This window comes from Pipistrellus hanaki (genome assembly GCF_964339955.1).
Source record: "Pipistrellus hanaki genome assembly, chromosome: X".
Classification (NCBI taxonomy): domain Eukaryota; kingdom Metazoa; phylum Chordata; class Mammalia; order Chiroptera; family Vespertilionidae; genus Pipistrellus; species Pipistrellus hanaki.
In genome coordinates this window covers 8661929-8806107 of record NC_140524.1, presented here as the reverse complement: position 1 = coordinate 8806107, position 144179 = coordinate 8661929, and the positions used below count along the sequence as shown (strand labels likewise).

The 144179-nt window shown below is 40.5% G+C and overlaps 2 protein-coding genes across 6 annotated transcripts in view; both read right to left on the bottom strand.

Moving 5' to 3' along the window:
- Positions 1-44278: 44278 nt before the first annotated feature.
- On the bottom strand, positions 44279-121054 carry KLF8 (KLF transcription factor 8; the record flags this gene model as incomplete). Of its 3 annotated transcripts, none has more annotated exons than XM_084871130.1 (6): positions 120472-121054; positions 66503-66576; positions 59550-60117; positions 54552-54654; positions 53581-53720; positions 44279-50808 (listed from the first exon to the last, which is right to left on the bottom strand). In XM_084871130.1, exons 2-6 carry the CDS (start codon positions 66572-66574, stop codon positions 50627-50629), a joined length of 1065 nt encoding a protein of 354 aa, XP_084727256.1. In that variant the 5' UTR covers positions 66575-66576; positions 120472-121054. The 3 variants fall into 3 exon arrangements, with proteins under 3 accessions (XP_084727256.1, XP_084727255.1, XP_084727257.1); XM_084871129.1 differs by lacking the exon at positions 120472-121054 and adding an exon at positions 82259-83038; XM_084871131.1 differs by lacking the exons at positions 44279-50808; positions 53581-53720; positions 66503-66576; positions 120472-121054 and adding an exon at positions 82259-83038 and having other exon boundaries at positions 54548-54654.
- Positions 121055-143633: 22579 nt separating this feature from the next.
- RRAGB (Ras related GTP binding B) overlaps positions 143634-144179 on the bottom strand; it is a 24524-nt gene continuing 23978 nt past the window's right edge. For 2 of the 3 annotated variants that reach the window (XM_084871120.1, XM_084871122.1), the window contains one exon: positions 143634-144154. In XM_084871120.1, the coding sequence (XP_084727246.1) occupies positions 144057-144154 (98 nt within the window). In that variant the 3' untranslated portion in view covers positions 143634-144056. The other variant, XM_084871121.1, reaches the window with a different exon arrangement.

Here is a 144179-nt window from a genome sequence, read left to right as displayed (position 1 = left end):
AAATGTAGGCTTTCTCCATCCAACTGTATATCCAGCTCTTCCATTTGTGAATATTCCCCTTCTTGCTACATTCTTCAATGACTCCTACTTCTATGCTAGTGTGATTATAGCTCTCCGAAAATTGGTTTCTATTCAGTCCTCTGTTTCCATGCCTGATTAATTGAACAGAATGTCAACATTTTAGGGAAGTTCAAATGGCCATCCCTTGTTATTTTTGTTTGTCTGACAAGGCCACTAGCAGGACTAGATAGATATCAACAGCCATTTGCCTCTGTGACAATAAGTTTTAAGGTTTAGGTTGCATTTTTCCTGATGCTAGAGACCCAAGCACTTCAGCAACATTATCAGTGACAATGCCTCCCCTGCTACTAACAATATCACCAACAGTAACAAAGATGTCTACCTAGGCCATCTTTCCCAGGTACCTCCAAGGCACTGGTATCTAGGAGAGAAATGTGTTCAAAACTGCAGTGAATAGAATATGACCTATTACCATTTATTGTCACCTGCCCTATATGTTATAGGACTGAACTGGGTTTGGCCTCTGCTTCCTTTTAACATATTTGAGTGAAATTGTTGAAAGATCCATATCTCATCCTAATATCTCTCACTCTTTCTGATGTACACTTTTAAAATCATGCTCACCACATTTCCCTTAGATTAAATGTCTCAAATAAGTAAACTTTAGGAATCCGCCGGTCTTGGTTGCCAACCTACAATTTCTCAGGAGCACTCTAGCTAAACTAAAACCTGTCCTACCATTTTGTTCTTTTATAGTACTTAATAATTTTTGTTAGTAATTAACAATATTTGTCTTTTTTCATTTTTTATTGAGGTGTTATATGTGTACATATCTTACCATTGCCCCCCCCACTCCCATACATGCCCTTACCTCCCAGAGTTTTGTGTCCATTGGTTATGCTTATATGCATGCACACAAGTCCTTTGGTTGATCTCTTATCTTTCCCCGTCTCCCTAACCTTCCTGCTATAATTTGACAGTCTGTTTATTGCTTTACTGTCTCTGTATCTATCTTTTTGTTCATAGGTTTATAATATTCTTTATTATCCATAAATTAGTGCGATCATGTGGTATTTTTCTTTCATTGACTGGCTTATTTTACTTAGCATGATGTTCTCCAATTCCATCCAGGTTGCTGCAAAAGGTAAGAATTCCTTCTTTTTTGTGGCAGCATAGTATTCCATTGTGTAGATGTGCCATGGTTTTCTGATCCACTCATCTGCTGATGGGCACCTAGGCTGTTTCCAAATCCTAGCTGTGGTTAATTGTGCTGCTATGAACATAGGGGTGTGTCTTTTTTGTTTGTTTGTATCCTCCCCCACCCCACACACACACTGGAATGGAAGTTCCACCTTTGTGGACCTTTTCTGTTGCATTCCCCACTAGGTGACCAGTGCCTAGAAGAGGGCCTAACACATAGTAGGTCAATAAATATCTGTTAAGTGCAGAAATAAATTAGCCTGTAGATGGACCCCACCCCCAGCTCACTGATAATTGGTACTGATAATGTATTTTTCCCCCTTTCCACCCTCATATCCCACTAACCCTGATGCTAGTTTTGGAATCACTGCAAGTGTTTTCTCTGGTCTTTAGGCTTTTATTCTTTTTAGTGTTTTTTCTAAATCTTATTTTTTTTCTCTGTTCTCTCGTTCTCTCTCTCTCTCTCTCTCTCTCTCTCTCTCTCTCTCTCTCTCTCTCTCTCTCTCTTTTTATCTCTCAGCTCACCTTGAGGAGGAAATTGCAAAAGGTAGAGAAAAGGAAAGACATAGGAAGAAGGGCTGATAGAAAGAGAAAGGTTCCCTGGGGAGGCAGGGTATTGTTCAGAAAAGAGCATGAATTTTAGAGTTAGAATCCTGAGTTCAACTCCTAGCTTTGTCAGAACATTTAGCACCTTTGTGGCTATGGGCAAGTGGTATAATCCTCTAAGCCTTGTCTACAAATTGGGGTCAATAATAGTATCTACCTTATGGGGCTGTTGTGAGGATTAAATGACCCAATCTATCTAAAAACAATGTTAATTCTTTCTCTGTTTATGTATAGCTTATCTCCTGATTTTCCTTTCTTACCTAGCTTTCCATGAGGAAAAACAGAATGTTTTCACAAGTGAGATGCACAATACTTTGCTGCCCCAACACTGGCTCCTCCCCCCCACCCATACCTCAATTCCTGGTCAACGCAAAACCAAAAACAAAGGGAAATCACACATGAAAACTAGACTGTCAGGTCTGGAAAGAATTGCGAAAGATCTTCTCTTAGAACAACGTTCTACCTACTGGTTAAACATTACATACAAAGGTCGCCTTAGCAAACACTACTGCTCTTTCACAACTTTTACAGTCTGCCTCTTGGAAGAGAGATTCACAGAACGGATTGTTAAAGAATATGAATTCTTTCAAAATTAATCATCTTTATGAAATTATCCTGAAATATTAACAATAACTACCACTCATCGAGCACACAGTATGTGCAAATCACTTGGATAAGTAGTTTATATACTTTCTTATGTAATCCTCACAACAACGCTGTGAAGGAATACCTTCATTATCCTTGTTTTATAGTTTGGGAAATAAAAGCTGAGATGAGTTAAATTACTTGCCCCGAATTCCTACAGCTAGGAATTAGGGGAGTTGGGATTTGAGCAGAGGAAATTTGGCACTAGAGCCTAACCATAACACTTCTGAGCCAACATGCCAGGCTCTCTACTAAAACCCATCAAGTGAGCCCTATTTTGATAACATTGGAATTAACCTAATCTCTCTGTACACGTGTTTTCATATTCATTATAGTGAAGTATACCTTCCCCTACTCCTAACTCTACACTCAGTATTCTCATCAAGTTATCACCTCAATATCTATCAATGGTAAGAGCTCCTTCTTTTTTATGGCAGCGTAGTATTCCATTGTGTAGATGTACCACAGTTTTCTAATCCACTCATCTGCTGATGGGCACTTAGGCTGTTTCCAAATCTTAGCTATGGTGAATTGTGCTGCTATGAACATAGGAGTGCATATATCCTTTTTGATTGATGTTTCTAATTTTTTTGGGATATATTTCTAGAATTGGGATCACTGGGTCAAATGGGAATTCCATTTTTAGTTTTTCGAGGAAACTTCATACTGTTCTCCACAGTGGTTGCACCAGTCTGCATTCCACCAGCAGAGGGTTGGACCTGCATTACCACCATTTGCCCACCATCCAGAACTGAAATATCATTGTTAGCATGTACACATAAGGAACTGTTTGACATTGAAATTGGGTCTCAAAAGAACTGGTGGCCCAGAAAGAAGCTCACTACAGACTGATTCATATGCCTTTCAGCATAACAGTTATTGCTTGTCTCATTTTTTATTCTTATAAATATATCTCCAGTAGGACATGATCTCACTCATCTAGGGGAAATGGTGAACAACATAGACTGATGAACAAGAACAGACCCAGAGATAAGGAGCCATGGGTCAGACTGTTGGACCTCAAAGGGAGGGTGGGGATAAAGGGGAAAGATCAACCAAATGACTTATGTGCACACATATGAGCCTAACCAGTGGTCAAGGACAATAGGGGGGTGGAGGCATGAGGAGAGGTGGGGGGTTGGAATGGGGGGTTGAGGACAATATGTGATACCTTAATCAATAAAGAAATTAATTTAAAAAATTAAGTATAAAAAATATCTACCAACTAGTCTATGTTTCTGCTTTTTCTGAGGTGTTTTTTTTTTTTTTTTTTTTTTTTTTTTTTTTTTTTTTTTTTTTTTTTATCCTCACCTGAGGATATTTCCCATTGATTTTTAGAGAGAGTGGAAGGGAGAGAGAGAGAAACATCAATGTGAGAGAGATACATCAATTGGTTGCCTTCACACATGTCTGGACCAGAGCCCAGGACTGAGCCTGCAACTGAGGTGCATGGCCTTAATTGGAATCGAACCTGGGACCCTTCAGTCTGCAGGCCAATGATCTTTCCACTGAGCCACACCAGCTAGGGCTCACAGGTGTTTAATCTGTCTAGAAAATCCATTTTCTAGGTTACTCCAGTGGTTCTCAAACTTCAATGTGTACCAGAATCTCCTGGGTGAGTTGGTAAAACACAGATTGTACTTTTTTGGTTCTGTCCAATTCTGGCCACTACCCTCACAGATCTTCCTTCTTACAACCCATACCCTTAAAAAAAAAAAAAAATCTGGAAACAACACAACAAACAAACAATGGAAGTCTTGAGAATTTGGAAAGAAGAAGGTAGACTGTCCAGAGACTTCAGGACTTGAGAGTAACAATTTTCCTGGGATTTCCTATTGCCTTCTACACATACTCCACAGGGCTTTGCAGAAGCCTCCAATCTGGAACCACCAACAGGCACAGATGAGAAAACAACAGAAAACTCCAAGAAGATCCTATTTCCCTTAGCCAAATCCCTGAGAAAAGGGTGGCCTAAAAAACCCAGATAATCTTTTTTACAATACCCACCCTGCTTCATTCAAACACCAGTGGCAACTGCCCACAGTCACACTTCTTCCATTCAAATCCCAATTCCCCTAATTCCTAGCTTTAGGAAATCCAGGCAAGTAATTTATTCATGGATTTGGCAGCATGGAGTGGGGAGCTCATCTCCCTCCCTTCCCCATGGAACCAGATGACATTACTCTCTCTCTCCCCCCAAGTAGTTTTGTAGGTATAGTTAAGAAGTTGATCATATATTCCCTTCCTGAACCAGTTTGATTACATAGCCAGGTGGTTTTGGCAAGTTAATCATCTACCCCTTCACCAGCAGAATCAGGTGGTGCTTCAATGACTATTCAAGGGTAGGGTGGACAAGTATGAGCAGTGATATTAGAATGTCCCCCAGTGGAATCATGAGGTGCTTTGATTTCTTGGCCAGTGTAGTGTCAACATGGTTCGGTGGTAAACTGATCCTCCACCTCCACTGTGCATCAGTGCGACTGAGCAGGGTGATCTGAGTCATTTCCAGCACTCCACTTTCCTTCCTTCCCTGGTGTGAGCAGGCCTAATGGGAAGATGAACTTCTACATCCCCTCTGCAGCTGGAAGACTGAACTAGGTAGTGTGATGCAAGATTAGTGAGAACTCTCAACCCCACCACCACTTTCAACAGGGTCAGGTAGAAAGCTGAGCCCTCACTCTCATCTAGCATCAATGCAAATGGTTGTGTGAGGTGGTATAAATAGCACTTCCCTTCTTTCTTACCCTTGTGCTAGTGAGCTGAGTGGGGAACTAAAATTCACAGCTCCCTCTTTCAAAGGCTTCAAAGAGGTAAAGCAAGGCAGAATGAGGTGGGAGATGAGATTGGTTGACATTCTACTTTTCCTCATCCTCCCCACCCCTAATTCAGGAGGACCAGAGGGGATGTTTACTCCCACTGTTGCTGTGCATCAAGAAGGTAGTGTAGCCCAAGCTGATTTGGTTCAGTGGATAGAGCGTCAGCCTGGGGACTGAAGGGTCCCAGGTTCGATTCCGGTCAAGGGCACATGCCTGGGTTGAAGGCTCAATCCCCAGTAGGGGACATACAGGAGGCAGAACAATGATTCTCATCATTGATGTTCCTATCTCTCTCTCCCTTTTCCTTCCTCTCTGAAATCAATAAAAACATTTTTTAAAAATAAGGTAGTGTACATTATATTTGTGCTTCTGTCTGAAGTCAGCAAGGTCCAATCAGGAGCTGAGCTTACACACCCACATAGAGGTAACAAAATGGTGTAAATTGGTTACCCATTTTCACTAAGAAAATATTAAAAGAGCTAAGAACACAGCCAAACTTCTGCCCCCTTTCAGCAAGGAGGCTTTCAGTTTGAGGCAATGTTCCACTTTTGCTGGAATGGAATCAGTGGTGTCCAGAGGATAAGTAAACACACACATTCATTCATTCACTCCACCTTTATTATATGCCTAAACAAAAAACAAGGAGGAAGAGGAGGAGGAAGAAGAGGAGGAGGAGGAGGAGGAGGAGGAGGAGGAGGAGGAGGAGGAGGAGAAGGAAGAGGAGAAGGAGGAGGAGGAGGAGGAGGAGGAGGAGGAGGAGGAGGAGGAGGAGGAGGAGGAGGAGGAGAGAAGTTGTTTAAAAAGGGATCTGCAGTCTCATTATGTTAAAGGTATCCAGGATACAATAGAACATGTTTTGTCTTACCAAGCACCAGAAAAATTCAAATTGAACAAGAAAATAAAACCCACAAGTGCCAACAATATATGAATCAGTGTTAAAATTAACTGAAAAGAATATTGAAGTCATCCCAAAAGTGTTTCAACAATTAATTATGAATTCTCTGTAAACAAACTAAAAATAACAAAGCTTAGCAAATATGTAAGTTATTAAAAAGTATAAAAGGAAATTATAAAGCAGAAAAATTTCAGTAGTACAATGTAGATGGTATAAATAGATGACAGAGGGTGTAACCAATTAACTGAAGAAGACATCAATAGAATTTACCCAATCTGAACAATAGGAAAATATATACTGAAAAGAAAAGAATAGAGCCCTGGATAGCTAAGTTGGTTGGAGTATCATCCCAAGCACCAAGGTTGCAGGTTCAATTGCCAGTCAGGGCAAATACAAGAATCAACCAATGAGTGCATAAATAAGTGGAACAACAAGTTGATCTCTCTCTCTCTCTCTCCATCTTAAATCAATAAAAAATTTAAATATTTTTAAAAAGAAACAAAACAGAGACTCAAAGAAATGTGAGATGAGAAAATAATGAAGAGTTCAATCATATAAAGAGAGTCCCAGGAAAGAGAGGGAGAGAGAGACAGAGAGAGGGAGGGGGGGGGAGAGAGAGAGAGGGAGAGAGAGAGAGAGTTTGAAAACGTATTATAGGAATAATGGCTGCAAACTTCCCATATTTAGCAAAATATATAAACATAAATATTTAAGAAGCTGAGAAAAAACAGAATATTGATAGACCAAAATAACTCCATGCCAAGACACATTATAGTCAAATTCTTATTTGTAAAGACAAAGAAAAAAATTAAAACAGCCAGAGAGAAAGCTATTAAAAAAATGTGAAATGTAAATTTGAGTGACAGTGGATTTCTCATCTGAAACATGGAAGCCAGATAACAGTGACACATTTTCAAGTGCTTAAAAAACACACAACACCTGTTAATTGTGAATTCTATATCTGATAAAACTATCATTCGAGAATAAAGGGGGGGATAGAATATTCTCAGGTAAAGAAAATAATAGAATTTGTCACTAGCACACTTACGGAGACAGAAAGTTAATGATGACAGAAGATTTGTGCCTTCATAAAGGAAAGGTGAACAACAAAATAGATGAAAATAGTGGGAATGAGGTTCTTTTTAAATATATTTTATTGATTTTTTACAGAGAGGAAGGGAGATGGATAGAGAGCTAGAAACACCGATGAGAAAGAAACATCGACCAGCTGCCTCTTGCACACCCCTTACTGGGGATGTGCCTGCAACCAATGTACATGTCCTTGACCAGAATCTAACCTGGGACCTTTCAGTCTGCAGACCCACGCTCTATCCACTGAGCCAAACCGGTTTCGGCGGGAATGAGTTTTTACACATTTAATGGTTGAAGCAAAAATTATAACATCACCAAATATGGTGTGAAACGTATGTAGAAGAAATATCTGTGACCATTATATTTAAAAAGTGAGGAGGAAAAAAGAAACTAAAAGGACATAAGATTTCCATACTTCACTTGAAGTGGTAAAATGTTGATAGCAGTAGATTTGATAAATTATGTCTGTATATTGTAATAACTAAAAAAAAAATAACATTCAAAAAGGTATACCAAAAAACTATAGCAGTTAAAATAAAAAGTATTAAATATAATTAAGGGAAAGGCAATAAAAATAAAACAGGAGTAAAATTAAGAGAAAACAAACAAAAAACAAACAATAAAATAGCAGACTTAAAGCCTAACATGCAAATAATTACTTTAAGTGAAAATACTCTAAATGTAACAATTAAAATACCAATATTGGCATAGTGGATTTTGAAAAATATCACCCAGCTATATGCTGTATATAAGAAGTCAGAGGATAGAAAAAGATATCCATGTAAACATTATATTTTATAAAAGCAAGAATCACCACATTAATATCAGATAAAGCAGATTTTAGAGTATATAGTATGGTAAAATTACTAGTAATAGAGAAGGATATTACATAATAATAAAATAATTAATTCATCAGAAGGACAAAATGACCATAAATGTGCACCTACGAAACAACAGAATCTCAAAATACATGAAGCAAAATATGGGTGGTGAAAGAAAAAATAGACAAACCCAAAACTATAACATAGGCTGCAGTACTCCACTCATAATGATCTATAGAGGTAGACAGAAAATTAGAATGGCTAGAGAACTGAACAATAGATTCAACTAACAGGATCTAATTTATAGATATAGAAAACTACTCACTAACAACAGAACACATTTTTCCAAAACAAAATAAACTCTATCCTAGGCCATAAAGCAAACATGAACAAATTTAAAATATTTGAAATCATACAGACTATATTCTGTGGCTATAAGGAAATCAAGATAAAATTCAATAATACAAAAACAAAAAAACTCTCCAAACATTTGGAAATTAAACAACACACTTATATGGGGTCAATATGGACATCTCAAAGGAAACAAAAAAACAAATACTCAGATTTTATTGAAAATTAGAGAAAAAATTATAGCACTAAGTGCTTACATTAGCACAATCAATAACTGAAATTCCTGCTTCAAAAACCTACAAGAACAAATTAAACCCAAAAGCAGCAGAAGGGGAGAAAAGATAAGAGAGGAAAAAATGCAATTGATTTTTTTAAAATTAGAAAAAATCAATGAAACTAAAAAAACTGGTATTCCAAACATCAATAAAACTGATAACCTCAAGCCAGACTAACAATGATAAAAGGAGAGAAGATATGGAACTACAAAATACCCCAGATAGCCAAAGATATCTTTGGGAAAATAACAAAATGAGAGATATCATCCTTCTTGATTTCAAACTATATCACAAAGCTACATAATCATCACAGGATGGTACTGGCACAATAACAGACACATAGATCAATTGGACAGGAATAGAGAACTCAGAAATAAACCCTCACTCATAAGGTCAATTAACATATGACAATGGAGGCAAGAATATACAATGGGGAAATGATAGTCTCTTTAATAAGTGGTGTTGGGAAAACTGGATATATACATACAAAAATGAAACTGGACCACTTTCTCACATTATACACTGAATGCCACTGTGTATAATTTTTAGAGGCCAGGTGCATGAATTCATGCATAGGTGGGGTCCGGCCAGCCTGGCCAGTGGGAGGGGACATGGGCTGTTTGCCGGCCTGCCTGCTGGTCAAACTCCTGGTAAAGGGGACAATTTGCATATTAGCCTTTTATTAGATAGGATATATACTGAGTGGCCAGATTATTATGTGTTCAGAGATCATAATAATCTGGCCACTCAGTGTATATAAAAAAAATTGGTTGTCGCCTGCTAGGGAGGAGCCTGAAACTGAGGTACATTCCCTTGCCCTTGACCGGAATCGAACCTGGGACCCTTCGGTCCGCAGGCTGATATTACATCCACTAAGCCAGGGCATCTAATTATCTTTTTATTGGCTACATAATCTGGAGTGATACCCCTGATTTATTCCTTACATTGTTTGAGACAGATGAAACTTCAAGACACAGGAAGTCTTTTAATCATGTGTCGTGCACTTTATTCATTTTGTTTCCAAGGATCTTATAAGTAGAAATGGTCTCTTCTTTATTTCCATCTATTGGTTAACATTCTGGTGTCTACATTTTGAGGAACACATTTTTAAGTATATGAGCCAGGTAGCACTGCCCTGAGAACTGCTCATGCTCCGTAAACCACACACTCACACACACACACACACACACACACACACACACACACACACAGAACACTATGATCTCCTGCGGCCTTGTTACTACCAGGTTCTGCTTATGCCAGCCACAACAATTAAGAAAGAAATGATACAAGGCGTGCTGTCAACACCAGATTACATTTCCCTAAAGAATATAGAAATACTACCTAAATTCTAATTGGGAAGTCAATGGACTTGTAACCTGGGGCTCCATTTTTACGCCCATCCCCTCTGGCAGCCATCAGTTTGTTCTCTGTATCTATGAGTTTCTTTCTGATTTTGTTTATTCATTTGTTGTTGTTTTCTAGACTCCATAATAAGCAAAATCAGATGGTAGTTATCTTTCTCTGTCTGCCTTATTTCACTTAGTAATATCTTCCAGGTTCTTCTATGTGGCAAATAACAATATTTAATTCTTTTTGTGGCTGAGCAATACTTCATTGTATAAACATATCACTTTTCCTTCATCCATTTATCAATCAATGAATATCTGCATTGCTCCCATATTGTGGCTATCCTATATAATAAAAGCCTAATATGTAAATTGACTGAACTCAGAATGACCAGTTGGCGGGGTTTGCTGGGCCAGCGAGCAGGCAGTGCCAGGCCAGCCAAGGTGGGTCCCAGCAGGCAGAGGGAGGGGATGGCGATCTGGTGGCCATAGGGTGATGGGGGGCAGGACTGAAGCTGCCCTCTAGTAGTTAGTGTGCTCCCATAGGGGGATCGCTGCTTAGCTACAAGCCTGGCTGAGGACTGGTGAGCACAGCTGTGGTGGTGGGGGCAGGTGCATACCCAGTATGGAGTGTGCAGGAGGCAGCTGATTGATGTTTCTCTCTCATCGATGTTTCTAACTCTCTATCCCTCTCCTTTCCTCTCTGTAAAAAAATCAATAAAATTAAAAAAAAAAAAGATTGGTCGTGGTACTGATTTTTCAAGGTAGCACCAAAAGCAAAGAGAACAAAAGCAAAAATAAACAAGTGGACTACATCAAACTCAATAGCTTCTGCACAGCAAATTAACCCATCATCAACAACAACAAAACAACAACGTACAGAAAATAGAACATATTTCAAAATATATATCTGATAAGAAATAAATATCCAAAATGTATAAAGAACTCATACAACCCAATAACAAAAAAAATAAAATTAAATTAAAATAAAATAAAAAACAAGACAAAACAAAACGCTGATTAAGAAGCTCTTCCAGCCGAAACCGGTTTGGCTCAATGGATAGAGAGTTGGCCTCCACACTCAAGGGTCCCAGGTTCGATTCTGGTCAAGGGCATGTACATTGGTTGTGGACACATTCCCACTAGGGAGTGTGCAAGAGGTAGCTGATTGATGATTCTCTCTCATTGATGTTTCTAACTCTCTATCCCTCTCCCTTACTTTCTGTAAAAGTCAATAAAATATATTAATAAAAAAAGAAGCTCTTCCAAATATACTGCAGGCCCATAGTTTCACTGGAGAAACCTACCACATGTTTAAAGAAGAATTAACACCAGTTTTACACAACTTCTTGCAGAAAGCATATACCAGTATTGCTTTACCACCAAAACCAGACAAAGATGGCACACAAAAGAAATCTACACACTCAATGCAATGCTGGCAACAATGTAGAGAAACTAAACCACTCACACTTTGCTGAGGGGGGAGTAAAATGGTACAGCTACTCTGAAAAAAAGTATGGTAATTTAATACAGACTAAACATGTGTTTACTATAGACCAAGCTATTGCATATTTGGGAATTTGTCCCAAAGAAATAAAAACGTATGCTTATACAAAAATCTGCACATGGGTATTCATAGCAGCTTTATTCATAATAGCCAATAACTACAGAAGGTGTTGAAGTTAGGTCGTTCAATTAGGGAATGATTAAACAAACTGTAGTACAACTATACAACCTAGCAATAAAAATAAATTATTATACATAAAACACTTGGATAACTCTCCAGAGAATTATGCTAAGTGAACAAAACCAATCTCAAAAGGTCACATACTGACATACTGTACGAATCCATGTATAAAACATTATTTAAATGACAATGTTCTAGAAATGGAGAACAGATAAGTGCTTGCTAGTAGCTAGAGAGAGGGGTGGAGGGAATAGTGGGCGTAATACAAGGGATCTTTGTGTTGATGGCACTGTTCTGTACCTTGGCTGTGGTGGTAATCACATAAAATTACCATGGTAAAGTTACTTAGAACTAAATATACACACCCACAGTAGTACAAGCAAAACTGGTAAGATTTGAATAAGACTGGTGATTTTGTGAATGTAAATTTCCTGTTTGTGGTACAGCACTACCGTTATACAATATGCTGCCAGTTTGGGTAACTGGTTAAAGGGTTCACATAATATTGTTTCTCACAACTACAAATGAATTTATAATCATCTAAAGATAAAACATTTCCAACCGCCACAGATCTCTGTTTTTTGTGGTTCTCGGAATTAGCATTTCTTCCCCCCCCCCCAATCTTTATTGTTGAAAGTATTACAGATGTCCCATTTATTTCCCAAATGCCCCCTCCACCTAGTTCCTACCCTAGGCCTTCACCTCACTATTGTCTGTGCCCATAGGTTATGCATACATGCATATCAATTATTTGGTTTTAATCTCTGCCTGTTCCCCCTTCCCTCTGAGCTCCATAAGTCTGTGAGTCTGTGTTATGCTTTCATGCCTCAACTTTTTTTTAAATTTTATTTTATTGTTTAAAGTATTATAAGTAGTAGTACAAATGTCTCCTTTTTTCCCCATTGACCTTCCCCCGGGGTTCCCCAACCCCCCCCCCCACCCCCGCCCCGCACATCCCCTCATCCCCAGCATCTTGCATCCTTTGGTTATGCTTATATGCATGCATACAAATCCTTCCATTGGGTTGATTGTTTACCTCCCCGCCAACCCTCCCCAGACTTCCTGCTATAGTTTGACAGTCTGTTCGATGCTTCTTTGCTTCTGTATCTATTTTTGTTCATCAGTTTATAATGTTCTTTACATTCCACAAATGAGTGGAATATTTTGCTCATTGGTTCATGTGGTACATGTCTTTCTTTGACTGGTTTATTTCATTTAGCATGATTCTCTCCAGGTCTCTCTATGCCATCTCAAAGGGTAAGAGATCCTTCTCTTTTTTACTGCTGCATAGTATTCCATAGGTCTTTGTTTTGTTTTGTTTTTTGCTTGTTTGTTTGTTTGTTTGGTTGGTTTTTTTTTATCCACTCACCTACTTATGGGCACTTGGGCTGTTTCCAGATCTTAGCACTGTTATGGACGTAGGGGTGCATGCATTCTTTCTGATTGGTTTCAGGCTTCTTAGGATATATTCCTAGAAGTGGGATCATTGGGTCAAATGGCAGTTCACATTTCTTTTTTCTTTCTTTTTTTTTTTTTATTCTCACCAGAGGACATGCTTAGAGAGAGTAAGAGAGAGAGAGAGAGAGAGAGAGAGAGAGAGAGAGAGAGAGAGATTTGGGTTTGTTGCCTTCTGTATGTGCCCCAACCAGGGATGGAACCCAAAACTCAGGATGTGCCCTGGCCAGGAATTGAACTGGTGACCTTTCAGTGCACAGCGGGAAGCCCAACCAACTGAGCCACTCCCCGTGGGAGACTCTTGATCTGTCCTCCTGAGTCACTGGCTCTGCCCTGCTAAGCATGCTCTTACAGAGAAGATGGCTGGTTGCACTCAACCTGAGCATCTTTTCATATGTCTATTGGTCATCTGTATGTCTCCTTTGGAGAAATGTCTATTCAGGTCTACTGCCCTTTGTTAAATAATATTTTTTGTTTCCTTGGTGTTAAGTTGCATGAGTTAATAAACACTTTGGATATTAACTCTTTACTTGATGTATCATTGGCAAGTATATTATCCTATTCAGTAGGTTGCCTTTGTGTTTTGTGGATGGTTTCCTTCACTGTGCAACAACTTTTTAGTATGATGTACTCCCATTTGTTTATTTTTTGTTTCTCTTGCCCGAGGGGGCATTGCCACAAAAATATTGCTAAGTGATGTCAAAGAGTTTACTACTGAAGTTTTCTTCTAGGAGTTTTAGAATCTCAGGTCTTACATTTGAGGTCTTAATTCATTTTGATTTATTTTTGTATGTGGTTAAGGAAGTGGTCTAATTTCATATTTTTCACATATCTGTTCAGTTTTCCAACACTGTTTATTGAAAAGACTATATTTACCCCATTGTATATTCTTGCATCCTTTATCATAGATTAACTGACCATAGAGGAAGAATTTATTTCTATGTTCTCTATTCTGTTCCCTTGATCTATGTGCCTGTTTTTATGTCTGTACCATGCTATTTCGAATAAACAGATGATAAAAATAGAAAAAACTAAATCAGCATAACATTGAATGTCAACTATAATTGAAACATAAAATTTAAGAAAGAGATTTGGAAATAATAATATGTAATTTTTTAAAATATATTTTATTGATTTTTTAATAATATGTAATTTTGGATATAGCTCTGTATTAAACCCACATCTGGATATAGGTAGGCAGACTTTCAATATTCCTGCTTGGCATCTTGTAACTGTTATTGATTTTTTTTTTTTTTTAAGTTCAAGGTGTTATTTAAGTCAGAAAAAATCTTCAGTTTAATAAAGATTTATTTCAGTGAATATTGAACATGATGTGACAGGAGTAATAATCACTGCCCTTATTTAGGACAGCTCTCAATCATTTAAAGAAGTGCATAGCTCATGTGGGACTTGGAAACTGCTTGTGCAAGTACCATCCATCCCCTCCCTCACTCCTTTTCACAGGATGAAAAGCAGCATCAGATTTCCCACTAGATAAAAATCCAGAGGCCTATCTTCAAAAGCAATTTAATGTTGCCTGAGTTAATATTTAGCATGGCAGTCATTGCCCAAGGGTAAATATCTCCTCTATCTGGATTTTTGTAGGGGGTGACCTTAAAATGGATTTCTATCTGCTCATCCCCTGTAACAGCAGAACAAATATTCTTAGAATAATTAACCTAATGCAACATTAACAGACACATGAATAAGATAGGAAAGAATATGTATAGAGAGAGACCAAAAGAAACAAAACAATAAGCTCAGAAGAAAAATAGAGAATTTAAAAATTTTAATTAGCATCAATACAGAAATTTAAGATGATATTAAATCCATATGACAAAAAAAAAGGATATTGTGAAGAAGAAATAACATTTAATGAGAAAAATATTATAAACATTAGAATGTTGCCCAGCTGGTGTGGCTCAGTGGTTGAGCATTGATCTATAAACTAGGAGGGCATGGTCCGATTCCTAGTAAGAGCACATGCCTGGGTTGCTGGCTCAATCCCCATCAGGGGGGCATGCAGGAGGCAGCCAATCAATGATTTGTTGGGGAGCATAAGAGACTTGGTTGGAAAGTTGTAAGTAGGACGTTCTGAGAAAAAGGAAGTATGTGGATGGCTGCCTGCCCTGTTTATTGGAGTTCTGACTTAAGGGGGGGCTTAGGGAAGTGTCATAGGTGACACCCCTGATTATTCCTTGACCTTTCCAAACAAGTCTGTGCATGTGCAGACCCCTGGGTGTTTACTGGAATCCTTATGCTTAACCCCTGGGTGCCCTTGCTTAGAAGACAAATGTATGTGTCCTCCCAAGATTACTCACCCTACTGACTGTATCTAAAGATAAAAATTCCAATAAAGGCCTAACAAGGCAGGCAATAGAGGCTGCCTGGCTCCTTCAGCCAGGCCATCCCTTAGCGTCTCTTTCACAGCAAACGTTGTGTCCGAGTAATCCATTCATCCATCGCTCAGGGTCTCCTGGTCAGCCCCAGCAATAATTCTCTCTCATCACTGTTGTTTCTATCTCTTTCCCTCTCCCTTCTCTGAAATCAATAAAAACATTTTAAAAATAAAAAGTAAACATTAGAATGTTATTTCAAAAAAAAAATTCTAGAATGCCAAGGAGATAAAGTTCAGAATCTCTCTCAGAAAATAGACCCCAAAGAAGAAATATAAAAGAAGAGAAAATAAGAGACAATTCAGAATTCCAACATTTGACTAGTAGATGTTCCAGAGAGAACAGATGAAGGAGACAATTATGAAACTAACCTTACAAGAAAATATCCAAGAATGGAAAAAAATATTTTTAGATTAAACAGACTTAATCAAAATCAGATTTTAATGCCCACACCTAAAGTAACTTTATGAAATTTCAGAACATCAAGAACAAAGAGAAAATTATGAACCTTTTTTGAAAAACAATCTCATCAGCAATGTAACAAAGATCACACTGGCATCAGAAATTTTAGCAGTGATAATAACACCTTGAAAGTTCTGTGGGACCATAATGTGAATCCACAATCATCTACCTAGCCAAATTCACAATCAAATGGACAGGTCAAATTTAGATATGCAAGAACTAAGAGTGTTTGCTTCCCAAACATCCCTTCTGAGGAAGTGACATGAGGTTTTAGTGCTGTGAAATGATGTGTGAACTAAGGAAGGGGAAGGTACGTGATAACGGAAACCATGGAATTTATCCTGGAGTGCAATGAAAAGAAGTCTCAGGATGATAGTGTGCAACAGGCCTAGAAAGCAATCACTCTAAATTAGAACAGGAAGGCAGTAGGCTACAAGAAAAAATGTTTCCAAGAAAGAGAATGTATTGAAATCCCCTTCAATGGGTAGAATAAGTAAGAAGCTGGAAAATTTTAGCGATGTGGTGAAGAAGGCACATTTCTTCTCTCAACAAAAAGTGGGTAATTAGAAACTCCAAGGAATGTCTTTTTAAAAAATCATACTAAAGTATTATGTTCTAAATATGAAGCAAACTAAAACTTGGCATAATTTTTTAGATATTAATGGAATATAAGCAAAGAGAATCCATCTGGCCCTGAAGCTGAGAAAATTTTCTTTCCATTTGTGACATTAAAACTATATAGAGAAAAATGTAATATGATTATACCTCCAGGACCCTCAGTGAACAATTATTTACATAATCATAATAACTTCATTCAAAATAGTTTAAATAAAAAGAAGGAATTCTTACCATTTGAAGCAACCTGGATGGAATTGGAGAACATTATGCTGAGTGAAATAAGCCAGTCAATGAAAGAAAAACATGACATGTAATTTTTTAGAGTGACATAATTACCGCATGAATAAATAATGCTCTAATGAACATTGGGGTGCAGGTATCTTTTTGAGATAATCTCATCTTCTTCAGATGAATACTCAAAAGTGGAATTGGTGGATCATATAGTAGTTGTATTTTTAATTTGTGAGGAACCTCATTCTCTTTTCCATACTGGCCACACAAATTTACAGTCCTACCAACAGTGTACATCCTCACCAATATTTGTAACTTCTTGTTTTCTTGATAACCATTCTAACAGGTGTGAGGTAATATCTCGCTGTGGTTTTTATTTGAATTTATTGGATAATTAGTGATTTTGAGCACCTTTTTGTGTACCGGTTGGACATCTGTATTTTTTTCCTTGAAATAAATTTCTATTTGGATCCTCTGTTCATTATTAATTAGATTAGAGTTTTTTGTTTTTATTTTTGTTTTTGTTTTGGGCGGGGAGGTTGGCTTTTTACTATTGAGTTATATGAGTTCTTTGCATATTTTGGACATTAACCCCTTATCAGATATATGATTTGCAAAACATTTTATGCTATTCTGTGTGTTGCCACTTCATTTTATTGATGATATGCTTTGTTGTGTACCTTGGTTATTTTTACTTTTTTGCCTTTGCTTTAGGTATCAAATAAAAAAAGTTATTGTCAACACCAATGTCAAGGAGCTTACCACATATGTTTCTTCTAAAAGTTTTATGGTTTCAGGTAATATGTTTGAGTCTTTTTTTTTTCATTTTGAAGTTAGCCATTTATTTATTTAATATAAGTTTCAGAGGAACAACATTATAATTGGCATCTGTATACACTGCGAAGTGATCAGCACCAAAGTCTGGTTACCATCTTTTACCATACAAATGAACCCCTTCACCTATTTTCCCCACCCCCATGCCTCTTCCCCTCTGGTAACCACCATCTGTTCTCTGTATCTATGATGTTTTTGTCTTGTTTTGTTTCTTTTATATTTTACATATGAATGAAATAATACAATATTTGTCTTTCTCCATCTGACTTATTTCACTTAGCAAAATATAAAGTATCTTTATATATGCTTTATCCATTCACGCACTATTAGAGATTGGAGTTGTATTCTTTGGATAAATACCCAAAAGTGGGATAGCTGGATCATATGGTAGTTCTATTCTTACTTTCTTAAGAAGCCTCCATACTGTTTTCCATATTAGTTGCATCAATTTACATTCCCACCAACAGTGTATGAGGGTTCCCCTTTCTCTACTTCCTCTCCAACATTATTTTTCTTATCTTTTTAATAATAGCCATTCTAACATGTGTGAGGTGGTATTTCATTGTTGGTTTGATTTGCATTTCCTTAACAATTACTGATATTGGTCATCTTTTCATATGCCTGTTGGCCATCTTGTATGTCTTCTTTGAAAAAAATGTCCAGATCCTCTGCCCATTTTTTTTTGTCAGGTTGTTCATACCATTGTGATCTGAGAAGATGCCTGATATGATTTCAATCCTCTTACACATATTATGACTTATTTTGTGGCCTAACATGATCTAGCCTAGAAAATGTTCCATGTGTGCTTGAAAAGAACATATATTATATTGCTTTGGGACTAAATGTCCTAGAAAACATCCATTTATCCATCTGTCTGTATTATTTAAGACTATTATTTTCTGTTGATTTTCTGTCTGGATGATTTATCCTCTGATATCTTCGGAGTATTAAAGTCTTCTACTATCATATTACTGTAGATTGCTCCCTTTATATCTGTCAATATATGCTTAATACATTTAGGTGCTTCAACATTGGGTGCATGGATGTTTACAAGAGTTATATCCTCCTTTTGGATTGTACTTGTTTTCATTATAAAATGTCCTTCTTTTTCTCCTGTTAGTCTTTATTTATAGTTTATTCTGTCTGATATACTACGTATTATTACCCCAGTTTTATTGTTTCCATTTGCATTAAATATCTTTTTCTATGCTTTTACTTTCAATCTGAGATGGGTCTCTTGTAAGCAGCATATGTACAGGTCTTGTTTTGTCATCTGTTCAGCCACCTTATGTGTTTTTGTTTGTTTGTTTTTAACATATATTTTTATTGATTTCAGAGAAGAAGGGAGAGAGAGAGAGAGAGAGAGAGAGAGAGAGAGAGAGAGAGAGAGAAGAGAAAGAAACATCAGCGATGAGAGAGAATCATTTATCTGCTGCCTCCTGCATGCTCCTCACTGAAAATCGAGCCCATAACCTGGGCATGTGCCCTTGACCAGAATCAAACCCAGGGCCCTTCGGTCTGTAGACTGATGCTCTATCCACTGAGCTAAACTGGCTAGGGCTACCCTATGTGTTTTTATTGTAGCATTTAGTCCATTTACATTTAAAGTAATCATTGATAAGCATGTAGTTATTGCCACTGTATTGCTTTCTGATTGTTTTTGTAGAACAGAGAATTCTCCTCAGTTCCTTTCCTATTCTCTTACTCTCTTCTCTTGTATGTTGATGACTATCTATCGATAGTCATGTTAGGATTTCTTGGTCTTTATTTCGTGGCTGTGTTTTATATAATTTTGGTCTGGGGTTATCATGTGCTTCCTATGTTTATAGCAATCTATTTTAAGTTGATGGTCACTTAAATTTGAACTCATTCTAAAATGACTATGATTTTTACTCCCCCTTCCATATTTGTGTTTTTGTCATTTGAAACTTCTTTTGTGTGCATGTGTTTGTGTGTATTCCTTAATTTATTGTTATAACCACACAATATCATCTTCCTATTTTTTTTTAACCTTTGTACTAACTTTATAGTTGGTTGATCCACAGCTTTTACTAAATGCTTGCCTGTCAGTGAGGATATTTTTTTCCTATATTTTCTTAGTCCTATTTTTTGTCTTTTCTTCTTAAAGAAGTCATTTTAACATTTCTTGTAATACTGGTTTGTGGTGACAAAACCCTTCAGCTTTTCTTATCTGGGAAGGTCTTTATCTCTCTTTCTATTCTAAATTATAGCATTTCTGGGTAGAAAAATCTTGCTTGTAGATCTTTGCCTTTCATCACTTTCAATATTTTGTGCCATTCCTTTCTGGCCTGCAAAGTTTCTGTTGAGAAATCATCTTACAATATTATTGGAGTCAAATTGAACACACTAACTGCTTTCCTTTTGATACTTTTAATATTATTTGTCTTTAAACTGTGGTGTTTTAATTTTCATATGTCTTAGGGTAGACCTCTTTTGGTTCATCTTATTTGGGACTCTATATTTTCTGGACTTAACTATTCAGTCATTATTTCTTCAAATAAGTTTTTAATCCCTTGCTCTCTCTTTTCCTTCTGCTACCCCTATGATGTGAATGTTTATTTGATGGCTTTGTGTAGTATTATGTTTAGATTTATTATTTTCTTTTGTGTATTTACTATAAATTTTTCTTTGTGTTTACTGTGAGTTTCTTATATAATATCCTACATATATAGAATTATGGTAAGTGAAATAAGCCAGCCAGAGAAAGATAGTGTTATGTGATTTCACTCATATGTGGGATCTAATGAACAAAATGAACTAACAAACAAAACAGATAGACTCATAGATAGAGAGCAGACTGACAGCTGTCAGGGTGGTGCTTGGGGGCTGGGTAGAGAGGGTAGAGGGATTGAGCAATAAAGAGAAAAAAATTCATGGACACAAACAACAATATGGTTTTCTTCAGGAGAGTGAGGGTGATGGAGGAGTGTATGGGGGGATAAATGGTGATGGAAGGAGACTTGACTTGGGATAGTGAACATACAATACAGTGTACAGATCATGTGTTGTGGAATTGTACACTGAAACCTATAAAATTTTGTTAACCATTGTCACCCTAATAGATTCATTGAGAGGGAAAAATTAAATTTAAAATTCCCATATAAATATGAATTAAAAAGTCTGTTTTGAATTGATAGCCACTTAAATTTGAACACCTTCCAAAACATTTCATGTTTAATTCTCCCTGTATTTTATATTTTTATCACATTTTACATTGTTTTCTTGTATGCATTCCTTAGCTAATTATTGTAGTTTTAGTTAAGTTTACTACTTTTATTTCTTTTTTTACTTTCATACTTGCTTGATAAGTGATTGGTCTACTAATTTTACTATATATTTAACTTTTCCTATGATATGTTTACTTTTGCATGTTTTCTTGTTATGAGTTAGTGCTATTTCTTTTCAATTTAAAGAAGTTCCTTTAACATTTTTTGCAATGCTTGTTTAATAGTGATATGAACTCCTTTAGTTTTTGCTTATCTGGAAAATTCTTAATCTCTCCTTTAATTCTTAGTGATAACCTTGGCATGTAGAGATTATTTGGTTTTAAGTTTTTTCCAGCACTTTCAACATGTCATAACATTTCTTCTGGATAGCAATTTGTACTGAAAAAAAAAATTGTTGTGTCCATGGAAGGAACTGGGTTCAGAATCTTTCTATCCCACCTGTCTTTAATTCATTTTGAGTTAATTTTTGTGTATGAAGCAAGGTAGTGGTCCATGCATATATTCTTTTTATTTAAAATAGCAATTTATGTGTTCTTTAATTGGAATTGTATCGGCTCAATGAAGTAATACTTGTCATTCCAAACAAGTTAATGTGGAATTCAAAAAATTTCCAAGATTGTGTCTCTGCTTATCAGTCCTCCCTTTGGGCCCCTTTCTTCAGGTTATCTGACCTATGAGCAGATTCCAAACTATGAGATTATCTTTTGGATGCGTACTGGGGAATTTTTGCTGATTTCTCAAGACCTACTTCTTCATCATGAAAGCCTTTTTTAAGTGTCCTAGCAGTGACTTCCTACCCTCCTCCATTCTCCACTCTCCCAGTCACAACTGACCAACCACTCCTTCCTGTCATTATTGCCTTAGTTTGAGTCTTCAATTACACACCTAATCTAAAGGGGAATACAAGATATAAAAAAATAAAACAGTAGAGAAGGACTTTTGTTTCCAGTATAATGGAGTTGACATATTTAAAAACAAAACAAACCAACAACAACAAAAAAAACACCTACAAAACCTGGACATGATATATAAAAGAAGCACAAGAAAACTCTGAAGGGTAGAGAGAAAAAGGCAGAACAGTTGGGAATCACAAGAGCTTAGGAAAGACGTGATAATTACCTTGGAGTCACATTTTCCAAATTTGGTGCTAGAGAAGCTTGCAACCTGGAACCACCAATAAGCCAGAGCAATGGTCGGCAAACTGCAGCTCATGAACCACATGCGGCTCTTTGGCCCCTTGAGTGTGGCTCTTCCACAAAATACCACGTACAGGCGCTCACGTACAGTGTGATTGAAACTTCATGGCCCATTCTCAGAGTTGGTTTTCGGCTCTCAAAAGAAATTTCAATTGTACTGTTGATATTTGGCTCTGATGACTAATGAGTTTGCCAACCATTGGCCCAGACAAAAATGCCTCAACCAATGCCTGCTCCCTCTGACAAAGGAACAGGAAGGAGGATCCGAGAAGGCAGACAGCTTTTAGGTCATGTGCTCTTTTCCAGCCAAGCACCAAGTCTACTTTCATCAACAAAGGTGGGGAAGGGAACCTAGATTTCTCCCTTCATCAGGCTATAATTAAACACTCCAGACTCCCCCTTCCCACCCTGCACTCCCCAAAAGAATGGTATCTCGAGCCTGGACTTTATTCTCACTTGTGGTAAAGATGACCCTCCCACTGAGAAGCTGAGGCTTTCATCACCTGCCAGTGGTAACAATTCTCTTTTCATGTGCTGTCATCATAGATCAGCTGGAGAACAGAAATGAGGCACTTATTTTCCTTCAACCAGGTGGTGTCAGTAAAAGCCTAGTAAGGGATTGGTACCTCCCACCCTAACCCCCAGCTGGCAATAACAAGGCCATTTTCCATCTCCCCTCATCAGCGAGATGTAAGAGAAATCCTGATAGAACTATTAAAAGGAGAACAAAATAAACCAATATTAGCAGAATGATGGAAATAAAAGAACAAGAATCAATAAAATATAAAACAAAAAGACAAAGAGAAAATTAACAACAAAAAAACCTTATTCTTGGAATAGATCTATAAAATTGAGAGGCTCCTAACAAAACTGACAAATCAAAAAGGAGAAAAGACACAAATAAAACAGAAAATATCATCAGAATAAAATAGAAATATCACTAGAGACCTGGCAGATAAGAATACTGTGAACAATTCTCTGCCCACATATTTGATAAATGAAAAGAAAGGAACCAAATTTCTTGAAAAGTACAAACTACCATATCTTATCCAATATGAAACATGATTTGAATAGCCCTCTTCCTAGTAAATAAATTAAATTCATCATTTTAAGCCCCATAAAAATTAATTGCTAGGTTCAGAAGATTTCAAAGGACAATTCTACCAAATATTTAATAATTAATTACACTAACTGTGCACTATTTTTCTAGAAAACCCAGGAGGAAGAAACACCTTCCAACTCATTTTATTAAGTTGGTATTACCCATATATGCATATCAACATACTCATAGGAGAAAATACTAATGACAATTACAGCCCTTGTTTCCGTAAGTGGTCACATGGTCGTAGCTGGTATTTTTCCATTACCCTCTCAATGATCCCTTTGCCTTTAGCAAGCTCTTCCTCACCTGATGGATGACCCAAATTGTCATTCCTGAAAGGTCTGGGCCATTAGTAGTCAGTCCTGCATGGGTTTGGTTGTTGTAATTTCCCCCTGACTTTTATCACACGGAAAAATCATACTAAGAGACACCCTAAGGGATTTCTCAAATTCCAAAAATACTCTTTCTTATCTCCATTGTGAAGTAGAAGACAATTTCACCTGGTAGTCAGGATCAGTCACCCCAGTCAACACCATAACTCTCTTCTTTGGCTGCTGATTCAGAAGCTTGAAGAGACCAAGGTGGCTTGATTGTGGTTTTAACTTCCAGTTCATGGAATCATTGTTGTGCCTTTTGGTGAAAGCAGCCCTATCTCTTGATTAAAGACCTGTAGGTCAAAGGAGCACAAGATTATGAGGACAAGAAACAAAGATTTAGCTAGTGTGCAACTAGAGATAATAGCGAGTGGCACAACTCCCATTTTTATCCCTTGATTCTTGGATCCGTCTATCCTTGCTGTGGGAGAAACAGCACTATGTATTGGCTACTGACTAAGAGCACATATACAATTCTGCTTAACCTTGCCCAGCCCTGCAAGGAATTGCCATCTAACTATCATTGTGAGTCTTCAAAGGCTATTCCACTATTCTATCAAGCCAGCTGCTTCAGAATGGCAGCGAACATGCTAAGAGCAGAAAGTTCCATAACTATCATTCCATTACCATGCTTCTTTTTGTACAAAATTAATTCCTTGAGCAGAAGCAATGTTGTATGGAATACCATGGTGGATGAAGATGTTCTGTAAGTCCCAGTGTGGATGAGTAGGGCTTCAAGGACGAATCCCCTCTAACATTTTTCAAACAAACAAACAAACAAACAAACAAACAAACAAACATAGTATGTCTCTCCAAATAAACAAAGGATAAAATACAACTTTATAACTCGACTACCATGGTGCCTAGAACAATGTTTAAGAAAATTAGTGGTAACAAAGTCATGACATTTAGTAACTAGAGTAGGGGACTCAATATATTGTAGCTATAGAAAGAATATATCACTGTCAGAGAAAGGAGGGATTTAAGCAGTACTCTCACTGCTTAGTAAGCTATGGTGAGGAATTTTGCTAATAAGTATGTAGCTTTAGCTTGTGGTTTTGTTGTTGTTGAAGAAACTATAAGCTTTGGAATTAGAACCTGACTGAATCTCATCTTTGTAAAAGCAATAGAAAATAATAACACCTACTTGCATAACTGTTGTGAAACTTAGAAATAATCTATACTTTGAGACTTCAGGCATATAGGAGTCATTCACACATGAAAATACTATTTTCCAATTATCCTCCATAACTGGCCATCTTCATTGGTGTTGCTAATACAATAAATGTTAATTATGCATTATGGTGTCTGGTACATAATAACTGGTCAAAAGTATATGTTGATTTAACAAATCCATGAAGTCTCTTCACCGGCATATTTTACAATAAAAGATTTTTTCCCCCCAGGTCTAAATTTGTTTCAACATTCATTTGACCCACAGCAGACTGTCTGTACTTAAGACCACTAATTATTAATGTATTTGTGGGTTTGGTTCTACTCCATCACATCCCATGTCTTCTTTCCTCTATTTTAAAAGTGAAATCAGCCCAGCTGTTGTGGCTCAGTGGTTGAGTGTCACTTCATAAAGAAGGAGGTCACCGGTTCAATTCCCGGGTTGTGGGCTCGATCCCCAGAGGAACACATGCAAGAGGAAGTTAATTGATGTTTCTCATCAATGTTTCTATTTCTCTATTACTATCCTTCCTCTCTCTCTCTCTCTCTCTCTCTCTCTCTCTCTCTCTCTCTCTCTCTCTCTCTCTCTCTCTTAAAAAAAAGAGTAAAAAATCAATAAAAGGGAATTCAATTCAAATTCCCAAAACATTGGAAAGTAGCTATTTCCTCATGAATTGGCCCTGCACTGGAAACTCTGTTACCTTAGCAGAAGAAAGATGAGAAGGACACAAGCAGATAAAAAGATACCTTACTAGGAGCTGCATGCAGGGTGGAACAGGTATGCACTCTAGTGTCAGAGCAATGTGGGTTTAAATACTGTTCAGCCATTTAATATATTTATAGGATTTACCTTGTCCACTGGATGCTGTGGTAAAAGGGACACAGAATTTGGAGACCCATTTCTTACCATTTTACTAGCTTTGAAATATTGGGCAAATCATTTACAGTACTTTGGTCTTCTGAGACTTTGGGTCCTCATCTGTAATGTTGGAATCATGCCCTGATGCATAAAATAAAGGATTACATAAAATAAAGGATGTTCAATACATGGTAAATTGACTATTCCAGAGCAGGAACTCAAAAAACAATAGCAATTTGTATAACCTGGGATTCTAAATTTACCACATTATGGCAAATCCTTTATTTTATTTTATTTTAAGTGATCATTGCTGATGGTAAGGTAGAGGAATGACACATGGTCCTGCTCTACTGAAAAAAAATTATTAGAGCTGAGAAGGAAATATCTGTATGTTTGGTAGAGATCATGGATGCAAATGCATGGTGCTAAGTCATACTCTGTTTTCCAATGGTTATGGCAATGATCTCTATTGGGGTCACCAAAGGAGGAATGCACAAGTCTAAAAGATGTGAGGGATTATAAATTTATTAGATCATCTGCAAACCAAATGAGCTGAGCCCCCAAATGGCGTCAGCACCCAGGAATGGGAAGTCAGAGGTTTTAAAGGACTCTAGGTGAGCTTTTTCTGGGCAGGGAACTCTCTGGGCAGATCCAGATCCCGAGAAAGCCTGGAGGGGGGAAATAATGGTCTTAGCCAGTGGAATGTGGTCTCAGTGAAAGGGAATGTCAGTTGTGAAGTGCTCTAAGGGTCAGTTCCCAGGGGAGGGGGAAGCGATTCAATTATCTGATCAGACCTAAAAGTCTCCTATGTAGGGTGGAGGAGGCATAACATGATCTGTTGGGTTATGGGAAGAAAATATTAAAACTTGTATTTGTAATATTTTATCTTGATACATTTGGCATTTCTGTGAATGTATTTTTAAAATATGTCTTCATTGAATTTTTTTTAGAGATAGAGAGAGGGAGATGTAGAGAGAGAGAAACATCAATCAGTATGAATCCCAACTAGGGATGAACCCGAAACCAGGGTATGTACCCTGAGAGGTAATCAAACCGACACCCCCTCAATACATGAGATGATGTTCAACCAACTGAGTCACATTGGCCAAGGCTTTGTGAATGTTTATAATGGACAAAATATAAATTTGTACTATAGTGCATGTACATAATCATATATAATTAAAGCATAATATGCAAATCAACCAAACAGTGGAATGACCAGTTGGTGGGGGGCGGGGCCTGCGAGCAGGCAGTGCCAGGCCAGCCAAAGTGTGTGCCAGTGGGCAGAGGGAGGAGATGGCAATGGGGGGGGGGGAGAGGGGTGGTGGTGGCGGTGACCAGAAGTGGGTGGAGGGGTGATCAGGGAGTGGGGCCAGCTGCTCCCTGGCTGGCACTGTCTCCTGATTGGCCTGCCCATGGGGAGTGGGCCTAAGCTGTCAGTCGGACCTCCCCTGAGGGCTCCCGGACTGCAAGAGGGCACAGGCCAGGCTGAGGGACCCTCCCACCCCGAGTGTACAAATTTTCATTCACTGGACTCTAGTTTATACATAAATGAACATATATTGGAGATATAGACTTTTTATCATTCTCTCATTAATTCACTCAGCTGCAGGCACACTGGCCTCCTTATTATTCCTTGACCACAATAAACACATTCCGATTGCACTTGTTTCTTCTGTTTAAAATGGGTATTTATCAGATCTCCTTATTGCTCATTCCCTTATTTTATTCTGAGCTCTGCTCAGATTGCACATCCTCAGAAAAGTCTCCTTTGGCCATCCTGTATGAAAGAAGATCTTCTGGCAATTTATCCTTTACCTTGATTTTCTTTTTCTTTTTTTTTTTTTAACTCATAGCATATTTATACATTATTTTATTTATCTATTCATTGGCTATTTTCTCCATCAGAATACCAAATATATGGGGGCAGAAACTGTGTCCATTTTCCCCATCATTGACTCCTTAGTGTTACAATGGGCTCTCAATAAATATTTGATCAAAGAATTCTCAATTTTTTTGAAAAAGTTTGAACATCATCACTTTTAAGGAAAGAATGGTTCATTTTAATAGGTAGTTGAAGATCTTTAAATATAGAAATTTTGAGAACTTCCTAAGGTCAGAGTGGAAACTGCGCATACACTTCCCACAGATGTGAAAATTGATTGTGAACACTTGCATTTTCTAGGAAAACTAGCCTGATTGTGAAAAGAAAAAATTAACTTGCTCTTTCAATGTGACTTTGGAAAATTACTTAACCTCTATAATACAGTGTCTTAATCCATAAAATGGCATTAATAAGAGTCCACACCTTCCTTTTGAGATGTGAGGTAGTAGATGTAAATTATTTGATAGATAGTTGTAGTCCTGGAAATAATAGATAATATTATAATATCTCAAAATGATAATTCCTAGAATTAATTCTTTCAATATTTTTGAGTTGTTTTTTTTCCAAATGGATAACTTTTTCCTCTGATAAATCTCAAGGGATTTCCCAATGTCCCTCCAAGAAAGCATCACAACACATACAATTTGTTCCATTACTTAAATGCTGTTTTAAAAATGTGTATCTTAGGCCCAACCAGTGTGGCTCAGTTGAGCACTGAGCTATGATCCAGGAATTCATAGCTCGATTCCCCATCAGGGCACATGCTTGGGTTGTAGGCTCGATCCCCAGTGAGGGTTGTGCAGGAGGCAGCCGATCATTGATTCTCTCTCATCATTGATGGTTCTATCTCTCCCTCTCCCTTCCTCTCTGAAATCAATAAAAGCATATTTTAAAAAAATTTGTATCTTAGTATTTTAAATGGTTTGCACCTTAGTATAGCAAGCAAATACAAAGGCTTTATGGATAATACCTCAATATTTTAGTCTTTTTGGTATCTTGTTTCTCAAATTCTTTTTTCATATACTTAAATTAACCTTCCCTCTCTTTTCCGTATATAAGGCATAAAAAGGATAATGATTTTAATTGTCATCATACCCTGCTATCCACCACCTCCCAATGAAAAGTTAAACAAGTTTAAGCAGTTCTGGATCTCCCCCCACCTTCAACACTGGGCCATAGTGTTAGGCTTTTTTAGGTTAGGGGTATCACGAAAAGAAACGACAAGAAATATGCTCCACTCCCATAATACAGCAATATGAAAGAACAGCAGTCCAGGGAAAGTGTGGAACAAAAACTTAGGAACAGTTTTGATTTGTCAGAACAAAGGGCTTCCTGAATGCCGCACATGGTGCCATTTTTGGACCAGAAGGGCCAATGCTGCTCTGTGGCTTTAAGGACTCTGATTTTTTTTCATTTCGCTTCGAAAAATCAAGGCTCTTTTCTTGGGCCTGAGGACACTTTCTCTTGAATCATCTTTATTGTTCAAATCAGGAGGAGGATTCAAGGGTTAAATTGCAGTTATTAACCAAGTTGGCAACCTGCTTCCTGCTAGGAGCTGAGACCCTGCTGAGCATGCTTTCTGACATCCCATTCTAAAGCTCTTTTCAAGGCCTGGGTGCCTGGCTACTAAGGACTAAAGCTAATTACGATGGATAGAGGTACTGGAGGTTTTGAAATAGATTTCAAAATTACTTTACCTTTGTCAATACGCCATCAGAGTGACATTCTTAGTTTGTATGAAAAGGATGGGGTCTTATTGGAATATACTCATGAGAATTGTTGTAAGGGTGCCAAGGAAAATGCTGCAGCAGCTTTAAAGCTGGTTTTTCTCACAAACAAACCTAAGCAGGGTTTTTTCGGTTATTTGAAACCGTCAAATCTTCTGAATTTTATCAGAGGAAGAAAAGGCAGTTTGAACCAGGAACCAGTCTAATATTTAAAGAGATATAAGGGTGAATTGTTCGAGGAAATACAATAACCAAACTGAATAACAAAGAGTTGGCCTAAAGAGACATTAGCACCAGACAGATAAGCATTTATACCCAGTGCATCCGTTGCATTTTTACATGGGTGCTTAGCAGACCTTTTCTGATATATACTATAGTAGTTAAATTCATCCCAGCCCATTCTGGATTATACAAATTGTTAATCAGATGGTCCAAATTCACGCGGTTTAACTGTAATATCATTTCCTCAGATGGTTTCCATATGTTTCAATTTGCTTTCAGCTTTGACAGGAACAGAGACAATGAGGTTGAAGACTCCATAGTTGGGAAGACACAAGCTAAAGCTCAGATGAGAGCCAATTCTTCTGAATCAGACTGTTAGGCAGGTGTTACATTTACTCATTTGGCAGGCAGAATGTGATGGTGCTCACAACAGCTGCAGCTATAGGAAGGAAGTGTGATTGTACAATCAGGTTTTGTCACTCTAGTCTTAGGGCTGTTTTTCCGAGAGAGAAGAGGAGGGAGATATTCTGAGTCTTGAAGAATCTCTGCTTTCTAAGCTATTTAAATTCCCTCCCTGTTTTTTTATTGTCCCCCTGCCTTGAAACATGTCAAAGACTTACAAAGTTTTAGAATTGTCCCAACAAGGCCTGTTTGCCAGATTTGGAAATTACATGGATTTGTTCCAGGCTGTACAATGTAGGAACACTTTCATCCCTATTTCCTTCCTATCCTCCCGCTGCCTCACCAAATTCCAAAAGGAATGTGTCTAGCTGCTAAGTCTGTACATCACACTGGAAGAATGCAATGGTTTGCACGTTCTCAGCCTAGGAGCATCAAAGCCTTAACCAAGGGCCAATTTTGCCCATGTGTATTTCATTAGATGATTATGAAAAGGTATCATTCTTCCCATCCTTGTTCCTTTCCAAATGACTACCCTAGAGAAATTATAATAAAACAACTTAGAAACCAGGTATAAGTATAGGAACATTTTAAGAGAGAAATTAGCTGCCTATGAATGGACCCGGATGCCATCTCCAAATTTCCTATAATGATAGTTGCTTCATGGGAAAATCTGTGTCCTTATAGTGAAAGCTTAGACACTGGTTAAAGGGTCAAGACTTGTCCTATAAGTTCATCACTTAGAACTTATAAAGGCATTAATCTGATCCTGCATTTGGGTTTCATTTTCTTTTCATGGAAATAAATGGGGAACACCTGACTTAACAGGTAATCCTATATAATAAGCTAATATGCTAATTAGACCAGATGGTGGAACAACCCTCGACCTTCGGGGAAAAACACTAGGCAGGGGACAGGGCCACGAGGCCATGAGGCAGCTGTAGCCAAGAGGGCAAAGGCAGCTGGGGCTGCAAAGGCCCACCCCTGCACGAATTTCATGCACCAGGTCTCTAGTAATATATAACTATCTAAATTTACATGTAGTTAAAGGAATAATGGCTTTTGGACTAGAATAAAGCTAGTTTAAATATTTGTACAGCTACTCATTAGCTTTGGAACCTTACATCCAAAGCTACCTAGCATGTGTCATGAAGTTGAAAGATAGTAGATGTAAAGCACTCAGCACAATACTTGACAAATACTAAGCAATCCATAAATTGCAGCTTTATCTTTATTGATACTAAAGAGCAATGAATCAAGGGGAGGTGCATTCTTGATCCCATTTATCACTGTAAGAACCAATAAAAAGACTAAGAAACTCTAACTATAAACTAGAGCATATAATGGAATATACAACATCCTTTTCCTCTTAGTTTGGAATATTGTAATCAGTAAGATCTTTCCCTTTTGCCAGGCTTTTTGTTCAACCAGTGACTCTGACCAGAATTATGATGAAAACAACCTGATATATGACTTCATCTATGATATTGACAAATGAACAAACAGAAACTTAGGGGGTGGAAGTGATGTAGTTATGTTGGCAAAGTTGGGACTAGTATCAAGCTCTGAGTTCAGGTTCTTTCTTCTTTTACCCTTACAAGGCTGCTTCAGCAGTTGCAATGACCAGAAAGATAACTATTTTGCGCAGTTAAATGTTAACCTTTTGGGGACCATGGGCCCCAATTAATCTGATGAAAGCTGTAGAACATCTTTCTATAAAATGTATATATATATAAATAAATAATTTGCAGGCAATTTCAGGGGCTTGTAAAACCCTTTGAGATTCAAGTACCCCTAATTAAGAACCACTGTTATGGTGGATTCTGAGAAGACTTGACTAAATAAAGCAAAACAAAATTCAAGATGGTCTAAGGGGCCCAGCCGGTGTTGCTCAGTGACTGAGCATCCATCCATTAACCAGGAGGTCAGTGTTTGATTCCTGGTCAGGACACATGCCCATGTTGCAGGCTTTATCCCCAGTGGGGGCATGCAGGAGGCAGCCAGTCAGTGATTCTCTCCCATCATCGGTGTTTCTATCCCTCTCTCTCTAGCCCCCCCTCTCTCTGAAATCAATACAAACATTTTTAAAGGGTTTCATGTCTAACATGGAAGGAGTTACTCTGCTAATGTTCTGCCTACTGATGCCAATAAAACTATCTGTACTCCAGACATTGCATGGCAGAAACCCTATGGTATGAATTACAACATGGTGAACTCAACTTAGTGCAGCTTCATAATCTTTAGGAAAAACAAACCTAACAAAATGATACCAAAAATAAAGTTGAGCCCTAGCTGGTTTGGCTCAGTGGATGGAGCCTCAGCCTGCGGACTGAAGGGTCCCAGGTTCGATTCTGGTCAAGGGCATGTACCTTGGTTTCGGCCACATTCCCAGTAGGGAGTGTGCAGGAGGCAGCTGATCATGCTTCTCTCTCATTGATGTTCCTAATTCTCTATCCCTCTCCCTTCCTCTCTGTAAAAAAATCAATAAAATATATTTTGAAAAATAATAAGATTGAAAAATGAACTGGGAAGAATACTTTTACACATTTGATAGATAGAAAAGGGGTAATGTACTGATACTCAAAATTTTGTAGAATATATTTTTATTGATTTCAGAGAGGAAGGGAGAGGAAGATAGAAACATCTGATGAGAGAGAATCACTGATTGGCTGCCTCCTGCATGCCCCACACTAGGGATCGAGCCCACAACCTGGGCATGTGCCCTGACTGGAAATCAAACTGTGACCTCCTTGTTCATAGGTCAATGCTCAATCACTGCGCCATGCCAGCTGAGCTCAAATATATTTTATTAAAATTAGTATAAAAATATGAGCAACAACCTTTCCATATTTAGTGATAATCACATTGCTAGGGAATGAGTGCAAATGAAATCATGCTGCATAACCACTAAGCCCTGGAAATGGTCTCTATACCCCACAGGCAGAAGGGACCCTGCCATAACAAGTTCCAGGTTCAGGAAATCCTCTTTGTCCTCCCACTAATCAAATTTTGTCCCAGGCCTGGGACACACTTCCTAGAGAAACAACTGGCCCAGCCTGGGGAAACTACTTCTACCCCTCAAATACCACCAGCAAAAACCAGGGAGAGCTTTGAGAACTTAAAAAATGCATGAAGCTTCACTGATGCTTTCTACTCTTCAATTTTAGGTTTTCTTTACATACTAATTATTTAAAATGATATATATTTATTGTTAAAGTATTAAAATAATGTATAAAATACAAGAAAGTAAAAGTAAGATACATCCCAAATTCCATAAATCAATAATAACCACTGCTATCAAAGAAAACATTCTTGCCAAAACCGGTTTGGCTCAGTGGATAGAGCGTAAGTCTGTGGACTGAAGGGTCCCAGGTTCGATTCCGGTCAAGGGCATGTACATTGGTTGCGGGCACATTCCCGGTAGGGGGTGTGCAGGAGGCAGCTGGTTGATGTTTCTTTCTCATCGACATTTCTAGCTCTCTATTCCTCTCTGTGGAAAATCAATAAAATATATTTGAAAATAAAAGAAAACATTCTTCATTTCTCTTCATGAGATTAAAGGAAGAAGACAAATAGTACTGCATAGGCTCTTAAAATTGGACTGTTATTGGGACCAAACCACACGAAATTAGACCAGGACTTACATGCCATCTCTAAAGAGGGTGACTGCCTATTAATTTTTTTTAAAAAATAAACAAACATTATTAACATCAAGATTATCCTATATAATAAAGAGGTAATATGCAATTTGACCCTCACACCCTTACAAGATGGCTGCCTATGGGCAGGCCAGCAAGGGGGATAGTGAGGGACAACTAAATGACTAATCAAGCAGGCTGTGTGGGCAACCAGGCTGGCAGAGGGGGTAGTTAGGAGCGACCAGGCCAGCAGGGGTGGCAGTAAGGGGTGACCAGGAAGGCAGTCAAGTGAGCGATTAGAAGCCAGCAGTCCAGGATTGTGAGAGGGATGTCTCACTGCCAGTTCAGACCCGATTGGGCCTAAACCAGCAGTTGGACATCCCCCAAGGGGTCCCAGATTGGAGAGGGTGCAGGCTGGGCTGAGGGGACGCCCATGCACAAATTTTGTGCACCAGGCCTCTAGTCCCAATATAATAGCTAAAGTGTCTATCATACAATAAAAAATTACCCATAATAACAAGAACAGGAAAGTCACAACTTGGTTAACTGATGCTAACAGTGAGAAACAGGAATGCCAATAAATTTTTGGTAAGACTATAAATCAGTGTCTTCTGGAGGGCCATTGGGCAATATATATCAAAATGTAAAATAAATATATTGTTGCTCAAACAATTCCACTTCTAGAGAGTCACTATAAGTAGATAATGACACAAATAAGAAGAAAATGTATGGAAAAACTTTTTAATGCAAAACCTACTTTAACAATATACAATAAGCCCAATTTAAACAATATAATCATCTATCATTAAGGGTCAATTAATGTAGCTATGGTTTAATCCATATAATGGAACAGTGCACATTTAACAATGTCAATAATAATGATAATAATGATGCTTGTTGACTTGGAAAATATCGGACTATGTTGGTATGTAAAAGTTGGCTTCAAAATATCAGGAAAAGAATAACCTTATTTTCAAAATTGCATATTCTATTTCTTGCTGAAAGAGAGAGAAATGAAGAACGTTTTCTTTGATAGCAGTGGTTATCATTGATTTATGGAATTTGGGATGCATCTTACTTTTACTTTCTTGTATTTTATACATTATTTTAATATTTTAACAATAAAAATAAATATTTTAAATAATAAATATGTAAAGAAAACCTAAAATTGAAGAGTAAAAAGTATCAGTGAAGCTTCATGCATTTTTTAAGTTCTCAAACAAGTCTGAATGGATAAAGCTGAGGAAAGTATTGAGATATCACATCATAACAAATTTAGCAAGGTGGACTCTTATTGTTGAACATAATATGATATGTTAAAGATAAGAAAGCCAGAAAATCTTTTTGGATATTCTACTCTTAACATGTATTTCAGGATATATTTAATATTTACACTGTTATTTCAGTTTCATTGTCTACTTCTATTCGGTATCTTGAATATAGTTTCTGTACAGAAATTACTTGAAACAGCTTAAGTAAATTCCAAGATCTGTTTTGCTCAGAAGATGTAGTCCTTTTAAAGTAATAATGATAATAGTGATGATGTTGATGATAATAATAAAAACGGAGAAGAAAATGAAGGACAAGAAGGATAATGAAAAGTAGTAGTCATTGTCTTTGGCTAAAAATGGTAAGCTGAATACATGCAGCTGCCTCCTTTCCTTGCTCTAAATTCCTAGAAATGCTAGAAAAAGAGTTCATAACAATTCTGGAAAACAAAAGGGCACTTCTGCTGTACCAAGAATTATAGGACTCTCTGAAAGATGAACACAAATATTATAAGATTGACAAAGGAAACTGTAATTATGAATATACTCATAAAAGATAGTGGTAGCTCAGAAGCAATATACAGTTGAAGTAGCCCAGCTGTTGTGGCTCAGTGGTTGAGCATTGACCCATAAACCAAGAGGTCAGTGTTTGAATCCCAGTCAGGGCACAAGCCCAGGTTGGGGGCTTGATCCTCAGTAGGGGTTTGCAGGAGGTAGCTGATGAATGATTCTCTTTCATCCCTGATGATGTTTCTATCTCTCCTTCTCCCTTTAGCTCTCTGAAATCAATAAAAATGTTTTTTAAAAAGGAACACATCTCTGAAATGGAAATCCCAGAGTACCAATTTCATTCCCATGAGCATTGGGATTTTTAAGTACATAAGTAAGTAAATAAGTAGACGAATGAATGAATGAATAGTTGAAGTAGACAAATGTAGAATGCAGTAGAAACTCAGGGAGCAATTGTCTATATGATTAGCTGAGGTATGTTTGAAGTAGCAATGCATGTCACCTCTCCATCCCCCGTTAAGAATCAGATAGCAGAGGATTTTGCTATTAAGCTGTAGCAATATATATGAATGATTAGACTAGAGAGGAAACTGAATGCTTTGAATGGTGGTGACAACAGATCTGTGGGATCTCCATGACCTTCAGAAAGGTGCTTATACACCTTTCCTAGTGTGATATTCCATTCTTCCCCCATAATCACTGGAGAAAGGCGGTGGTGACCAGAAAGAGAATCCACAGAGAAGCAAAGAAAAAAAAAATATGTCAAATTTAAAGGTAAGCCTAAAAGCAATTGTCAGAAAATATTTGAGGAAAATCAACAGCTTAAAACAGATGGACCAAACTCAATATGGAAGACATAAGGATGAAAGCAAGAAAACAAAAGGATAATTTTATATATAGTTAATATCCACACAGATATAAAAAAAGGATATCATACATATGGAATACGAATAGGCTGTTACAAATAATTAAAATATTGCAAGCAAAAATGCACACAGGTAAGTAGTAAAATAATTAGCTGATGATTGAATGGATGATTTAGTATGAAATGTACTGGGAAATAAAATTGGCCTAGAACACATGTGTCAAACACAAGGCCCGCGGGCCAAATCCAGCCCGCCAGGCCTTGCAATGTGGCCCGCACCGCGCTGTCATCACTGCACTCCGCTGTCAGTTTATGACATTGTCAGTTTATGACTGTTCAGTAAACCATTCGGCCCGCGATTTAGGCTGGATTTTAGATTTTGGCCCCTTCTCTGATTGAGTTCGACACCCCTAGCCTAGAATATATGAAGGAAAATCAAGAGACCCATGAAGGGACCTCGCACCAGACCCACTCAGAGATTCTGACATTAGGCCACCTGCCCATAATCCTGGCACCAGGGCTGACTTCGGACTGTGGTCCTAGTCCCACATGCCTACAAAATCAGGCAGCAGGAACACTCAGAGATCCCATGAGGTATCCTACCATGGATCCCTCCAACTGGCCTGCCTGTGGACTCCCTCACATGACTCACCCTTGGCTCCACAACTACCCACCCAGAATCTCTGTCCAGATGACTGAGAAATAGCTTTCCCAGATTAAACCAGTCTTTAAAGACTGGAAGAGATAACTGCTTTTTCAAATACATAGACACCGATGTAAGATTGCAAGTATTATGAAGAATCACGTAAAGATGACAGCAACGAAGGAACAAAATGAAGACCCAGTGAGTGACTTTAATAAAACGGAGATCAACCAACTACCTGACAAGTTAAATATGAATGCATATTAAAGTTTTACATTTTATCTCCCCACAGTAGAAAGATAGAGATCAATAATTTTTATCTTTAGTATAAAAGTTGGAAAAGTCGTATTTAAAGTAATTGCAGCTATAATAATTTTTAATTGATGAACAATATAAAAATATATAAATTGTCGTGGGAGGAGAAATGGAAGTGTAGGGTTTTTACAAACAAGTGAAAATAAATTATAATCAGTTTAAAATAGACTGTTATAACCAAAAAGTGTTTTATGTAATTTTCATGGTAGCCACAACAAATCTCTCTGCTAGACACATCAAAGATAAAAAGAAAAGAATTAAATCATACTGCAACAAGAAATAAACCACAAATGAACACAGAGAGGGAGAAAGGAACAATAGAACTATAAACAACCAGAAAACAATAACTTTGCATTAAACCCTTATATATCATTTTACTCTAAATATAAATGGATTAAATACTCCAATCACCACCACCCACCACCCAAAGTCAAATAAACTTCCATTACCATATATTTAACCCCCATTACCCTTTTCTACCCCTAATACAATATACAGACCATTCATCATAGAACTGTACACTTGAAACCTATCTAATCTTATTACCCAATGAACCCCCAAATTTTAATAAAAATACTCCAATCAGAGCACAATATCAATGTAAGACATTCCTCCCCCCTCCTAACAATGAATTAAACAACCAGACATGAACAAAAGTATCTCAGTGGGAGCTGTTTACAGCTCACCTGTGCATCTGAAAATAGACAATCAGACCTGGTAAGGAATGTGAATCCAAGCGAATCAGTGAGCCTGCGCCATCCCATCACTGTGGTAAGGAGGAAAAACTGGAGAGTACTGACTTATTCAGATATTCGGGGTGAGCAAGAAACTCTTCTAGAGCTCCGCTGCCATCAGTGCCACCAGAGGTGAGCTATACCAGAGAGGAAGTAGAAAGCAGTGGATGACTACCCAGCTACCCCAGTTTTGTGGGTCACAGCTGGAGAAACCTGTTTTTCGCCAGCAGTACCCAGAGTAGTAAGGTGGAATTCCATTATTGGGGGGAGGGAGGAGGAAGAGGAATGAGAAAGGGAAGGAAGCAGATAGGAATATCAGAGAGCATTAAAGGAATTTGTTTCCTACTAGATGCTTCAGGACTTCAGCAAGAAGGCAGCTCACAAGCCCCTGGGAGTGTCCCAGTAACAAACCTCCCCACTGGATCAGCAGGCACCCCCATCTCTCTGAATGCTTCACCTATGCCTCCTTATTTTATGTGGCCAGATCTCCTTGTACATACTCCCAAGTGCAGCAGACGGAGCAGGTGCAGTGATCATAGTGCTCTTGGAAATAGGGACAAGGGTCTGTGGGCAAGGTGGGAAACAGCTGAAGCTATAGCACCACCTTCTGGAAAATAAAATAGAAGTTGCCTGTGACCAGTCTGGCGAATTATAAAGCCCACAAGATACATATAAAAGCTTCAAAGTTTTGTCATGAGGAAACAAGAAAAAAGAATGGAGTAGCTCTGCCCACATGAAAGCTAAGAAAACACCAGATATGGCAACACTAATCATTTGTACCCCATCTGAAGGCAACCAATAAAGATTTAAGGAGGTGTCTACTACTTCAATGAGAAAACAGTAGTGGGGAAAAAAAAGAGATATTAAAAAATCAAGAAAACGTTAATATGTCACCTCCAAAATATACCAATAATTCTTCAAAAACTGAGCTTAAGGTGTAGAATACTGTTATTTAGCTCATAAAGATTTTGGAATAAATGTATAAAGAATTCAATAATCTACAAAGAAAACACAAAAGGAAAGTTCAATTATATTAGAAAAATACACGAACAAAATAAGCTTTTTGCCAAAGAGTTAGAAATCATCAAACACCCAGAAATTCAATAAGTGAGATGAATAATACATTAGAGAGCATCTTCAATAGAGTAGAGCAGATGGAAGATAGAATAAGTAACTAAAAGAATAGGAATTTTGAAATAATACAGTTAGGAATGAACAAAGGAAAAGAAAAAGAACAAAGAAATCCTTATAATCGATGTGTCTCAACCAAAAATAAAAATGTTAGAATAATGAGGACTCCAAAAAAAGAAGAAATGGATAAGGTGACCAAAATTTTATGTAAAGAAATAGTAGCTGAGCCCAGCTGGTGTGGCTCAGTGGTTGAGCATCGACCTATGAACCAGGAGGTCACAGTTAGATTCCTGGTCAGAGCACATGTCTGGGTTGCAGGCTTGACCCCCAGTGTGGGGTGTGCAGGAGATCAATTATTATCTCACATTATTTATATTTCCATCTCTTTCTTCCTCTCCCTTCCTCTCTGAAATCGATAAAAATATATTTTTATATAAAAAGGGAAATAATAGCTGAAAGTTCCCAATCCTGGGGAAAGATTTTGAAATTCAAGTTCACAAACCTAACAGGTACTCCATTATCTCAATGCCAAAAGACTTTCTCCAAAACAAATTATAATAAAACTACCAACAGGGTGAGTCTAAGATGGTGGCTTAGAAGGATACTGAACTTGTCTCCTCCCAAGAACATATCAAATATACACCTAAATTTGGAATAATTCCTCCTGAAAGATAATTGAATAGCTTCTACACAACAAATGAGAGAGACTGCATAGAGAAAGTTGGGGAGCCACTAGTGGTCTCTGGGAGCTGAGGGAACTCTCTGTGAAAGAAGGAAATGGTGAGCACCATTCTTTACCTATCCCTGGATATCAGGTGAAAGTTCCATCCAAGTTCAATGGCTGACATGAAGGGTTGTTCACCCCTCCAGAGCTAGTGCCAACAGGGACAGGAGGGTGCCATAGCCCATGCACATGAGGTTTCCACACCCAGAGAGTAATCAAATGGATATGGCATGGTGCTACTGCACACACCCATGGACTGTGTGTGCACACAGAGCTCCTCAGCCCAAAGATAAGATGAAACTAGCAAAGCACCACGGTGCCCACATGTAGCACTGCTCTGTCCAAAGAAAGCGCAAAGATAGTGGGGTGCTTCTGCGTAAGCTCATAGAGCTGTTCTACCAGGAGAAAGTGCAGACCCAGCAAAGTGCTGCAGTACAAGCACACAGGGCTGCCCTGTCCAGAGAAAGTGAGGCACTACGGTGAGCACACACAGTGCTACCTCACCAGGAGAGGTTGCATAAATGTTGGGGTGCTGCTGCGTGAACACATAGAGATGCCCCCTAAGCCAAAACCTCCTCCAAATACAAAAATACAACCCAGAACTTCCACTTCTGGGCATTTATCTGAAGAAAACAAAAATACTAACTCAAAAGATGTATGCACCCTTATGTTTATTGCAGCCTTACTTACAAGATATGGAAGCAACCTAACTGCCCATTAGTAGACCATTCAATAAAGAAGATGTGGTGTCCTAGCTGGTTTGGCTCCGTGGATAGAGTGTCGGCCTGGGGACTGAAGGGCTCTGGGTTTGATTCCAGCAGCAAGCTAAGCTACCTGTCAGAGTGTCTGTGCCCTGGTGGTCAGTGCACATCATAGCAACTGGTCGAACGGTCAGACACTTGGCATATTAGGCTTTTATTATACAGGACTAGGGGCCCAGTACATAAAATTCGTGCACTGGGGAAGGGTCCCTCAGCCCAGCCTGCCCCCTCTCACATCCTGGGAGCCCTCAGGGGATGCCCTAAGCTGCAGTCTGGCCTCCCTTTGTGGGAGGCGCCCAGATCAGGGGAAGGCGACAGCCCCATCATCCTGCTGCCGCAGCCACTGCCAGTCACCACAGCCACCAAGGTGTTTTCATCAACACAGACTCCGGTCCCTTCACCATGAAAACATGACAACTTTCTTTAAGCATTTTCAAGATGTGTCTTTCATAAGATATGACATTTCTTTCTTTTTCTTTTTATCCTCCCCTGAGGATATGTTTCCATCGTTTTTTTTCCCCTTCCCTCCAATCACAGGTTCAGCCCCTACCCAAGCCTAAAGCCTCCGCCCCAGGCTTTAGGCTTGAGAACGGGTCCCTTCCCCCCCTCCCCTTCACTTGCAGGCTTGGCCCCTTCCCCGCCCCTCTGATGGCCAGCTGGGAGTGAGCTGGGTGCTGAGGAGGTTCCCAGGACCCAGGTATGTATGCAAATTAACCACCATCTTTGTTGGGTTAATTTGCATACTCACTCCTATTGGCTGTGGGCATAGCAAAGGTATGGTCAATTTACATGTTTCTCTATTATTAGGTAAGATTATAAATCAATAAACCAGGTAGAAAAAAATGTAATTTGGAGAAAATGCTTAAGGAAAATATCCAGGCTACTAATGAAATTAACACCTTCAGATATTTAGCACAAGGAGCCAAGCAATCAGGTCAGTTTTCTTTATACCCCTCCCCTCATGAGAAGGGTGAAAAGCCTGTATTCTAGGCCATTCACACCCACCTGTTTTGGTTCTTATGATCTCTTGACCCAGATGCAATGATTCTTGCTTTGATGTCCCCAGCATATGCACCTTCCCCTTGCTAACCTTCTTTAATTCTTTTGAAAAATACACCTGGTTCCACCTTAGCCAGTTTGGCTCAATGATTATAGAGCAAAGGTTGCGTATTCGATTCCTAGTCAAGGGCACTTACCTCTGTTGTAGTTCCCTCAGCCCCTATAGGGGCGAGTGTGGGAGTCAAGCGATGTGTCTCTCTCATGTGGATGTTTCTCTCCCCCCAGCCCCCAACACTCACACTTCCTCCCTTCCACTCCTTCTGGAAATCAATGGAAAAAAATATCCTTGGGTGAAGATTAATCAGAAAAATGTACCTGGTCCCATTCTCACCTATCCCCACTCATTTTCTGCCCAGTGATTGTACCTAATCTGACAAATGAATCAGTATAATGTACTTGTGGAGATCAAATATGATTTATGTATTAACTCTCCCAAGTAATAGTGTGATTTTTTAAATAAAATAATTCAGAAGAGAAGTGTTTTTGCATTCACTATTCCCTTGACCATATTTTCTGCCAGCCCTACAAGTTGTTCTGCCAGCCCTCCTGTATCTCAGACTTATTTTAAACCCTCAAACTGAGGTCCTTCATTTCTCACAAAAAGTACAGTAATCTAGTTGGTGTGGATTCTTCCAAAATAATATGATTTCAAGATCATTCCTCGTAGGTTAATATGGATCTACTTCATTCCTATTAACTGCCACATTGTATTCCACAGAAAAGCTTATACCATAATTTATTGCCATTCCCCTATTGATAGACATTTAGGTTGTCTATAATTGGTCATTATTATAATCAATGCTGAAATGAACATCTTTACTGTACATGCACCAGCCTCTACATATATAAGCATCCTTGTACTATAGACACCAAAAAGTAGAATTTCTAAGATATAGGGTATGTGATCTTTTTGGTCATAATAAATACAGGAAATATTCCCTCCAATATGACTAACACTTTTTATCTCCAACCAGTAGTGAATTATATTTGCCCATTTTCATATATTCTGTCAACACTGGGTCTTAAAAAACTTGTAATATTTGCTATTTAAATGAGTAAAAATAGTTCTTATTCTAATTTTATTTCCATGATTAGTAGTGAGGTTGAACTTATTTTTGTTTATTGAATATATATAATCTATCTGTGAATTATTTGTTAATTTTTATTCATTTTATAGTTTTATTATTTGTGATTTTTTTATATATAGGGTGTCCCAAAAATGTATACACACTTAACAGCTGATAGCTCAATTGATGTCTCTCTATTTTCAGATTTAGCCCATTGAAATTAATAATTATTCAAAGGACTTATGTGCACACATATGAGCCTAAACGGTGGTCAAGGACAATAGGGGGGTGGGGGCATGAGTTGGGGAGTGGGAGATTGGAATGGGGGGTTGAGGACAAATATGTGATACCTTAATCAATAAAGAAATTAATTTTAAAAATAATAGATTAAAAAAAGAAAAAATTTCAAAAACAAAAAGCAAAGTGTGTATGTTGGACACGCTTGTGTTATATGTGTGGCTGTGTTTTACCTTCTTATGGTATCTTATATTATTCACATATTTTGAATTTGCAGAAATATATAACACATATCTATTATGATATTTAAGATACTGCTGTGTTGTTTTCTTTCTGGTATCCCTCATTAGGAAGTGAATTGCTTGAGAGTAGCTGTATTTTATTCGTTTCCATAGCAACCAGCAAAGAGTCTGGATTATTGGTCGCTTTTCAGTCAATATTTGTAGCATCCAGTTGATTATGCTTTTAACCCAAAGGGATGACAATAACTCTTAGAATAAAGAAATATTACCGGAAAACCTATAAGTCCTGAGAATTCTTGTTTTGTATCATTTGTAATAAAAAATCCCTTTCTGGCAGTCACTCCTCGATCTGTTTTTCTAGATCTTGTTCTCAATTTTTCTCACAGGATTTCCCCCTTTCTACTTTCTCCCCAGTGTCTCTGAAAGACAAAGCTTCCCAAAGCAGAGTCTTCGAACAAGACAGCCTCCCACATCCCCACCAAAGGTTGGTATTTATACTAAAGTAGCTTTGGAGTTTAAAGCTGTCCCTATCCCCTCCTCTTCTGCAGCCCTTCTTAGAAAATAACAACAAAAAATAAATGATGGTGAGAATAGGAATGGGCAGGGAAAGCCAGCCAACTGAATCAGTATCCACAAGAGCCTTTGTAGGGAATATTTTTTAAAAGCATTCAGGCTTAGCCAGAATGGCTCAGTGGTTGAGCATTGACCCATGAACCAGGAGGTCATGGTTCAATTCCCCGTCAGGGTACAGGCCCGGGTTGCAGGCTCGATCCCTAGTAGGGGGGTGTGCAGGAGGCAGCCGATCAATGATTCTCTCTCATCATTGATTTTCTATCTCTTTGTCTCCTTTCCTTTCTGAAATGAATAAAAAATATTTTTTTAAAGAGCATAGTCTTCATGAGACCCCATTCTGGGATGTTGCTGACTAGATTACCAATAATAGGGAGGGCCTCATGTGCTTAAACAGAGAAATTATTGTGCTTAAGACAGACCAGCTTCCTTTCTTACCCCATGCTAACATACAATAGTTTCATCACTATAGTTTACACAGCTTGGGCCACAGGACCTATCTATCTATGTCATGCTATATGGAGGAAACATAAAATAGAGACAAAGTCAAAATAATATCCATGGTATGTGAAGTTTAAAATATTTTATTAATAAAAAAGTACAATAATCAAACATAACAAGATTGCTTAGTACCCAAGCACACACTCTGCCCGGATGCCACAGAGAGAGAGAGTCTCTTTAGGTTAGAACAGAGTAACCTCTAAAGTGGCCATGCTAGCTGAGGAAATCCTTGAGTATTTCCAGGTGCACAACAGGCTCATATATAAGAGATTGTTCGTGATCCTAGCCTCAAAGCCATATCTCTGGAGCAAGAACTAGTATAACATAGAGGAAAATGGGGTGCTGCTCTAAAGCACTGAAATAACGAGGCACAAACATAAGAGTTATAGAGACTAAAGCTTATATACTGTTCTGTAATTTCCTTAAACAAACTAACAATGACAAAAAAAATTCAGTCAGTCCCTTCACTTCGGGCTCCTTTCCCCAACATACATACACAAATACGCTTCTGGGACTGCTCTGCTGCTGTGACCTCCCGCCAAAAACCAGGGATGGACAATTCTAGGGATTCTCTTCCTCTTTTCATTCAGAAATACAAGAAAAACAGCACTGCATACAACATACTTCAAAAGTAATGTCCAACACAACTACTGACCCTGGGAAACATCTATTGGAAGGGAAAGAGAGTTTAACTGTTAACAAAATAATCTCTCTCCCTCGGCCCTCAATCCACCATCGGAAAAGGAAATGGAAGGTGAAACCAGAGTGAGAATCAAAGAAGTATCCTGCCACTGGTATGAATTGCATCCTCTTCCACCCCGCTCCCACCCCAAACATCCCACCTCACTTTCCTCCTATCTATGCTGCTCAGGGTACAGGAAGTGGGGAGAGAGCAATGGAACTGGTGAAGTTGAACTGAGCAGTGTCTGGAGGGCTCTGGGAAATTGCCTTTGTGCTTCTGACAGGGTGACATGTAATGTGGTCCAGGCAGAGTGAAGAAAGGGTAATACAGTGTTTGTAGCAATGGATTTTGTCTACCTATCCCTTTAGGCCCTAATATGTTTTGAGTCTGGAAACAGATCAGGATTCTATAGTTAGTAACGAGGAGAATGCAGGAAAAGTGAAAGTAGAATAGGGAATAATATTGCTTCCAGTGACCGCTCTTCAATGATCCTTGTCACTGACTCAAATTTAGCTCTATATTACCAAAAAAAAGCCTAATCCTCTCCGTTTTCTAGGGCAAATATAGGGGATTATCCTTATCATCATAGTGATTATCACAATACTTTTTATTCATTTAGGAATCTCCCATCGTTGTTGCCAACATCCATTAATAAGAATCCTCACAACATTCCTGTGAGGTAGATATTTAGGTCCCCATTTTACAGATGGGTTAACTGAGGCACAGAGAGGTGATGTGACTTGCCTAAGGTCAACCAAGCAAGAGATGAGAAAGTACGGGAGAGGTAACTTAGGGTAGCACCCTTAATGTTAGAGAGCCATATTTGCCCATGAGAAAGGAGTGTTATATTTTATTTTCATTCAGGCACACCCACTTTCTTCTGTGTCCATCTCTCTATGTAGACAATTAGCACACTGTAGGGGAACCAATAATTCCCTAGACCTATTGAAGGTTGGTTCAATACCCAATGGTTTGGTTATTGGGGAAACTTTTGGGGGGCAGAATAGATTTTCAAATTCTTGGAACCATGATGATAGAAATCCCTAATTCCTAAATTTTGCAGATCACTTGGTTTCAAAAAGTTGTTGGAGTTTGAAAACATGTTACTATCATACAAATAAGCACTGTGTTCTAGTTGTTATCCAGTGTACATATGAACAATTCAGATACTGCTATTTATAATAATAAAAGCATAATATGCTAATTAGACCAGATGTCCTTCCGGATGAAACTGGGACTGCGAGGGGAGCCTGGGTCCCAGGGGCCCAGAGGGAAGCTGGTGCCAGCAGTCGAGGGAAGGAAGGCCTACTCTTGCACAAAATTCGTGCACCAGGCCTCTAGTATATTTATACTAGAATTGCACAATTAAGCAAATAGATGTCAGAGTGTGGGAGATAGCTTTCTTACTGTTTGAGTGGGAGGTTACAAATGATACATTTGGTGATGGACTGGTACTGGCAACATCAGTATGAACTCACGTTTAGCTTAATAAAAATATGGAAGATTACCTATAGAAATATTTGTAGATATGTGTATATATACATGAGTTAGTGTACATACATATATTTTTTTGTTCTGTCAACTGAGATGGCCTAGAAGCAACAATACCCCAGTAGCCATAAGCATACTTAATCCTAGATCTTGGTTTCTAATACAATTATCCATTAAAAAGAATCAGGGCTCCTGAAAGAAATGGTTGATTATAAGAGTGCACCAAAAATATATAAGATGAGCCTGGAGCATCTTGTAGTGCCAGCAAATAAATATATGCTAAAAAAAAAAAAAAATGACGGGGGAATGTCAAAAGGACTTGGGAGCCAACCCAAAAGAGCATCCAATGGCCAAAACTGGAACAATTTGAGCATACAAAATAAAATTGCATTGGATTATAATCCCAAGAATAAAGTAAATGTGAGTCCATACTGATACAAGTAAATTATTGCATAAATTAAATGAGGGAGAAGAATCAAATCTCCCGTGCAGAATTTTTTGTAGATATTCACACTCTAGGATGCGGTGCACAACTCTCCTTAAGTGTGGGATGCATAGTGACTTCCCTCTAAAGAGTACAGTATGGAATGTGGTGGAGAAAGTACAAAGGAGGAAGCTGACAAACACAATGTCAGCTCGGTAGTCCAAGTCAACATCAAAGATTAAGTCATGTTCATTTGATGCGATAAAAAGAGCTCTATGGTCTTCCTCCTTTTAACCTCAGTTTAATATGAGAAAAAGATCAGACAAATCTCAATTGAGGAACATACTATTCAAAAGTGTCAAGGGGAAAAAAAATCTGAAAAAGTGCCACATTCAAGAAAAGCCCAAGAAGATATGACCACTAAATGTGACATATCTTGAGTGGGATGCTGTAACAACAACAAAAAAAGGATATTAGGTAAAAGTTTAGGAAATTTGAATAAAGTTTGGACTTTAGTTAATAAAACATCATTATTACTTCATTAATTATAACAAATGTGCCATACTAATGAAAGATGTCAATAATAGGAAAAACCAGGTTATAGGGTATAGGGAAACTGTAGAATCTTCACAATTTTTCTGTAAGTCTGCAACTGTCCTAAAATAAACAATTCATTTAAAAAGAAGTTACCCTCACAAATCTTTCTGTCTTACCCAAAATTCTTTCCACCTAATGTAACCAACCAATTCACATTCTTCAGTTTTTCCTGAATTTTCCAATTATAATCATCAATAGTTATGTTCAACTGACAATTATCTACAAATGGAGGAACTCCACTGCAACAAATCCCAGGATATTGTCCAATCCCAGCAAATAAGGTTGCCTAAGAGCTACAGTTCCTGCCCAGCCAGTGTTGCCCAGCACTCTGAGCATTGTCCCACGCACCAAGAGGTCGAGATTCAAGTCCCAGTCAGTGCACATGCCTGGGTTGCAGGCTCGATCCTCAGTAGGGGGTTTGCAGGAGGCAGCTGATTGATGTTTCTATCTTTCTCTCTCTTTTCCTCCCTCTCTAAAAATAAATAAAAACATTTATTTATTTATTTATTTTAAAAAAAAGAGCTACCGTTCCTTTTCATCTCGCTGTCTACCTAACAGAATCCTATGTGCTTTTGGTGCAGTACTCTATTGTACTATATTTGAATCCCTGTATGTTATGAAATACTCAATAAATTTTGACACATCTCTTAAAGAGTATATAATGATTGGAATGACTTTATTATTATTTGGAGGGGACTATTAATAAAGCAGTAACAAAATCCCTCCTTACTTTGCAGGAAAAAAATGAATAAAGATTTAGGTGGCAAAGATAGCAATTTTAGGAGTTTTAATTTGATCATCATAGTTAGTACAATAGTATGTTTGATAGCCTTTATTTATTAACAGGTTATATACTCCAATGCAAAAGATCCTGAGGTCTGGGGAGTGTTTTGAACTCTGGGAAAGGGAGTTTCAGGATCCAAACTCTGGAGAAAATGGGTCCTTGAACTCTACTGTGAAACACTGTATCAACTACTCAGTTATAAGCTTAAGCCAATATAATATATATGATGGTAAGTCACTTTTAACCATCTTAGAGCTACATAAAAGTTCCCTTTCAGTCTATAGTGTGGAACTTAGACACCAAAAGTCAGAGGAAAGTCTGTTTCAAAATAACCATGAGAAGTGTAAAAATCCACGTGTCGTTTTGAATAATACAGGCAGGCCTTGAATTCATAAAGGTTTATAATCTGGACATTGCATGTTTAAATGAGGTAAATCAATTCTGAGATATTACAGAAAGTGTCAGAAGAGAAATATCGTGTACCTGATGTTATATGTCCATGACCACAGGCACACTTTACTTATTATATAATCAGCCGAGTGTTCTAATTTTCTGAAGCATAACATATAAAATTGGACAAATACTGCAACCAATCATGTAAATTTTTCTCTAATCTGATTTAATAATGTGACCCCTGGGAGAATGAGTGTGCAGGTCCATAAGGCCTCAAGGAACATCTGTGGAAAGGATCTGACCCGTATTTGTCTCATCTGTAAAATATGAATGATGGATAGGACTAGTTGGCTAATGGGATCCCTCGTTGGTGCTAGAATTCTATGATTTATTCAGAATGGACAAACCTTGGGAGGTAGTAACCTAAAATATGTAAGCAGGGACTGGTTGAATATCTGCCAAGGAAGAGGGGTTCCATATGAACCTTTAGGAGAGAGGCTGAGTCCAAAGTGAAGGGATACAAACTCCCCCTCCCCCCCAAAGAGAGGAAATATGACATGTGGAGGTAGATCTGAGGTCCAGAGCCTGGAACACAGGGTTTTATGTCTCAGAGACTATTATGAAATAGGTTTGGTAACCAAATGTCTATATTATGCAATATGCTGTAATGGCTGAAAGAAATGCCATAGGTGCTCATAGCAGTTGCAGAGCATCAAATTGCTTTCAGAAATTATCTCAATTTTCACTAGAAGCCTCCTATTCCAATTGAAACACAGGAATGCATGCTAATAATGCCATGGAATGAACAAATCTTTTTCTTACAACCCCTCACCTTTCTATGACATGGCCCCAGTGTATGATTTCTCATCATGCATTATACTCATAATAGTTGCTTTATGTAAACAAAAGAATAAACAGTACAGTACAGCCCCTCGAGACACTGTCTCAACAGGCTGCCATTTGAATGAGGTTTGTGATTACAGCACTTTTAGCGTCATATCCAAGTGACAGTCCCTCTCTATTTTTTTTATTCTGCTTCTTCCTGTCATGGTCCAACATGCTCTCCTGAAACACTTTTCATCCTACCAGCATGTCAACGTGTGCTTCAAATATTTGTCCTAACTCCGTGGTCGGCAAACCGCGGCTCGAGAGCCACATGCGGCTCTTTGGCCCCTTGAGTGTGGCTCTTGCACAAAATACCACGGCCTGGGCGAGTCTATGTTGAAGGAGTGGCGTTAGAAGAAGTTTACGTTTAAAAAATTTGGCTCTCCAAAGAAATATCAATCGTTGTACTGTTGATATTTGGCTCTGTTGACTAATGAGTTTGCCGACCACTGTCCTAATATTTAACCCCAAAAAGAAGGTGATTGTGCTGTAAAATCCTTAATGTTGAAGGAGGAAGAGAAGGAAGGAGAAGGAGATGGGCAAGATCACTTCATTCCCTTCAATGGACTTAAGAAGCAGAAGTGCCCGCACTGTGTGAAAACCAAACTGTCAGGACAAATAGGACTGGATTTACAAAACCTCTGAGTTTTGCATGGGACTCAGTAAGTTCACTGAGAATGTGTCCTATGCTCAGGATGCCAATCCATTCTACCAACAAGCTACACTGTTATGCCCTCTTCTGTCTAGGAACTTGAAAAAAAAAAAGTCATTTTAAAACACTACCAACCACTTTTAAGTACTGATTTTTTCAAAAATATGGATAAGAATTCTAGAACAAAAGGAGGGAAAAACAGGAAAAAAAGCAGCATATGTTTGTTCACAGCCTTGAGTTGGATTCCTGTTTTGTTATTGTAGAAAAAGTGTCCCATCTGCGACCATGGGTGCCACACTTTTTATTCAACCTAGACGGAGATGTGAGGATGGAATATGAGGAGCCACCATGGGAAATCAGCTATTTTTGCCTCCAGTCTCATCAACCTGGCTCAGTGAGCTACTCCGGTCCCATCCCAGAGGCAAGCTGAAGTCAAAGAGGAAAAGATGGTCATGACCTCAGCGCACACCCAGGAATGAGACCAGCGCAGCTCTTCTCGTGCGGACTGTGGAGCTCACATGGTGTCATGGCGCCTGCGGTGCAGGGACAGGTGGTCAGAGCGAGAAAAGCTCCGGTTGCAGTCTGTGCACCGGAAGGGCTTGATGCCCGTGTGCTTGCGGAAATGGCGAGTGAGCTCATCCGAGCGAGCAAATTTCCAGGAGCAGCCATCCCAGGTGCATTTATAAGGCTTCTCTCCTAAAAGGGAAAGATGAAGAAAACAAAACAAGGGGAGTCAGAGATGTTTGGACACAGAAAAGATAACAGAGGCTGTAAGCTTTTAGCAAGGCTTTGGTCAAAAGGTAAGGCAATCACTTTGAAGATAGGCTCTTGTTCAATCTCACAGAAGTACTCCGGAGAAGGCGGCAGGCGCTGGCTCCAACAGGCCTTTGCTTGAATCCTGGCTCTACTACATACCAGCTGTGTGACCTGAAATAAGTAACTTCTCTCTGGCTGGGTCTCTGTTTAATCATCTCTAAAGGTGAAGAAAATAACTCGCAGGGCTGTTTGACACATCTCTTCTGAACACAGCTAGTAAATGAGAAACCTGGGATCCAAACTGAGGTCTTTGACACTTGACCCTGCACCACACTGTAGCAGCCACACCCTCCCCTCTAATACCTCCCAGCAAATAGTCAAAAGGAGAGACACATACCCAGAAAGAAAATGTGATCCACTAGAAGGAGCCCTCAGCTTAGCCTACAGGCTTTCTTCTGTGTCAGGTCAGAAATTAAAGTGCATGGAATGGGAGGAGGAGATTAAGTCAAATTTTTAAAAATAGTTCATGCTCAGTATCTGCAGGGTGCTTCTGGGTTACATATGGAATATGTATGCTCTGGATAAAAAGCTAAATGAAAAAAAGTAATAGAAAATACATTAACACAAGAGGATCCCATTAGGGTGTGTAAATCACACAGTGCATGTTTAAGTACTCAGAACAAAGGTAATATCAATATACTTAAATGCAAATTATGAGATAAATTATTAACAGTAAGTGAATATCTGGAAAGTGAGGAGAAAAGCTGTGGGAAAAGGACTTTCTTTCTTTTTTTTTTACTTCTCACTTTTCTGTGTCAATTGAATATTTTAAAAATCATGATATCATATGTTATAATAAAATTTTATTTTCTTTGTTTTATATCCATTGTAATCATAGTAAACATACAGTATTTATTTCAGATGTACAACATAGTAATGTGGTCATCTCACTAATTCTAAGAATCATAAAAGAGAGAAGAGACATTACAATGGATGCCTCAGATATAAAAAGTATTATAAGGGACAATTATGTACAATTGTATGCCCACAGACTACATAACTTAGAAGAAATGAATAAATTCCTAGAAACATACAACCTACCAAAACTGGCTCAAGCCCTAACCAGTTTGGCTCAGTGGATAGAGCATCGGCCTGCAGACTGAAAGGTCCCAGGTTTGATTCCAGTCAGGGGCATGTATCTTGGTTGTGTGCACATCCCCAGTAGGAGGTGTGCAGGAGGCAGCTGATTGATGCTTCTCTCTCATCGATGTTTCTAACTCTATCCCTTTCCCTTTCTCTCTGTAAAAAATCAATAAAATATATATTTTTTAAAACTGGCTCAAAAAAAAAAAAAAATAGAAAGCCTAAACAGGCCATTAACAAATAAGAAGATTGAGTCAGTAATCAAAAATCTTTCAACAAAGCTGGCCGGTGTGGTTCAGTGGTTGAAAGTCGACCTATAAACCAGAAAGTCACAGTTCAATTCCTGGTCAGGGCATATGCTGGGATTGCTGGCTTGGTCCTCAGTAGGGGAATGCTGCTGGTCAACGCTCAACCACTGAGCCACTCTGGCTGGGCCCCCTTCCACTCTTGTAACTCAATGCTTCCACCACCAACCACTGCACTTAATATGCCCTGGCAATGCTGGGCTTCCGTCAGTTATTAGAACAAGACAAACTTACTCCTGTCTCCTAGCTTTTGTACTCTGCCTAGATAAGAGTAACACTTTCCTTAAACTTTTGGCATAGTTGGCTCCTTCTCATAATTATGTCATTTAATGTAAGAACCTTTTTTAAAATACTGATTTGAACAACCTTTTCAAAAGCATTTATTAGACAACTGGAGAAATTTGATATTAAGAAATTTTTACATTCCTTTCTTTGAGCACTTTAAATATCTCCTGCCACTCCCTTCAGCTTATTTTTAAATGTCCGTTGCCTTTTAAAGATATATTCTTAAGTATTTATGACAAAGATAATATGATGTCTGAAATCTGCTTCAAAGTAATAGTGTGGGATGGGGGCGTTGCAAGGGGTGTGGAGGAAACAAAATTGGCCACATACTGAAATAATTGCTGAAGTTGTCTCTCTCTCTCTCTCTCTCTCTCTCTCTCTCTCTCTCTCTCTCTCTCTCTCCATTCCTTCCACTCTTTCTAAAAAAATCAATGGAAAAATATCCTCAGATGAAGATTACAAAAAAAAGGAACACCTACAGGTAATCAATGGAGATGATGGCCATTCAGAAGACACCAGGCTTAGTGTAGTCATAGGCTGGTTTTATAAAAGCTTCGAGTAGCCAAAACCGGTTTGGCTCAGTGGATAGAGCATCAGCCTGCGGACTGAAAGGTCCCATGTTCGATTCCGGTCAAGGGCATGCATCTTGGTTGCAGGCACATCCCCGGTTGGGGGTGTGCAAGAGGCAGCTGATGGATGATTCTCTCTCATCTCATCGATGTTTCTAACTCTCTATCCCCTCTCTCTTCCTCTCTGTAAAAAAATCAATAAAATATATTTAAAAAAAAAAAAAAAAGCTTAGAGTAGGAACAAGGCATAAGAGTAAAAGCCATGAATGGAATCTAATCCATGATTATAAATGGATCAATCTTTGAAGACTTTCTTCCCTTCCTATCTCTCAGAGGCTATACGGTGTGTGTGTGTGTGTGTGTGTGTGTGTGTGTGTGTGTGTTTTGGGGTGGGGTGAAGGTGACCAGACCTGTATGGATTCTGCGGTGGGCTTTCAGGTGAGAGCTTTTGGTGTATACTTTGCTACATCCTGCAAAGTCACATTGGTGAATCCGTCTTCTTTTCAAGTCAAGGGACTCTTCTCCCTGCATTTGGGCCATTGCTGCTGGTCTGAGCAAAAAATAAAAAAAGAGAAACAGGGTCAATGAATGCTTTTAATGTGAAGTCTAAATAAATGGACATACATGCAGTAGGACCACTGCATACATGCAAATTAGTCACTAGACCCTTAAAAGAAGAAGTAAGATAGTACAAGCAATTCCCTCAACTAGCCCTTCCTGCTCAGTACGTGCAGGTTCCAGGAGGTGGCAATGTTTCCTTGGGTGATTTCTGTTCCCAAACAGTGTGAGCATTTCGCAAGTCTCATATTTGTGTTTAAAGAAATATATTTTTCATATTACAGGGGTGCTCAAACTTTTTAAAGTGGGGGCCAGATCACGGTCCCTCAGAGAGCTGGAGGGCCGGACTATATGAACTACTAATTCCTACTGTAACACCTCGGCTGCGCTCACTGCCCAAAAAACCTGGCGGGCCGGATCAGACTCCTCTGCGGGCCGCATGTGGCCCGCGAGCCGTAGTTTGAAGACCCCTGTCATACAACATGGTTGCTAAAATACAAGCCAACTACTTTGTTAGTCCCAACACTGGATGACAAGGCTGCTTTCAACGTACAGAAAGAAACCCTATGCAGCTGTACTTTACAGGAAATTTGCCGATTTTTCAAGGGTAAAATTGATGATCTACAATTAGAACCTAACTCTGCCACAATATGCATGCCCGTGCACATGGACGCACACAAACTCATACCTTTGCTGGGAAAGGTTTCCCTATATTTTTTTGTCCCCAAATTCTTGCTACTGTGTCTAAGAATTTGTTCCATTTCTACCACAGATACACATATATACTTAGAAAGGGTCTTGAAGTGAAGACCAAAGTACTCACTCTTGCTGCAGTCCCTGTAAGGCCAAGGATCCACTCTCATTTGCACTTTCCTCACTGTCACTTGGGACTTCCAGTGGAGACATAGACATGGGGTCAACTTTCACTAAAAGCAAAGCAAAGGAACAATATGGGCTACAAATATGTGTCTCTGTTATAATTTTCAGGATTCCCAGTTTGGCCCACAATGAGAAGGAGCAGAAAGAAAAATAAAGGAAAGGAAAAGATGGGAGAATTGTATTTGTGTAGAAGGAAGAGAAGAATATTTAATTTAGCATAGTGGGAAAGAGCAATTCCTTTGAGGGAAAGATACTCAGGAACATTCTGGTACCACAAGAATAAGCTTCTCTGGGCTAGGGAGTGGGATAGGACAGTGAGTTTCTCTAGGATAGGGTCTGGTTACGAATGAACTCTACCTCCAGCCCCCAGGATAGGGTCTGCTTAAAAGTCAGGTTCAATGTGTGCTTGTTGAATCATACTCTCTGAATAGTTCCCTGGCTGTCCTAAGACAAATGCCTAGTCTCAGCCCACAGGTGATAATGCCCCCTTTGGCTTTTGTGCTCCTAAATGAAAACAAGCCAATGAAACACATACCGGGTAGCTAGTAGGTGTTTGATACATGTTACATCCTTCCTTTTCCCTATGTTGGAAGAAGCCCTCAAATATTTCTTATTATCAACTAGTGGTCCCTCTTGCAATCCAGGACCACTGGTTCCTAATCACTCACCTGCCTGCCTGTCTGATCACCCCTAACCACTCTGCCTGCTGGCCTGCACACTCCCAACTGCTCCCCCCACTGCCGACCTGCTCGCCCCCAACTGCCCCCCCTGCTACCAGCCTGCTCACCCCTAACTGGACCCCTCTGCCAGCCTGCTTGCCCCCAACTGCCTTCCCCTCCTGGCCTAATCACCCCAACCGCCTCTGCCTTGGCCCCGCCACCATGGCTTTATCAGGAAGGATATCTGGAAGGTGTCCCGGAAGAGCTCCTGGTCTAATTAGCATATTACCTTATTATTAGGATTGATTACTTGTGTTTCTGACACCAAACGAAATTCAATCCTGTGGTCAGCAGTCTCCTAGATCTAGTAAAAGCTAGAAACTGAAGGATGCTAATAAAGTTGAATGAGGAAGGACCTGGCTAGTGCAATTGCCTTCATACCTTATTGTACATCATTCACTGAAATGTTTTAAACATGGCCCTGGCCAGGTGGCTCAGTTGGTTGGAGCACTGTCCTGTACACCAAAAGGTTGCAGTTTCGATTCCCAGTCAGGGCACATACCTAGGTTGTGGGTTCAATACTCGGTCCGGGTACGTACAGGAGGCAACCAATTGATGTCCAATTGATGTTTCTCTCTCTCTCTCTCTCTCTCTCTCTCTCTCTCCAGGAGGTAACCAATTGATGTTTCTCTCTCACATTAATGTCTCTCTCTCTCTCTCTCCCCCCCCCCCTCTTTCTCCCCTCCTTCCTCTCTCTAAAATCAATAAACATATCCTCGGGTAAAGAAAAAGTTTTAAATATGCATCTCAATATGTATGTGTTTGCATGTGTGTTATAAATGTGCTAGTATATTACAATTTTGTGTACATTATGAAAATAAACAAAAAAATAATATGTGAGGGGTGAGAAAATGCAAATAGAAATGCTGCTACTTTCTCCTTGTGCTATAATTGCTTTGGGCACCTCTCTCACTTGAGGTGGAAGCCTACCATTTTGGAGACCACTGAGCTAACGGTCTTAGCTTAGCTTGAAACTACATGAAACATTTTTAAAACATATTGTTTATTTAGACTGGCTCCAATGGACTGATGAATATTATGGTGGGAATTCAAAGCCCCTTCAAACCATCCCGAGGTGCTACCACTGTCTTCATCAGTAAATTCTAACACGGGGAATTTTATTTTTCATTTCATTTTTTCTTTGGTTCTCTCTCCCTGTACAAGAATTTATAACTATATTTTAATTAACCTCCTGAGGAGATCTCAAAAATAAGATTGTGAAGAATATTTACATTACCAAAGTTAACCTCTAGTCAATGATGATGTTTTTATTCAAAAGAACATTGCAGAGTCTCAGAAATTTGATACTTGATATGTTGTTTTTCAGCATCCTACATTTAGTGATGCAACAATCACAAGGCATTAGATTTCAATGGTTGAAAACACTTAGAAAGTTCATTATACACACACACACACACACACACACACACACACACACTGAGTGGCCAGATTATTGTGATCTCTGAACACATAATAATCTGGCCACTCAGTGTATATCCTGTATAATAAAAGGCTAATATGCAAATTGTCCCCTCAACCAGGAGTTCAACCAGCAGGCAGGCCGGCCAACTGCCCATGTCCCCTCCCCCCCCCCCCCGGCCAGGCTGGCTGGACCCCACCCATGCACAAATTCATGGACTAGGATTCTAATATATATAACACTTAGTGGCCAGATTATTATGCGTTTGGAGCTGAAATCTGGTTCCTAGTCAATTCTTCCCTTTGGTCTTTTTCATTCATGTTAAATATTTATCAGCTCCTCATTTGACATGGATTTCAGTCCTTGAACCATTCTAATCTCTCTCCTCTAAGTATACTCCAATTTCCCAACATCCTTCCTAAGACATAACATCCAAAACTGATCAGAATGCTATAGATGGGGTGAAGCTATATATATTGAAACACTTCGAGAAGATATATATTTTTCTTTGATCATTCCCAATTATAAACTACTTCCAGGAGGGAAAACTGGATGGTTGGGGGATAGTGGTGAAAGGGACACTTACTTTATACATTTTTGAATTTTGAACTTATTTTAAAAATTAAGCAGAAGGAAAGATTATAGTAGATGAACTCTCTCCCAGACAAATGTCCAAGTTTGTTCATCTAATTTTTAAAATATTTTTATTGGTTTCGGAGAGGAAGGCAGAGGGAGAGAGAGATAGAAACATCAATGATGAGATAGAAACATCAACTACTGGCTGGCTGCCTCCTGCACGCCCCACAATGGGAACAAGCCCACAACCCAGGCTTGTGCCCTTGACCAGAATCGAACCTGGGACCCTTCAGTCCAAAGGCCGACACTCTAGCCACAGCCAAACTGGCCAGGGCTCATCAAATTATTTTTTTGTGAGACAACTGTTATCTATCACTGTGTTAGGTTCTCTGAAGACACCAAAAGAGAAATAAAACACAGTTTGGTCCTTGAGAAATTTACAATTCAGTTAGGAAGAATGCCCATATATGGTGATACAGGTGAGTAAAAAAGTAAAATGGAGGGTGACAGATGCTAAAATGAGGAGGAACATAAGGAAATGGCAATATTTCAAAGGAGACTTTTACCTGCAGGGGAAAAAAGTGTTAGGAGCTTAGCAGGATCTAAGTCTAGCTAAGTATGTAGGCCTAGAAACATTATCAACTTGTCTGCCAAGGCATTCCTAATGGCATAGAAGGACAAAAACACTCTCCTGAAAAGCCCCTTAGCATAAAAACTATTTTTGAAGTTTGTGTTTTATCTTAAAATGTTATTCAAATTTTATAATTTTCTCTTTAATAAAATCATATTTTTAAAATATAAAATGTTTTAAATTACTGAACTCTCAAATAATATATAGGTTCCAGGAAGATACATAGTATTTCACTCAAGGATATGCATACTCCAGTTTGAGAAGCATGGGCTAAACAAAAGAGAGTTATTGTACATTCTTAAGCATTGAAATGACGTGATAAAAACAGTGTGTATGGCCGGGACCGGTTTGGCTCAGTGGATAGAGCGTCGGCCTGGGGACTGAAAGGTCCCGGGTTCGATTCCGGTCAAGGGCATGTACCTTGGTTGCAGGCGCATCCCCAGTAGGGGGTGTGCAAGAGGCAGCTGATCAATGATTCTCTCTCATCGATGTTTCTAACTCTCTATCCCTCTCTCTTCCTCTCTGTGAAAAAATCAATAAAATATATTTAAAAAACAAAACAAAACAAAACAAAAAAACAGTGTGTATGAAAGATTGTGCTTGAAGCTGTGTGCCAGGATAATTGGAGGGGATAAAAAGAGGCAGGAGATAGGACAATTCAAAAAGAGACTGGATGACAGTAACTAAGATATGGAAACAGCCCACGTGCCCATCAGCAGATGAGTGGATAAAAACAGCTGTGGTACAGACATCAAGCAATGAACTTGTATGCATATATACATGACCCATGGACACAGACAATGGAGTGGGGACCTAGCAGGGGGAGGAGGATGGGACTGGGCTGGAAGAGGCTAATGGGAGGAAAAGAGAACCTATGTAATCCTTTCAACAATAAAGATTTTTAAAAAGAAGCTGTAGCACATATATAAATGGAATATTATGAGGCTTAAAAAAAAAAAAAAAAAAAAGGATCTCTTACTCTTTGCAACAGCATGGAGGGACCTGGAGAATATTATGCTAAGCTCTATAAACCAGTCAGAGAAAGATGAGTATCACATGATCTTACTCATATGTGGAATCTAATGAATATAATAAACTGATGAACAAAATAGGTCCAGAGACATAGAAGCATGGAACAGACTGACAGATCTCAGGGCAGGGGGTGGGAAGAAGAGATTAACCAAAGAATACATATGCATATATGTGTAGCCCATGGACACAGACAATAGTGTGGAGGAGGCCTGGGGTGGGTTGGGGTCTGGGTGGAGGGAGGCAAAAATAGGGAAAATTGGGGACATCTGTAATAATGTCAATAAATAAATGAGAGAATAGCCAAAATCGGTTTGACTCAGTGGATAGAGCATTGACCTGCGGACTGAAGGGTCCTAGGTTCGATTCCGGTCAAGGGCATGTACCTTGGTTGCGGGCACATCCCCAGTAGGGGGTGTGCAGGAGGCAGCTGATCGATGTTTCTCTCATCGATGTTTCTAACTCTCTGTTCCTCTCCCTTCCTCTCTGTACAAAATCAATAAAATAATAAATGAGAGAATAGATTGATGGAGGTGAAGCTGAGGAAAGGGGCACAGTGACGCTCACCTGATCCAGCATTTTTGCCATCTCCTCCAATGAGTGGGACTGTAATGGCTGCAGGGTTCGCATCTGCAGGCAAAGCAGTATACACCATGGGCAGCGGTTGTACCACTACCGGGATGGTCTTCAGGGCACTCATTTTATTTGGCAGACCGACCGAGGGGATGGTGTGAATCACATGGAAGATCTGCTGGCCACCAGTGCCCTGAGAGGAGGCCAGGATAGGGCCTGGAGTCAGAACGGTAGGGATGTTTGCTAAAGTGCCTGCATCAGATGACGAAGTGGACACGACAGGAGTCTGGGGAGCAGGCTGTGGCTTGGGAGGGCGGACTGGCGCTTGCAGCATGCTGGCAGGCTGGAGAGGAGCCTTGGGCTTGTGAAGGGAGAGGTCGACTGGTTCCACCTGGGGCAGGCTGAAATCATTGGCCAGAAGTTCTTCTGGGGGCTCGATCTTGATGTCATTAAACAGAGCTGGGTTCTCCATGGGGTTGGCATCCAGAAATGGTAGAGATGTCATATTACCTCTGCCTGCTGCTGTCTTTGGGGGATCTCTGATTTGAACAGAGCCAGTGACCTGAAATAAATTAATAAACAAATGAGAGCCAGGGGTCCTCAAACTTTTTAAAGTGGGGGCCAGATCACGGTCCCTCAGAGAGCTAGAGGGCCGGACTATATGAACTACTAATTCCTACTGTAACACCTCGGCTGCGCTCACTGCCCAAAAAACCTGGCAGGCCGGATCAGACTCCTCTGCGGGCCGCATGTGGCCCGCGGGCCGTAGTTTGAAGACCCCTGGGCAAAACAGTCAGTGCTAGTGCCCTGAAGAAGAAACACATGAGCAATGAAAGGAAGACATCTCCAATCTCTTCTCAGGAACAGAATGTATAAGGAGTTGAAAGAAATGAGGCAGGAGTACATTAAAGAGGGAAAAGGAAGGGACACTTTCCTGAGGATGGGTACTAGGCACTGTATCAGGCAATTGATACACATTGTTTTACAATAATCTTTATAATAATTTTGCAAGATTAATTAAAGTCAACACTTTCTAACTATTCTATTTACTAAAGAGGGAATATGCTAATTTACCCTCACACCATCTCAAAGATGGCAGCGCCCACAGCCAGTAAGAAGGGAATATGCTACTTGACTGCTCCACCCTCAAAGATGGCGGTGCCCAGGCAATGAGGAAATATGCTAATTGACTGCCCCCACCCTCAAAAATGGCAGCACCCACAGCCAATAGGAAGAAATGTGCTAATTGCTACCATACCCTCAAAAATGGTGGTGCCCACAGCCACAAGATGGTGGTACCCAGTCCCCTCAGCCCGGCCTCTGGAGTCCCCCAGTCCCCTCAGCCCCCCAGTTGCCCAAGGGCCCATGTGAGGCACAGGCAAGCCTTGGATGGCAGCTGCCCAGCCGTCCAGGGCCACCAGAGGCTCAGGTAACCAGGGCCAGCCGAGGCTTGCGCTGCCGGCAGTGGCAACAGCAGAGGTGTGATGGGGGCATCACCTTCCCCTGATTGCTGGGTCGCCTCTCACCCCTGAGGGCTCCTGGACTGTGGGAAGGGGCAGGCTGGGCTGAGGAACCCCCTCCAGTACATGATTTTTCATGCACCAGGCCTCTAGTCCACTATAAATACTGGGCTAAGTCCAGTGAGGACACACATGAATGAGGTATAACCAAAAGTATTAATATACTATCTATAATGATAGAATGATGTGAGTAGTTTTAAGTCATACCATAGTAAGTGATGCAGCAGACATATAAATGAGGTGTTTCAAAAAAAGAAAATGGAGCCCAGCCAGCATGGCTCAGTGGTTGAGCATCGACCTATGAACCAGGAAGTCACGGCTCTATTCCCAGTCAGGGCACATCTAATCCCCAGTGTGGGGGTGTACAGGAGCAACTGATCAATGATTCTGATCATTGATATTCCTCTCTCTCCTCCCTTCCTCTCTGAAATCAATAAAAATATTTTTAAAAGGGCACAAAGAAGCATCCATGTTTCATCTATGTAATTTAGTCAGACTGCCATCTGCTTTCTCCCTCTGCTAGGCTATGGCACGCTTGATTTTTTTCATTTACAATCCCGCATCTCAACTCAGGCCTTGTTCAGAGTCCAAATACTGCTTCAATCTGCTTCTCTAAGACAGGACTCTGTGATTTGTCCCACTGTTTCACATACTTCTAAATTACTCAGTCCCTCATGGGTGGATACACTCCATTCAGGTTACGGAGCAGTAGAACCTTGTTGGTGGTGGGGAGGAGAGAGGATAGGGAGAGAATGTTGTAAAAAGAAAAAAAGGCTATTTAAAGTCCTCTGAATCCCGGAATCAACATAAACTTATTTTCCCCACATTTCCCATGTGTCTCTTCATCTGGCTAGTCTCCTTCCCAGATTAAAAAGGCAGAATACTAGGAATCTCTAAGAAAGAACAGGAAGAAGTATTTCTTCTTATAGTCTCTCTATCATGATTATTAATAATTTTGAGAAATAAAGTTACAACAGAAAGCATAAGAAGAGGTTAAGTGTAGTATAATTTGCCACAAGAATATAGACTGTGGGTGTTGAGAACAAGTAATAAACAGAACACATATGAGTGACTGATACAAGTAATTTAGCATTCCAGGAGCTCAAGTGTACTAGAGATTAGTGAGAGTTGGAGTTATCAGTGAAAGTTTTATGAAATAAATGGAATTGGAATTTGGACCCTAAGGAAAGTGTGGGATTTGGTAAATCAGACAGACTGATTGAAGCACATGCTGGGCAGAAAGAATGGCATAGGAAAAGGTATCACAAATGTTTGACCCAAATAGTTAATATTACAGAGAATTTATTAATTTTCTTGGTTGTAACAGTGTTGATGTTGTTAGATAGGAGAAAGTCAGTATTTATAGGTGATGCATACTGAATTATCCTTATTTTAATATATATTTTTTATTGATTTCAGAGAGGAAGGGAAAGGGAGAGAAGAAATAGAAACATCAATGAGGAAAGAGAATCACTGATAGGCTGCCTTCTGCACGCCCCCTACTGGGGATCAAGCAGCAACGCAGGCAGGTACCCTTGACCAGAATCGAACCTGGGACCCTGCAGTCCGCAGGCTGACACTCTATCCATTGAGCCAAACCAGGTGAAGTTTCTTGATGCAAATTGTATTCAAAGGTAAGAAATGAAGAGAGAGGAGAGAGGAGAGAGGAGAGAGGAGAGAGGAGAGAGGAGAGAGGAGAGAGGAGAGAGGAGAAAGAGAGAGAGAGGGAGAGAGAGAGAGAGAGAGAGAGAGAGAGAGAGAGAGAGAGAGAGAGAGAGAGAATGAGAGACAGAATGAAAATGCGAGAATATAAGCCAAAATGTTAACAGTAATAAATTGGAGGGGGGAGACATATATACTACAATATGAATTCTAAAGCTGCTCATACATTTGGTCCAAGAAATTGTACTTTCAGGAAATAATCAGAAACTAGAAACAAAGAGCAGGTGGCAACAATCCATTGGTGATATAAGAATGTGAAGAAGGGCCCTGGCCTGTGTGGCTCAGTGGATAGAGTGTCGGCCTGCGGACTGAAGGGTCCCGGGTTCGATTCCGGTCAAGGGCATGTACCTTGGTTGCGGGCACATCCCCAGTGGGGAGTGTGCGGGAGGCAGCTGATCGAAGTTTCTGACTCTATCCCTCTCTCTTCCTCTCTGTAAAAAAATCAATAAAAATATATTTTAAAAGCTGAAACCAGTTTGGCTCAGTGGATAGTGCATTGGTCTGAGAACTGAAAGGTCCCAGGTTCTATTCCGGTCAAGGGCATGTACATTGGTTGGTGGGGGGTGTGCAGGAGACAGCTGGTTGATGATTCTCTTTCATCGATGTTTCTAACTATCTCCCTCCCTTCCTCTCTGTAAAAAATCAATAAAATATATTTAAAAAAAAAAAAAAGAATGTGAAGAAGGGGAGCAGCATGTATATACTGAGCTAGAGAGCCACCCATCAATCCTACCTCATGACGTAAACAAATCATACAATGGACCAAACAGGAGGCTTCTGCCCACTAGGATGTGCCCAGCACAGTCTATTTATAGAATACCAGCTCTGGGTCTTTGTCCCCTGGGGCCTGACCAGGGTTCTGTGGCCATGCACCACAAGCACCTTTGCTGTACTAAAACCAAGGCATCTTGGAAATGATAAGAAAAAAAACCCAAGTGATTAGATCATCTACTATCCAGAATTTCTACACATTGATCCAATGTGCTTCAAATTCTAGAATCTTAATATACTTCACACATTGAAAAACATTTTTCAAACTGTACTTAGGTGTACAGAGATTTGAAAATAAGGTAGTTATGCATACTTGACAACGTTTTATTATTTTTTATTACAAGTCCAATAGATTTTTCTCTAATACTGAAACTCAGCTTCCTTTTTTTTTTTTTTTCAATCCTCATCCAAGGATATTTTTCCATTGATTTTTTTTTTATAAAATGATTTAAACATTTATTTTATTTTATTTTTATTTATTTTTTTACATTTTTTAAATTAAATTATTATCTGTTTTCATTGATTTTTAAAGAGGAAGGGAGGTGGGGAGAGAGAGAGGAAAGCATCCATATGAGAGAGACACATCACTTGGTTGCTGGTAAGTTGAAGGATCAAGCCTAAAATCTAGGTATGATGTATGTGCCTTTGATATGAATCGAACCGAGGCCCTTCAGTCCATCAGGGCTCAGATTCCTTTTAATATTAACTATGACTAAGAACCAGCAAACAGCAGATGTTTTGGAACAATTAGCAAGTGTTGATGTGCAAATACTCCTTAAATGGCCACAGCTACAAATATCATTAAAACAGTACAAAGGCATCATATGTACATGCAACTCAATTGTTCACCATGGGCAAAACATTTAATGATTAAAAACATTTTTAGAAAATTTGACTCCTAATATAAGCCAGACACTTTATCTGGTGACTTTTAAAAAAGGGATCTGGCCAAGCTGGGATGGCTCAGTGGTTGAACGTGGACCTATGAACCAGGAGGTCATAGTTCAATTCCCAATCAGGAAATCAACTTCCCAATCAGGGCACATGCCCAGATTGCGGGCTTGATTCCCAGAGGGATCCTGCACTGCTGATCAATGATTCTCTCTCATCATTAATGTTTCTATCTCTCTCTCCTTCTCCCTTCTTCTCTGAAATCAATAAAAATATATTTTTAAAAAGTAAAAAGAGATTCGTACTGGATAAATAAAACTATATACTTAATTTTATAAGCAACTTAGAGATTTTTAAGGGTAACTTTGACTGTATTTTGGTTTCACATATGCAATAACTTTAGAACTTAACCATGAGCAAAATGGGACTTCCACATCTAACATAGAGTTTGGCCCTGGCCAGTGTTGCTCAGTGGTTGAAGCATGGGCCCGTGGGCCCATACTTGGAAGGGTGGGGAGTTCAATTCCTGGTCAAAGGCATGTACCTGGGTTTCATGTTTAATCTCTGGCTCCAAAGGACCATGTGTGGGAGGCAGTCAATCTATATGTTTTTCTCACATTGATGTTTCTTTCTCTTTGTTTCTCTCTCCCACTCTCTCTCTGAAAAGTAATGGAAAAAATATCCTCGGGTAAGGATGAACAACAACAACAAAAAAAAAACATAATCTGCTTTGAATCTTTGCTGTGGGGACATCCAAGTTCACAATTTTCTTATCTATAAAATTGGAACATTAAGCATACCTATCTGTGATGGTTAATTTTATGTGTTAATTTGGCTAGGCCATAGTGCCAAGATATCTGGTCAAATGTTATTCTGAATGTTTCAGTGTTTTGGTTTGGGATTAATATTTAAAGCCCCAGCCAAAACCAGTTTGGCTCAGTGGATAGAGCGTCAGCCTATGGACTGAAAGGTCTTGGGTTCAATTCCGGTCAAGGGCACGTACCCTGGTTGCGGGCACATCCCCAGTAGGGGGTGTGCAAGAGGCAGCTGATCAATGATTCTCTCTCATCGATGTTTCTATTTATCCCTCTCTATTCCTCTCTGTAAAAAATCAATAAAAATTAAGGGAAAAAATATTAGGGATCATTAAGAAAAATTATATATATATATATATATATATATATATATATATATATATATTTAAAGCACCAGACTTTGAGTAAAGCAGATCACCCTTCATAATGTGGGTTGGCATCATCCAACCACTTGAAGGCCTTAATAGATAGACTGACCTCCTTCAAGCAAGAAAGAATTCTTCCAGCAGACTGCCCTTGAACTCAAACTTCAACTTTGCCTTGGCTCTCCAGCCTGCCAGCCTACCCATTAGATTTGGATTCACCAAAATTCTACAATAATGAGAGCCAAGTCCTTAAAATATTTCACTCTCTCTATTTAGATAGATGAATGGATAGATAGATAGATAGATAAATAGATAGATAGACACATAAATATATTTATATATAAGACAAAATTATATCTATATCTACATATCTATATATATCTATATCTATATATATCTATATCTATCTATCTATCTATATATATATATATATATATATAGAGAGAGAGAGAGAGAGAGAGATTGAAACATACACATTCTGTTGTTTTTTTTTCCTCTAGAGAACCCTGACTAATATACTACCCAACGGAATTATTATAAAGATTAAATAAGACAATACATTTAATCTTCAGAGTGCCTGAAATATGGAATAGCGATAGATAAATGATTGCAGTTTTATACCAATCTTGCTCCTATTGCTTTGTTCCCAGAGGCTGTTTCTTTTAGGCCAGATGTTCTCCCTATTTGAATGTGAAGACTGGGCATTCAGGTACTTCTTACAAACCTCCCTTCTTCATCCCTTCTTAGTCCTCAATATGTTGTTAGACATAGACAAGAAAAATGATCTTCAGCTCGATAATGATTATGAAGCACTCAACAGTATTATGGCACAATATTAGTATCTCTTTTTCCTGATAACTGACCTGTTTGAATACATGCATTGAGCCACTTTCTGAATTAAGCTGGGCCTTCAAGTTGTTTATGAATTGATCCATATCTGGAAAAGAGACAAGAGAAAGACAATTTTAAAATAGGATCTAACCCACTGTATTCACACACAATACGTCGCTTACTAGTATTTTTGGTTATACCTGTTTGTGTTTTTATTAACATGATTTCTCAAGATTTACTAGGTACAGAGAAGTCAGCATTTGGACAACATTTATATGTTATGTTCATCAAGATGGCCCTGGCTTGTCCTCAATAATATGAGCTGCCCACTCCCCTCAAATTCTGTATGCATGTATAACTGTTTCTTCCAATCTCTCCAACCCACCCTACATCCATAGGAATATCAGCATAGCTACATAGTTTCCAGAATGCTCCCCTTCCTGGCCTAGCTCTCATTCTAAGAAGTCCCATGTTCCTGTATGGATATGTACCCTAGTGAACTTGCTTACACATCAGCATCAATTCTCTCTAAAGCAGTGGTTCTCAACCTTTCTAATGCCGTGACCCTTTAATACAGTTTCTCACGTTGTGGTGACCCCCAACCATAACATTATTTTCATTACTACATCATAACTGTAATTTTGCCACTGTTATAAATCATAATGTAAATATCTGTGTTTTCTGATGGTCTTAGGCTCTTAGGCTCTACAGCTAGCCAGGGTCGCCAGAGACCATCAGAAAACACGATTCTTAACAGTGGCAAAATTAGTTATGAAGTAGCAACGAAAATAATTTTATGGTTGGGGGTCACCACAACATGAGGAACCGCATTAAAGGGTCGTGGCATTGGAAAGGTTGAGAACCATTGATCTAAAGGGATATTTTATCTCTCTACCTCTCTTTAACATACAAGCCAGATGGAGTTAATATGAGCAATCTTTTATTACCTTGTTAGATAAGATTTTCCTCCTATGAGAAAAAGATTCTTGGTGGCCTCACTCAGCTGCCCTGCACCATCACATTCATTCCCACCAGAAGCACATACCAGCTTCTCTTTTACCAGATTTCCTTTGATCTATTTACAGTCTAATCTCACTAAGAGAGGAAAGCATGGGGCAAGGTAGATGAATCCGCAGCTTGCTTATGACTTAATTGGTCAGATTTCAGATTTCTCTAAGTATCTCCAAGTCAATTACAATTAGTTTCCTCATTTATGATTTGGTTGCATTTCAAAAGGTTGTCTATAAATCAGTTAATTGCTTTGGACATCAAATACACTTACCTATCTATGGAAATGTTCATTTACAGGTCACTTCATATTTAAGGCCAAATTCAGTTAATATACAACAAATGCACAATTAGCAGGAATAGAAAATTATAATATGACCGCACACAAAATAAAATATAATTCTAAACACAATTCCTTTATTTATTAAAAGTCAGGAATGGAGAAAACAAATCCTAATTGAGTGGCAATAATAGACAAAGAATCCTCTATTGGAATTATGAGAAAACTTCTGAGACACTATCAAGAGCTTGGAGAATTTTAAGAATTTAAAATAGCACCAATTTTATCTCAAAGTACATAGATCTTCTTTTCTTTCTTCCAAGTATATGAGTAGAACTGCTCATATATACATCCATCATTCACCAAACCATCTCTGCATAATTACTGTGTTAGAAGTTAGAGTAGGCAAATTGTTATCAGTTTTTTATCTGAGTCAACCAGATATGGAGAATCAGCAAACGCAGCAGAGAGCACTGACCTGGGAGTTCAATGCCTACAAATCACAGCCCATCATCTTTGTCAAGGCCTTTTTCTTTCTAAGCTTGAACTTCTCCATCTAGAATTTAACATTTTCAAACTGTTCTCTGCAAAGTCCTAAGGCGTCTGAGAAGTCTTTTGGGGGTGGGGGTGGGGTTCATGGAGGAAGATATGTAGTAAAGAATAAGTATAAAAGTCAGATGCAGAAAACTGTGTTTTCCGTTAGATGGCAGGCTCTTTGCAGGCAGAGATTTTCGTCTTTGGTGTTCCTTTCAGTGGTGCATTTCAAGGGCTTCGGACAGTGCACATGGTAGATGTTCAATATATTTCCCAAGGTGTTTGATGAGTGACAGAAAAGGAGAATGAGGAAGTGTGTTTTCTCGAGTACAGGAGTTAGACAAGAATAGAAAAGAATAAAAGAAAATTAGACAGGTTACGTAGGAGAGATGTTTGACTATGAAGTATGATGCGCCAGAGACTGTAGTTTATTATGCTTTGAAGGAGGAGTGAAAAAGGAGGGACAACAGTAAAAAAGGAATGTTAGTTCAAGATAACTTGCATATGATCCAGAGGAGGGCACCGTGAAGTCAGGAACACTTGCTTGGTTGCTGCCAGAAAAATCTGGAGGAGAGTGAAAAGAATTCCATTCTTCTTCTCCATTCACATATTCTTCAATTAGGCCTCGTTATTTTTATCTGGGGCAACTTATAAGAGCCATCTCCTATCTGGTCTTCCTCAATTCCTATGGATTACGAGATAGTAGGGTTGAGGGAGCAAAGTGACTTTGATAACCTATTTAGCCCTATTGAACCTCGGTTTCTTTACCTGCAAAGAAAGAGGGTATGGTACTGATTGAATAGGTTTAATGTGAAAATTCCATGAATTAGTAAATGCAAATGTACTTTTTTGCATAGGAAAAGTTCTCCCCGAAACCGGTTTGGCTCAGTGGATAGAGCGTCAGCCTGTGGACTGAAAGGTCCCAGGTCCAATTCCGGTCAAGGGCATGTAACTTGGTTGCGGGCACATCCCCAGTAGGGGGTTTGCAAGAGGCAGCTGATTGACATTTCTAAGTCTCTATCCCCCTCTTTTCCTATCTGTAAAATATCAATAAAATATATATTTTTTTAAAAAGAAAAGTTCTGCCAGGACCGGTTTGGCTCAGTGGATAGAGCGTCGGCCTGCGGACTGAAGGGTCCCGGGTTCGATTCCGGTCAAGGGCATGTACCTTGGTTGCGGGCACATCCCCAGTGGGGTGTGTGCAAGAGGCAGCTGGTCGGTGTTTCTCTCTCATCGACGTTTCTAACTCTCTGTCCCTCTCAATTCCTCTCTGTGTAAAATCAATAAAATATATTAAAAAAAATAAAATAAATAAAAAAAGAAAAAGAAAAGTTCTCAATATAAGTAGTTATTATTAAAGTCACCACCATTATTATTGTTGATGGCCACGTTTAGCTCTGGCGCAGAAGGGTATCAAATAGTTCTTTCATAAACTCAGTGTGCTCACAAACCTTCTCTTCTGCTTATACTTATAATCTCAATTTATAGCACCACCATCAGCCCAGTCTCAATCTAAAAACCTGAAGGCCAGTTACTTTTGACTCCTCTCTCTCCATCTCCAGCCAATTGGTTATCAGCTGCAATAAATTCCACTGAAGAAATATCTCTTAAACCTAGCTGTTCATCTTTTCCCAGTCACTTCCCCTTTTAGTCCATTCTCGCACATTGCAACCCAAGTGTGGTAAAAACATGTGGGGTCTGGACTGAGTGCCTAGGGTCACATCTTGGCTCTACAACTTCTTAACGATAAGACTCTGGATAAGTGTTTCTACATCTCTGTGTCTGTTTTCCCATTTGCAAAATGAGAACAATAGTACCAGCTCATAGGGTTGTTGAATTTATCAAGTTAATATGTGTTCAAGTGTTTTCAGTATTCTGTACAAAGAGGCACCATCGAGTGAGCTCCTCAGTAAATACCTAGTCTTGTTCCTCTCTGTGTCCCAGTTTTTTTTGTGTTTTTTTTTAGCAGAGTATCTTCTCCATGTAGCGTGCTAATGTCCAATGAATGAATGATCATAGGAATAAGGAAGGTTATTTAATAAGAGCAATCTTGTATGCATGCATATTAGCATAACCAATGGATACAGACACTGGGGCAGTGGGGGCTTGCCCAGCATAGGAATGGCTGGGGAGGGGGGGGTCAATTGAAGAAAAAGGAGATGTATGTAAAGCTTCAGACAAAAAATAAGATAAAAACAATCTATATATATAAAAGCCAAAAGCGACTATCCGACTGTCCAACTGGTAACTATGATGCACAATATCCACCAGGGGCAGACACTCTGATTGGTAGCTATGCCGTGCACTGACCACCAGGGGGCAGACACTAGACACAGAAGCTACCAAGCAACAGCAAATGTGCAGAGTACCCTCTCACACACTGGGACCCCTTGGGGAATGTTGGACTGCCAGTTTTGGCCCAATCCCCACAGACCAGGTTGAGGGACCCCCAACTGCAGGAGGGTCTCCACTCATTCCACAGAAGCCCTTCAAGCCCTAGCGCCTCCCCAGGTGCAGCCAGCCAGGGGAGAGACCGAGGAAAGTTGTCTCCAGGGTGTGTCCAGCCCATCTCACCCAGTCTCACCCCACCAGCCACCTTCTAATGAATTTACTTTCAATGTGCACGAATCAATGCGCCGGCCTCTAGTATACTATAATAATCAATAATATTAATATTTAAAATAGCAATAATCAAGGAGTCTGAAAAAATACTTCTTGTCCAAACTGCATTAAAAGTATATTAGTCATTGTCCTCGCTGGTTTGACTCAGTGGATAGAGTATCGGCCTGTGGACTGAAGTGGGTTCAATTCAGTCAAGGGCATATGCCTTGGTGGCTCAATCCCCAGTAGAGGGTGTGCAGGAGGCAGCCAGTTAATGTTCTCTCTCATCACTGATGTATCTATCTCTTTTTCCCTCTGAAACAAATAAAAATAGATTTTTAAAAAAGGGATATTAGTCAGCCCAGCTGGTACGTTCAGTGGTTGGGTATTGACCTGTGAACAAGAGGTTCGATTTCCGGTCAGGGCACATGCTCAGGTTGCAGGCTCAATCCCCAGTGTGGGGTGTTCAGGATGTAGCCAATCAATGATTCTCATTGATGTTTCTCTCTCTTCCTCCCTCCCCCTTTCTCTCTGAAATCAATAAAAAAAAAATTTTAAGTATATTATCAAATGGCATAAGCTGACAATCAGAAATGTCTCAGCCATTTTTGCTAACTGCACTTTCACCCAAAAGATAGTCAATTGGAGTTGCCAATAGATAACCATGGACAACACTCTTAAGCAGGGGTCTTCAAACTACGGCCCGCGGGCCACATGCGGCCCGCAGAGGAGTCTGATCCGGCCCGCCAGGTTTTTTGGGCAGTGAGCGCAGCCGAGGTGTTACAGTAGGAATTAGTAGTTCATATAGTCCGGCCCTCCAGCTCTCTGAGGGACCGTGATCTGGCCCCCACTTTAAAAAGTTTGAGGACCCCTGCTCTTAAGTGTTGTTAGGAATGAATATAGAGATAGCTATCAGAAATGTGTATAACCTTCTCTTTAAAATTTTTTTTATTTAATATTTAGCCAGCTAAAATTTTAAAAAGTGGGGCCAACAGAATGGTTTTAAAGAAAGCTCGGAGTTTTTTTGTTTTTTTGTTTTTTTTAAGGAATTTAAAAGCCTTTTACTTTTCTCTAAAGTTGGAGCTGCTGCTCTTAAGTGTCTAGAACCAGACAGCTGCACAGAATCTGGGAGGAAAGTGGTAAGGAAATACCCAAAGGGGGTTAAGGTATTTGTGTTGAGCCATGGAGATGTGAATCTCACAGGCAGGAGAGCTTCAGAAATGTAAATAACCTACTTGAGATAATAACCATTATTCTGCCTGGAATGGCTCTTCAAGCCTTTGTGTCTGGAAGCCGGACTTTCTGGTCCTTCTCCTAATGTAGGGAGTACTGGAAGAGGAAATAAAGGAGGAGATAAAAAGGAAGATTGAACCCCTTCCATAGGGGGTCAATGTCTAATATATGCATGACTTCACACATCATATTACAAGGACCACGACCACAGAAAATTGCTAATGTTATATTCCATTTGCCATGTTCCGAAGGTTATTTTGTTACACATTTTCCATAGTGCTGTGCTTGTTATATGAAAGTGAACAGTGCCTCTAAGGGACAGGAGCAGGTGGCTGGCTAATAAGAATGCATCTCACCCTTTGGCTAGCCCTGAGAGGAAAAAAAATGTCTAGGGATGAATCAAGAAGTTAAACCTTTAAGGAAGGAAGCACAGCAGAGTCAGTGAGGCCTACAACTTCAAAAGAAAGCAGAGCATGGGGAACCCTGACACAGACCTAAGAAGGCACCTCGTATCTTAACAAGATAGAGCATGTGGACAACACAAATATGTTCAGACACAAATAATCATCCCTCATGTGCATCTACATAGCTTTACAGCAGGGAAATCGCTCTCATATACCATCCCCATTTCACAAATAATGAGCTTGGAAGCTCAGATCACATAGTTTAGAAGTGACAAAATCAGAACTGGAATCCTTATCTTTTGACTCAAATGACAGTGCTCCCTTACTACTTTCTAATATTGCAAATTTGATGAGCACCTTCTTTCTAAAACACTATCTACTCAGGAAATAAGCAAAGTGTCCTTCCATGGATGATTGGATCAAGAAGGTGAGGCATATATACGCAATGGAAAGCTGCTCAGACAGAGAAAAGGTTAAATACTGCCATTTGTGACAACACGAATGGAGCTTGAGAATATCATGATAAGGGAAATGTCAGACAGAAAAAGTTAAGAACCATGTGATTTCACTCAGATGTGGGATATAAAACTGAAAGCAACGAGTGAACAAACAAACAAAAACTCAGAGACACAGATAACAGTGTGGAGAAGAGGGGTGTATGGAGGTAATAAAGGGTACAGGGGGTCAATATATAGTGACAGAGGGAGACTTATCTTTGAGTAGGGAACACACAATGCAATACAGAAATGATGTATTATAGAATTGTACACATGAAACCTATATAATTTTATTAACCAATGTCACTCCAATAACCCTAATAAAAAAGAAAAGAAAAAACTGTCTACTAAAAGAAAAACAAGTTTAAAAACAACATACCAATCATTTAGAAAGATATTGGGTAGTATCAATCATTTTCAGCCACTGACGATAAAAAATGCTGAAACTGTTAAAAAATGAAAATCAACACTTTAGGGTTTTGAGATTATAGTAGTAGGCAGTTTTTAAAAACACATTACCTGTGTTTTTAATATCTGTAAAAGATTATTAAAGAACAACTAAAGCCCAGCCAGCGTGGCTCAGTGGTTGAGTGTCAACCTATGAACCAGGAAGTCGTGGTTCCATACCCAGTCAAGGCACATGCCTGGGTTTTGGGCTCAGTCCCCAGTAGGGGACATGCAAGAGGCAGCCCATCAATTATTCTCTTTCATCATTGATGTTCCTATCTCTCTCTACCTATCCCTTCCTCTCTGAAATCAATAAAAATATACTTTAAAAAATAATTGGGAGAGTTTTAGCAAACATTCAAAGAAGAACTAACATCTATCATCCTCAAACTATTCCAAAAAAACACCAGAGGAAGGCACACTTCCAAGTGCTTTCTACATGGCCAGCATTAGCCTAATTCCAAAATCAAAGACACTGCAAAGAAAGAGGATTACAGGCCAATATCCCTGAGGAACACAGATGCTAAAATCCTTAACAAAATATTAACAAATCGAATCCAGAAATTCATTCAAAAGATCAGACACCATGACCAAATGGGACTTATTCCAGGGATGCAAGGCTGGTACAATATTCACAAATCAATAAATGTGATATATCACATAAACAAACTGAGAGACAAAAGTCACATGATCACATTAATTGACACAGAAAAAGCATTCGACAAAATCCAACACCCCTTTTTCTTTTCTTTTCTTTTTTTCTAATATATTTTATTGATTTTTTACAGAGAGGAAGGGAAGGGACAGAGAGTTAGAAACATCGATGAGAGAAACATCGACCAGCTGCCTCCTGCATACCTCCTACTGGGGATGTGCCTGCAACCAAGGTACATGCCCTTGACTGGAATCGAATCTGAGACCTTTCAGTCAGAAGGCTGACACTTATCCACTGAGCCACATTGGGTAGGGCCAACACCCTTTTTTCATACAAACTCTCAGAAAAGTAAGAATAAAGGGATCATACCTCAACATTACATTAAAATACCAATGCCATATTTCACAGATCTAGAACACTCCAAACATTGATATGGAACCAAAAAAGACCCCAAGTAGCTACAGCAATCCTGAGAAAGAAGAAAGTTGGAGGGATCACAATACTAGATATCAAGTTATACTACAAAGCCACTATAATCAAAACAGCCTGAGACTGGCACAAGAACAGGCATATACAATAGATAAATAGGACAGAACAGAGAACCCAGATCAAGCCAAGCCCTTGGATGTAGAGAAAAGGGGATGTCCTTACACTGAGCATGCCAAAAGCTCAATTAATATTTGACAAAGGAGGCAAGAGCATACATTGGAACAGAGACAGTCTCTTCAATAAACGGTGTTGGGAAAATTAGACAAGTACATGCACAAAATGAAAGTAGACCACTTACACCATACACAAGAATAAACTCAAAATGCATAAAAGATTTAAATGTAAGCCATGAAACCACAAAAATCCTAGAAGAAACCATAGGCAGCAAAATCTCAGTCATATCTCCTGGCAATATGTTTGTTGATACATCTCCTAGCAGTGTTTCCCAAAGTGTGGTACGCGTACCCCCAGGGGTACAGGAAGAGTTTGGTGGGGATATGCATTGCACCGTGCGTAGCTGCGCCTAATTCTACGTTCTCATGAGTACAAGGGGTGCTCAGCGTTATGAAAATTATAGAAGGGGTACACATATGTCAAAAGTTTGGGAAACACTGTTAGGGCAAGGGAAACAAAGAAGAAAATAAACAAATGAGAGTACATCAAACTAAAAAACTGCACAGAGAAAGAAACCATCAACAAAATGAAAAGGGAGTCCACTGTATGGGAGAATACATTTGCCAATGTATATCCAATAAGGGCTTAATTTCCAAAATATATATAAGGAACTCATACAACATAACCAAAGGAAGACAAACAATCCAATTTAAAAATCGGCAAAGGGCCTAAATAGACACTTCTCAAAAGAGGACATATAGAAAGCCAAGAGACAGATGAATAAATGCTTAAAGTCACTGATCGTTAGAGAGATGCAAATTAAAACAACAATGGGGAATCACCTCACACCTGTCAGAATGATTGTCATCAACAAATGACAAGTGCTGGTGAGCATGTGGAAAAAAGGGAACCCTCGTGCACTGCTGGTGGGAATGCAGACTGATGTAGCCATTATGAAAACAGAATGGAGTTTCCTCAAAAAATTAAATATGGAACTGCCATTTGTCCCAGTGATCCTACTTCTAGGACTATATCCTAAGAAACCAGAAACACCCATCAGAAAGGATATATGCACCCCTATGTTCATAGCAGAACAGTTCACCATAGCTAAGACATGGAAACAGCTCAAGTGCCCATCAGTAGATGAGTGAATAAAAAAGCTGTAGTACATTTACACGACGGAATACTATGCAGCAGTAAAAAAGATCTCTTACTCTTTGAGACAGCATGGAGGGACCTGGAAAATATCATGCTAAGTGAAATAAATCAGTCAGTCAGAGGAAGACAAGAATCACATGATCCCATTCATCATGCGGAATCTAAGTAACAAAATAAAATGATGACTGGAGTGGAACCAGAGACACGGAAGTAAGGAACAAAGTTCGGAATCTTAGAGGAGAGATGGGGGAGGGTGGGTTGGATATCACCCAAAGACCTCATATGCATATTTGAATAACCTATGGACACAGACAATAGGGTGGTGAGGGTCTGGGGCAGAGGGCGTGGCAAACTGGAGGGGTACAATGGGGAAGGAAGGATAATATATGTAAAACTTTCAACAATAAAGATTTTTAAAAACCTGATGAACAAAATAGATACAGAGGCCTGGAAGCATGACCAACACAGACTGGGGAATCTCAGGGGGAAGGCGGGGTGGGGCGGGTTGGGGCGGAGTGGGGCGGGGCAGGGCAGAGTAGGACAGGGCGGTGGGAAGTGCATAATCCATGGACACAGACAATAGGATGGTGAAAGGGGAGCAGGCGTGGTGGAGGATCAATGAGGAAAAAGGGACATGTAATACTTTCAACAATAAAGATAAATCTTAAAAGTTTTTTAAAATAACAGAATGAGTACACAGATGTTTTCAGATAGTGGGTTTGTTTTTTTTTAAATCCTCATCCCAGTGAGGATATTTGTTCCACTGATTTTTAGGGAAGGGAGGGGAATGGGGGAAGGAGGAAAAGAGGGGGGGGGGGAGAGAGAGAGAGAGAGAGAGAGAGAGAGAGAGAGAGAGAGAGGGAGAGAGAGAGAACCATTCACATGAGAGACACATTGATTGGTTGCCTCTCACTAGCTTCCAGGTTGGGGGCAGCAATTGAATCTGCTCCAGCTACTGCAGTGCATGCCATTGACAGTTAACCTTTGACCGGGAATGGAATCTGAGACTCTTCAGTCAGAAGGCCAGACACTCTTTGGCCAGGGCCAAATAGTTTAACTACATATTTTTCAGAAAGTAGTTTTGAGATGATCTCTGGGAAAACCTTCAGCAGCACAGAAGCTACTCTACATGAGGTTAAGTACAGAATGGTGATGAAAGAACAATAATTGCCAACCCTCACTGAGTACTTACTGTGTGTCCTGTTAAAAGAACAAATGTAGACAGCCATCAGTTGGAGCGCAGGCCTGACTGGCCACTTATGAGCGGCGCGCTGGAAGGGTGAGAGTGGCTCAGAGGATGCTGGATACACAGGGGTGCTCTGGGACTCCAAGTGGTGCCCTTTTGCTGATGTGCGAGGAGGAGGCAGGCTGAGTGAGGGCTGTTAAATCTCCAGGCTTCCTCAGGGCAGATCCCACAGCAACCCCCTCACTACCATAGGCAGTCAGGGAGCACTGGGGAGTCTACTCATTGGCCAAGATGATAGTGGGGCGGTTCTTACATTGAGCACGCCCAAAGATAGAAAGATGAATGGATAGGGCTCTAGGGAGTGAGAGTAAAGGCTATATGATCAAGTTAAGTTGGGGATAATAAAAGTCACTCAGTAGGAGGCTGTTTAAATGAACTGTGATGCATCCAAATAGTGAAAAACTATGCAGTCATACAAAAGCATGAGGTGTTTCTTTACATACATATATGGAAAGGGCGCCTAAGTATATTTTTAAGTAGACAGAGTCAGGTGAAAAATAATATGCAGAGTGTGTTACTGCGTATAAAAGGCAATGGGGAGTACATATGTATATATAGAGACTCGTTTCTTTGATCTACATAAAATGCCCATGGAAGGATTCCTAATCAACACATAACTCAAGGAGGGAGACACTTCATTGTGTATACATTTGCATATTTTAAATTTTGAGCAGTGTGGAATTCATTACCAATATAAAATACATTTTTAAATGAAAGTTTTAACAAGAGCCCTTGACTAACTAAGTAGATAAGGACACTGAGGGAGAGGGCAAAGCTAATGCTGGCATTTAAAATATATATTTTTTTACTGATTTCAGAGAGGAAAGGAGAGGCAGAGAAAGATAGAAACAGCAATGATGAGAATCATTGATCGGCTGCCTACAGGGGATCAAACCTGCAACTCAGGCATGTGCACCCAGGACCCTTCAGTCCACAGGCCAATGCTCTATCCACTGAGCCAAACTGGGTAGGGCTAATGCTAGCATTTTGACATATTTCCCCACTGCTTACTATACTGTCATGTATTCCTTTAAGTGCTTTAAAAAATTGCTACATTTATTCCTTTCTTGGAACCCTATGAGGTAATTTCTACTATTCTTCTCAAATCATGGACGAGAAAAGGCAAGTACAGAGATTATGATGACGGTAAGTTGCAGAACCAGGGAAGTGAAAAGGAAATGAGGGGTGGGGGAAGAGTCTAGAGGTAATGGCATATTCTATTTTAGACATGATGAGATTGAGGTTACAAAAAAATGGCAAAATGATACCTGCATTGATATCAAATACAGGAATCTGGCTCCAGACTTAGGTTATAGATCCTTAATTTAAAGTGTTTAATAACCCCAGAGTTTGGTTTGTTCATATTATACCTATTTTGTATAAGTGTGCAATTAATATCTTTAAGTTTATTATACAAAGTACCTAGCATGTTACATTTAAACCCACCTTCCTGTCCCACTAACATACCTTCCTCTTCTCCAAACACACAAGCACCATTTAAATAAGTTACTTCAAGTAACAAAAATGAAGAGACCCTCCACTTATAAAATATGTAAGAGAAGTCAGGAACTGATCCAATGTGTTTTACTTACATTCTTTGTAATCACAAATTATCATATCATCTTAGAGATGAGAAAACAGAGGCTAGATGATAAAGCTGAGTTGGTGATAAGAAATACATCAGAAAACCAACTTCAGATATAAAACCCAAATTGAAAACAGTATTATATGAAAATCAAAAAGGGAATCAAACAAGGTCTCACCTTGTCTTTGATACACTAATGAGCATCATGTGACAATGTAATTAGATATGTACACAAAGTACAGGGAACAGTGTATCGGAGGTTCCAGTTAATGCAGGGCTACAAAGAGTTTGTTTCTCTTTGAATCAGGGAAGAATAATAGAAATAGCATTTAATTTAAAATTAATAAGGAAGGAAATCTATCAATATTGTTTTAAGAAAAAATCATGAAAGTAAGCACATTCTATGATAATTATCAACTGAGCAGACCACATATGACGTACAATTTCTAAGAAATAGCTGAGGAAATAAGGAAGTTTTGATGCACATGCAAAGGATTGTAATAGGACTTGAAGGACAATTGGGGTTCGAATAGGGAGGCAAAAAGAAGGCATTTAAGATGAAAGAAATACAAAATGAATTTTAAACAAATTTCTCAGTGCCTGACACATAGTATGCCAATACATATTTGCTAAATAAATTATATATTCAAAGGCAATCTTCTCATTATTCATCAACTTAAGCGAGACAATAAACTATAACCAACTCAAGGCAAGGGTAAATATAGAAATGTGTCAAATAATAATAAAGTAAAACCTCGATATAACAGACTAACGAGGGCCTGTTAAAGCCGAAATCTGTTATATAATAAAGTACGTTTTCCAAATGCATATGCTAACAAATTGACAAATTAGTTTACCAGTTTTGACTTAATTTTTGTATAATTAAAATTAAGTATGCATAAAAAGTTTAATTTCACAGAAAAGTTTTCTATATGCATTATAGTAATTTTAAATTTACACTGAATAGGTCTAATCAATGCCTGGGCCATATCAGGAAGGGTCTTGCTCTAACTGGTTTGCTCAGTGGATAGAGCGTCGGCCTGCAGACTGAAAGGTCCCAGGTTCGATTCTGGTCAAGGGCATGTATCTTGGTTGCAGGCACATCCCCAGTAGAAGGTGTGCAGGAGGCAGCTGACCGATGTTTTTAACTCTCTATCCCTCTCTCTTCCTCTCTGTAAAAAATCAATAAAATATATTTTTTAAAAATTACAGTGAGCCAAAACCGGTTTGGCTCAGAGGTAAAGCATCGGTCTGTGGACTGAAAGGTCTCAGGTTCGATTCCAGTCAAGGGCATGTACATTGGTTGCAGGCACATCCCCGGTAGGGGGTGTGCAAGAGGCAGCGGATCGATGTTTCTCTCTCATCGACGTTTCTAGCTCTCTATCCCTTTCTCCTCCTCTCTGTAAAAAATCAATAAAATATATTTTTTAAAAATTACAGTGAATTCACGACAAAAAAAATATAACCTGATAATTTAATTATAAGCAAGTCTTGGTTAAAGGTACTTTAAAATTAGCCAGGTGTTAATTTCCCCATATGACATGCAGACCAGAAAATTTGCCCATTAAATTTGAAGTCTGTTAAATCGAGGTATCAAAAACCGAGGTTTACTATACCACCCTGCCAGAATGAGAAAGAATAAATGGTGTTCTCCCTCACTGCTAGGCACATGCAACCTAGAGGGATGGAAGATGACTAAGCTTGGTGGCTTGATTATTGGAATTCAGTTAGCTATACCAATAAGGGCTTCATTTCAAAAATACATTTACTAGAATGACAGGGTGGGAGGTAGAGGGTGGTAGCAAGCTAGTTCATGGTTTCTCCCAAATTTCTTTCCCATGTATCCTGGAAGTCTAAGCCAGAGGGACCTACAGATCTCCTGAGCTCTGAAAATAGAGTCATGATCTGGCTTGGTTTTCAGATACATGTGTCCCTTTTGCTAAGTTTATATTTCCATTCTTCCTATGCCCTTCAAGCTAACCTGAAGACACTGTTCCCAGTCGGTTCTCTGTGTCACCAAAGATATAAAACCCCTCCCCCCAACAACAACAACAACAACAACAAAATCTGAAGAACGGGATGAGGTCATCTGTGAGTCACTGGTTTCTGTTGTCCAAATGTCCTGTTGGTTGTATCATCCTGTGTAAGTTGCCCAAAGAATGAGGGAAAAGGCAGACTAGTGGCCCTTTCTCTGGGAGGTGCTAAAGTCCAGCGAGAGCAATGTTAAACCCAAAGTAAATAAAGCCCGTGCTCTAACTTCAGCCTGTGGGCAAGCAGATTCCATTTTGGGAGGTCTCCTTTCACCCATCTGCAAGGTGTTTTACAGATAGGAACGCACGAATTCTCGCAGCAGGGTTCCAGAGAGAAGAGTCTCAAACGGAGTAAGAAAAGGAAGTGAAACTAAGCAGCGTCTGTTACATGCATTATGGCGTTTCGTCTATCCAAACTTCTGTGGAGATAAGATTATTAATCCACATTTTCTAAAGGAGAAAAGCAACGTCCAGGGTAATGCAGCAAGGAAGCAGCATTATATGAAAATCAAAAAGGGAGTTTGAAAGCAGTTATGTCTGCTGCCCCAAACCATCCTAGTTTCCAACCCAAACTTCAAGGTTCTTCTCTTTGCCTCGTTATGATCAGCCTGAGTGACATCAGACAGGTGCTAAATAATACCAAAGGAAATAAAGGATTGTCCCTTGGGCCATCTGTTTGGACTGATGTATCCAAAGAATATATTGTATTTCTTTTGTGATTTAATTCCCTCCAAATTCACTGAGTTTTACACACACACACACACACACACACACACACACACACACAGAGAGTTCTTCCAAGTTAATCACTGCAAGTGGATTTGCTACAGCAATTTGGTTCAATCTCACACCTACAGACGAACCAGCCACCTGGGCCAAGATTTAAAGAACTAGGTGGGGCAGGGCGTAGGTTTCCACCTCAAATACAGCTCAGCCTCCCTTTAAAGAGGAGGCACACCCAAAGCAGCTCCTCCCCTAGGCTGCCTCCGGGACTTCACGCCAGCTCCAAGTCCCCAACAGCCTAAGCTCAAACCTTTCCTCACTTCCCCCTTCTTCTTCCTTTTAGAAGCATCTCTGGGTACCTGTGACCGCTCGGGGAGGGGGGGGGGGAGGGCGGTTACGTGAGAGTGCTGTCCTTCTGAACCCTGTCCTCTGGACTCTGGCTGCAACTTTGGCTGGGTTGGGTTAAGTCAAAGACAAACCTCGCTGCTTAAGGAGAAATGAGAGTGCCGAGCCCGGCCGCTGAAGTTAGACAAAGCCATCCATTCTTGCCCCCTCCCCTTCAATTCTCCCACGAGGCTCCCCAACCTTCCTATCCCTTCTTTGCTCAGCCCTTTAGCAAAATCATTTTCTCTTGAGTTTCATTCGGTTCCACATAGTCTTTTCCCCAACCCACCTATGCCCTCCCTCTCCCCCCACCCCAAACCTAAAGAACAGAAGTGGGGGTGGGGCTGAATCTCCACAGAGGAGATGGGAGTGCGTGGGTTCTAATCCCAGAGTCACTTACCGCCCATGTCACTAGCTGGGGACTCCTGATGTTTCCGGACCTCATACCACCGTCCTCCCCGAGGCTCATACTTCTCAGCTGATCGCAAGACAGCTGTTTCCTTCACACCCGCCCCTGTCTGCCAGCGACTCGCTCTCGCCTGGTCTCGCTGGGCCCCCCAGCCTCCCCTCTTCCTCCTGGCTGGAAAGTGGGGAGGAGGGCCAGGGCAAAGGGAGTCAGTCCAGACTCAGCTGGGCCACCCTCGCAACAAGGGAAACAAAGCTCTCCAGCATCCAATCCCAAACCGGGGGGCCAGCAAAGCAGACTTCCTAAAAAGAACCTTCCCCCCGCTGCCAATGCAGCTCGCTCCCTGGGCTAAAAATAAAGTGGGTTCGCTGGGTCGAAGTGGCCAAAGCCGAGGATCCTCGGTTCCCCTTTCACCTCCACCAATTCAGTTCCGGCCAAGCCCACTCTCCACCCATCCCCTGCACTCCACAGACCCTGGAGAAGAGGGCCCCGAGGTTGGACCTAAGAAAACCAACCCAGATCCCAAAGCAATACTTGGAGACAAAGTTGAGGCAGGCGGACGAGCAGGCGGACCCGTTCGGGGACAGGAATCTTTACCGCAGCCTTAGCCGCCCCACACCCCAGCGCCTTCCTAAAGAGAAAGAAAGGAGGCGCAGATGCATACAATCGGTGGAAACATATAGAGGCATCCCCAAGCCCAGGGCAGGGGCTTCAGCGAAAAAAGGGCCCCAACTCCCAGGGAGATATTTCTTGGAAGCACCCGGCGGCCCCGCTGGAGAGATCCTGAAGTGCTAGCAGGGCAGCTTGAGTGGGTGGGGTGACTCTGTCTCTCGCTGGTTACACCCAGAAGAGAGGTGTGACCGCTGTGAGGGTGGAGTTCCTTAAAAGGGACAGACGGGCCGCCAGAGGAGAGTCAAAAGTGGGAGGAGATGGAGAAGGGTGTGGCTGAGACCAGGGAGGGAGAAAGGAGGGGGTGGGGTGGGGCGGGGCACTGGGCGGAGAGTTCCTGGTCTTGCCCCACCCAGCAGTTTCTCTCAGGCTCCAGCCCCAGCAGGTATACAACTCGAGTCAATTTCAATTCCCTTTTTCCCATCCCATAGAGAGTCTTGCAAGGGCTCTGCCTGGTTACCAGTCCATTCGGATTTAAACTCACTCACGAGGGGAGGGTGAAAGGGATTGGGGATTGGGGTTAGGGGCTCTCTACCAGGAGAGGAATGGGGAAAAGGAAAAAGCAAGGCTGGCAACTGGATTCCCATCCACCCTCCTAGCTCTCCATGGTAACAGGAAGACACTGGCAGGGACAGCGAGGTCACAGTGTCTTCTCAAGGTGGAGACTAAGAGCTGAGGAGAATGGAGCTGGGGGCATTTTGTAGGAAAGAAGGTGAGGGTGAAAGAACGGGTGGGGGAGAAGGAGGAGTTTGAAGAACCCTGGGGCCAGAAAGGCTCTTGTAGTCTTCCAGACACCAGACCTCTAAGAATAGGGTTCTCAACTGCCGGAGACTCTCTCTCAGCCAGGCATTGCTAAGATTCCTGTAGAACGTAATCCATAAAACAGCCACATTTCCAGGATTTCTTTGCCCTTGCCTGAAAGTCGCTCTCTAGGTCATTTCAATAGGAGGTCAGGAAGTCTCAAGCAACCACAGGCCCTTATCAGTGTGGCGTCCCTACCACAATTCTTTTACAGAGGAGGGAAAAGCAGCAAGACAAACAGAGCAGAGGGATGGAGGAAGCAGAGAGACAGAAGAAATAATAGCTCCTGTGCCTTCAGCACCTAATATGGACAAGTCACTGGGCCAGGTGCATTTATCATTTCTTATTCCCGACAACGACTCTGGAAAGCAGGTATTAGTATACTCTTCAAGCCCCCTTTTAAAGGATAAAAGAAGTTCAAAGCTCAGTGTGGTCAGCAATAAGACAGACATGAGCAGAGGATGGATGATGGGCCAGGTACAGAAGATCACCAGAACAGAAAGCCCTAGGGGCCCAGCAATTGTAGGGTGGGGCCTCACCCCTCACGGTGGCCTTTCCCCCACCAGCTTATCACGGGTCCTGGTCCACCGGTTTGGACCCCCTGACCTTTCCTCCCTAGAGATAACATCTAGGCCTCTGTTGTATTACGGCCCCAGGACCAGAAAAGAAGCAAAACCAGGCCAGTAACCCCAGGGCTTACCTCAGGACCAGTTGCATTGGAAAATGATCCTCTCCCCTGGCACCGACCAAAATTCATATTCAATCAGTGGAACCTGAAAAGTCACGCCTAGAAAGCTGCTGAATATTCTATTGAGATCTTCCCTCAGGACCTCCCCTAATATCTCACCCTTAAAACCCTTAGGACAAAGGACCCAGTAAGCTCTCCCTCCCAGGAGCTGCCACACCTTCCCCTTCCCTCTCCCCATCCCCCCAGGCACATTTCTATTAGCTTTCTCAATCTCAAACTCCAAAGGCCCTTCCTTTGCCTCTATAACTTATTTCTTCAGCCCAATTCTTCTACAAATTACTTCTTCTCTCTTGGTGATGTTCCAAATAAATGTTCTCCTTTAGTTTGAGTCTCGTCTCTGAATTCTTTCCTAGTCAGAACTCAAGTACCGAGTTTGCTGAACCCAAGTCCGATCTGACATCTGGCACCCTTCCCCGCCTACAACACCAGTACTTCCAAACACATATATGCCCATGTGCTTGATCTTTCTGCCTGAATGTCTTCTAATCATCTCATCTTCTTACTCTGCCCCTAAAGTTGAGGTTCTCCTCTTATAGTTCCCCAACTACCTGGTTGGAATCATGTATGCCAACATCCAAAGCAGAACCCTGGGACATTTTCAACCTTTTTCATCTCATGGCACACATAAACTAAATACTAAAATCCCGCAGCACACCAAAACATATTTTTTTTGCCAATCTGACAAATTACCTACCCTTTTTGCTCTGAAGTGACTTTTAAAAAAATCAGGTATCACCCAGCTGGCATTGCTCAGTGGTTGAGCACTGTCCTATGAGCCAAGAGGTCACAGTTCAATTCCCGATCAGGGCATATGACCAGGTTGTCTGCTCAATCCCAGTAAGGGGCGTGTAGGAGGCAGCTGATCAACGATTCTCTCTCATCATTGATGTTTGTCTCTCTCTCTCTCTCTCTCTCTCTCTCTCTCTCTCTCTCTCTCTCTCTCTCCCCCTTTCCCATACTCTCTGAAATCAATAAAAATACATTGCAAAAAAATTAAAAATCAAGTGCTTATACTTGTATAATAAGGATTTCTAGTACCAAGAGTTAACCAATCAAACACAACCATATTATGCAAGGTGACCAATAAGGTGCAACTCTATTATAAATAGCCTATAATTATGGTTCAAGACAGAGTATTCACACCTACAGTTATTGTTGTGTTGGTTGTCATTATTTTAATTTGACAGTCTAAAGGAAAAGAAGCCTACTGTCAGGTGCCCCTGTCAGGTGATGCTTTTTAAAAAATATTTTGCAGCACACCAGTTGAAAATCACTGCTCTAACCTATTGTACTCTGGACTCAGACTACCTTTGAAGCAGCAAAAATCTTGGTACTTTCTTGAGCTTAATCTGTATTACAAATCCCTGAGAATGCCTGTTTCCATGTTTATTCTTTGGCTCACCTTGCTTCTGTGTTTGAAATGGCTTAAATTCTCTGTTAATCCTTCTTGAAAGGATTAACTCAAGATCACCCCCCTCCTTATTTAATTCCTTCAGGCAAAACTGACCATTGATTCTTCTGTGCTCTTCTCTACCTCAGAGGACCTATTTGTACATATAATTGCTCCCCCCATTAGACTATACAGTCCCTGAGATTAGGCACCAGATGTTATTTTTTTTCTTTTTTTAAAAATATATTTTATTGATTTTTTTACAGAGGAAGAGAGAGGGATAGAGTTAGAAACATCAATGAGAGAGAATCATCGATCAGCTGCCTCTTGCACACCCTACCGGGGATGTGCCTACAACCAAGGTAAACGCCCTTGCCCAGAATCAAACCTGGGACCTTTCAGTCCGCAGGCCGATGCTCTATCCACTGAGCCAAACCGGTTTGGGCCAGACATTATAATTTCTATAACCTGCATGCCAGATAATATTATTAACAATAGTAATAGTTACTGAGCATTAACTATGTGGCAAGCTCTATTCCAAGCCATGTGCATGTGTGTGTGTGTGTGTGTGTGTGTGTGTGTGTGTGTATACACTGAATTCTTCTGACAACTTTATGGAAAGGGATTGTTACTAACCATATTTTACAGATAAGGAGACTAAGGGACAGAGATTAATATGCATATGTTGAAAGAATTTCCCTGTGGTAGAGGTTCTATAAAGAACTTCCTATATCACTAATTCATATTTTTCTACCATCTGCCCAGCTTATTACATAAGATGCATTGACACAGAACCACATAGCCAGGTGTACAACTCTCTACATATTCTTTGAAAATAATCACTTTATGCCAGAAAGTTTTACTCTAAAATGTGGGGAGTTCTACTAAACATAGGATTCTCATCACTCCAACCAACACTATTTTCAGCAATACTGGAAAGTTTTCTCTTAGATTCCAGTGTGTGAAAAGACATTGAACTGTTTTTGTTTTTAATTTTTATAAATATATTTTATTGATTTCAGAGAGGAAGGGAGGGAGAGAGAGATAGAAACATCAATGATAAGAATTGTTGATGGCTGCCTCCTGCACACCTCCTTCTGGGGACTGAGCCCACATCCCTCGCCATGTGCCCTTGACTGAAACCCAGGACCCTTCAATCTGAGGCTGATGCTCTATCCACTAAGCCAAACTGGCTAGGGACATTTTTTTAAATTACAGTTGACATACAATATTATATTAGTTTCAGGTGTACAGAATAGTAGTTAGACAATTATATTACTTACAGATACCCCAATATATCTTGTACCCACCTGACATCATGTATAATTATTCCAATATTAGAGGTCCGGTGCGAATTTGTGTACCAGTGGGGTCCCTCAGCCTGGCCTGCGGGAATGGGGCTGAAACCGGCTCTCCGATGTCCCCTGAGGGATCCCAAATTGTGAGAGGATGCAGGCCAGACTGAGTGACTCCCACAGGTGCACGATGGGGGCAGGAGAGAGACATGAAAGGTTGGCCAGCTGGAGAGTGACCGAGAGAGGGCTCCAGGGCATATCTGGCCCTGTTGCTCAGTCCCCATTGGCCGAACCCCAGCAGCAAGCTAATCTACCAGTTAGAGCATCTGCCCCCTGGTGGTAAGTGCACATCCTAGCCAGTGGTTGAGCAGCCTTAGCATATCATTAGCATATTACGCTTTGATTGGTTGAATGGATGAATGGACAACTGGACACTTAGCATATTAGGCTTTTATCACATAGGATATAAAAGCCTAAGCGACAAATGACCGGTGCTATGGCACCCACTGACCAGCAGGGGGCAGGTGCTCAGTGCAGGAGCTGTCCCCTGGTGGTCAGTGTGCTCCCACAGCAGAAGCACTGCTCAGCTGACTGGCAGTTGCCAGACACAGGGCTCACAGCTGGCAAGTGACTGTTGTTGCAGTGTTAGGTTCTCCCGATGGGGACTGAGTAGGCATGATCCCATAGCAAGCACAGTGGGGCCCAGGATGAGCAGGAGTAGCAGGCAGGAGTGGCAGGTAGCATTGGACTGCTGGTTTCGGCAAATCCCCACAGGCCACACCAAGGGACACCACTGGTGCATGAATTCGTGCACTGGGTCTCTAGTGTTTATAATAAAGCTCTATGGTTCTAACTTCCCCTTCCCTTAACTTCTGCTTTCCCTTATATAAATACCTCTCCATCTTGGCATGCAGGCTAGAAAATGCACATTATTTGCCATGTCTGCATGCACTGGGTTGAGTCAAGGATAAATCCTTTTTTCAGGGATAAATCCTTTTCAGTGATGAAACACCTAGTCTATATTATTTTCAGTCAACACTAGGGAGCACCACAGATGCTCCTTTGTATTAGCTGGCTTAAGAAATAAATTCAATAGCCCAAGGCGGTTTGGGTCAGTGGAAAGAGCCTGGCCTCCTCAGACTGAAGAGTCCCAGGTTCAATTCTGGTCAAGGGTGCATGCCTCGGTTGCAGGCTCCATCCCTGGCCCTGGTTGGGGTGTGTGTAGGAGGCAACCAATGGATGTGTGTCTCTCACATCCATTGATGTTTCTCTCTCTCTCTCTCTCTCTCTCTCTCTCTCTCTCTCTCTCTCTCTCTCCTCTCCCTCTCCCTCTCCCTCTCCCTCTCCCTCTCCCTCTCCCCCTCCCTCTCCCTCTCCCTCTCCCTCTCTCCCTGTCTCTCCCCCTCCCTTCCACTCTCTCTCCAAATCAATGTAAAACATATCTTTGAGTAAGGATTAACCAAAAAAAAAAAAAAAAAAAAAAAGGGAAGGGAAGGGAAATAGCAGCCTACAATATCTTCAACTGCTTCCATCTCACCCCAAGCCTTAGGGAGGCTTCTGGTTGAACTAGTAGGTCTGTCACTTCCTCTATATACCCAGAGTCAGATGAGAAGTTTGAGTTAAATTTATCATGGAACCTAGTGGACAGCTAAGAAATATGCAGACAGAGGATACATGGAACACACTGACAGCTGTCGAGGGGGCGGTGGCACTGGATGACATAAGGTGAAGGGATTAGCCAAAGAACATATATGCATAACCCATAGATTCAGACAGCAGGGCAGTGATGGCCAGAGGGAAGGGAGGGGGGCTTGGGCTGAGTGGAAGAGGTAAAGAAGGGGAAAATGGGGGACATCTGTATTAGTGTCTACAATAAAAATAAAGTTAAAAAATAAATATGCAGACACCACATGTGTCAGGGTCCACAAGATGCTAGTTCTTCCCATTCCCTCTTCCTCCTCTCCCTCCTCCTGCTTCTCCTTTTCACAAAAGCCAGCTGACAAACTACCAGGGTGGAGCCCAGTCTGAGGGCTGGAGAGAGGAAGGAAAAGCCTCATTAAGAAAACCACCCTCCCTGCTCCCAGAACAACAACAACAAAAAGGCTTGTTGGGGAGCTGAGGTGAAGAAGGTGAGGAAGAATATGGTAGAGTGAGGAAGAGTGGGGAGAAAAAGGGGAGTTAGGGTACAGCAGGGTAGAGCTGGTCTGAGAGAGGAGGGAAGCCAAGCAGTATATAAACAAAAACCCTACATTCCTAGGTCACTGTTCACAGTGCAACCAAAGTGTAGCTGAAACCAGTGCATAGCTCAGTTCTAATGGGAAAAAAATTTCCCTCCTCACCCACTTTCTTCTAGCTCTGCAGTTTCCCAGAGGGCATATTCCTCCTTCTAGGAGGAGACCTTTTGGCCCTCTGCTAATGTTGAACCAGTGTTAAGTTCCTCACACATCCCAGGGATCAGCACTAAGGTTACTGTCTGCAAAGGGTAAGTTTGTTTTGGAGAGAGAAATCTACTTAGCTGAGAGGAGAAAGCCTGGAAGGAGACTGTGGGAGAAAAACAATGACTTCGCCTACAAACTGCACAATCTTGGGCAAGTAACTTCACTTTTCCTAAATTCAGTTTAGTCACCTTTTATATATATATATAGAACAACAACAACAAACTAATATATATATATATATATATATATATATATATATATATATATATATATATATATATATAAAATTGATTTCAGAGAGGAAGGGAGAGAGATAGAAGCATCAATGATGAGAGAGAATCATTGATGGGCCCTTTCTAAGACCCCGGGAGGGATGAAACAGTGTTTTTTTCTTAAAGAGGATCCTCCAAACTGTATAAGTTTTAGGCCCTCAAAACTCTGGATCTGCCCCTTATGAAAAAACTAAAGGCCTGGTGCACAGATTCCTACACCAGTGGGGGGTTCCTCGGCCTGGCCTGTGCCCTCTTGCAATCTGGGACCCCTTCGGGGATGTCAGAGAACCAGTTTCTGCCTGATCCCCACAAGCCAGGCCGAAGGACCCCACCAGTGCATAATCAGGGCCAGGCAGGGGTCACAGGAGGGCGCTAGGACATGTCCGGCCTGTCTCGCCCAGTCTCGATTGGCCAGACACCAGCAGCAAGCTAACTTACCGATTGGAGAGTCTTCCCTAGTGGTCAGTAGTGCATCATAGCGAGTGGTCGACCGAATGGTCAGACACTTAGCATATTAGGCTTTTATTATATAGGACTAGTAGCCCTGCGCATGAATCTGTGCTCGAGTACCTCGCTGCCGCTTGCCTCAGCTGGCGACTTGCCCACCACTGCTCGTGCGTAGCTCTCCGCTGCTCTCTCCGCTGCTGGTAGCTCACTGCTGTGCTTTCCTGTAGCTCCCTGCCCACTGGCCTGCCCTCTTGTAGCTCTCCTGCTGCTGGTAGCTGGCTGCCCCGCCCTCCTGTAGCTCTCCCCACCTGTAGATTGGTCGTGACATTACAGTGTAATGGATAATTAGCATATTCCTCTCTTTTATATAGCATAGCCTACAAAATACAGTGCTTAGCATAAAGAAAACTCTTCCATAAAGGATAACTGTCATTCTTAGCAATGACAGCTCTTAAATCTACTAGCTTTAGACTGAGTCTCTTTCTAGCCATAGATGTTGGGACCATATTTCCATGTTTGCCATACCTCCCATCTTGTATATATAAATAAACCAACTTATAGAAATTAGAACTAGACTGTTTGCTTGAGACATTCAGAGGCATGACTAAATTCAGCTTAGGAATGGCCACTGGACCAGGAGCAGGTTGAGCAGGGTTTGACATTCTCCTCGCAGAAAACTATCCCAGGCAAGCTCTGGCAGGCCTGCTAATTCCCACAAGTTCAGCTGTGCCTCAGACTGCTAACTTTATCAGCCAAGGGCTTGGCTAGGAGTGTGTGTGTGAGTGCATGTGTATGTTGGGGCTAGGTGATTAGGTATATGTGGATTTTTCACACCAGGTTAGACCCTGGATGCTACAAAACCCATCAACTGGAGGAGAGGAGAGATGCTACAACACCCATAAACTGGAGGAGAGGAGATTTATAATCATCAACCAAGCCAAACCAGAAAAACTGGGAGCCTCAAACTCATCTGCAGGAAGGAATAACATCCTTTGTCTGGTCCCCAAAATGTATATTCCTGAATCAGGGAAGAATCCTATTGAGTGTACAAGAAAAAGACTTGCATTCTTGTTTTCATATTAAACAAATAAATATGCTCGATTGTCTAGCAGGGGTGGGGGACCTTTTTCCTGCCAAGGGCCATTTGGATATTTATAACATCATTCGAGGGCCATACAAAATTATCCACTTAAAAATTAGTCTGCTATATTTGGTCAAACATTTAATTAGCAATGCCTTGGCAGGGCCAGACCAAATGATTTCTTGGGCCCAAGGGCTAGATGCTCCCCACCCCCTGCGTCTAAGGACCTGTATAAATAGAACAGAAACTTATTTATCACTGAGCTAATTCAGAGACATGAGGGTCCTGCAAGTCCTCAACAGGTAGGCTCACTCTTCTCATCCTTGTTTTATGACAAGCATTTCTCACTTTCCTGACACTATCCTCCAAACCAATGGAGATTAGCCTTCCCCCTTCTGTCCATTGTAGTCTTACCACTTCTCTCAGAGAGTGAAACAGAGAGAAGAAAGGAGGGAAGTATATCGTTGGTGCTTTCGTTAAACCTTCCCACTAACGCACCTATTGAAGCACTACACCTTTATTCTTACTTCCTCTGCCCTTTGCCCAAATGGCCCTATATTATGGTAATCATTTCCTATCAAGTTAATGTCACAAATACTGTAGCAGCCTTCCATGAAGTTACAATGTCACCGCATCACCTTCTCAAGCCAGGCTAGCAATGAATTTAAAAGAGTAAGGCAGGCACATTAGCAGTATAATTCACTTCCTAGGGTGAGATAAATGATTTGATCTGGGAAGAGAGTCTAATTAGTATGTCATGGAGATACCACAGCTGCTTACATAGTGTGAACACACAGAAGAAATTATCAGGACTATGTGAATGACAGGTAGAAAGAATATACACAAATATGCTCAAAATAAATATTGGAGGGTCCAGCTGGCGTGGCTCAGGAGGTCATGGTTTGATTCTAGGCAGGGCACGTGCCTGGGTTGCTGGCTCCATCTCCAGTGTGGGGCGTGCAGGAAGCAACCGATCAATGATTATTATCATTGATGTTTCTCTCTCTCCCTCTCCCTTCCTCTCTGAAATAAATGAAAATATATTTAAAAAAAAATATTGGAGGCACACATTGGATGCAAGTTATTCACCCAAGCACAGAATGTTGATGTAGGAGGGACCTGAAGAGATTATTTTTATCCACTGCTTTTCAACATGTGGTATGCATTCCAATAGCTATATGAAGAGCTATCTTAGGTGGTACATAGATAGTTTTTAAGAGTACACATTTATTTATGGAAAGTAAAACTAGATTTCTATTTATGCTAGTGCTATTTTTGATGATATTTTTAGTAATATAAGAATTACCTTAGGTAGTACAGAGATAGTTTCTAATAATATGCATCCTATTTACGGAGAGTAAAACTAGTTTTCTATTATTGGTTGTGTTATTTTTGATAAAATATTTTTAGTAAGATAAGGTATGTTTATTTAAGGAAGCATATTAAGTAAATCATGGTACAGGCGGTACTCAGCTATGGTCTAAAACTCTAAATCATAAAGGTGAAATGCAAATAATTGAACTTTAGCAGTCAATTATTGAATCCAATTCTCCTCCCAATTCGAGAGTTCCTTTACTACTCACCTTGGTAGGGGTGTCGAACTCAATCAGAGAAGGGGCCAAAATCTAAAATCCAGCCTAAATCGCGGGCCGAATGGTTTACTGAACAGTCATAAACTGACAATGTCATAAACTGACAGCGGAGTGCAGTGATGACAGCGCGGTGCGGGCCTCATTGCAAGGCCTGGCGGGCTGGATTTGGCCCGCGGGCCTTGTGTTTGACACGTGGTTTAGAGAAAGGTTGAACTCCCAAATCAATAAATACATAGCAAGTCTGCCTCCTCCTTTAGTGGTCCTGGCAGAATTGCTGATTATGGAAGTTTCCCAGGGAACCTAGATGAAGCTTACACCTTTTCTGAACACACTTCTACAGTGATCGGCTGTTTCCTGAACACCCCCTACTGATGATCAGGCCCTCAACCCAGGTATGTGCCCTTGACTGGAATGGAACCAGGGACTCTTCCATCCACAGGCCAACACTCTATCCACTGAACCAAACCAACTGGGGCGACATAAACATTTTTACTACAGAAACACATTTTAGTATTTAAAAAATGATAGCAGTAGGATTATATGAAACTTTTATTTTATTGGAAATGTTTCTATAATGAGCATGAATTATTTTTATAATTGGAAAAATATTGGGAGTTGGACATGGGATTAAAGTTGTAGGTCTTTGAAGGATTATAGGAATTTTATTTCCTTTATTATACCTTTCTGTTTTCTATAAAAAATTTGTATTACTTCTATAATTATAAAAAACAAATAGGATGAATTGTTTATAATTTTATTTTTTATTTTATTTTTTTAGTATATTTTATTGATTTTGTACAGAGAGGAAGGGAGAGAGATAGAGAGTTAGAAACATCGATGAGAGAGAGTCATCGATCAGCTGCCTCCTGCACACCCCCTACTGGGGATATGCCCGCAACCAAGGTACGTGCCCTTGACAGGAATCGAACCCGGGACCCTTCAGTCCCCAAGCCGACGCTCTATCCATTGAGCCAAACCGGTCTCGGCAGGATGAATTGTTTATAAATCAGAAATGTATTATAATCCTTACTTGCCTGAATCACATCAACTTAAATAAATGATATGTAAAGAGGTGGGCAAATGTAGGTTTATAGTTGTATGTAAAACAGTTTACTCTTGTGTTATTATTTATTAATACTGTATTATTTTCCATACAAACAACTCTAAACCTACATATACATAAACCCCTGTATAAGTAATACTAGTAATACAAACCACACACATAATTTTTTATCTAAACTATCAAAAGGTGTTTTTTTAAATATATTTTTATTGATTTCAGATCCTCAGAAATAGGTTCTAGAGACCTGGGTAAGGAACTATTTTAAACCTGCACAAGTTTTGCCAAATGACAGTCCTTTTTGCATGTTCACATCTGTCCTTGGCTACATTTTGTTAGAATGAGAACAGGAAGTCTCAGCTAATGACCCCAAGAGGAATGAAGCAGGAGGCACTATTCCATGGTGACCACCCAGAAGGCCATTTGCATTTAGGGTTTGCTTTAAAACTAGTTTTGATGATTTCAACCAGTATTATCGTTCCCATTTTAGAGTTTCAGAAATGCATAGTATTTATGAAAAAGTACCTCATAGATTCAAGATTTTGTGACACTGCTCTGGCTGGTTTTACTCAGTGGTTAGAGCATCTGTCTCAGGACCTAAGGGTCACACATCTGATTCCCAGTCCAGGGCAAGTTCTGAGGCAACCAATCTACTGTGTCTTTCTCACATCGATGTTTCTCTCTCTCTTTCTCTCCTCTTTTCCTCCCTCCTTCCACTCTCTCTAGAAATCAATGGGAAAAAATACCCTCAGGTGAGGAGTAACAAAAAAATTTTGTGGCACCACTTAAAACTCCAGTACATCATGATTCTCACACTTTAATGTGCATTCAAGTCACCTGGAGATCTTGTCAAAACACAGACTGCTGGTCCCCACCCTCGAGGTTTCTGATTTAGTAGGTCGCAGGTGAGGTCCAAAAATTTTAATTTCTAGCAAGTTCCCAAGTGATGCTGATGCTGCTATTCTGGGGGCCACACTTGAAGGACTAAAGGTCTGGATTTAACTCTTTAGGATAATGGGAATATAGATACTGCTAGCCTGTTATTGCTCTACAGGTGTTAAAAACCAATAGTTGGTGGATCCATGGGAATGGATCTTCACAACAAGGAATGTTTTCTATTATTAATATTTTAAAAATTCCTTTTTTGTAGAAGCAGCTAATAATAATGGCTACGGAGTACCTATTCCTCTGCTAAGCACTTTTTTAAAATTAAATATATTTTATTGATTCTTTTTTACAGAGAGGAAGGGAGAGAGATAGTTAGAAACATCGATCAGCTGCCTCCTGCACACTCCCCACTGGGGATGTGCCCGCAACCAAGGTATGTCTCTTGACCGGAATCGAACCCTGGACCCTTCAGTCCACAGGCCAACGCTCTATCCACTGAGCTAGACCGGTTTCGGCTGCTAAGCACTTTATAGGCATTACCTTTTTTGTTCCTCACTATAATATTGAGATTCCCCATTTTGGCTTGGGTAGGGGCTGAAGGCCCATGATGAAAATGGTGGCTAAGACAAAGATGACTCGGAAGAACACAATTGGAGAGAATGAATAGTAATGATAATAACAATAACAACAACAACAACAATAATAATAGCCTAATATTGGTCTTATTTAATCCATGCAACCACTCAGAGTTAGTATCTCACTCCTATAACCAAGTACATGTCAGGGTATAGGAGGGCTTAATCTCTACTGCCTCCCAGTGTTCAGAGTCCATCTCAAGTCATCACCTGGTTTCAATTGGATAGACGGGGAAGACTGCATTATGAGTGGGAGGAGAGGCTACAGAGGAGAGGCTGAAGGTCAGCCACTACTCCCCATCTAAATATTTCTGAACTCTAGCTTTAATGATAACTAAGGATCATATTTTTTCTTTATGGAGGTTATTTTTAGTATGAGGGGAAAAAGGACTCTAGTAGCTTTATCCAGGCCCAATCAATTTTACTTAGAGCCATTTGATTTTAATCATCTATCTGCACAGAACATCTGGCAGATCCACTCCTGCTGAAGAAGCTGTAATAACTGGCCACTAATCTCTATGTTTAATGATACTCATTCCTCAGAGAGGCATCCAAATATCTTTAGGTTCCTTACATGGCCTAACACAGGCAGAGCCTTAAAAAAAAATCTTTTGACCAAGTTTCTCACATTCCCAGACACATTAAATCTTGACTTTTGCCCCTATTGCCAAATCACAGCATTGAAAGATTTCATCATACAAATTCAGATGTGGAGCCCATGGTTGAACCACACATCCTGGAGCATACTATTTTGGGTACTTATATATAAGAATGTTTTTCTTGTGAATAAAATCACATTATAGGTGCTTATCCTATAAAATAAAAGCCTAATATGCAAATTCTCCTGTTGGGCAGTTGTTCGACCTGAGGTTTCATTGGAAGTTCAACTGACCGCTATGATGTGCTCTGACCACCAGGGGACAATGCGGAACATGGCAGGCATCAGCAACATGGCGCTGGCGCTGCCCAATAGGCCCTGACAAGAGTGGGACCACAGCAGGATGGTGGAGGTGAAGCAGGTGAGCGGGAGTGGTGGTGGGGAGGGAGCAGGGGGCGGAGGGGGTGTCCCCCAGCAATGATCACCCTATAGGAGGGATAGTGGAGCAGGTGAGGAGGTGGTGGCAGGCCAAGCCAGAGTGCCAGGCAGGACTGTGGGGCTATGAGGCTGGGGGTGCTGCTGGGGCCTGATTTCTGCAGGCCACCCTGAGGGACCCCACCCATGCATGAATTTATGCACCGGGCCTCTGGATAAAAATAAACAAATGGGGATTACATCAAATGAAAAAGCTTCTGCACAGCAAAAGAAACCATCCTCAAAATGCAAAGGGAACTCATGGTATGGGAGAACGTATTTGCCAATGATATATCTGATATGAGGTTAATTTCCAAAATATATAAAGAATTTATACAACTCAACATCAAGACAAACAACCCAATTAAGGAATTGATAAAAAAAAAAAAAAAAAAAAACTTCAATAGATACTTCTCCAAAGAGGACATACAGATGGTCAACAGACATATGAAAAAATGCTCAACATCACTAATCATCACGGAGATGTAAATTAAAACTATAATGAGATACCATACTTGCCAGAATGGCTACCATCAATAAATCAATAAGCAACAAGTGCTGGAGAGGATGTGGAGAAAAGGGAACCCTAGTACACTGCTGGTGGGAATGCAGATTGGTGTAGCCACTGTGGAAAACAGCATGGAGTTTCCTCAAAAAATTAAAAATCAAAATACATTTTGGCCTAGCCAGTTTGACCCAGTGGATAGAGCGTTGGCCTGTGGACCGAAGAGTCCCAGGTTTGGTTCTGGTCAGGGGCATGAACCTCGGTTGCAGGCTTCTCCCAGGCCCAAGCCCAGGCCCATGCCCCAGGAGGCAACCAATTGATGTGCATCTCTCACATTGATGTTTCTCTCTTTCTTTCCCTCTCTCTTCCACTCACTCTAAAAATCAATGGAAAACTATCTTCGGGTGAAGATAAAAAAACGAACAAACAAACAAAAAAACCTTTTGACCCAGCAATCCCACTTCTGGGAATATATCCAAATAAACCTGAAACACTAATTCGAAAGTATGTATGCACCCCTATGTTCATAGCAGCATTATTTACAACTAGAGGCCTGGTACACAAAATTCATGCACTCAGGGGGTTCCCTCAGCCCGACCTGTGCCCTCTCTCAGTCTGGGAGCCCTTGGGGAATGTCCAACTGACAGCTTAGGGGCCGTCAGTCAGGGACATCCTTAGTGCTGCTACTGAGGTGGGAGGCTCCTGCTACTGCTGTTGCATTAGGCTTCTGGCTGAGTGGTGCTTCCACTGTGGGAGCGCACTGACCACCAAGGGGCAGCTACTGCGTTGAATGTCTGCCCCCTGGTGGTAAATGCATTTCATAGCAACTGGTCATTCCACCATTCAGTCAATTTGCATATTAGCCTTTTATTATATAGAATAGCCAAGATCTAGAAAGAGCCCAAGGCCCATCAGTAGATGAGTGGATAAAAAAGCTGTGTACATTCACATAATGGTATGCTACTTGGCAGTAAAAGAAAAAAAAAAGGAAATTTTACCTTTTGTAACAGCATGGATGGATGGACCTGAAGATTATTATGTTAAGTGATATAAGCCAGTGAGAGAATGACAAATATCATATGATCTCACGTATATGTGGAATCTAATGAACAAATCAATTAACAAACAAAATGGAAATAGAGACATGGATACATGGAACAGACTGTCAGCAGTTAGAGGGGATGGGGTGGGGGGAGAATGAATCAAAGAAGGTGGAGGTGGGCAAAATGAGGATGGAAAGAAACTGTGCATTGGGTAATGGGTACAAGATAGGTGTGCAGATGATGCTTTGCTGAATTGTACACATGAAACCTGTATAGTTTTTTGAACCAATGTAAACCCTAATAAAATCAATAAAAAATAAAATAAAAGGCAGACAAATTAGAAAAAAGTAGAATTGATCTTAAATTAAAAAAAAAAAAATCTAAATACTCCACCAAACAACTTTCAGAGCTAATAAACAAATTCAGTAAAGTTGCAGGATAAAAAAGTCATCATACAAAAATCAGTTGTGTTTCTATACATTAACAATGGACTATCTAAAACACATGTGTCAAACACAAGGCCCGCGGGCCAAATCCAGCCCGCCAGGCCTTGCAATGTGGCCCGCACCGCGCTGTCATCACTGCACTCCGCTGTCAGTTTATGACATTGTCAGTTTATGACTGTTCAGTAAACCATTCGGCCCACGATTTAGGCTGGATTTTAGATTTTGGTCCCTTCTCTGATTGAGTTCGACACCCCTAATCTAAAAGGTAAATAAATAAAATAATCCCATTTATGGCTATATCAAAAACAATAAAATACTTAGGAATGAATTTAACCAAGAGGTTGAAAGTTCTGTACACTGAAAAGTATAAGACTTTGTTGAAAGTAACTGAAGCAGAAACAAATAAATTTATATAAATTCCATGTTCATTGAGAAGAATTAGTATTATTAAAATGTCCGTACAACACAAAGTCATCTATGGATTCAATACAATCCCTATCAGGTTTGCAATGGCTTTTCTTTTTTACATAAATGGGAAAAATAATCCTAAAATTCTCAGGAAACCACAAAAGACCTCAAATAGCCAAAAAAAATCTTAGAAAGAACAATGAAATGATTTCACTTCCTGATTCCAAACTATATTACAAAGCTATAGTAAGCAAAATACTGTAGTGTTAGCATGAAAACAGACATAGAAACCAATGATACAGAATTGAGAGCCCAGATATAAACCCATGGGTATGCAATCTACTAATATTTGAAAAGTCAGCCAAGAATATTTGATGGGAAAAATATGATTTCCCTAATAAATGATGTTAGGAAAACTAGATGTTCACATGTTTAAAAAAATGAAACTGAACTACCATCTTATAACACTCATAAAAAATGAACTCATGGTTTAGCGGCTTAAATGTAAGACTTAAAACTATAAGACTACTAGAAGAAAACATAGGGGCAAAGCTCCATAACATTGATCATGATGATGATTGATTAAAATATATATATGATGATTACCACAACAAGGTTAGATAACACTTCCATTACTTCACATAGTACCATTTGTGTGTGTGTGTGTGTGTGTGTGTGTGTGTGTGTGAGTGTGGTGAGAGTTTCTAAGACCTATTCTCTTAGAAAGTTAAAAATATATAATACAGTATTGTTAACTATTGTCACCATGCTATACATTAGATCCCCAGACTTATTTATCTTATAAATGGAAACTTGTAGCATTTGGCAATGAATGTTAGGATATGACACCAAAGGATAAGAAACAAAAGTAAACAAGTAGCACTACAGTAAACTAAAAAAGCTTCTGAAAGGTAAAAGAAATTATAAACAAATTGAAAACACAACCTATGGAATGGGAGAAAATATTCGCAAACTACCTCTCTAATAAGGACTTAATATCCAAAATTTATAAGGAATTCATACAACTCAACACCAAGCAAAAAAAAAAAAAAAAAAAAAGCAATTAAAAAATGGGCAGAAGAACTGAACAAACACTTCTCCCAAGAAGACATACAAATGACCAATATGCAAATTGTCCCTGTGTGAGTTTGACCAGGATACCAGGAGTTCAATCAATTGCTGTGATGTGCGCTGATCACCAGGGGGGCAGTGCGGAATGAAGGAAGGCCCTGGCCAGCAGCTGAAAGGCCCTGATCGGCCCTAATTGCTGGCTAGGCCTAGGGACCTTACTATGCACAAATTCTGTGCACTGGGCCTCTAGTATATATATGAAAAGATGCTCAACTTCACTAGCCATTTGGGAAAATGTAAATCAAAACTACAATGAGCCTGGCTGGTGTGGCTCAGTGGTTGAGCGCCAACCCATGAACCACAAGGTCACCAGTTCCATTCCCAGTCAGGGTACATGCCTGGGTTGCAGGCTTGATTACCAGTAGGGAGCATGCAGGAGGCAGATGATAGATGTTTCTATCTATCCCTCTCCCTTCATCTCTCTCTTAAAAAAATCAAAAAAGACATATTAAAACAAACTACAACGAGATACCATTTCACAACTGTTAAAATGTCTATTATCAACAAGGAAAGTAATAACAAATGTTAGAGAGCTTGTGGAGAAAAAGGAGCTCTCATTCACTGCTAGTGGATATGTAAACTAGTACAGCCACTATGGAAAACAGTATGGAGGCTCCTTAAAAATTAAAGAATACAGTTGTCACATGATCCAGCAATCCCTCTTCTGCCTATCTACTCAAAAGATTTGAAAACATTTATTTGCAAAGATAAATGCAACACTATGTTCATTGCAGCATTATCCAAGATGGCCAACACATGGAAACAACCAAAGTGCCCTTCGATAGATGATTGGATAAAGAAGATATGTTACATATATACATTGGAATACTATTCAGCCATAAAAATAAGTCAGTAATAAAAAGCTAAGGACTATATGATTTCACTCATAAAAGGCATATTAAACTGAAACTCACAGAAACAAACAACAGTATGGCGGTTACCAGAGGGAAGGGGGATAGAGAAATGTAAAGGGTAAAGAGTGCCAAATGGAAGATGATTTGACTTTGGATGGTGGACATACAATGCAATGTACAGATGATGTATTATAGAACTGTACACTTTAAACCTACATAGTCTTATTAACCAATGACACCCCAAATAAGTTCAATTCATTAAAAATAAACAAATTAAATAAATAAAAGCAAAAGCACCATACCTATTCTATTATGCTTCTTACAAGCGCAGAGGGGGGGAAGAACCATTAATCATACCGTACTTCCTATGAAGGTGTAAACTGGAAAACTGTTTCAGACGCTGAGCCAACCCAGACTCCAGGATTGTTTCGGCTGCCATTTCAATCAAGCCTGCCTAGTAAACTGCTAGCCTAAGATCAACTCACTATAGAAAGAGACTTCTGAAGGGATTTTTGTAGTGCATTTCCATTTCTGAATGAAATCCACAGTTGAACTTCCTCTGACTTTTGATCTGCATTAAGAGAGCTCTTTTTGCGGCTCAGGAAAAGGGGAATGAGAACGTAAAAGAGATGGGCACCAAAAGGTCGCAGCTATATCACACAAAAGAATCATTTTCTCTGGATTCAGCCACAGCCAAGACTCAAAAGAAAATGCATAAGCCCTTATGACATCATCCTTCCTTACCCAAAATGACCATAGAGTACATAAGCTGGGCTAAACTGAGCCCACAGAGGCTTGCTGCAGGCTGAGGGTTCTCCCAGGAAAATCCCTTGACAATGACAAAGAACACACTACAGATCTCTCCCTATATTGGCCACAATGACCTATGGTTTGTAAGGACAGCTGTGGAAAGCATCGTATTTTATATGGCATCAGAAACGGAATCATTCACATGCTTCAGACAGAGAGATAGTAGAGTAGGTAGAGAGAGCAGGCACTGAAGTTTGCCTGGGATCAAGTCTGAACTCTTCAATGAACAAGTTGTGTGACCTTGGGAAAGTTACTCATTCAGCAAATATTACGTAACTGAGGTTATTTATTTATTTTAGAGACCTCAATGAATAAATCAGGTACAGGTCCCTGCCTTTATAAAGCTTGCATCCTAGTGGTGGTGGAGGGTGGGTTGGGGGAGACACAATAAAGTTAACACATTTTATATGTTCGAATGAAAAGTGGTAGGGAGCCGAAACCAGTTTGGCTCAGTGGATAGAGCATTGGCCTGAGGACTGAAGGGTCCCAGGTTTGATTCCGGTCAGGGGCATGTACATTGTTTGTAGGCACATCCCTGGTAGGGGGTGTGCAGGAGGCAGCTGGTCGATGTTTTTCTCTCATCGATGCTTCTAGCTCTCTATCCCTCTCCTTTCCTCTCTGTAAAAAAAAAAAATCAATAAAATATATATTTTTTAAAAGTGCTGGGGAGAAAAAAAAGTAGAGCAAGATAAGGGAGATCAAGAGATAAGATGGAAGAGAATTAACCTTTCCAGCCTCAGTTTCCACATTTGAAAAAATAGATATAATAAGTGATTTATAGTCCTAGCTGGTTTGGCTCAGTGGATAGAGCATCAGCCTGCAGACTGAAGGGTCCCGAGTTCAATTCCAGTTAAGGGCACATGTCTGGATTGTGGGCTCGGTCCCCAGTGGAGGGTGTGCAGGAGGCAGCCGATCAATGATTCTCTCTCATCATTGATGTTTCTATCTATCTATCTCTCTCTCTCCCTCACCCTTCCTCTCTGAAATCAATAAAAAAAAAAATTTTAAAGAACTAATGTCCCCATCATGAAAAATAAATGATATTTATGCGAGGCAATAGATGTGTTAATTAACCATATATTATAATAAAAGTTTTGCAATATATATGTATACCAAATCATCAAGTTGGTATACATATATAAGTTAATTTACACACCTTAAACTTACACAATGACATATGTCAATATTACCTTAATAAAGCTGGAAAAATTTTTAAAAATTTGTTGTTTAAAGTGAAGAACTATAACCGCACCAAGCTAATGCTCACCCTGTTTCTTAACTCCCCTCCCTCCCCCTTGCCTCCAGCTTTCCGAGCTCTCTTTAGAAACTTACAGTTTCTGGCCCTTTGGTCATAACACTGATTTCTGGCAGAACACAAGGCCATGGGATGGTGGGGGAGAAAATGCTTCATAATCAACCCCCCACGGAATGGAGATGGGATTAATTATTTTCACTAGCCCTTTCATCAATTCTTATAATTGCATTCCATCGGGCCACCTTTTCTCTGATAAGTACTCTATTGCAACAGAGGTCATCTTCCTCTCAGAGTCCCTGGCTGGCTCCCACTCAGCACACCTGTCCCTGCTATGTCCGGTTCCGAGTGCACACTCAAACTTGCAGTCAAATCCCTTTGGCCAGATGCTCCACCTCAACCAGCCAATGCCACACAGTGGTGTGTGCGATGATTCTTTGGAGGGGTGAAGACTGCCTAAGGACCTTGATAGATTTGTTTTTAAAATTTTAGAACAGGGTTTCTCAATTTTGGCTGTATTTTGGAAACACCTGGCACGGGGATTTTAAAAATAGTGATATTTGGGTCCCAACTGGCAGATATTCTGATGCCATTGGCCTGGGGTACCTTTTGGGCACTGATAGTATTTTAAGTCTCCCCAAATGATTCAGATGTGCAACAAAGGGGGGAAATCACAGCATTAGAGTCATGTTTCTGCTCAAATATTGAGCCACACCAGCTGAGCATTTATGTAAAATTTTAATGCTTCTTCTTACCATTGCAAGTGATTCAAATGTGCAACCAAGGTGGAAAATCATGGCTTCAGAGGCATGTTTCTATAGGATCCCAAGGTAGTTTAGTTCAGGTCAGTACTCCTGGCTTAGTAAGATAAAAATTAGTCTATTTCAAGGACACAGTATAATTCGGTCATCTATTTCTTGGAGGGAAAAACATTCTTTCATAACAGAATCATTATCATGACTCTAAGAGATTCATTCAATCACTTGTTCATTTGCTTAGATTAGGTTTTGACTTAAGGTAATGTTGAAACTGGTTTCATCTTCTATCCAGACCACTGGCACTGCTACATCTAGTGGCTAAGGACCACAGTAGGAAGCAGTGATGACCAGAGCTGGTGCATGCACACTCAGCTGTGGGTGCCAGCTGAAAGTGCCTGTGGAGTAGCAGGATCCAGTTTCAGACACACACGTAGCGGTGGGGTCCATGACAGGCAGCAAGGATTGGGGCCAACTACGGGTGAAAATGCAGCTTTGGGGGCACTGTTAACTCAGTCTAATGTGACTATTGGGTCTCACCATGAGCACATGGCAGCAGAGGCCAATGTTGGGAGGCAGGCCAGGGGCATGTCGGTGCACAGCTAGAAGGGCTAGCCCTAAATGTGTGTATGTCAGTGGGGGACAGTAGCAGGGATCCAGGCTGTAGTTTTACACTTACACAGCAGCAGAGGCCTGGGCTGTCTGCCAGTGTGGGTTCCAGTTTGAGCAGGTGGAAGAGGTTTCCAGAAGGGACTCTGCTGGCTGGTGTTTACAAGTACAAATTCTTGTGGGGCATAAATCCAATGAAATAACGCAGGGCATCCTTAGTAGCCATGCTTGGCCATTGGTTTTGTTAGTTTAGAAAACTGCTGGGGTCATCTGCAGAGCAGGTCAGTAGGAACCGTGGTCACTCCCACTGTGCCATTGATACTGGTATCCCCTTATTTTCTTCCTTGCTCTTAGCCATTTCTATGCATTTCAGCTTTCTTGATCTCTGAGTGGGGTGAACCTTCCACAATGTCAATTAGGGATGATGTCTTGCTCACTACTGCAACAAGGTGTCTGGTACTTGGTAGGCACTTACACAACTATCATATCTATTGAATAAATGACTAGGCCCTTAAAGTCAGGAGTACTAGAAGAAATTGTATTGCGCAATGGTTAGGTTACTGAACCATTGGGTTTGCAATCTAGCTTAGTTATATGATTTGAGCAAGTCACTTAATCTCTATTAGTCTCAGTTTTATCATCTGAAATATGAGGATAATAGTTGCAGTTGTCTCTTAACATTAACTGAAATAAAGTCATTAATGCATTGAGCATAGAACCGTGCCCACAGTAAAAGAAAAAGGAAGGAAGGAAGGAAGGAAGGAAGGAAGGAAGGAAGGAAGGAAGGAAGGAAGGAAGGAAGGAAGGAAGGAAGGAAGGAAGGAAGGAAGAGCATTAAGTGTTTGCTCTGTGGCTTAGAGGACATATGTAAATATTTAGTCATAGTGCCATTGTAATCATTAGTCCCTGTAGCTGGCTCAGTGAGGATCTTCCAAAGAAGCCCACATCCTAATCCCTGGAACCTATGAATATGTTACTTTATATGGCCAAGGAAACTTTGCAAATGGGACCTAATTAAGGATCTTGAGATGGGGAGATTATCCTGGATTATCCAGATGCTTCTTAGGTAATCAAGAGTCCTTGTGGGAGAGAGAGAGAGGAGTCAGAGAAGATGTGACAACAGAAGGAGAGGTCAGAAAAATAGGGCTATGAGCCGAGGAGTATGATTAGCCTCTAGAAGCTGAAAAAGGCAATTAAATAGATTATCCACTAGACATTCCAGAAACAATGCTGTCCTGCCAACACCCTGATTTTAGACTTTCTGACCTCTAGAACTATAACACAATAAATATGTGTTGTTTTAAGCCAAATTTGTGATAATTTGTTAAAGCAGTAATAGAAAATTAATAGTGTTTTTCAATGTTTCTTGCATAAACATACAAGTGATTGCATGAATCCCTTAGAGTCAGGATGATGATTCTGTTATGAAAGAGTATTTTTCTCTCCAAGAAATAGATGACCAAATCATACTGTGGAATGTCCTTGAAATAAATAGACTAATTTTTATCTTACTCAAGCCAGAAATACTGACCTGAACCAAACCACATTGGGCTCCTTCAGAAACATGACTCTGAAGCCGTGATTTTCCCCCTCGGTTGCACATTTGAATCATGTGGAGAGACTTAATACACTATCAGTGCCCAAAAGGAACCCCAGACCAATGGCATCAAAATATATGCCAGTTGGGACCCAAACATCACTATTTTTAAAATCCCCATGCCAGGTGTTTCCAAAATACAGCCATGATTGAGAACCACTGTTCTAAATTTTTTAAAAACAAATCTATCAAAGTCCTTAGGCTGTCTTCACCCCTCCAAAGAATCATCACACACACCACTCATTAGCTACCCAGACTTGGAACTTTTTGAAGCCTCAGTTGCTACAACAAAATATCACAGAACTGGGTGGCTTATAAACAACAGGATTTTAATTCTCAGTTCTAGAGGTAGAAATGTCCAAGGTCAAGGTGTCTTCCTAGTCAGGTGAAGGCCCTCTTCCAGGTTCATGGTTGGTACCTTGTCCTCACATGGGGCAGAGCTAAGGATCTCTTTAGAGTCTGTTTTGTGAAGCACTCATGCCATTTTTTTCATTAGTTTTTTATTGAGCACCTATTATGTGTCAGAGTCTCTAATCCCATTCTTGAAGGTTTCACCTAAATGACATAAGTACCTCCCAAAGTTTCCACATACTAATGCCATTACTTTTGAAGGTTAGGATTTTAACATAAGGATTTGGGGAGGTCACAAACATTCAGACTATAGAATAGTCAGAATTTATATATCTTCATCCCCACCCCTGAAATACATAGACCCCCCCATTCCTTCTCTCCCCTAGAGCTTTGCCTACCCCCATAGATTTAGCACGATCTTACATAGAACACCCTCAATAAATATTTGTTGAATTAACCTGACAGTGTCTGTTGCCATTTTGGTCTCTATCACCTGCTGTGAGTGTCATAGAAAAGATCCTTCCTTGGAAACTGTGAACTCCCAACTCACATCTGTGCCAAATAATCTTGAACAATCAATGTGAAACATATGTTGAATCTCTGGAAAGAAAGGATGTCAAGGCCAATAGCAGAGTTACAACATGACAAAAAATGCTGGTACTTGTTTGTAAGTACTAGTACATTTTAAATATAAATCAGTTCAATCTAACTCAGGTCAACAAACACTGAGTGGCCAGATTATTATGATCTCTGAACGCATAATAATCTGTCTACTCAGTGTATATTCTATATAATAAAAGGCTAATACGCAAATTGTCCCCTCAACCAGGAGTTCGACCAGCAGGCAGGCCAGCCAACCGCCCATGTCCCCTCCCCCTGGCCAGGCTGGCTGGACCCCACCCATGCACAAATTCATGCACTGGGCTTCTAATATATATAACACTTAGTGGCCAGATTATTATGTGTTTGGAAATCAATAATCTGGCCACTCAGTGTATATTGAGTGCCTACCATATCATAGCAGGGCACTCTGTTAGTCTTTGTAGAAGGGCTTAGATATCATCGCACCCTTGAGATACTTTCAGTCTAGCAAGGAGGGATGAGGCAAGTATATTTATAATTGTCAGGCAAAAAATAGGATAAATGTCACAAGGGAAGGGGATCAGGAAAGGCTTGGATGCAGGCTTTACAGAATTTTTAAAAATTTTCCAGAGGGCTTAGCTACCTGGAAGTGGGGGATACTGCTGGAAGATCAAATAACTATCACTTAGTGTGACTGTGCTAAGAACTTTTATGTACTAGCACACTTAATCCTCACATCCCCATGAGTTAGGTACAATATCATCATCCTGAATTCTGAAAGGCTAAACAACTTGCTTAAGGTCCTACATAGAAAGTAGAAGTAGGACCTGAACCCAGGTTTTTCTACTTACTCCAGTGCCTTTGCTCTTTTTTAAAGAAAATAATTTTTTTTATTGATTTCAGAGAGGAAGGGAGATGGAGAGAGAAACATCAATGATGAAGGAGAATCATTGATCGGCTGCCTCCTGCAACACCCCCTATTGGGGATCAAGCCTGCAACACAGGTATGTGCGCTTGACTAGAGTTGAACCTGGGACCCTTCAGTCCACAGGCCAACCCTCTATCCACTGAGCCAAACCAGCTAGAGCCAGTGCCTTTGCTTTTAATCACTACACTATGTTACTTTCCTTGATGCTCTAACTGACCCTCTAACTGCACATACTGCAATCATTCACTTGGAAATCTCCTCTCTGTCAGAAATGACTCATGACAACCAGCTCTTCTTAGTGACCCATAGAATTCTCCATCATGTGTGCCATATGTTCATCTAGCCAAATTCTCAGCTCAGGAGGTCCTCATGCAGATGGCCAGTCTTTGGCAGACAGGGTTGCTCTGGAACACCGAAGAAAGATATAATGACTATTCTTGGAAAGCCAAAATATGACTATTACAAAATCAGAGTCTAGTGGAGTAGTTGTGTAAGCTGCATTAGCTGGATAGAGAAACTGATTATTTTAAATCATGCTTTTTTTTCTTTTAAAAAATGTATTGAATTTATTGGGGTGACATTTGTTAATGAAATTATAATATATAGGTTTCAGATGTACAGCTCTAGCATACATCACCTGTATATTGTATATCACCACTCCAAATCAAGTCTCTTATCACCATTTATACCCCTGTACCCTCTTCTGTTTCCCCTCACCTTCCTTTCCCTCTAGTAATCGCCATACTGTTGTCTGTGTCTTTGAGGTGTTTTTTGCTTAATCCCCTCATCTACTTCACCCAGCCCCCTAACCCCTCATCCTTCTGACAGCTGTCAATCTGTATGACTCTGTGAAAATAACATTTTTAATTAAATTTATTGGGATAAAATCTATATATATATATAAAAGGCTAAGTGACCATATGTACATCAGACGGTCCATCTGTGACTGGCCGATATCCATGATGCGCACTGGCAATTTAAAAACGTTGACTTGTGCATTATTAATAAATCACAAGGACAAACTCTACACAGAGTAGGAATATTCTTACATGAACCTGTTTTCAGACATGGTCAGTTATATGTTGCTTTCTCTCCAGTTCAAAGGGTGTGTGATGTTAAAGTTGTAAATACTTCATCACAAGGGAAATTAGTCAAGCACTCTGAAAGTGTTTTTCCTCTTAATGTGGTACACAGGGAAATATTAGAATAAGTTTAATCACTTTATCAGTCATTGTTTGCATCAATGTTGTTTTTATATCATGTTTTTGTTGTTTATTAATCAATTTATATATTATTTTCATATATATTTTACTAATTTTCTTTCATCTCTGACACCCCTATTATAGAGAAAGGGAAAATAGTGATATTAAAATATTTTGTATTTGAATTTTATAATACTTTATTATATATACTAATTTTTTGCAGTCAAGTAATTACCGCATGAATCTTTCTTCTAATTAATTTCCTTTCAATGTACATGAATCCATACACCAGACCACTAGTTGGTTAATAAAATTCTACAAGCTTCAAGTGTGCAATTCTATGATGCATCTTCTGTATATTGTATTGTGTGTTCACCACCCAAATCTCCTTCTGTCACCATACACTTGACCCTCTCTACCCTTCATTATACCCTTATCCACCTTCCCCTCTGGTAACCACCATATTGTTGTCTGTGTCTATGAGGTTTTGTTTCTTAATTTCTTGCTTTCAGTTTTCTATCCCACATATTAATGAATTTTAAAGCCACATGCAAAAGAATGAAGCTAGACTGCTGCTTGTCCCCATATACAAAAATTGGCTCAAAATGGATCAAAGACCCAAACATAAGACCTGAAGCAACTTTCAAGTATTCATTACAATATTACTAACTATTATCATGCAGTGTATTACATCCACGTGATTTATTGATTTGATAACTGGAAGTTTATACTTTTTGACCACCTTCACCCATTTAGCCATCCCCCAAACCCTGCTTTGGTAACCACCTATCTGTTCTCTGTATCTATGAGGGTTATTTTTAGATTGCACATACAAGTGAGATCATATGGTATTTCTCCTTCTCTGTCTGACTTATTTCATTTGTCAGAATGCCCTCAAGATCCACTTACATATTTCCTTCATGTTATGGCTAATTATACATATACTAGAGGCCAGGTGCATCAAATTCATACACAGGTAGGGTCCCTAGGCCTGCCCAGTGATCAGGGCTGATTGGGGCCTTCTGGCTGCTGGCCAGGGCCTCCCTTCCTCAGCTGCTGGCTGCCAGCCAGGGCCTCCCTTAGTTCCACACTGCCCCTGGTGGTCAGCACACATCATAGCAAGTGGTGGAACTCCTGGTCTCTTGGTTAAACTCCCGAAGGGACACTTTGCATATTAGCCTTTTATATGGAGAGATTCTTTATGTATTTATCTATCAATGAACACTTAGATCGTCTCAATGTCTTGGCTATTGTAAAGAATTAAATAATACCACAATGAACATTAGGGTGCATTTATCTTTCTTTGAGTTAGAATCTCAGTCTCTTCATCTGTAAAAAAGAGAGAGAGAGAGAGAGAGAGAGAGAGAGAGAGAGAGAGAGGGAAAGAGAGAGAGAGAGAGAGGTCAACCTTGGTCTTCTTTAGAGCCATGCTACACAAAATGTTATCCACACAACAGTATCTCTATCACCCAGAAATTTTTTAGAAATATAGAATCTCCTCAGGTCCTACCCTAGACCTTCTGATTCAAAATCTGCATTGTAAGCAGAATTGTAGTTGATTTATATACATTGAAGTTTGAGCAGTACTGACTTAAGTGAAAGGAACATGAGAGAATCTGTATAATTTCATCAGCAAGTTAAGGAGGCAAAAGTTGGGGGTAGGTATGAATGGGCAGTTGAAAAATATTTTAAAATCTTGGATCAGTTACTGTGGGGATGGATGAAAGGATGGTAAAGCAGCCAGGATTTTCCCTCTGAGATTGGAAAGCATGAGCTTATAGTGAACCCAATCCAAGTACTTTTTAAGGGAGAAGAGAGAAGATAGCAAATATGTGTGTACTACCATTTACTGACTGAACATTATATGCTCATTACTTTTATATGTTATGTAATCATCATAACAATTATCAGATAGGTATTGTAAAGAATTTAGAGCAGTGTCTTGCACATAGTAATTGCTCAATAAATGTTAACTTTTATTGGCATTTGCAATAAATGCTGTCTTAACCTGCCAATTAAAGGAGCTAGAGGCAGGAGAGAGAGGATCCAAAGTAACAGAACCATACGCACTTTATTGCAACGTTAACTTGAATAAAGAGGAAAGAGAAAGCAACCCAATGTCTGCTCAGATTTCAAATGTCCTAAATGTAACTTCTCTTTCTAGGAAGTTTCCTGGCTTTGGCTCTGAGTTCTCTCTTTGCACTGAAGAGTGTAGAATATTACCCTGGCAATAAGCAACTCTGCTTGAGGAAGTCGGGATAATTCTATTCTATTTATAAAAGGCAAGGTGAATGCCAGAAGAGGCTGCAGGACTGGGGCAGAGCTTGAATTCCTTTGGAAGGAATCCATCTCATGATCTTGAGAGAGAATAGTTTCAGACTGGGCAGCTTACTTCAGTACTTTCAGGAGTGGGGGGGGGGGGGCGACTTCCCTCTCAACACCCTCTAGGACTAGCAATCCCTGCACCCCAAAGCTCTGGGCTGAGAGTGGAATCTTTCTATATTGACTGCTACTTTTGTAAGGAGTGTTAGGAAGGGAACTTTGAAGTCATTGAAAAAAAAATCATTGAAACAAGCAGTGTCCAAAGTCTCAGCTGGGAACCACAAAACTTGGAAAGCTCCTTTGCGTCAAAGGAATCCAAGAAGAAAAACACAGTAAATCCCCGTCATCCTGTCTAATTCGAAAGCCCAGGCATTACACTTATGAATGGAACTTTGGCTAATTCTTCAGTCCTAAGCACATCACCATTAGCTGCTCTCCTTTAGACCTGCCTGCCTTTTCATCCGGGGCTATTAACTCTTTAAGAATGCACTCACCAGGCCTTATTCAGTGGCCTAGAGGTCATTATAATGATGAATAAGGTGATTTTAAGCTACTGGAGGAAGGAAGTCCCGTGGGATTCAAAGTGCGAAAAGAAAGGCAGGGTAGGGTATTCTGGCCATTTGGGCCTCAAATTGCTTTGTAATAGGAACAATGTGGGTGTGCTGAACCCTACACGCTCCCAAAATAACAGGTCTAAACCTGGCAAGCAGGTCAGATAGGCCAGGCTTACAGTAGATTCAAAGACCTCCAAGAGAACACGAGAAGCTACCACAAAGTGAGCAGAACCCAAATAATACGTGGTCCAGGGGACACATTCGGAAGTGTCTGCTCCACACATAAGGGGCCCCTTCTAACTCCAACCTGATTTCTAGATGTGTGCCCCCAGTTTCTATTACATAACCCTAGCCTCCTGGGCCAGAGTTCGCTTATCTCGGGGTAGGCAACTGACTCGATCAGTGTCCATTCCCTGTGACTTGGCAATTGGTACTAAGCCAGCCAGTACCTTTCTAGGAGACTGAACTATAACATATGAACCTAGGAGATAACGAAGCTATCTCTTGCCCACCCCATGCTCTCCTCTACTAAAAGAGAAAAAAAAAACAAAAAACACAAACTTATATGCAGAGAGAACCAGATAGGAGACACAGAAAAAAAGAAGTAAAAAAAAAAACAAGCCTGAGTTCCCAACGACTTCCAATTTCCAAAACCCCGTCCATTCCCAAGAGACGGTCACATTCCTCTTGTGCTTAAACTAGCTCCAGCTGGTTTTGCCTTTTGCAACGAGAGGAGAGAAATGAATAAATAACATGTCGAAAGGGGCAGCTGCTGCTCAGTTCCTGGTGATTGTCACCACGCAGCAGTATAGGCCCAGTGATGCAAAATATTTCAAGTTTTTCAAGAAAGTTGCAAACCTATATTTTACATCAGGGGTGGGGACCCTTTTTCCTGCCAAGGGCCATTTGGATATTTATAACATCATTCGAGGGCCATACGAAATGATCCACTTAAGAATTAGCCTGCTATATTTGGTCAAACGTTTAATTAAGTCACCCCTTAATGACTTGGCAGGGCCAGACCAAATGATTTCGTGGGCCTTATACAGCCTGCAGGGCAGACATTCCCTACCCGTTTCACGTGAAAAATTCCACTTATATACACCGGTAATGAAACCAAATTTTAGAAAACATGGTCACTAGAAAGTATATCGGTGGCCTCCATGTGGTTTGTGGACCCCTGAATTGTGACCTCCGTCAGCAAACTTCCTGTCTCACCTGCTATTTCCTTACTTCCTAAATCTTTCATCTATTACTGTATTTTTCATGTATATCCATTTGTGCACTGTCTTACCCTGATATTTGGGCCCACCTTGAGCTATTTCCTTTTGGTCTTGCTGACTAGCTCGCTAAACATATAATGATTAAAAATGTGGATTGCAAAAGCCCAACTATCTGCTGATTATGAGCAGAATTTTCCCAGTTTCCTAGATTTGAAGATCTATAGTTTCTCCGTTTATCAAATGGAAACAATAAATCCAGTGCTTAGAGTAGTACCTGTCACACTTGTTATTGTTCTTTTTTGTCGTTGTTATGAATATTGTTTGAATGTCTGACTAGCAGCCATACTATTACTCTGGCCTCCCAGAAAGTACAGATCTCACCCTTTCCCCCTGATTGCAATGACTCTTGGGGTTCAATGAGCACTCAGGTTTGTGTCTACCTTCTGGCCCCAGAAATGTTTCTGGTCTCTGAGGAATGACATGGTGCTAAAGATGTCTCTGGTTTATTTAGCACATGAAGCAGCTGTTTATGTAATCCCTAAGGTTTTTTAAAGTAAAGAATGACTTTTGGGGAAAGTGCTCTTAATACGGTGCCTATAAAAAACAGAGGCTCCTTTATTTATAGTTGTGTCCTGATTCTGTCTACCTTTCCAGTCTTTTTTCCTGCCACTGACCCAGAACACCGTTATGCTCACTATTTCCAAAATACACCACCTCTCCGGAACCTCCATTCACTTACACATGATGTTCCTTCTATCGCGTCCTTACTTTCGCTACTTGCCTGGAAAACTCATATTTATCTTTCAAGACTCAAGCATCACTCCTCTGGCAAGTCCTCTCTGACTCCTTGACTCCCAGGGTCATCCACATCTTTCCTGCTCATGTTAATGATTTGCTTACTTGTCAGTTTCCAAATCCCTCCCTCCTTGAGTTGATTCAGCCTTCCTGTAATCTTCAGTATCTTTAGCAACAAAATGAGTAAAATCCTATGATGAATCTACACGCAAAACATGCAAAGGGCTTCACATGTGAACAAATACTACTTGTGTGGTAGAACTTTGTCTCCCAGCTGAGTTCAAGGGCAAGGTTGAGGTCTTATATCTTTGTATCCTCAGCCTGTGGCACAGAGCTGACCACATATAGAGTTCTCAGGGCATGTATGTTGAAAAAGCAAATAAGATGAATGAAGGAATGTTGCTTCTCCCTTTCAAAGCTATCTGCCTTATAGATGTGGAAATGGTCAATGTATAGTCAGGTTTAAATAAACCAAAGCTACAGATCGCATTCCGCTACAGCAGGAAAAAAACAAACAAAAACAAAACAAAACAAAAACACACAAAATCTAAACGCCTCTGAATATTTTCTGCTCTACTATCATGCCATCACTGACCAGCAAAAGTGCCCCCAGCCGAAACAGATTTGGCTCAATGGATAGAGCGTCGATCTGCAGACTGAAAGGTCCCAGGTTCGATTCCGGTCAAGAGCATGTACCTTGGTTGCGGGCACGTCCCCAGTGGGGGTGGTACAAGAGGCAGCTGATTGATGATTCTCTCTCATCGATGTTTCTAACTCTCTATCCCTCTACCTTTCTCTCTGTAAAAAATCAATAAAATATATTTTTTTAAAAAGTGCCCCCAACTCAGGGAACAACTTTCCAAAGAATATAATATGGTCCATTGGAGCATCAGGTAACACGAGCTAGATAATAACATTCTTTGAAACCTGGTAGTTTCCCTGAGACACTATAGAGGAAGAATAGTGGCATTCCTGGTTTTCCAGCAGCTGATTTTGCCCCACCTATATTATCACCAAAAGTAGAGTTATCTAACCTCCTCCCTTCCCTAGCCCTAGTCCATTTCCCTCTTGGCCCACATTGTATTGATTCTGTCTTTGGCTATATGATTCTTTCTGCTTAGAATGTCCTTTCTCTTCCATTCTGACTATCCAAATCCTACCTACCGTATTTTTTGGACCATAAGACGCACTTTTTTCCCCCCCAGAAGTGGGGGGGAAAAGTCCCTGCGTCTTATGGTCCAAATATAGCCTACACATATACTGTAAAAAAAAAGTTTTTTTACTTGCCCGGCTCTGTGTGGTCTCTGTGTGCTTGCCCGGCTCTAAAATGGTTCTAAATGCTGCTGTTTACTTTACAGGGTTGATTACATGTGTTTATGACTGTGATGTTGGGTTTTAATGCACATAAAATATTTTAGGACACTATTTGTTTCAGAATCTTTTTTTCTTCATTTCCCTTCTCTAAAAACTGGTGCGTCTTATGGTCCGGTGCGTCTTATGGTCCGAAAAATACGGTATATTCTTGAACAAGTTGCTTGATTTTTTTTAAACTTACGAATTGTTTATTTCTGGGATTCCCCCTCCCCCTTTTATTGAACTTATTGGGGTGGCACCGGTTAACAAAAATCATAGTTTCAGGTGCACAATTCCACAACTGCAGCCACTGTGGAGAGCAGTATGGAGGTTCCTCAAAAAAATTAAAAATGGAACTGCCTTACGACTCAGTGATTCCACTTCTGGGAATTTATCTGAAGAAACCCGAAGCACTAATACAAAAGAATATATGCACCCCCAGGATCATTGTAGCATTATTTGCAATAGCTTGATGTTTCTGTGCCCCAATTTCCCTTACTGGAAAACGGGGGAAATAATAGTATATAGTGGATAGGATTGTTTTGTTATATGAATAGATACATGTAAAGTGTATATAGAGGGCTGAGCACACAGTAGGTATTCAGTACATGTTAATTATATACTATATATTAGGTGGGAATGTTTGGCTGGGTGAGAGAATCCAAGAAGAAAAAGAAATTGAAGACGAGAGAAGAAAGCTGTTGGAACAATTTAGAAGGTATGGGAGAGAATGGATCCTCTTCTACTTACTGTGTGACCTTCGGGAAAGTACTTTCCTTTTCTGTGTCGCAATTTCTTTGCTATAACATGGAGACGACAATAGTGCCTACCTCACAGCATTATTGTGAGGACTAAATAAAATGAAACGTTCTTCCCTACTGGGAAGGACTTGGGAAGAATAGCTTAAAAGAAATCTTGAGGGCAAAAAGACTGAAAGTTTTTTGTGTTTTTTTTTTTAAGTTCCAACTGAATACTTTTCACAATTTTATGATGGAGTAAACTGTTGTGAAGTTTTCTTTAAAAGCTTAAATATTTTTCTAGTGCTAATAAATTTATTGTGATTTTTTTAAATTAAAGTGCATTGAAGAGGCTTTTTATAGTGAAGTAGTTTCAAATGTGTATGAAACCTTTCCCAGGTAATTGTATGATACAACAATGGTTAGTATGAAATTAAATTGTATCAGTTGACATGAATACAGCAATAAGCTCACTATGTTTTACCTTAATAAAAAAATGGAAGGAAAAAAAAAGAAAAAGATTCTATATAGCCCTGGCCAGTTTGGCTCAGTGGATAGAGTGTCGGCCTGCAGACTGAAGGGTCCCGGGTTTGATTCCGATCAAGGGCACCTACCTCGGTTGCAGGAGGCAACCTATTGATGTGTTTCTCTCACATCAATATTTCTCTCTGTCTTTCCCTCTCTGTTCCACTCTCTCTAAAAATTGATGGAAGAATATTCTCGGGTGAGGATTAAAAAAAGAAAGAAAGAAACATGCTATCTAAAGGATAAAAACATAAACCATATTGATATTTCAGAGTAGAATTTTAAGTAAAATAATTGTTGATTACTTATTTTCTTTAAAAATGGCTTTTACTCCCACTTCTAGGAATATATCCTAAGAATCCTGAAACACCAATCGGAAAGGATATATGCACCCCTATGTTCACAGCAGCACTATTTACAATAGCTAAGATCTGGAAACAGCCCAAGTGCCCATCGGAAGATGAGTGGATAAAAAAGCTGTGGTACATCTACACCATAGAACGCTACACAGCTGTAAAAAGAAGGGTCTCTTACCCTATGAGACAGCATGGAGGGACCTGGAGATGCTAAGCAAAATAAGCCAGTCAGAGAAAGACAAGTATCACATCACATGATCTCACTCATATGTGGAATTTGATGAACAAAATAGCAAAATAGATCCAGAGACAGAGAAGGATGGAAGAGACCGAGGATTCTCAGAGGGATGGCAGGGGTGAGGCGGGGGGGGGGGGGGGGGGGGGGGGGGCGTTGATCAACCAAAGAACTTGTATGCATAACCATGGACACAGACAATAGGGTGGTGAAGGTCTGAGGGGGTGGGTCAATGGGAAAACGAAAGGTGGACATCTATAATATTTTCAACAATAAAGGTTTTCTAAATGGCTTTCACTCGGTATAAAAATCAAAATCTTAGTAAAGTCCTATATGATTAGGCCCTCTATGTCCCTCTGACCACATGTCCTACCATTCTCTTCCTCTCCACTCCAGTGATACTCAGTAGATAAGAGCGTTTGCCTGCCGACTGAAGGATCCCGGATTCCATTCCCTGAACACATTCAAGCCTTTGCACATTCTCTTTTGTGTGTCTAATACCCCATTTCCTCAGGTATTACGGCTAGCTCACTCCATTTAGGTATATTTTTAAATATCACCAAATAAGAGAAATTTTGTTTAACTGCCCTATAGTAAATATATCTCCGCAACCCCAATGCCTTCTATTCTTTTTCCCACCTTATCCCCACCCCACAAATACCTTTATTGTTTATTGGCTTTCCCCTCCACCAACACACCCTCATTAGATGACATTCCCCAAGTTTGTGCAGTGATGACACAGAGTGGATTCCGACTAAGTATTTGTTCAATGAATTAATTAAAGAACATGATACCACAATGCACCTTGTGTTGATAGCTTTGCTTATCACAGCGCCTCGTCCTCAAAGGCTGAGCAACAACCAGGAAAGAACTCATACCAAAGTAAATGTACGGGCACGCTGGTCTAGTCTAGGCAAGAACAGCCTAGGTCACCAGATACGGGCATCTGAGAAGGGAACTTGAAGGTCCAAATTACTTCTATTTCTACGCTCTACCACAGAGAAAGCACAAAGTACCCTTTTTACAAGTATCCCCCCTGACACCCCTTTGCCTCCAAACAGATAGAACTTCGCCGCAATCCCAGGAAGCAGAATGAATGACAGCAAACAATTTCCGTCGCTCTGGGGAAGCCACTAGAAGTTCTTGGAAAGGATTTCTATTGCTTGCCTGTGAGTCGTTAGTGGGTTCACAAACCTTTCATTGTCCTAGGAAGAAAATAACCATATTTCAGCAGTGGTATTTTATGAGAGCTCCGAACTGCCTAGCTCCCATATCCTCCAACCAGAAAGTGTCCCAGAGGAAAACAAGCCAATAGGAACACAAAGGGCCAATCGAACATGAAAATGGAAGCATACCTGTTCCTAACATAGTCCATGCATACCAACTGCAGGAGGTTGGGTATGGCACCAACACATAGCTGCTTCTCCACCCTCCATGCAAGGGTGTGGATAGCAGACTTCAGTGGGTGTGACATGTACAAGTGGTTCTTGGCTCTGTGTCAAGACTGTACTCCCACTGACGAAAGTAAGGAAGAGTGCCAGTTGAATTTATGTTTCCTTTGTTTATAGGAGCCCATAGGCCAGTGACTTTAGGGAGAAATACCTATAAGCGAGGCTTTCTTTCTTTTTTTTTAAAATCTGAATCCAGTGGACTCAATGATATGACTGCCCACAATAAGATGGCTTTGCGGGTTGGAAAGTCAATGGAGGAGAGAGGGGATGGAGGAAGGTGCTTTACTGAAATGTTGCCTAGGAACCCAGAACTAACACATGCCCTTGATGGGAGTTGGCACTGGGATGCAATGAAACCCAACACATGAAAGAAGGGAGGGGCCCTGTGACTTGCATTTAATACCAGAGACAGCTGAACTGGTCGACTGCAGAGCCCTGGGAGCTGTGGCATTCCATCCGCCGAGCAGAAACTTTCAGAGTGAAATGCTAGCCCTACAGCCTCAAACAACACGTTTTCATCTCTTTCACCTGTGGGGTAGCATTAGGCCCCACCCAGTCCTGCCACTCTCCCTAAGCAGAGGGATGAGACAACATGGAAGAGATGTCACTGGTCCATCCGACACCTTCAACCAAGTCTCCACCACGCGGATTCTTTATTTAACATCAGGAGGGAGCTGGTGAAGCCCTTCTCCCCAACTCAGTCCTCCTGACTGGACATGGACGTGGGAATGGCAGGTCATCCAAGGTGGCCTTCGCTTCCTTGTGGAAGCATACCACCCTTGGCCTTTTGCATGCCATTTAGCCTGGAGTTCTTATCTCCTTCAGCTGCCTCTCCCAGCTACCTGCGCTTGGGCATATGAATGCCTCGTGCTAAAGGAAAGGCAATAAATGGTAACCACTGGAACTTTCAAGGGATGGATGCTTGGTAAATGCAGGAATCAAATTCAACATCCATCCCCATATCCTAAGAAGGAACCTTGGCCACTCATCTGCTAAGAAAGGAGTCAGGGACACCGCTCTACATGGTCTTGACATATTAACAGATAGCGCTCAGCAGATGGATCAGCCCCAGGCACTGAATGTAGCATTCAAGAAATATGTGTAGAATGAATTCTTGTTTTCTCAAGTCATCTGCACTGCCATGGCACCTCCTAGGAAACAGAACATTTTTCCATCCACCTAAAACTGCTAATTGACTGCAGTTAACTAATGCAACTTAAGGGTTCACAGGCTGATCATCAGCTGGGTATGAGAACCAAGTTTGGAGGTTGGTATGGGGGAGAAAAAGCCCTCCTGCCCATGCCAATATCCCCCAAGCTCATAGTGTCACAGCGAGGCGAGTCCCTGCCGTCCTTCTCGAAATTGAATTTCCAATACAGATTTCCCTCAGTTGAACGAGTGCACTGTCCCTTTAAGAAGCCAGGCAAGATGGAGCCCTCCCAACTCACAGCTAGAGGCTTTAAGCAACCTGATAAGGATGCTGGAGTGTGACAAAAAGAAAGAACTCCTGGAGAGGGTAAGTCGAGGCTCCGATGATCCGAGGGGCCATCGAGGCACCAAACCATACAAACATCCAACTCCGAGCGCGCCTATGCCACGGGGTGGCAGCTCCCCTAGCGCCACCCCTCCTCCCCTTCCCTCCCTTTCTTACCCCACCCTGCTCCACCCTCAGGATCCTCCTTGAAAGAGTCTCCTTCTATAAGGTGGCTCCTTCGCCGCCCAGCGGAGACCCCAGGGAGGGGGGGCAAATGGAAGGGGGGGAAAGGGGTAGGTAGGCAAAATGAAAGGGACTTACTTTTGGATTCTGCGCCTCCGGAGACATCCTCTCCTCCCAGCCTGGGGCCAGGGCCAACGGACGGGGCGGGGCTGGGGTTGAGCTGATGGACTCGGGGTCCTCACTCCCTCGTACTGCAAACCTAGTTCAGTGGGGGGTTAGAGGTAACGGGCACCGACGAGGGCCGGTGGACACACTCGATTTGAATGCTCTCCAAAGGAGACAGAAGGCTTGGGGAGACTTGACCGCGGGTGGGAGTGGAGGTGAGCTCTAAAAGCCCTCCTTTTCCTCCCTTTCGGACTAGCTCTCCCCGCCCGGCATTAAGCGATAATCAGGGGCAATGGTTTTCTTTTTTCTTCCTTTTGGTTTCTCCCAGCTGCCGGTCCCAGACCCCACCCAGCGGCTCCACCCCATCCACTGCTACACATTCTGTCAATCACCAGCCCCTTTAAAGCTGCATCGCACAACTTGGGTTTTCGGCCGTCTTTGGCGGGCACACCGAATGCCGGGGCTCCTGGCCTCGCCTGCAATGCCTCTGACCTTTCTGCCGAGTTTAGGAAGGCCGGCCTTAGTTGCTAATGGAGGCTTCCCCTCCCCCTCTGCCCCGAAGCTTTCACAGTCCGCTCCACCCAAAGTCCTTCCGGGCCGGCCAGGCCACGCCATGCTCTACCCCCTTCTATTTTCTTTACTTTGTTTCTGGTCAAAAAAAAGAAAGAAAGGGGGGGGGGGAAGCGGTTCCTTAGGCTCCAGATAGCCCAGAAAGTTTGTGCAGCGCCCTCTCTGGCGCCGCCCACTTCCTTACAGTTTCTGGACTGAAGTGGCTCCAGCCCAGCAGATCCCCTGTCTCTGGGGCCTCTTGGTTTGGCCTGACTCGGTATATTCAAGTCTTCTCTAAATCTCATCTGTGTGAAGGCTCCATATTTCGGACCAGAATAGGGGAAGAGAGAGGAAGGATTCCCAGAAATGTGCTTCATGCCTCGAACTCACCCAAAACAGCAGCCCCACCCCACCCTCACTGCCCACATAAGCACAGAAGGGTCGTGACGTGCCATCCCCACCTAGAGGAACTCCAGAATGACCCGTCAGAAACCACATGCAATACCTTTCTCCATTCCAGTGCATGATAAAATACCTGGTTGCTCAGGGCAACAATCACTGAGCCATCCTCGACATCTGACTCTTTGAGAAATCCTGGTGGCTCTATCTTAAAAATCAGAATCTGGCCGCTTATCACCATTGCTGCTGCCGCCACCCTGGCCCCGCCACCATTTTTACATTCAGCCCCTGCCTACCTCTTGGATTTGACTTATAAAAGCCTTGTTCACTCTCTATTAGCCACGCTGATCTTTAAAAAAAACAACACATTTTATTGATTATTTTTACAGAGTGGAAGGGAGAGGGATAGAGAACTAGAAACATCAACCAGCTGCCTCCTGAACATCCCACACTGGAGATGTGCTCACAACCAAGGTACATGCCCTTGACCGGAATCGAACCGGGGACCTTTCGATCCACAGGCCGACACTCTATCCACTGAGCCAAACCCATTAGAACCACACTGGTCTTTTTGTTCCAATATGCTCTGTCCGACCTCAGGGCCTTTGCACTTCCTTTTATTTCTATGTGGGTCTACCTATGGTGGGCTGCTATATTGTTTCAATCTCAGGGAAGCTTTCCCTGACCACCCAAATTAAAGTAAGTCCCATGGCTCAGGTACTCTCTGTGACCTTATCCCATTTTGTTTTTTAACACAACACTGATCACAATCTAAAACATTCCCACATGGTTGTTTGCTTCTGTGGTAAAGTCCCTCCCACTAGAGCATAAGCTCAGTAAGAGCAGAGACTCCATCTGTTTGTTCTCTGCTCTAAACTCAGAACACTGCCACATAGTAGGGGCTCAGTTAATATTTGTGGAAAGAATGATGGAAGGTGATATCTTCTAGGATATATCTGGGGGTTATCACTTTTTATTAAATATCCTATATAATAAGAGAGGAATATGCTAGTTATCTGTTACGCCCTGAGGTGTAACGACCAACCACATAACATCTGGATCACGAATCTGCAGGAGGGTGGGGCAGTGAGCTACAAATGGGCCAGAGAGCTACAGGAGGGGGCAGGGCAGCGAGATATGAGGAGGGGAGGGGGAGAAAGGGGCGGGGGTAGTAGCTACAGGAGGGCAGTATAGCAGGCAGAGAGCTACAGGAGGGCGCAGCGACCTACTGGCACAAGGATTCGTGCGCAGGGCTACACACACACACACACACACACACACACACACACACACACATATATATATATATATATATATATATATATATATATATATATATTGATTTCAGAAAGGAAGGTACAAAGGAGAGAGAGAGGAACATCAATGATGAGAGGGAATCATTGATCATCTGCCTCCTGTACATCCTACTTCCCTTGTGGGGATCGAGCCCACTACCCAGGCATGTGTCTTAACTGGAAATCGACACTTAACCACTGAGCTACACCAACTGGGCTGTTTCCACACCTTCTTGCTGTCATACATAGAAGGGTGTGTCCACCACATACTACCCCCAGATGACCTGGCCTCCTCACAATAATTCCTCAGTTTTTTTTAGGGCCATGGTGGTTCAGTGATACCTTTGGCAACCACTAAGACATGTTAACAAGCCACCCTGAGGGTCAGCCCAGGTGCTGGGCATTTCCTTCAGGTGTGCCACACTTCCTTTGGGGGCTGCCTGTTCTTTTTTTATTATTGATTTTTTTACAGAGAGGAAGAGAGAGGGATAGAGAGTTAGAAACATTGATGAGAGAGAATCATTGATCAGCTGCCTCCTGCACACCCCCTACTGGGGATGTCCCCGCAACCAACGTACATGCCCTTGACCGGAATCGAACCCGGGACCTTTCAGTCCGCAGGCCTATGCTCTATCCACTGAGCCAAACCGGTTCGACCTGCCTGTTCTTATACAACCACTGAGCAACACTGGCCAGACTAGGTGTTATCACTTTAACAAGAATCAAACCAAAAAAGAAGGCAGCAAAGAGAGACACACCTATAATGAATCACTGGCCCCATCTATTCTCCCTTAGAACATCCATCTGGATACCTTGTCCGTAAGCTGAGTTAGCAATGGTAGTATTTGGAAAAGCGACCCCATAGCAATGAACCTTTATATTGGCTTTTAGGGTTTGCAGTTCATTGCTAGTGGTTGGCTTAAATGTCCTTGGTTTTGTCAAGCAGTGCTAGGGAACATAGTTGTTGAGGACCTGGTCATCTGAACTCAGGGCATCTTTGTCTCTAGATGTGTTTCTTACTTTGGAGTCCGAATATCTACCTATGCTCTGTTGTACCTCCAAGGATGCATTAACTAATTTGATTCTCACAACTTCCCTATGAAGTAGGTATTATTATTATTATCCTCACTAGTGTCCCGGTGCACATTGAAAGGAAATTAATTAGAAGAAATATTTTAATATTGCTATTTGCCCTTTCTCTACAATGGAAGTATCAATCAAATTCACGGTCAACAGTGACAAATCAAAACACACACGTGCAATTGGCTCCAGCAAGAGCTTTATATGTATCGCACATGTGCAAGTCAACTTAGCCTTTTACCTATATGGCCCTCAGCCCACCTGGGAAAGGGGCTACCTTCTGCCACCCACTCCCGGTTCCCTGTCCCAGCCCGGGGGCCTGGCCCCAATCAGGTGATCGGCACCTGCTGGCCAGGGAGAGTTACCAAGAGGCTGGCTAGCAGCCCCCATCAGCAATCAGGGCCTGCAGGCTGGGGGCAGCTCCTGTGTTGAATATCTGCCCCCTGGTGGTCAGTGTGTGTCATAATGACCAGTCATTCTGTCCTAACAGTTACTTAGGCACATATATATATATATATATATTACAGATAAGAAAACAAAAGCCCAAGGAGATAGAATGACTTGCCAAAAATCACCTCCTTAGGAAATGATAAAGCTGGGATTTGAACCCAGGTAGTATAGCTTCAGATAGAAACATTTCCCACTACAGTGTGTTTCCTAAAGGAAATTGATGTTCTGTCGTGACACTGAGAAGAGCAGACACTCCATTTTGTTGGATGTTATTGGGTTAAAGATGAAGGGAAGCAGCTGTAATTAGGGACATTTGTTACCTAAAGCTAGAAGTGTGGTTCGAGCAGTTCTGTAAGCAATGACCTTGATACAAGTCATATGAGGCAGTCATTTCCCTTTTCTAATGGAAGGATCAGGGCTGTTTAGCCTCAAGAAGAGAAAACTCCGGAGGATAACAATCCTGTTTTTAAGTCTATCTTAAGCTGACATTGACATGTCCTTGATTATTTATCCATTGTATATCCTAACTCAGCTGTCTGCCTGATCATAAACCCTACTCAGCTTGGCCAAATTCTCTGGACTTCTGGCCACGGATGACAGATAACTCTTACTAGGTTGCTACCAATACCTGAGCATGATATCATGGGGAAATTTGAAATATACCATGGCTATCTTCTCAGCACAGTGCTGAGCACCGTGGAACATAGGCAGAGAAAAGTCCCACAGAATTAAAGGTCAGAAGTTTCCTGTAACCCACTACTACCACTTATTTGCTGCGTGACTGTATGCAAGACTGCATGCAAGGGTCTCTTATTTCTCATTGTACAGTGAGGTTGAATCAATGGTTATCAAAGGCTTCTTCTAGCTCAGTCTCTGTTGGTTAGCTTACTGATGTCAGAAAGTTCTTATGACAGGAAAAGGCTTGGAATATTAATAATGCATTCCCTTAAACTTATTCCTCTTGATTAGATTTTAGGAGACATCACACAGGATGTAGTAGATTTCCAATTAACAAGAATTGACCTTCTTTGGAAGGGATTTGAAACCATAGGTGGTTCTGTAATGGCCATGTCTGATGTCTGTGATATGTAAGCCTTCCCTATTGATGATAAAAACTAACTCCAGGGGAAGATCCCTGACCCAACTGAGACAATCAATTTCTCTCTCCCAAGAACATGGCATTTTGAATGGAAATAGTTTGGGGTGATAGGAGATGGGGGTGGATCACATTAAAGCTGGAGAGAAGATCCATAAATTTCTCTTGAATCCAGTGCTGACCTTTTTACTGCCCTTACTTGAGTCAACACTTCCCTTAACTCAGATGTCCCACTATATATTTTTTAAAATATATTTTATTGATTTTTTACAGAGAGGAAGAGAGAGGGATAGAGAGTTAGAAACATCAATGAGAGAGAATCATCGATCAGCTGCCTCTTGCACACCTCCTACTGGGGATGTGCCCCCAACCAAGGTACATGCCCTTGTCTGGAATTGAACCTGGGACCTTTCAGTCCACAGGCCGATGCTCTATCCACTCAGCCAAACCCGTCAGGGCCCACTATATTTTTTATTTATCTTTATTGTGGAGAGTATTACAGATGTCCCTCCTTTATTCCCATTGTCCCCTTTCTCCCAGTTCCTGCTCTGCCCCAGGCCCTTAGCACTATCCTTTCAATAAATTCTCTATTTCTCTAACTTTTTAAAAACTTTTATTACTTATGCTAGCCAGATTCTACTTCCTGTTTACTGCTATATAATTGTCACTTGCCTGTCAAAAATTGATATTCAATAATTTTCATAACAGGTATTTTTTTCTAATATGTTTTGATTGATTTTTAGAGAGAGAGGAAGGAAGAAGGGAAGAGAAACATAGAAGAAGGAAAGAGAGATAGAAACATAGATGAGAAACATTGATCAGCTGCCTCCTGCACACCCCCCCTACTGGGGATCTAGCCCACAACTAGTTCATGTGCCCTGACTGGGAATGGAACCGGGACCTCCTGAATCATAGGTCAATGCTCAACCACTGAGCCACACCAGCCATGCCTAACAGATATTTATTGAGCCCAGCTTTTTGCCAAGTACATAGTGAGTGTATAGCAGTAAATAAGATTTAACAAGATTTCCCCCACCAAGCCATTGGTTCAAACCTAACCCAAATCCTCACCTTTCTATGCCTCTATTATTTACACGTTGTCTTAAAACAGTGGTCAGCCAACTGCGGCTCGCCAGCCACATGCGGCTCTTTGGCCCCTTGAGTGTGGCTCTTCCACAAAATACCACGGCCTGGGCGAGTATATTTTAAAGAAGTGGCATTAGAAGAAGTTTAAGTTTAAAAATTTGGCTCTCAAAAGAAATTTCAATCGTTGTTCTGTTGAGATTTGGCTCTGTTGACTAATGAGTTTGCCAACTTAGAACATAGTTATACTTTAGATGTTATTTTACTGCATTGTAAAAGCTCCTTGGAATTATGTTCTGTGTCTTTTTTATCTTCATTTCTCTTGCAGTGACAACAACCGAGCTTTACACATAATATATACTCCAGGCATGTTGAAATGAACTCAGCTCTGCAGTACACATGAGACCTGTCAGTCTTGTAGCCAACCAGAAAAACTCACAGATATGAAAAGAGCTGTGATATAGTGGAAAGAAGACTGGATTTTGAATAAGACTCCCAGTCCCAAGTTTGTCATTCCCTAGCTGTTTTACTTGAAGCAAGTCACTTAACCTCTCTGAGCTTCAGAAACACGGGAGATAATAATAATACTTTCCTCAAGTTCCTCTGTGCATGCATTGTAAAAGGGTTCCCTTGTCTCCTTATCCTCTCCAATACTTGTTATTTCTTATCTCTTTTTATGATAGCCATTATGGCATCTCATGGTGCTTTTGATTTGCATTTCCCTAATAATTAGTGATGTTGAACATCCTTTCATGTGCCTGTTGGCCATCTGTATTCAAAAATATATATGCACACCTGTGTTCATTGTAGCATTTTTTTTATAACATCCAAGATATGGAAACAACCTAAATGTCCACTGACAGATAAATGGCTAGAGAAGATATGGCAGCCCTGGCTGGGTGCCTCAGTTGGTTGGAGCATCGTCTTGTACACCAAAAGGTTATGGGTTCAATTTCTGGTCAGGGCACATGCCTGCATTGTAGGTTCTATCCCCAGCCAGGGTGTGTAGGTGTGTATGGGAGGCAACTAAAATCTCTCTCTCTCTCTCTCTCTCTCTCTCTCTCTCTCTCTCTCTCTCTCTCTCTCTCTCCCTCCCTCTCCCTCTCCCTCCTCTTCCTCATATATATATACAATGGAATACTAGTCAGCCATAAAAATGTGAAATCCTACCATTTGTGACAATATGAATGCACCTTGAGTATATCATGCTATATGAAATAAATAAGATGGAAAAATTGTATGATTTTTTTCATATTTGCAACACAAAAATATCATTAAACAAGACAAAAGCAAATGAACAAACCACAAAAAACCTCATAGAGGCAGACAACAGATTGGTGGTTATCAGAAGGGAATGTGGGTGAAGGGAGGATGAAACTGATAAAGGGTGTCATTTATAAGTTGACAGATGGAAACTAGACTTTTGATGGTGAGCATGATGTATTGTATACAGAGTTTTTAAAAATATATTTTATTGATTTTGTACAGAGAGGAAGGGAGAGAGATAGTTAGAAAGAGAGTCATATCACCCTACTGGGGATATGCCCGCAACCAAGGTACATGCCCTTGACCGGAATCGAACCGGGACCTTTCAGTTCCCAAGCCGATGCTCTATCGGATAGAGTCTATCCATTGAGCCAAACCGGTTTCGGCTGTATACAGATTTTGAATTAAAATGTTGCATACCTGAAACATGTTGTAAACCAACATTGCCTCAATTAAATAATCTATCTATTTTGAGCAAAACTAATAGAATTTTTTATATTGCATACCATTTATTTAGGTAATACAAAATACATCATAAGGCAGTATACAATCAATTGCTAGAGTGAGGGTTTAACTTTAAAAAATGCAATAAATAAGAGAAGTGAAATAACTCAGAGGCCAGAAAAGCAATTGGCTAAGATCACCTTGATTATTCCTGAGGCATTTGTGAAAGGATGGGAGCTGGCAGTTATTTTAGAAAATGAGAGTCAAGGATATTTCATCAGAGACCTAAATGAAGTAAGAGAGTGAGCAATAAAAGATCAGAGGGGAGGTGAAGGAGCAGCAAGTGCAAAAGCAGGAATGAGCTTGGAGCGCAAGGTCCTGCAAGAAAACCAGACTGACTATGGTTTGAGCACGGGGAGGGGGAGGGGGGGGAAGGGCAGTGGCAAGAGACACAGTGAGAGAGGAAAGTAGAGGCAGAGCACACAGGACCCTCTCATCCATCAAAATAAAAAAGTATATTCTAAATTGTGATGTAAACCCATTGAAGGATTTTGAGCAAGAGAGTAGCATGATTAGTTATTTCCTTTTCTTCTGTCGTGTGTAAAACTAATAGAATTGAAGAAAGAAATAGACACATCCACAATTGTATTGGGAAACTTCAACATTCCCTTTCGGAAACTGATAGAACTTGTAAGCAGAAAATCAGGAAGGTAATTATACAAGAACTGACTTCACGACCAACCAGCATGATTATACTTAGTTGACATATATAACATTCCACACAACAATAGCAAAGTAAATATTTTTTTTTTTCAATTATCCACAGAATCTTTACCAAAAGAGACCATATTCCGGGCCATAAAACAAACCTCAACAAATTTAAAAGAATTACATCATATGGCACGTGGTCTGTGAACAAAATAAAATCAAACTAGAAATCAGTAAGTGAAAGATAACAGAAAAGTCTGTAGACATATGGAAATTAAATAAAACAAATTTATAATCAATGAATCAAGGAGGTGTTTTTCTAAAGAAATAAAAATGCAGAGAAATAAATAAAATAAAAATATAGCGTATTGAAATGTGTCAGGCCTGAGAGAATTTTATAGCACTAAATGCTTACATTGCAAATGAAGAAATGTCTCAAGTAAAAAAATCAACTTCTTAATTCAGACACTATAAAACAACAAAATAAACCCAAAGCAAATAGAGAGAAGGAAATAAAGACAAGACAATCTGGGCAGAAATCAATGAAATTGTTGTAGGAAAACATACAAAACGAAACCTTTAAAAGCTACTTCATTGAAAATAAAACAAAATTGGTAAGCCCACAGAAAGACTAATAAAAGTTAAAAGAGGGAAGACATAAATTCCCACCCAATTAGAAATGAAATGGGAAATAATACTGTAGATCCTGCAGCCATTAAAAGGATGATAAGGGGATACCATAAACCATTTTATGCTCATATATTTGACAACTTAGAAAAAAGTGAACACTTCCTATCAGAAAGGGAAACAAAGAAAACAATCCCATTTACAATTGCTCCAAAGAAATAGAATAAAATACCTATGAATAAATTTAACCAAGGAGATAAAAGACCTGTACTAAGAAAATTATAAGGTACTAAAGAAAGAAATCAAAGGAGATACAAATAAATCGAAGCATACACCATATTCACAGTTAGGAAGAATTAACATCATTAAAATGTCCATGCTATTCAAAGCAATCTATAGATTCAATGCAATCCCTGTCAAAACACCAGTGGAGTATTTTGTAAAGCTAGAACAAATAATCCAAAAATGTATATGGTACCCCCCCCACACACACACGCATACACAAAATAACTCTCAGCAATATTGAAAAAGGACAAAGTTGGAGGTATCACACTATCTGATATCAAGGCCATAGTAACTAAAACAGCATGGTACTGGCATAAAAACATATAAATCAATGGAACAGAATATAAAACCCAGAAATAAATTCATGTTTAGATGGTCAATTAATATTTAACAAAGCAGGCAAGAACCTACAGTCTATTTAATAAATGGTGATGAGAAAATTGGACAGATACATGCAAAAATATGAAACTAGACCACCTTCTTACATCATATACAAGAATAAAGTCAAACTGTATTAAAAACTTAAATGTGAGACTCTAAACCACAAAATCCCATGAAGAAAACTCAGGCAGTAAAATCTCCGACATGTCTCTTAACAATATTTTTCCTGCTATATCTCCTCAAGGGAAACAAAAAATAAAAAGTGAGATTACATCAAACAAAACTTTTTGCAGAGCAATAGGCACCATAAACAAAATGAACAGACAACCTACTAAATGAGAGAACATATAATGCCAATGATGTATCTGATAAGGGCCCAGTATCCAAAATGTATAAAGAACTCACACTACTCAACACACACACACACACACACACACACACACACACACACAATCCAGTTGAAAAATGGCCAGAGGACCTGTTTAGACATCTCCAGACACATCTCCAAAGAGGACATACAAAGGATCAATAGACATGAAAAGATGTTCAATGTCACTAACTGTCAGAAAAATGTAAATTAAAACCTCAATGAGATATCATCTCGCACCTGTCAGAATGTTTACCATCAATAAATCAAGAAGAAAAAAACCAAGTGCTGGCAAGGATGGGGAGAAAAGGGAACCCTCATGCTCTGCTGGTGGGAATGCAGCTTGCTGCAGCCCCTGTGGAAAACAACAGTACAGAGTTTCCTCAAAAAATTAAAAATGGAACTGCCTTGTGACCCAGCGATTCCAATTCTGGAGAGTTAGCTGAAGAAAACTAAAACACTAATTAGAAAGAATATATGGTGATTCCCAATCAGGGCATATGCCCGGGTTGCTGGCTCAATCCCCAGTGTGGGGCATGTAGGAGGCAGCGATCAATGATTCTTTCTCATCATCAATGTCTCTCTCTCTCTCTCTCTCTCTCTCTCTCTCTCTCTCTCTCTCTCTCTCTCCCTCCCTCTCAGAAATCAATTAAAAATATATATTGTATTTTTAAAAAGAAAGAATATATGCACCCCTATTTCACCGCAGCATTATTTACAATAACCAAGATATGGAAGCAACCCAAGTTCTGATTGATAGACACGTGGATAACAAAGCAGTGATGCACATTTATAATGGAATATCACTCAGCCATAAAAAGAATGAAATCTTACCACTGAGACAGCATGGATGGACATAGGGAGACCTATTCTGCTCAGTGAAGTAGTCAGAGAAAGACAAATGCCATATAATTTCACTTATATGTGGACTCTAAAGAACAAAATAAACAAGCAAAATTGAAACAGACTCAGACACAGAAAACATTCTGGTAGTTGCCAGAGGGAAGGGGGTATGAGGAACTGGATCAAAGCTGTGAAGGTATTAAGAAGCACAAATTGATTATTACAACACAGCATTGGAAATATAGTCAATAACATTGTGATAACTGTGTGGAGCCAGTGCAGGCATAGGAAATATTGAGGGGAACACTTTGTAAAGTATATGATTGTCTAATCACTAAGCTGTACTAGCATACCTGAAACCAATACAAAATAAAATTGCAAGAAAAAAAATAAAAATTTAAATTAAAGAAATCAAACAGTTCTAAAACCACAAACCATCAAAACTCACCCAAGACGAATTAGATAATATACCTAGCCTCATAATCATGGAAGACATTGAACATGAAATTAAACTTCTTTAAAAAATGAAAACAATCTCCAGACCCAAATGACTTCACTGGCAAAGTTTACCACTTACTTAAAGAAGAATAAACATAATTTCCTGTAATCTCTCCCAGAAAATAACAGAGGAGGGAACATCTCACAACTCATTTTATGAGGCTGTATGACTGTGATACCAAAAGCAAAGATATTTATTAAAAAATAAAATTTCAGACCAATATTTTTTATGAAGTTAAACATAAAAAATGATTCCAGCAATATCTAAAAAGAATATTCCACAACCAGGTAGAATATACTTCAGGCACATGGGATTCAAAAAGCAAAAATCTGGAGTAGATGCATGAAACATAAAAAAGAGGGGAACAGCATACCACCCTGGAAATGCAACAGTTTATAAAGGTAGGCAGAAAGAGATGAACAGAGAAACAATGAAAATACAGAACAACCAGAAGGCACACAAGATGTCAATAGTAAATTCATATATATCAATAATCATTTTAAACGTGAATAGATTGAATTCATCAAACAAAACAACAGAGTAGCTGAGTGAATAAACAAACAAGACTCAACTATGTACTCCCTATAGGAGACTCGTTTCAGCTCTAAACACACACGTAGGCTCAAACAAGATACCCCATTAAAATAGAAACCAAAAGAAAGCCAGGCTAGCCATACCTGTACCAGACAAAATAGACTTTAAGCCAATACAACAAGAATAAACATAAATCATTAAGATATATGCATTCACATTGGAGCACCGAAATATATTAAGCAAAGATTAACGGATCTAAAGGGAGAAATACACAACAATACAATACTAGTAGGGGACATCAATAGTCTACTGCTATCAATGGCTAGATTACCCCGAAAGAATAGCAACAAATGTTGAAATTGGACCGTACCTTAGACCAAAGGGGCTTACAAGACTTATACCACTCAACAGCAGCAAGAATACACATTCTTCTCAAGTGCACATGGGACATTTTCCAGGATAGATTATGTGATAAGACAGAAAACAAGTCTTAACAAATTTAAGAGACTGAAACCATACCAATAACCTTTTCTAACCACAATGGTATGAGACTGCAAGCCAACAACAGGAAAGCTGTAAATTCTACAAATATGTAGAAACTAAACAGCGCGTTTGTGAACAACCAATGGCTCAAATTAAAAAAAAAAAATCAAAAGGCACATAAAAATTATCTCAAAACAAATGAAAATAGAAACACAACATATCACATCTGTGGTAGACTGCAAAAGTAGTTCTGAGAGGAAAGTTTATGGCGATAAATGCATATATTGAGAAATTAGAAAGATCTCAAATAACTGAACTTTAACCTCGGGAAGTAGAAAAGAACAATTTAAACCCAAAGTTAGCCAAAGGAAGGAAACAACAAAAGATCACAGTGGAAATAAATAAAATAGAGACCAGAAAAACAATAGAAAGTATCAACAGAATTAAGAGCTGGTTTTCCAACAAGATAAACTAAATTGAAAAACCCCTTTTTAAAAAAATCCTCACCCAAGGATATGTTTTTACTGATTTGAGAGAGAGAGGAAGCGGGCAAGATGTGTGTGTGGGGAGAGAAATCAATGTGAGAAAAATATTGATGGGTTGCCTCTCCCATACCCCAACTGGGGATTGAACCCCCTGCAATCTAGGCATGTGCCCAGATCAGGAATCAAACTGGAGACCCTTCAGTGGAGTGGGAAGGACAACACACCAACCACCTGAGCCACACCAGCCAATGCAAAATTGACAAACCTTTACCTGTGCTAAGGATAAAAAGAGAGAAGACTCGAATTAAATTAGAAAGGAAAGAGAAGACATTTCAACTGATACTACAGAAATACACAGGATCAGCCTTAGCTGGTTTGGCTCAGTGGATAGAGCATCGGCCTGCAGAGTGAAGGGTCCTTGGTTTCATTCCAGTCAAGGGCACATGTCCACGTTGCAGGCTCAACCCCCACTAGTGGTTGTGCAGAAGGAAGCCAATTAATGATTCTCTCTCATCATTGATGTTTCTATCTCTCTTTCCCCTCTCCCTTCCTCTCTGAAATCAATAAAAATATATCTAAAAAATAAAGAAATACATAGGATCGTAATATAATACTATAAACAATTACATGCCAACAAATTAGATAACCTAGAAGCAATGGATACATTTCTAGAAACCCATAGCCTAACAGGACCGAATCAGGAAGAAATAGAAAATTGGAACAAGCCAATAATGAGTACATTGACTGAATTAGTATTCAAAAATTCTCCCAACCCAGAAAACTCCCTCTATGGGAAAATTATTGTCAGAAGGACACTTATTAATCAACAGATGCCCTCTATTCTGTTTTTAATGGGGGAAAAATCTGCATAATTTTGCTTTAATCTGGGAATCAACCAGATTATTGATTCAGTATTCTCCTAGAAATAATGGTTGCTTTCATCTGAAAATTTCACAAAAGTCTACACACAATCAGCATAGGTTAAGGAAAGACAGAGAAACCGCACTGATGCAGATGGAAAAACAACATGTTTCTTTTTTTTTAACTGGTAAAACCACTCACTGAATGAATAAGTGGACCCTGACAGATTTTTCAAAGGGATAAGACATCAGCAATATAAACTGTGTTTGTTCTGTAAGAACATAAACAGGAAAAAGGTTTCATAAAAATTAAAAATAATTGCAAACCATATGGGCTTCTGGGTGAGGTTAGACAAGAGTCCCCTGTGACCTGAGGAGAGAAGCAACATCATGTTTGAGCCAAGTTTTGCCCATGCCTGGCTGGGCAATTACTTGAAGTGCTTTTCCAATTTTTTAAGTGAGGTATAATTAACATACACTATTATATGAGTTTCAGATTTACAGCATTATGATTCAATATATTTATATATTTATCAGCACAAATCTCGGTAACATACATCGCTTCACATATTTAAGAGAATGTTCCTTATGATATGGATTTTTTAACATTTAAAATTTTCTTAGGCCCTGGCTGGTGGTTAGAGCATCAGCCCATGGACAGAAGGGTTTCTGGTTCGATTCCTAGTCAAGGGCATATACCTGGGTTGAAGGTTCAATCCCGCACCCTAGTTGGGGCACATGTGGGAGGCAACTGATATCTCTCTCTCTCTCTCTCTCTCTCTCTCTCTCTCTCTCTCTCTCTCTCTCTCTCTGTCTGTCTCCCGTCCCTCCCTCCCTCCCAGTCTCTCTAAGAATCAATGGAAAAAATATTGTTTAGTGAAAATTAACAACAGCAACAAGTCTCTTAGGAATTTTCAAATATGCAATATAGTACTATTAACTATAGTGATCACACTATACATTACATCATCACTAAGACTTTTTTTTACTTATTTTATAACTGGAAGATTGTACCTTTTGATGCCCTTCACCCATTTTCTCCGCCCACATCTCTAGCAACCACCAATCTTTCTCTGCATCTAGGAACTCATTTTTTGTCTCATTTCTTTCTTAGGCTCCACATATAAGGGAAATCTATGGCATTTTCCTGTCTATGTCTGACTTATTTGACTTTGAATACTTCCCTCAAGGTCTTTCCATTTTGTTTCACATGGCAAGATTTCATTCTTTCTTATTACTGAATAAATCTATACTAATAAAAGGGTAATATGCTTATTAGACCAGACATCCTTCTGGACATCCTCTGGAAAAAGCCATGGTGGTGGGGGACGAGGCAGAGGTGGTTAGGGGTGACAAGCCCAGCCAGGGAGGGCAGTTAGTGGTGACCAGGCTGCAGGGGAGGGCAGTTAGGGGCGACCAGGCAGACAGATAGGTGAGTGGTTAGGAGCCAGCAGTCCCAGATTATGAAAGGAATGTCTGACTAAACTGGCAGTCAGACATCCCCTGAGGGGTCGCAGAATAAAGAGGGTGCAGGCTGGGCTGAGGGACCCACCCCTGTGCATGAATTTTGTGCACCAGGCCTCTAGTATTTAAATAAAGAAATAGTCAAATTTTCTTAATTATTCACCCATTGATAAAAACTTAGGTTGTTTCCATATTTGAGCTATTGTGAATAATGCTGCAATGAACATTTGGCTTCTGTGGTGTATCACATTAATTGAATTGGGACTATTAAAACAAACTTGTTTGTCTTTCTGTGGAGGAGTGACCTCTGTGTAGAATGTGTGCCAAATGGTTTTGGCATGCCAGTTGGAATCAGGGCAAGCACGTGTAGTGCCTGAGGTGTGGCTGGCCAGGAGCAGGTTCCAAGTGGGGCAGTTGTGTGTACATATGTGTGCACTAGCTCTCTGTTGTTTCGGCTGTTCATGGCCAGAATGGAGTTGGGGCAGAGTGGCCTGATGAATGCATACTTTCTTCCCCTTCCCATCCAGGCAGGGCTGCCTGATATATGTGTGACCCACGCTGTTGCTTTGCCTGTTGCCCAAGCTGGGTCAGAGCAGAGCTACTTTGTATGAATGCAGCAATGCCCTACTATTTCCTCACTTTCTCCTGACAGGGCAGCCCTGCTACTTCTGCACTATCTCCAGGTAGGAGAGTCCTTCATATGCACACAACCCAGTGGATAGGCACAGCAGTGCCTTTATACCCACTTGATCAGTTTCTGGGTGGAGGAGCCATGTGTAGTATGGCACCCTCCTGTTCTTGCTGGAGCTAACTCTGGGAGGGGTGGCTGGGGACTTGCTACAGCAGCCCTGGAGGTTAGCCAGAGAACCTAAATAGAGCTCCCGCCCACTACCCAAGTGCAAGAGAAATGTAAACAATAGTTGCTCACTAGTTCCTCTGGTACTAGACATCCCTCAGCTCTCTAAGCGCTCTCAGATTTCTCTGACCTTCTCCTTGCAATCTCTCTCTTGTTTTTCTTTCTTTCTTTCTTTCTTTCTTTCTTTCTTTCTTTCTTTCTTTCTTTCTTTCTTTCTTCCTTCCTTCCTTCCTTCCTTCCTTCCTTCCTTTCTTTCTTTCTTTCTTTTTCTTTCTTTCTTTCTTTCTTTTCCTTCCTTCCTTCCTTCCTTCCTTCCTTCCTTCCTTCCTTCCTTCCTTCCTTCCTTCCTTCCTTTCTTCCTTCCTTCCTTCCTTCCTTCCTTCCTTCCTTTCTTTCTTTCTTTCTTTCTTTCTTTCTTTCTTTCTTTTTCTTTCTTTCTTTCTTTTTCTTTCTTTCTTTCTTTTCCTTCCTTCCTTCCTTCCTTCCTTCCTTCCTTCCTTCCTTCCTTCCTTCCTTCCTTCCTTCCTTCCTTCCTTCCTTTCTTTCTTTCTTTCTTTCTTTCTTTCTTTCTTTCTTTCTTTTTGCAGAAGCTGTTCAACTGACCCTCACCCTCACTTGTTTCTTAGGAGAAATTGTTCCAAATATAGGTGTACATTCAATGTGTTCTTGGGAGGGGGCAATCTCAGCCAGTGTCTTGGACCCATTTCCCTAGATGTATTCTCTTCTTAAATTATTTTTTTGTTAGTCCTCACCGAAGGATATTTTTTCCATTAATTTTAGAGAGTGAATGGGAGGGAGAAGAAGGAGGGAAGGGGAAGGAGAATGAAGGGAAGGAGGGAGCAAGGAAGAGAGAGAAACATCAATGTAAGAGAGACACATCAATTGTTTGCCTCCCACATGCGCCCCGACGGGAGTAGGGATTGAATCTGCAATCCAGGTACCTGCTCTTGACTGGGAATCAAACCCACCACCATTTGATGCCAGGGCCAGCATTCTAACCAATGATCTATACTAGCTATATCCCTAGATGTATTCTTGAGTTCAATCCAGCCACGCTTGTTTGTTTCCTCCCTAGAATAGAAACTATCTGGATAAGAAACTTCATTCATTCACCAATTATATATTTATGCCTATGACATATCAGTCAATGAACTGTCGTGGAGAGTCAGTGAGGAGAGAAAATGGACATGTTTATGCCCTCAAAGTTTCCAGTATTGGGGGAAGGCCCATTTTTTTGCAAGCTAACTTTTTGTCTTCCCAATCACAAGGCCTAAAACAGAGCTAACTACTCAGGGCTGCTCAGTCAATACTTGCTAACATATCAAGGGGAATTTAAATAGACTTATGAAGCTAGTTTATTTTCAACCTAATTTAAAGTAGGATGTCTGTCCAGCTCTGTCCACCTCAATCTGAAGTTCCTGTGCTACACAGGGTTGCAGGCATGTTAGTGGCACACACTAGATTGCCTGGATTCAAGTCCCAGCTCTGTTACTAATCAGAGTTGTGCAAAAATAACCTAACCTTAACCTCTCTGTGCCTCAGATTTATCATATATAATAGAGCTCAATTAATGAAATTTTTAAGGATATATATATATATATATATATATATATATATGAATAATGGCCTCTGCCAGCACTTTTGTCTGGCAGAAAGCTGCCCTTCCAGCTCTTGCCATGATTCCAGGCATGTTAGTTCCTCCCTAAATGTCCCAGGTTCCTTTTAAGCTGCTTCTCCAGCACTGGAGCTCAGAATGAGTCCCAGTAGGTCCATGCCCAGGCCCTTTAAGAGGAACTGCCTGGGACTCCATCAGCCTCTGTGTCAGCCACAATCTGAGCTGTTTTTTATAGCCAGAAGTTATGAGGACTTATCTTCCCCATCCTGGAACCGTGGGTGGGTGGGGGGGGAGGGAGGGGAGAGGCTGATGTGGGACTGAGACCTCTCACTCCTCAGGGAAACCTCCACAACCAAGATATCCTTCCCAATTTTTTTGTAAATTCTCACTGGAAGATATATTTTCTGTGGATTTTTAGAAAGAGTGGAAGGTAGGGAGGAGGGGGGGGAGAAAAAGAAACACTGAGGTGAGAGACACATCTATTGTTGCCTCCCACACATATCCTGATCAGAGCCAGGGATTGAAAAACAACAGAGGTGCGTGCCCTTGACTAGGAATAGAATCCATTACCACTCAGTCTGTGGGCCGATGCTAACCACTGAGCTAAATTGACCAGGGCATATCCCTCCCTATTTTAAAATGCCACACATGTAGGAGTGGTCCATTCTGCAATTCTGCCCCAAGTCTCTGCCCCTCCTACTAGTCTCCATGTGCTTCTTCTTTAATTCCCTAGGTGTAGGACTTCCATTCAGCTAGATCTCAGTTGGCTCTGAATGATGGTTGTTATAATGTGGTGGTGGGAGGCAGTGAGTTCCATGTTTACCTGTGCTGCCATCTTGACCGGAACTCTAAGATAATCGATTTTAAATGTTCTCACCAGAAAAAAAAAAATGCTAAGAGATATGTTAATTAACTTAGTTGTGGTAGTTGTTTCATTATGTATAACACTAGAGGCCTGGTGCACAAATTTGTGCACAGGTGGGGGTCGCTCGTCCTGGCCGGTGATCAGGACCAATTGGGGCATCTTGCCCAGTCCCAATCGGGGCCACAGGAGGGCTGCAGGAGGTTGGCTGGCCACATAAGGTTGGCTGTGGAAGCACACTGACCACCAGGGGGCAGCTCCTGTGCTGAGTGTCTTTTCCCTAATAGTGTGCATCTTAGCAACTGGTCAACCGGTTGTTCCAGTAATGGTCACTTAGGCTTTTCTATATACAGATATATTAAATTATCTAATCGTGCGCTTTAAAAACAAACACATTGTACAACCTAAATATATAAAATTTTGTCAATCAAGCCTCAGCAGAGCTGGGGGGGGGGGGCGTAGATGCTAATTGTGTTCCACACAGTAAGGAAATTTACACAATGGGGCTTGTTTATGAAGATTGCAGAAGACCCTGACTGCCTTCCTGCTAAAACATTGCTGTAGAAGCCTGAGAACTGTTACAACGTTTTCCCCTCTTGTTTTAAAGGGCCCAAGAGAAGCAGAGGCTATAACTGCTCTCAGTAGCCCAGTTCTGGGGAGACAAAAACCCTAACTACAGAAAATTGCTTTGATTTAATGTAAATCCTACAAGCTGGAGGTATTTTTCTCCTATTGACTCTGCTTCTCACTGCCTACTGTGGTAAAGCTTCTTGTTCCATGTGGCAAAGCCCCAGTGAAAACAGACATGAGATATTTCCATAGCAGCGAACAGAGTGGTAGTCTCAAAGCTAGGTATCACACCTGACACCTCAAACTCTCCACCATGAGTAGCTTCTTAAATTCAAGAAGGCCAAATACCTTCAAGGTTAAGGCTAAGTGCGCAAGCTCTGCAGGTTACTACCTGAGTTCAAATTCCAGCTTCACCACTACTGCATAACTGTGGGCAAGTTTCTAGCCCTCTCTGGGCCCACTTTGCTTATTTAAAAAAACAGGATAGCCGAAACCGGTTTGGCTCAGTGGATAGAGCATCAGTCTGCGGACTGTAAGGTCCCAGGTTCGATTCTGGTCAAGGGCATGTACATTGGTTGTGGGCACATCCCCGGTGGGGGGTGTGCAGGAGGCAGCTAGTCGATGTTTCTCTTTCATCGATGTTTCTAGCTCTCTATCCCTCTCTCTTCCTCTCTGTAAAAAATCAATAAAATATATTTAAAACACACACATACACACACAAAAAAAACAAAACAAAACAAAACAAAAAAAACAGGACAGTGACAGACAGCACCTACCTTGTGGGGTTCCTGTGAAAATTAAATGAGATAATCCTTTTACAGCCTTACATTTAGTAAATACTCAACATTTCAAGTAAAGGCAGTACTGTTTTCATTTGGCAATCCCACCTAAGTTTTCATGATATTCTATTGGGTTAGCAAATAGAGGTGGTCGAAACTGGAATATTATTAGGTCCTTATACAAATTGCTATCTATACTCTTTATGCTAGCATTTGTTTCCATTTGCAACATACCAGTTATGAAATAGAAACTTCCTAGTCATTCCTTCTAAAATAGTGCTTCAAAAAATTTTATATTACTTTGAGAATCAGTGGCCTAAACTATATATATCTTACTTGCTATAATGCCTTCAAGTCACCTTGCAAACCTAGTGAACCTGTTTTTCCACTCCTGCTTCCACACCTACATTTTCTCTTCTTTTCCTTAAGGTAGTAGTTCTCAAAGTATAGTCCCCGGACCAGCAGGATCAGCATCCAGCATCACCTGGGAACTTGGTTTTTAAAATTTTATTTTATGCCGAATACGGTTTGGCTCAGTGGATAGAGCATTGGCCTGTGGACTGAAATTCCAGTCAAGGGCATGTACATTGGTTGCAGGCACATCCCCGGTGGGGGGTATGCAGGAGGCAGCAGGTCGATGATTCTCTCTCATCGACGTTTCTAGCTCTCTATCCCTCTCCCTTCCTCTCTGTAAAAAATCAATAAAATATATATTTTTTAAAAGTTATTTTATTTCCATACTAGTGACCTGGTGCACGAATTTGTGCACATTGAAAGGAAATTAATTAGAAGGTAGCCAGTGAGGTGGGACTGGGTGAGACGGGCCGGACACACCCTGGAGCCAACCTTCTGCAGTCCCTCCACAGTCAACTGCACCTGGGGTGGCACTGTGGCTTGAAAGATGTCTGTGGAGTGAGCAGGGTCCCTCGGACAGGTGGGGTCCCTTGACCTGGCCTGAGGGGATCCAGCCGAAACCAGCTCTCTGACATTCCCCAAAGGGTCCTGGAGTATGAGAAATCAGACTCCCTCCTCTCTGGTTCCAGGGTGTCATCTGAGAACCTCTGCTGCTAAGTCACTGCAGCTCAGCAACTCCTGCATTGAGTGTCTGCCCCCTGGTGGTCTGTGTGTATCATACCTACTGACCAGTTGGACAGTCCCTTTTCTACGCCCCCCCCTCCCCCAGCAATCACCACACTGCTGTCTATATCTTTTTTTGCTCAATCCTTCCACCCTCCCCAACATCCCCCTACACACACATACCAGAGCTGTCTGCTTGCTTTCTATCTATGACTCTGTCTCCCAGCAATTCCACTTCTGGAAAATTTATCTGAAGAAACATGAATCGCTAATTTGAAAGAATATATGTACCCCTATGTTCACTGCAGTGTTCTTTACAATAGTCAAGATTTGGAAGCAGTTCAAGTGCCCATCAGTAGATGAGTGGATAAAAAATCTGTGGTACATTTACACCATGGATTACTCCTCTGCCAGAAAAAGGAAGAAAATTTTACCCTTTTTGATAGCATGGATGGACCTGAAGGATATTATGCTAAGCAAAATGAACCAAAGACAAATACCATATGATCTCACTAATCTGTGGAATTTAATGAACAGACCGATGTCTGGTTTGATATCTTCTCTCCATTTCTGTGTGCATGCCTTCACTGTGTACTTGTTTACTTCAGTGCTCCACCTTAAAATATATTTTTATCTTCAATGATGACTAGTCATTACCATAAGGATTATGTTGACTCATGTTATTTTGCTAACCTTTCATCCTTTTATATATCCAAGTTATAACTAGAATCTGAACAAGTTGAGTCAAGAGCAAATAATGATATAATTTTGTGTTTTTTTGTGTGCTCATCTAATTTAATGTCTATATCTATATCTATGTCTATCCAACTTCTAAAAAAATGCTTTTAGTAGCTCCTTCAAATACCACCCCAGGTATTGAGGATAATGAGTCATGCCAAATCACGACTTCTATTAGTCATAGAACAGATCCCCGGTTCATTTGCTCTTCTCATTTTCCTAAGCGTTAAAAGGATAAAAAAATCTGGGACATCTACTTAAAAAACTCTCCTTCTCCAGAAGATTAATACAATTGTTGATCAAATTAGTCCCACGCAGTTCTCTTAAGACTTGAGATTATTAATCTAAACAATGTAGGCTACCAAAAGCACATGCACTTTGCTGTTCAGTGAAAAACTCTTTCAACTGGGGATAATAAGACAGGAAATGGTGACGTTCTGATGGTCTGAAAAAAGTATCTTCAGAACACAGAGACGAGAAATGAGATGAGTCTACTGTGCTGCACTCTCCCTAAATGCATTTGTGTTTTGTTGGCATATCTATGGAAGCTGAAAAGGTTGGGGCTTTGAGTAATTCTAGTGTGTGTTGTTAAGTTCCATTTCCCCCAGTTCACAATGCTTCATGTTTTCTTTAGGAGATGAAGTCAAATAGAATAATGCTACTTGACTAGCATAATGAAGGCATATCCCATCTACACTAATAAGAGTGAAATATGCAAATTGACCATACATCCGTTACACCCACCAGCCAATCAGGAGTATGCAAATGAACCCAACAAAGATGGCAGGTTAATTTGCATACACAGGCACAGAGCGGCTGGGTGGGTCGGGACACCTGCTGGGTGGGGGGCAGAGGGAGCTATGAGAGCAATGCTCCAGCCCGGAGCAAAGACTTGCAAAGGCTCCCGGGCAGCTGGGAGCAAAGCCAGGGGAAGGCAGGCCTATTCTTACATGAATCTTCATGCAATGGCCTTTATTTAGGTGTCACCTAATAGAATATATAAAATTCACCATTTCTGGACATCGAAGAAAGAAGTCACATTTCACAAATCCTATTATTTCTCCTCAACTTTGTATTCGTTCCTTCTCCAGTTACATCCTAGAACAGGCTTTCAACACACTTCAAGCCTAGATTACTACCAGAGCTTCCCCAACCGCCATCCGCCAGCCCGTAGAGTCTAGGTTAATTTTCTTTCAAAATTCCTTTCATTTAATTCCCCTCGTCAAAAACCTACAATGGTTTCCTACTTCCTAACACATTACCTTTAAACTCTTCTGCCTAGATTTAAGGCTATCATCAGGCTCCATCCTTTGCACCCAACATTATTTTGTACTATTTCACAGTAAGAAATAGGTTCCCTTCTAGACTAACTGTGAAATTAACTTGTTCTTCCTTAGGAAAAAACTTAAATAAATAAGAAAGAAAAACAGACACTGAATCTCTTAAGAGCAAGTTTATTTGTCATCGGAGTTAAGGATCATTTTAATGCATGCTGAGGAACAGTAATACTCCAAACTTCTAGGTTACTATCTTATAGGAATACAAGACAATGTTAGAAGAGGCTTTGGCACACACAACTATTGGAACAAGATTATCAGAACACGCTATTAAAACCTTATCATCAGAACACTCACATATTACCTACTTTTATGTCAAATGGGCTTCATGGACAGCTCATCTTCTAGTTTCTCACTGGCTATTTGTGTAAATAGCATTCAAGGGTAAACATTAAGACTGAGGAGTGGGGAAGAAATACAGAAGTGGTAAGCATCACAACATTTCAGCGTCTACATATACTAATACAACAGTAAGATTAAGAAACAGTATTTTGATTTCTTTTCTGAAACAGCATTTTGGCAATGCTTAGCGCATGAGAAGACACTGCTTTGGTCCGTCCACTCTTTCCAGCTTTTCAAAGTGTTTCCTGGCATTGCGGATGTTGATCAGTGTCGCTGCAGAAGCTGGAGGTGGGGGTGGGGGAGATAC